This window comes from Rhipicephalus microplus, chromosome 1, assembly GCF_043290135.1.
Source record: "Rhipicephalus microplus isolate Deutch F79 chromosome 1, USDA_Rmic, whole genome shotgun sequence".
Lineage (NCBI taxonomy): Eukaryota > Metazoa > Arthropoda > Arachnida > Ixodida > Ixodidae > Rhipicephalus > Rhipicephalus microplus.
The window spans coordinates 248,629,507-248,773,685 of NC_134700.1; the positions used below are offsets into that span (position 1 = coordinate 248,629,507).

The 144,179-nt window shown below is 43.9% G+C and overlaps 7 protein-coding genes across 14 annotated transcripts; 4 read left to right on the top strand and 3 right to left on the bottom strand.

The window, feature by feature from the left end:
• Positions 1-12,098: 12,098 nt before the first annotated feature.
• LOC119160119 (sulfotransferase ssu-1) lies at positions 12,099-16,835 on the bottom strand. The gene is made up of 3 exons (XM_037412839.2): positions 16,320-16,835; positions 13,819-14,203; positions 12,099-12,877 (listed from the first exon to the last, which is right to left on the bottom strand). Exons 1-3 carry the CDS (start codon positions 16,725-16,727, stop codon positions 12,615-12,617), a joined length of 1,056 nt encoding a protein of 351 aa, XP_037268736.2. The 5' UTR covers positions 16,728-16,835; the 3' UTR covers positions 12,099-12,614.
• A 1,842-nt stretch (positions 16,836-18,677) lies between these two features.
• Positions 18,678-23,318, bottom strand: LOC142767171 (uncharacterized). Its single transcript, XM_075868390.1, has 2 exons — positions 21,759-23,318; positions 18,678-19,042 (listed from the first exon to the last, which is right to left on the bottom strand). The coding sequence occupies exons 1-2, from the start codon at positions 21,769-21,771 to the stop codon at positions 18,678-18,680; spliced, it is 378 nt and encodes a 125-aa protein (XP_075724505.1). The 5' UTR covers positions 21,772-23,318.
• A 992-nt stretch (positions 23,319-24,310) lies between these two features.
• Positions 24,311-66,042, bottom strand: LOC119185850 (putative sodium-dependent multivitamin transporter). 4 transcript variants are annotated; one of them, XM_075892803.1, is made up of 12 exons: positions 65,867-66,042; positions 49,864-50,281; positions 48,860-48,925; positions 47,579-47,698; positions 46,307-46,461; positions 45,221-45,361; positions 44,276-44,405; positions 42,189-42,396; positions 39,370-39,524; positions 38,464-38,717; positions 34,250-34,466; positions 24,311-27,997 (listed from the first exon to the last, which is right to left on the bottom strand). In XM_075892803.1, exons 2-12 carry the CDS (start codon positions 50,212-50,214, stop codon positions 27,971-27,973), a joined length of 1,824 nt encoding a protein of 607 aa, XP_075748918.1. In that variant the 5' UTR covers positions 50,215-50,281; positions 65,867-66,042; the 3' UTR covers positions 24,311-27,970. The 4 variants fall into 4 exon arrangements, with proteins under 4 accessions (XP_075748918.1, XP_075748920.1, XP_075748921.1 ...); XM_075892805.1 differs by lacking the exon at positions 65,867-66,042 and adding an exon at positions 54,580-54,693; XM_075892806.1 differs by lacking the exon at positions 65,867-66,042 and adding an exon at positions 53,916-54,433 and having other exon boundaries at positions 34,280-34,466.
• LOC119185833 (hypoxanthine-guanine phosphoribosyltransferase) lies at positions 53,446-65,240 on the top strand. Of its 2 annotated transcripts, none has more exons than XM_037434698.2 (8): positions 53,446-53,861; positions 55,903-56,009; positions 56,692-56,875; positions 58,282-58,347; positions 60,027-60,127; positions 60,502-60,548; positions 61,897-61,973; positions 64,735-65,240. In XM_037434698.2, exons 1-8 carry the CDS (start codon positions 53,739-53,741, stop codon positions 64,789-64,791), a joined length of 762 nt encoding a protein of 253 aa, XP_037290595.2. In that variant the 5' UTR covers positions 53,446-53,738; the 3' UTR covers positions 64,792-65,240. The 2 variants fall into 2 exon arrangements, with proteins under 2 accessions (XP_037290595.2, XP_037290602.2); XM_037434705.2 differs by lacking the exon at positions 53,446-53,861 and adding an exon at positions 54,790-55,198.
• Positions 66,043-66,326: 284 nt separating the features above from the next.
• Oseg5 (intraflagellar transport protein Oseg5) lies at positions 66,327-97,463 on the top strand. Of its 4 annotated transcripts, XM_037416506.2 has the most exons (17): positions 66,327-67,117; positions 69,518-69,628; positions 70,285-70,353; positions 71,122-71,321; positions 73,059-73,196; positions 75,394-75,518; positions 77,385-77,558; positions 79,273-79,347; positions 81,647-81,810; positions 88,237-88,301; positions 90,769-90,901; positions 91,207-91,354; positions 92,247-92,418; positions 93,276-93,365; positions 94,609-94,781; positions 96,499-96,622; positions 97,337-97,463. In XM_037416506.2, exons 1-17 carry the CDS (start codon positions 66,868-66,870, stop codon positions 97,403-97,405), a joined length of 2,280 nt encoding a protein of 759 aa, XP_037272403.2. In that variant the 5' UTR covers positions 66,327-66,867; the 3' UTR covers positions 97,406-97,463. The 4 variants fall into 4 exon arrangements, with proteins under 4 accessions (XP_037272403.2, XP_075748942.1, XP_075748946.1 ...); XM_075892827.1 differs by lacking the exon at positions 93,276-93,365; XM_075892831.1 differs by lacking the exon at positions 73,059-73,196.
• Positions 97,464-103,023: 5,560 nt separating this feature from the next.
• On the top strand, positions 103,024-106,587 carry LOC142769446 (uncharacterized). The gene is made up of 3 exons (XM_075872646.1): positions 103,024-103,223; positions 104,699-104,878; positions 106,299-106,587. Exons 1-3 carry the CDS (start codon positions 103,128-103,130, stop codon positions 106,431-106,433), a joined length of 411 nt encoding a protein of 136 aa, XP_075728761.1. The 5' UTR covers positions 103,024-103,127; the 3' UTR covers positions 106,434-106,587.
• Positions 106,588-106,745: 158 nt separating this feature from the next.
• On the top strand, positions 106,746-108,815 carry LOC119185862 (recQ-mediated genome instability protein 1). The gene has a single exon (XM_037434723.2). The coding sequence runs from the start codon at positions 106,927-106,929 to the stop codon at positions 108,541-108,543; it is 1,617 nt and encodes a 538-aa protein (XP_037290620.2). The 5' UTR covers positions 106,746-106,926; the 3' UTR covers positions 108,544-108,815.
• Positions 108,816-144,179: the final 35,364 nt, after the last annotated feature.

Genomic DNA, 144,179 nt, shown 5'->3' on the forward strand with positions numbered 1-144,179 from the left:
CATTGGACGATATAGGAAGAGGGCCATACAAGTCGATCCCAACGACTTCAAAAGGTGAGGCGGGACAAGGAAGAGGTTGCATTAAGCCAGCCGGAGCAGTTGTCGGTCGTTTTCGCCGTTGGCAATGGACACAGGAGGCGACGTACTTAGCGACGGCTGAAGAGAGGCCAGGCCAAAAACAACGACTTCGTATTTTGTCGTAAGTCTTGTGGTAGCCTAGATGAGCAGCGGTTGGATCATCATGAAAGGCTTCCAGAACTTCACGTTGCAGAGAACGTGGGATGACGGGTACCCACTTGTTGCCATCGATGTGGTAAATGTAGCGACATAAAGCATCACCGACAAGCTTAAATTGTTTAAGTTGTCGACGGAGTCTGGCATTTGGAGGAGTAGTAGAGCCGGTCAAGCGGTCAACAATGGTGCGGCAGTATGGGTCGACACGTTGTTGTGAAACAAGGATGGATAGGGTGGCAGGTGATGAACTTAGCACTGCGATTGGAGAGGTGCTGTTGTTTTGGAGTATCGATGGTGAATTGCTTCCGCTGGGCAAAGGACAGCGCGATAGAGCGTCAGCATCTTGATGCTTCTTCCCAGATCTGTAGGCGACATCGAAATCATACTCCTGTAAGCGAAGCGCCCAGCGACCAAGGCGACCCGATAAGTTTTTCAGCGATGAAAGCCAGCATAGGGCGTTATGGTTGGTCACGACGGTAAAATGACGGCCGTGAAGATATGGTCGGAATCTTTGCACTGCCCAAACAACAGCAAGGCACTCCTGCTCGGTGATAGTGTAGTTCTTTTCTGGAGCGGTAAGAGCACGACTTGCGTAAGCAACGACGCGTTCGCGTGAGTTTTTGTCACGCTGCAAGAGTACCGCACCAAGACCATGACTACTTGCGTCGGTGTGAAGGATGGTGGGTGCGGTGGAATCGAAGTGGCACAGTACCGGATCCGACGTGAGGGCTTGCTTCAATGCCGTGAAAGCGCTTTCGCAGTCTTCGGACCAAATGAAGGGGACGTTCTTTGCGAGAAGTTGATGGAGCGGAGACGCAAGTTCCGCGAAACCACGTATGAAGCGCCGGAAGTAAGAAGATAACCCAAGAAAGCTGCGCAGGTCCTTCTGACGTAGTGGACGAGGAAAATCGAGGACAGCGGCAAGCTTCTCGGGGTCGGGCCGAATTCCTTCTTTGCTGACAAGGTGGCCAAGAACCTTGATTGTCTTGCTAGCAAAAGTACATTTCTTGGTGTTAAGCTGTAGACCGGCTTTTTCAAGGCATGTGAGGACTTCTTCAAGACGTTGTAGATGCTGCGAGAACGTGGATGAAAACACTACTATGTCATCGAGATAACACAGACATGTTTTCCATTTCAAACCACGCAATACGCCGTCTATCATGCGTTCGAAGGTGGCGGGCGCATTACAGAGTCCAAAAGGCATCACATTGAACTCGTACAACCCATCTGGCGTTGAAAAGGCAGTCTTCTCTTTATCAGACTCCGACATTGGTATCTGCCAGTAGCCTGACCTAAGGTCGAGGCTGGAGAAATACTCTGCGCCCTGTAATGAATCCAGTGCATCGTCGATCCGAGGGAGGGGATAAACATCCTTGCGCGTTATTTTGTTTAGCGCACGGTAATCGACGCAGAAACGCACTGTCCCATCTTTCTTTTGAACGAGAACAACTGGGGATGACCAGGGACTCGAGGAAGGACGTATGATGTTGCGTCGTAGCATGTCTGAGACGTTTTCCTCGATGATCTTGCGTTCTGCCTGAGACACGCGATATGGACGCCGATGTACAATACGAGAGCCGTCAGTCTGGATGTTGTGAGTAGCGGTGGTAGTCATGCTGAGGGCGGGCGAGTTCACGTCAAATAGAGAACGGTGTCTATTTAACAGGGCGAGCAAATCTTCAGTTTGATCAGGTGTTAAGTCATTGCTTATTGTCGGCGACACAGGTGTGGCAGAGGCATTGAATGGCAATGATTGCGACTTCGGAACATCGTTGTGGTTGTTGTTCGGAAGAGTAACAATCGCAACAGGCTCACTGTCGACCGCGCAAGATACTGTTGAGCCACAGGGGAGCAGTATACACTCGGGCGTTCGATTTATGGCGGTAAGGTACGTACACCCATCGAAGAAGCGAATAAGCCCCGGTGTGATCACAATGCCCCTACGTAGGGTATGACCGTAAGGGAGAATCAGTACGTCGCCATCCACAATGTCGGTGCAATTAACACTTATAATTTCTTCGATGTATGGCCGAAGTACATAATCTGACTTGGTGACAAGGCGGATGCGTCCATCTTGTTCAAGCGGAGAAGAGTCAGTGGCGTTTAGATGCAGGAGGCGCTGATGACATGATATGAAAGCGGACGCAGAAGACAAGAAATCCCACCCAAGAATGAGAGCGTGGGTGCACTCACGAAATACCGCGAAAACAATGTGATGACGAATGCCTTCTATGCAGACACGAACGGTACACTGTGCAAGTGGACGAATGAGAGCGTTGGTCGCCGCACGTAGAGGTGGGCCGCCATAAGGTGTGGTGACTTTTCGAAGGCGGGAACAAAAATCAGCACGAATAATCGAAACGGCAGCGCCAGTGTCTACAAGAGCCTCAACACGTACACCTTCTACAAACACTACTATCAAATTCGATGGCCGCTCTGGAGGAATTGTTAGCTGTCCAAAGGATGCAGTTTCCCCTCCTAAAACTGCATTGGGGAGTTTTCCGCGTGGGCGTTCGTGGAATGAGAGGCGGGCCGTAGAGGCGAAACTGAACGGCGACCTGGTGAAGGCGACCTGCGGCGAGACGTACGGGAATTCCCAGGCATGTCCGTGTTGTAAGTAGGTGACGGTGAACGGTAATAGGACGATCGTGAGGGTTGCCGTAAGTAGTTCATGGTCGGACGGGAGCTTCGATGTTCTTCGGGAGCGTAGCCGCGTTGCTCGTCTTGTTGGTGCCTTCGACAAAACCGAGCGATATGTCCTCGATAGCCGCAGTAGTAACAGATTGGTCGAGGTGGGCGTTGAGGTGCGTAGTAAGGTGGTGCACGCACTGGCGGTGATAACGAAGCCACAGGCGTATGGTCTGCTGTTGTAGGCACAGAAACGGTGGGTGCGGCAGAGAGCGCGGCAACTTCGGCGTACGTGCGCGTCTGGCACACGCAGGGACTGTTGGAACACGTCGCACGCGATGCGGAGGCGATCTCTTGTTTAATGAGGTCTCGCAAGCTATCTTTTTCAGGAGGTAAAGTAACTTCTGCAGCACAGGAAGAGCAGCGCCCGTGCAGCTCTTCACGAACGATGTCGCGAATAAGCGCACGCAAGTCGAGGGGTGCAGGCAAACGAACGTCGGTGGCATCGTAGCAAAGGCGAAGAGACTGAAGCTCGTCAAGTCGCTGACAGATGGTTATCACGTCCTGGGTGGTGGCAGGATTTTGCGTGGCGAGGGCGTTAAAGGCGACGGTGTTAATGCCTTTAATAATGTGGCGTATTTGGTCGTTTTGAGACATGCCGGTGTTAACGCGCTTGCACAGTGCAAGGACATCCTCAATATAAGAGGTGTAAGATTCACCCGGCAGCTGCGTGCGTTGAGCGAGTTTCTTCTTTGCTGCCTCAGTGCGAACTGCAGGGGCACCAAATACCTGACGAATTTGCTGCTCGAAAGTGTCCCAGTCGGGAAGATCCGGGTGGTGGTTCCAGAACCAAGTTTTCGCAACATCGGACAAGTAAAATGGGACGCTGCGCAACTTGTGTGGATTGTCCCACCGGTTCAAATCGCTCACGAGGTCGTTGTTCTTGATCCAGTCTTCGACATCATCGCCTCGGAGACCGGAAAACACAGGTGGATCACGCAGGCGAGTGTTGTTGGGCGGAGCGGGTGGCGGTGGCTGCAGTAAGACGGCGACGTTGGATGGGCCAGGGTTTTCTTGGGCCGCCATGGCAGGGGGTTGTATGCGACGACCCGCGCGGAGCTCCAGTGAGAGCGGGCGAGAGGACTTGAGGGAACGAGAAGCACAGTCCACCACTTGTGAGGAACCCGTTTATTCGGCCAGGCTCGAGCTCAATCACGCTGGTGATGATATTCCTAGATGAAGAAGATGTACACGTGATGATGATTACAAAGAGAATAAAGAGTCATTTGCTTGTCGCGCTCACACTAATATATATATATATATATATATATATATACCAAAAACAAAAGTGATGCTGTGTCCGGGAAATATTATTCGTATAGGAAAGAAGACGCACGTACGAAGTTATTTTATTGACGTTTCGGCCGTGGATCCGGCCTTCATCAGAATACAGTTTATGGCCCGAGTGCTGTTTATATACATGTGCATATCAGTAAGATACAAATGTGAAAACCGACATGAAAGGCTATATATGGGCATATATATATATATGCAAGTCACACAATATAAAGAGCACCTAATCTACGAGTAAAAAGATATTGCTTCCATGCGCGAGCACGTTGTTTACAAATAAAAGATGAAACGCATAAAAGATAAAGCACATAACATGAAGAGTAGTCCGACCGGTAAAAGCAAGCGAAAAAAAGAAAAAAAACTATAAAATACTAATAAAAATGACAAAGACGTTACAAAGCTGCTACGTAATCAACGGATACAGACAATGTAGTGCGACTTGCTGAGCAAAGTTGAAAAAAGTTGGACAGGGTGATACAAGTTACGCAGATAGGAAATCAAGTTTTCCTACGTTTTCATTCAGACCAGATGCGACGGCGTTGAACTTATAGATGAGGAATGATTCACGGGCTTCTCTATCATAATTTGTGCGGAAACCAGATTCTAGTAATGTGACTTGTAGGTTTTCAAAAGAGTGGCCAGGGAGGTGCACGTGTCTTGAAATGGGCAAGTAGGGCAAGGTGTTAGCATGAGATTTATGGTTGTTAAAACGCAGTCTATAAAAGGCCCTTCTGTTTGACCAATGTACTGTATTTCACATAGCGCACATTCTATCATGTATATCACGTTCTTAGAATCGCAGTCAAGATTGCCTTTGATTTTTAAGGAAAAGTTGGAACCAGTACTGGTGACCTGTTGGCATGTGCGCATGTAAGGGCATACTTTGCATCGCGGTTTTTGGCAAGGATGGCACCCGATCGTGTCAGGACTGTTTGCTTTCGATGATGATGACGATGACAGTATGTCTCGAATAGTTTTAGTTTTGCGATACACTGCTTTAGGTGGTTCGGTGAAAATGTCGCTATGTCGATTCTTTGATCAGTAGTATCCCAGCATCGCTTCCACTTTACGTAAGGGACACCACCGACTTTGTTTCTGGTATAATTGATCTGATTGTTCCTCAAGGTTCCTTTTTGGTCACGCTAGACGTAGCGTCTTTATACACCAACATTCCGCATGTAGACGGAATAGCGGCAGTCGCCAGGTCCTATGAAGCAGCATCACCGGGTAAATTTATCGACAGCAACACATTAGCAGTATTGCTCAGGCTCATTTTAGAGCTAAATAACTTTCAATTTGAAGGGCAACACTATGTTCAAGTTAGCGGCACGTCAATGGGTACGCGTATTGGACCCAACTACGCCAATATATTCATGGGCCAGCTTGAAAGTGAATTTTTGCAAACCCGCGCGCTGAAACCTTTTTATTATAAACGTTACATTGATGACATTTTCCTTATTTGGCCACATAGTGAACAGGAGTTGCTTTCCTTCATATCTGACTTTAATGATGCCCATCCATCAATATCATTTTCTCATACCTATTCCACGTCAACTCTTAGTTTTCTTGATGTAAGCATTTCGATTGTAAATGATAAGCTATCCACTGCTCTATACAGGAAGCCTACAGACCGGCAACAGTATTTGCACTTTGACAGTAGCCACGTGAAACATTGCAAAACTAGCATCCCTTACAGTCAGGCCTTACGCTTTAAAAGAATCTGCTCAGAGCAATCAGAGTTTCAAAAAAATTGCAGAACACTAAAGGATGCTCTAGTCAAACAAAAATATCCGCCGCAATTAATTGATGACGCAATAAAACGTGCCGACATGCATAATCGTAGAACGCTGTTGTGCGCTGCTAAAAACTCGACTCCCTCACCGAAGACAAACTTAGTCCTTACCCATTCTGCGTCAGTTCCGCGTGTTTCGAATGTGCTGAGAAAGCACCACAATATTCTAATGCAAAGTGAACGCTTAAGAAACATTTTCACCGAACCACCTAAAGCAGTGTATCGCAAAACTAAAACTATTCGAGACATACTGTCATCGTCATCATCATCGAAAGCAAACAGTCCTGACACGATCGGGTGCCATCCTTGCCAAAAACCGCGATGCAAAGTATGCCCTTACATGCGCACATGCCAACAGGTCACCAGTACTGGTTCCAACTTTTCCTTAAAAATCAAAGGCAATCTTGACTGCGATTCTAAGAACGTGATATACATGATAGAATGTGCGCTATGTGAAATACAGTACATTGGTCAAACAGAAGGGCCTTTTATAGACTGCGTTTTAACAACCATAAATCTCATGCTAACACCTTGCCCTACTTGCCCATTTCAAGACACGTGCACCTCCCTGGCCACTCTTTTGAAAACCTACAAGTCACATTACTAGAATCTGGTTTCCGCACAAATTATGATAGAGAAGCCCGTGAATCATTCCTCATCTATAAGTTCAACGCCGTCGCATCTGGTCTGAATGAAAACTTAGGAAAACTTGGTTTCCTATCTGCGTAACTTGTATCACCCTGTCCAACTTTTTTCAACTTTGCTCAGCAAGTCGCACTACATTGTCTGTATCCGTTGATTACGTAGCTGCTTTGTAACGTCTTTGTCATTTTTATTAGTATTTTATAGTTTTTTTTCTTTTTTTCGCTTGCTTTTACCGGTCGGACTACTCTTCATGTTATGTGCTTTATTTTTTATGCGTTTCATCTTTTATTTGTAAACAACGTGCTCGCGCATGGAAGCAATATCTTTTTACTCGTAGATTAGGTGCTCTTTATATTGTGTGACTTGCATATATATATATATGCCCATATATAGCCTTTCATGTCGGTTTTCACATTTGTATCTTACTGATATGCACATGTATATAAACAGCACTCGTGCCATAAACTGTATTCTGATGAAGGCCGGACCCACGGCCGAAACGTCAATAAAATAACTTCGTACGTGCGCCTTCTTTCCTATATATATATATATATATATATATATATATATATATATATATATATATATATATATATATATATATATATATATATATATATATATATATATATATATATATATATATAGTGTTGGATATGCTGGGAGAGCGCCAGATGACTGCACAACTTAAAAAAAAAAAGAATAGGTGCTTCTATATACCTCGAGCAGTTCAACTTCAACATCCGCACGATAGGAATAGTATCCGATAATGTAAATCTACCCCAGCGACCATATACGGGAACAAACTGATACATGGTTACACGACTCACTTAAATACACGTCTCGGTAAATTCCCTAATTCTTAGGGGCAGAGTGATTGATAGAACCGTTATATTGAGTTAACCGAATGATAAAAGAGCGAGAGCTGGCTCTGTCGGAGGTGTTGCCGACAGGACATTCTTGGAACTTGGGTTCCATTTATTTCGCCGTGCGCAAGATGCAGTCTGTGCGTAAATGAAACGGGAGTTTAATGATTCCACTTTGCAGCATGGAATAGTATATATCCCAGTTAGCACGGGCCAGTGCAACGAGATACGGAGATGCTACCAACGGATTTTCAACGCGCAAATGTTAAAGGGCGCCTTTCGCAAAAATACCGGCGTCGGCGGCGTTGGTTGGGAGCAAAAAAATCCCCATCTTTTGCGTGACCGAATAATCGAGAAAGATACAAATAAAATAAAAATAAAAATTACCGGATCCGAGTGAGGATTGAACCTATAGGCCGTTTGCGTGGCAAGCAGGTGTTTCAATGAATATGTTGTTTGGACTGAACTGAACCAAAGAGCAAACCACATAAGCGCGAAAATGCACGCGACAGCGACGAGCGACGCTATGAGCGACGAAACAGGGCGTTCGCGCGACGTGTCGCGTGCTCGTTTTCGCGCGATCGCTCGGTTCTCCAGATTTGGAAACCGTCGCTCATCGCCCGGAAGTGCTGGGCTCAAGCAGCCAATAGCGAAAAACCAGAAAAGACGAAGACTACATAGGTGCACGTGACCCTGCCCGAGTCACGTATGCGCAACAAGAAATAACGCAATGTTTATTAAGCATGCGCATATAAAAAATGCTGCCAGGCAATAATAAATACTTTCCGTTCCATTACACAACAATATATCTTATTTTTAAATTGCATACCGCTCGCTACGCGGTTTTCTTGGTGCGAGTTGACGGACTCGTGCCAGCAACAGTGGAATTCGCTCGCCGAAGCCGTCGCGTGAATGAGGCTTGCCTCTGCGCTAGCGACTGATCGCGCGAAGACGATCTACGTCGCGTCGCTCGTCGCTGTCGCGTGCATTTTTGCGCTTATGAGGTTTGGCCCTAACGCATTAACCCGCGCAGGAAGAATTTTTTCCAGGTGTTCTACCGCGCAGCCACGAGTATGCTTGTAAATACACTGATAATAACTTCTGCTTGGAAATGAAGTCAAAATAATCTACATACTTTACAAGCACACGCGTTCTGTATACAGGCTTCGCAACACGTGTAATATCGTGTTGTATACTGCCTGGTATACGAGTGATCGGGCCTATATAATAACGACTTCGTGGTTTTAAAACCGGTCACCCATTACAAAGGACACGCGCGTTATGCCGCGCGTATTCCCTTAATACGTAGTGGATGCATAGCGAATTCTAAAACATTTCACGCGCATGATTGCTCGTGGTTTGAAACAAGGCACCCACTACACAGTATGTAGACATATACTTCACCGACACAAGTCACTTTCAACTTATATATATATATATATATATATATATATATATATATATATATATATATATATATATATATATATATATATAAGGGAAAGAAGTGTATACCTAAGGGCTCGTTTTTCCGTGTTTTTAACACAATAATAATGAGATATAACAGACAGTAATGCCAAGGAATGTACAGGGGAAGTTATTAACATTAATGGAATGTAAATAAGAAGAAAGTAAAGTGGATGAAAAAATTACCAACTGTAAGCAGGAATCGAACCTTCGACCTTCGAATTACGCGTTCGATGCTCTAACCACTGAGCTATTACAGCGGCACTCCCTCCATCCACTTTTTTGGGTTTATCTGTGAATTTTTAGAAGTAGGAGCGACAGTCAGCGCCATCTATAAGCCAAACAACGAGTGTGAAAACACTCTTATGCGCATGTTTGGCGTCACGTAGCACGTGAACTTATTATGAGCGGGCAGCTGATTAATTGTCCCTCTTATACAACCTAAACACACCAAGTCTGCCAGTACGAGACCCTCGTTCAATGAAATAAGGGAAAGAAGTGTATACCTAAGGGCTCGTTTTTCCGTGTTTTTAACACAATAATAATGAGATATAACAGACAGTAATGCCAAGGAATGTACAGGGGAAGTTATTAACATTAATGGAATGTAAATAAGAAGAAAGTAAAGTGGATGAAAAAATTACCAACTGTAAGCAGGAATCGAACCTACGACCTTCGAATTCGAAGGTCGTAGGTTCGATTCCTGCTTACAGTTGGTAATTTTTTCATCCACTTTACTTTCTTCTTATTTACATTCCATTAATGTTAATAACTTCCCCTGTACATTCCTTGGCATTACTGTCTGTTATATCTCATTATATATATATATATATATATATATATATATATATATATATATATATATATATATATGTACAGTACTGCCGGTCTGGTCTGATCTTCCTACCTTTCAGACCTTAGGCAGGAGTGGGTACAAGTGAATAAAAAACAGTAAACACATATGAGGCATTGCAGCGATAATAACAACAACAAAAAAGATGAATACAACGAATTCGTACAAACAAAGCAGCAAGATATTTAAATAACTAGTGAACACATGAATACGTAAACATATGAAGAAAAAGAGCGTCGGGATTCATGTGAAACTATGTCAGAGCTATGTCTTGTGGACTGAAGGGCCCGTAGATAGGATGATAGCGACGGGCATTTGACCACAGTTGAGGGGTGGGAATTCTATTTGGTTGCAGTTCTCGGGAAAAAAGAATACTGGAACATGTTGGTGTGACTAGAGAACTCTGTTACTTTTTTATTGTGAAGGGACCGAGTAGGCCACCGGTGGGAGTCTTTTAGATATACATCATTTTTTAAAACCTAACTGCCCATGATAAGGAAGGTAAAATACTTTCATTCGTTCGCGGTATCGCCAATTGGCTAATTTTTCGAGCTCAGCCGCTTCTAGAAGAGATGTGACTGATGCCTCCCAAATGTATTTAATAAAAATGAGCCTAATTATTAAAAATGAACCTAACTGATTTTTTATGCATTTGTTCCGGTATTTATTTTTTGTGTGTGTGTGTATGGATCCCAAAAAGCGGCACAGTATTTCAGGAGTGGCCGAATAAATGTTTTATAGTCTAATATCTTTACTTCTGGAGATGGCTTACTCAAATGCCTCCTTAATTAAATATCCGGGTTTTTTCATCGCCTTTCCATGTATGTAGTCAATGTGGTCGTTCCATTTAAGATCGTGAGAGGTGGTGACTACCAGATACTTATAGTTAGTTACTGCTTTTCCAAAGGTTCATTATCAAAACAGTAAGGAAACGTTATCGGGTGCTTTTTGCGACTAATTGTCATTGCGACAGTTTTCTTTTTGTTGGTGGTCATTTGCCAGCCTGTGAACCATGTTTGAATTAGGTCCAAAGATTTATTTGATGTTGTTTGGTCTAACCGGATCATAGATTACGTTGTAGTTATCTACAATTTAAACTTCTCGAGAAACATCATACAGTAAATGTTTGCACTAAGAGGATATCGCTATCGCGTTCTACTCTTAAGCGCCAAATCCCATAACCGCGAAAATGCTCGCGACAGCGACGCGACGTAGATCGGCTTCGCGCGATCAGTCGCTTGCCCCGGCAAACCTCATTCACGCGACGGCTTCGGCGAGCGAACTCCACTGTGGCTGGCGCGAGGCCGTCTACTCGTACCGAAAATTCCGCGTAGTTGACAGTATGCAATGTAAAAATAAAATGTGTGGTTGCATAATGAAACGGAAGGGGTTCATCATTGTCTTCTTTTACAGGAACGTGTATAAACATTACGTTATTTCTTCGTTGTACACACGTGACTCAGGCGGACAGCAGCATGAGAGGAGGTGGTGGTTTCGCGGGAATCGCTGCACATGGAGAGAACCGGCAGTACGTCAATCATGTACACACTGTTCTGGCGCTTTTAGCACTGCACTTCCGGGCGATGGGTGACGGTTTCCAAATCTGGAGAACCGAGCGATCGCGCGAACGCCCCGTTTAGTCGCTCATAGCATCGCTCGTCGCTGTCGCGTGCATTTTCGCGTTTATGGGGCTTGGCCTTAAACGCAAAGCTTAAGGGCCCCCCACTTATTTGTAATGCTAAAGCCTCGCGCGTGATGATAAATTCTGTAGTTTTTAACGCTTGTTGTATAAGTGAAAATCAATCGCCCGTACACAAAAAGCTACATAACTACAAAAGTTCCGGCATCACATTAAATTGTTTCCAATTCAGTGACATTCTTCATCGAATTCGCAACACTTCCAACACCAGCACGTGCATCTCGCGCGCTCGTTTCTCATTTTTCTTTCGCCTCTTGCGTCACAAACTTTAATAAGGCTGAAAACGGAACAACAGAAATAAAGCTAGCCGGAAATATGTTTCTCACAATGCTTAGCCGAGGATGATTCGGAAAAGTATCAGTACTAGTACACGTGCAACTGGATAAGAAAGTGTGCCGCACTAATCCATAAAATAACACACAAAAAAATAACGTCAATAACGACAATGACAATCCGCGTTTTGTGTCCTCTGCCGTTATGGTAGGGTTTTGGCTTCGGCCGGAACAAATGGTGTCGCCAGAACAAAAGCTTCCGCGATGTAAAGAACTTCGTGATATCGTGTTAAGCATTTGTCGAGATGGCATTTAATTAAGTATATAGCAGAAGTACATGATGAGGAGTTCGTGATATTGCGTTAAGAATTTGTCGAGATAGCCGTTAATTAAGTATACAGTACAATTACATGATGAGGAGATCGTGATATCACGTTAAGCATTTGTCGAGATGGCCGTTAATTAAATATAGCACACGTACATTATGAGTTCGTGATATGGCGTTAAGCACTTGTCGAGATGGCAGTTAAGTGTACACCACAAGTACAGTGTTGAGTGCCTCTCCCGTCTATTTTTTTTTTCTTTTGTAAACTTTGTGCGCTCTGCAACTTCCACAGCTGTTGATTTTATTATGTCGCGTCAAACGCACCGCGTATATATAAGTACAAATTGTGCTATATAATCGGCTCTTTCCACATATACAGGGTGCGTACGTCTCTTGAATCTCCGTGAATTCCCGTCGATATATTTCGACAAGGTTTCAACGGTGCGACCATTATTTGGGGCCACCTATATGGCATTATAATCAGGTGGCGGGTCGGTCAAAGCGCACAATGTAGCGCCACAGGTTGGCGATCTCGCTGTTCCCGAAGCGCTCGTAGAACTTTCGGTCGAGGCGGGCCGCCTGTGCGGGCGAGAACACGGCCTTCCATTCGCCAATGCGGCCCTTGGTCAGGTTGCCCAGATGGCTCTCCTCCTTGAAGAACTGGGACATGTACGAGTAGGAGCTGCGGTGGATCAGCTTCTTCAGCATGTGCCGGTCCTTGACCATGGTGCCAGCCACGCCGCCTGCGCCGGGTCGAGACGCTATACAACCTCATCAAGCCTGGCACGCCGCTCTCATTGACACCATCACCCGCCGCAGTGGTTATGGCCTTTACACGCACTTCCCGCACAGCCGCAACGCACGTGCCGGGACCCCTGCCGCACGCAAGCGGGGGACAAATAAGCCAATTGGCGACGCTGAGGAGAGTGAAAGAGCGTCGCCAATTGGCTTATTTGTCCCCCGCTTGCGTGCGGCAGGGGTCCCGGCACGTGCTTTGCGGCTGTGCGGGAAGTGCGTGGAAAGGCCCTTAAGGTGCTCAGCGGCCGACGCGAAGGTCGCGGGTTCGATACCGGCTGCATTTTCCATGGAGGCGGAAATGCTTGAGGCCCGTGTATACGGTGCGATGTCAGCGCACGTTAAAGAACACCAGGTGGTCGAAATTTCGGGAGTCCTCCACTACGGCGTCTCTCATAATCATATAGCGGTTTTGGGACTTTAACCCCGATGTACTATTACGTCTACGTCATCGAACGATGGGCATTAATCTAGATTATACTAACAGAATCACTACAACACGGAAAATACGTTCGATGACGGTACGAGACGTCCTCGCTTCTCTAAGCAAAACAATCGCAGAAAGACGACGTGTACCTTATCAGAAATACAAGACGACCCCATTTATGGATGATAAGGATTCTTGTAAGCACGAGATACATCTTCAAAGCTTCAACCGGACATTTTGAGGCTACTTTATCACAAACACTCCGGTTTGTGCCTTAAAGTACACATTTAGTAATCAGCTTCTATCCAAAGTATTCTTGTCGTGTAACGTTAATTAACGTCGATGTGTGGTTGCCTGACGCTGCACGTCTTCGGAAATCTCATTGCATGCGCTACACAAGAAGAAGTTTTGCTGGCATCGGGCCCTCCCGCCGCATCGTTCGGGCAGAGCGACGTCCCTCACCGATGAAGTTGGCGAGCATGAAGATGTGGCTCTTGTGGTCGAGCGTCATGTTCTCGTAGGTGAGGAAGAGCACGTGACAGTCCTTCCGGTGCACCCAGTAGTGGATGATGTGGTCGAAGTAGTCGTTGTAGCAGACGCGTCCCCGGATGAACCACTCGAAGAAGTTGTCCCACTGGCCCTCCTTGAAGCGGTAGATGTTCATGTGCTTGATGTAGTGGAACATGGCCACGCAGCAGTCCTTCGGGTTGCGCGTCACGTAGATGTACTTGGCCATCGGGTTGATGCGCATCTTGTGGTACGGAAGGTGCGAGCGCACGATGCGAACCTCATCGTTGGCGGCGCGCTCGCGGGGCATCATGTAGCCGCACTCCTCCAGGTTCGGCATCTGCAAAAATGGCGTGTATACCCTTTCACACGCTGAGACTGCAGCCGGTGGGTGGTCTAGCGGTTCTGGCGCTTGACCCGCACTTCGAGGCCGCATTAACAATAGTGGCTAAAACGCTTAGAATTTAGGTCAGGTGGTCCAAATTTACGGAGCCCTTCACTACGGCGTCTTTGGCAACCATATATGGTGGGGTTTGGGGCGCAAAACACCGAAGATTATTATTGTTGTCACACGCCGAGAAGGTATACCCTGAAGTTTACGATTATCGTTCACACGAGATATCGAACGCGCGCAAGCATGCGCGCTTTCGAAACAAGGATATAAAGGCGTGACATTTTCTTTCGCAAGGTTTGGCGCATGCAATGTTCATCATAGTCCAGATTACTGCGTCTACCTAATACAACAGAGGCTAAAAAAAAACGTCATGCTGAAATAAACACAGCCGGAACCACATATATCGTTATATTCCAATATATGTATTATTTTTTTTTCATTTTCAAAGCAAATTTTCGTGTGCAAGTTGTATTTACGGAATTGCTTCACGATAATGCATATAGAAGGTGGCACACCTGGCACAGGACAAAATACCTTTTTTTTTAAGTTACTATTTTTGCGCCATTCGTAGTTGGCCATAAAATTATATGCAAGGGCCGGTTGTAAGCGAAAAAATGCGGTACAGATATAGGAGCCTCGAAATCACACCGCTCGCTACTAAAAAAAAAAAAAAACAAGTTCATGAGAGAAAACACCAACTTCATAGAGCGTTTGACACTGCCCTATGTTGATATATCAAGTGTTCTGGCACGAAAGGGGAACTGCAACACTTTTTTCCAGCAACCATCGAATGTCTTTAATTGTGGAGTTCACTGCCTCATGAATCGACCGCCGCAAAGTTTTTTGTAATCCGTCAACTGCAAGTGGAGTCACAAAGATTCGTCGCACGTTGCGATTGCTTTCTCTCTTCTGTCGTCCCGACGAGCACGCTGGGAGCTAAACAGCCTGGGAGGGATGGTACGGGGGAAAGAAGTTAGATCACGCACGCGTCATGACCTTGAGCACTTTTTCTATTTTAAAGACGATAGTCTATCTTGGGGACCTTCGACGCAAAAATTTTGGTCTGTCTGCCTGTACACTTGTCTGTTTGTCCGCCCTTAGCGGTACACTTGCATTTAACGGCACCAAATAGGCCAAACGACACTCCAAACGGCCGACCCCATCCACAGCGCCCACCAATATTGCTCAAGATTCAGCGTTCATACTTGTGCGATTGTCAATTGGAAAGCAATTATTGCGCATATCTGAGGCACCACAACAACAGGTCAATATTCTGTATGTGTGTCTCTTACTAGAAAAGGCGTACATAAGTAATTCTAAGTTGCGCTGACCATGCAACGCTTGCACGAAAAGGCAAGTGTTTACAACGCCTTGCTAAGACGACATGGTGGCGGCACCTACCCGTTGCCTTACGTTCTACACCTTATCACCTCTGAGATGGACGCGCACACCCGTCTCAGAGCCACGCGCTTTGTTCTTTAAGAAAGCTGCCAGATGGCGCTCATGTCTCACGTGTGACGTGACTTGATGCGCTCGTTCGCCTCCGCTGCACGCTCGAGGCACTCTAACGCAGCGCTTCCAGAATACCATTAACCGATTTTCTTGCGCAAAACATCAAATAAACGTTTTGTCCACTCTCTCCAGGCGCGAGACTATTGTCTTTCGACGACATTTGCAGAGTAACATGCAGATAAGGGGGCCAATTTTTTTTTCTTCGAACGCGCGCAGCGGCTTGCTGATAGCGAGCGTGGGCGCAGACGCGCGATGGCCTTAACTATGCAGCACACTGTACTGCCTGCATCAAATGAAATCCGAACAGCGGCAACCATTCGTAATGATATAGTGTGCACCGTCCACTACTCACCATGGACAGGCACGCATATATGCCGCAGACCCGAACAGGATGCGCGCGCCTGTCAATCGTGATAACTGGACGGCGTGCGCTGTACCATCGCGAAGGCTTGCCGCTGTTCGGGTTTCATTTGACGCTGACACTACATTCAAATCACGAAACAAATTAAAATCGTACAGCATTTCAGGTGGAATGAGTATGTATACTCGCCTGAATATCGAAGGCGTTGGCATCTGCCAAGGGAACACAGTCGTTGAGGAGCAAGTAGACAATCTGAGCCACCCAGACGCCGCCACACTTGGGGTACGAGACCACCATTATGTCACCCTTCGATGGCCTGCAGCGACATGCGCGTATTTCCGAGGGTCGTTCCCATAGGCGCGAGCAGGGTTTCGCATAGAGAGGGGGGCGAAATCTCGCCGCAGCGTCCTCCTCCCCCACCACACACAAGAAAACTTCGCAGGAAATGCGAAAGTGAAAAATCAACAAGCGATGACGTGTATCCCAGAACGGCCTGTTGTTGGCCCCCTGCTTTGCGGGGGTAAAAATGCGAAGTAAACGTATCTTGGAATGAAACAACAGTGGTCGTCGGCCACTATTATCGTCAAAAACCTGCATTATTTGTCATAACCTTGCACTTTAATAAACAATTACGGCGCAGGTCCGAATTAGTAAGGATGGAACAGACACCTCCCCCCTTATGAACAGGGTCCCCCTGCACCCATCGTGCGCACGCGTAAGGTCGCTCCTGCAACGGATCTTCTAATGTACAGTGGGGGGGGGGGGGGGGGGGGAGTTCAAAAGTTTCCAGGCTGCTATCTGATGTATTTCTATGGAAGCGTGGCCTCCGAATTTTTGACCAGGACCGTACATGTCTGTTGGCGTTTTCGTACGCCAACAGGCAAGAAGAATGTGCCGCACTCGCAGCAATCGCAACAGACTGCGCTGATTGATGCTCCCGCGTTTAAATGCACACATGTACCTTAGAAGCGGACATATAGGGATGACTGCATCCGTAGCACAGTGAAGTAGCATCGAACGCGTTATTCTAAGGTCGCAGGTTTGGATCTTGCTGGTGACAAGTTATGTTTTAGTTCACTTTTATTTCTTCGCAATTACGTTACAATTACTTCTAACAACATCCTGTATTGTCTATCATTGTCTGTTAGTTGTCACGTCTATATACTCGTATGACAACTAGGTGTACTTTCCTAATTTTGGTGCTCCGAAATGTTATGAGTAAAATAAAGGCAGTCATGTCGTACACATGCACAGACCACAAGCTTCATTCAGACGCTGATGCATGCATGCCTGAAATACCGAGAGCTAATTATATGCGCAAGAGCTCGCCGCATTCATCGGGCGTTTGTCTTCACTCGTTCTCTTCTCTTGCTCCCGTGTTTGCACGCCCGCACTCTTTCGCGATGAATTCATTCGCAAAAATATATTCCGAGTTCTGCACACCAGTGTAAACATTTAACACCTTGCAGCTACATATATCATATAGGTCCTCCCACAATGCTACACGCACAACGTTACTTTCATTTTCTTTTTTGTCATATCGGTTATATACTGGCCTGTAGTTGAGAGCGAAGCGTAATGACATCTCGTCAACATCGATGGGAAGGTAAAGGCCGTCGATGATCACGTACGTCGGAAACCTGGAAAAGGCCGAATACTGTATAAGCACACTGGCAGCTATAAACTACTGGAAAGTTTCATTGACGTCTATGAGAGGACAACACAGGTGGACTGTCGTAGCCTTAGTTGCGTAGCCAGAGGGTGGCACACCTGGCTTGTGCCGCCCCCTCCCCCCCCCCCCTTTTTTTTTTTTGTCATGGCACCCAGAGTGCACAGCGCCACTCGACCACATCTGGCCCCCCACTACAGATCGCGGAGGTGCCCCTCACCCAATTCCCCGAAGTAAAAATTTCGGCATATTGCCCTGTCTTTAGTATACCGCGGGTCCGGGTGTTAAATTGACACATTGACGACGGGGGAAGTTATGTTGGGTTTCCGGACCCCTGCCCAAAACTAAAGTGGTCGAACTCACGCAGGAAGCTCGTGCAGTGTTTTCAAAACGCTGACCGTGCGACGAACTGAGGAGCGCGGGGATAAAATGCCCTGCACACGTGCGTGGACGCAATACTTCGATCCCGGCGAGCTTTATAATTTCAGGTAGACGCAAGGAGGTGGCGCTCTTGTCGCGCACATGTTTTTCGCAGTCACAGATGGGCGAGCGTGCTATTCGTATAAATACCCTTTCACTGTTTACAAACACAGCCCCTCGAAGACATACGGTTTTGTCCCCTAATATCGGTGGACAGTAAGAGTTTTAGAATATAGAGCCCGTTGAATTTCTACAGTTTCCTTTCTTTATATATATATATATATATATATATATATATATATATATATATATATATATATATATATATATATATATATATATATATATATATTCAAAGAAATGTTCCTTCGAGATACATAAAAATTATAAAAATTCAAAACATTTCTTTGGACTCTCCGTACGTTCCTTTTATGTTAAAAACGAAAGAGAGACTTTCTTTACCCTTGAAAATGACTTGAAAACGTGCTTTCAGTTTCGACGTTAGGAGCTAGTAAATGGGGTGACCGGAGATTTTTTTTTTTTTTTTTGGTGGTGTACAACGCTTTTGACCTTGAAACCGTCTTTACTATTGCACCGATCATCAGGCAGCCACCCGTGAACGGTGCTCCACGGCTGGTGTCCCAAAATACGTGCTCTACGGGAACCTGCCTGAGATCCTTGGCCGTGTACAGGACCTCCATGGGCGGTTCGTCCTTCTTCTCGGGATGCACTTCATTCTTGGCCCCCTTCTTGGCGGCGCCCTTCTTGCTGCTAGCGTGGGACCCGGACTGGATGCTGCCGCCGGCGTGGCTGGTGCCACTCGCTAAGGAAGCGCAACAAAAACGCCTTCAGTAGTAAATCTACAACGAAAAAGCAGGCGTGTAAAATTTATAATAGACGACAAAGGTCCGTGTTTGGCAAACCGGGAACGGTTCATGAAATCATCGACTTGTTTCGTCCACGCGGATGTAGCACGAAGATGCATGTTATAGCGGATTTCTCATAAAGTGAGCTTCCCAGTGGTCGGAGAATCCGTCCTCGTCCAAGATTCGAACGCGAGACCAACGCTTTTCTTCCGGGCGCTGATAAGCGGTCTCCGGTAGCGATTCAGTGACTTCGGGTTGCTCATTGACCGCCCACTGGCCGTAACAGTACCGCGCATCCTATGGAACCACGTGCCCCTTTTGTGACGCTCCCATAACTGCCGTGGACGTGACCCACTTGCTCTGGTCGTGGCCGGGCATAGAGCAAGCGCGCCTTCGTCATCTTAGAACAACGGGTCACCGTCCTTGTGGCCCTGAGGACGATAGTTATAGCGCGTCACGTCATACCAACTGCCCCAAGCTGCCACACTTATACGCCCTCCGGACTTACAAGAGTGGATAAGAGGACCTTTCCACCGATCTTTGTTAAACTTTATGCATGAGTGTAACTTGTTTATTTATGTGTGATGAACCTGTGTCGTTTTTATGTATGCTTGGTAGGCCAAAGGGCAGTCTTTCGAATTTAAAAAAAAAAAAAGATTGCAGAACGAGCGAGAAGAAATTGACAACTGGAAGCTGCACGTACAGTGAATATACAAACCGTGCAGAAGCTCGTCAGCCTAAGGACTGTTGACGAGTTCGAATAGCGGACTAGGGCGATAATTTCGTCATTTGGGACGAAGACGCATCCAGTTGAGTTTATTATTTTTTTTTCTGACACCTTGCTGCGCCGTACTCCGGACCTTGTGAGAAATAAGCCTCAAAAGGAAAAGTGGAAATTTCAAGGGCTCGTTTTTCTTCTTTAGACGCAATATAAATGAGAACTAACTGATAATAATGCGAAGAAAGATAAGAGATATTATTAGTAGTAAATGTAATTTAAATCTGAAGAAAAAAAAGTGGACGGAACGATAACTTGTAGCAAATGTAATTTAAACCTGAAGAAAGAAAAGTGGACGGAACGATAACTTGCCGTGTACAGGGACCGAATTAGCGTGTGACCTTCGAATAACGCCTCCGATATTTTTACTGATGCTCCCACGTTTAATGCACATATGTACCCCATAAAGTAGACGGGGGGGGTGGAGGGGGGAGAATAATTGCTGTGGTACATGATCACTTTTTTTTGCCGCGTGAGGCGCCAGAAGTTTTGTGAATAAATAGAAATATAAGTCCGCTTTTAACATGAAAAACATGATTCAGACCATAGACAGTATTTCCATTGGCGGGGTTGTCTCAGTGCGTGTCCTGAGCGCTTGTCTGTCCGTTTAATTGCCCGTCATGATTAGGAAAAAATCTTCCCCTAGCACTCAGTCAATCTTTATCGGTGAACTTCCTTTTCACGATATTCACATTCTTGTACTATTCTTGTACTAGTCGCAAGCTCAAAGGCGGATCCAAGCATTGGAGTAAGCAGGGTTTGGGGGATATCCCCTTTCGAAAAAATGTTTTACACATATATGTACGCACGAACATACATAAAGTATGGTTGAAGCTCACTCCAACCCCCCCCCCCCAAAAAAAAAAAAAAATTACGATACTGAATCAAAGTATACTAACTAGTCACACAGTTTCAATGAGGATGCTAATAAAGATCATGAGTGACGCTACAAGGAGCGCCCAATCTATCGGCCTGCGTGGCTGTGGCTTTCGCTCTTGCCAAAAGAGGCTACCCCGACAGGGAGGGACCATGACCGTTTTATAATTTCGACCGTTTCCCGCGCCTCGCAGGCATGTGCCCTTATTCCTTGGCGATGTCCAAACGTGCTCAGGGGACCGTACAAAGCAGGCAATCGCTGGCGTAAAGGTAGTAACAAAAATTTTACCCTGAAAAACCTTCGACTATTTTACGGACGGGTTTCTGTGCCGCCATGTTGGGCCTTCAGGTGCTATGTTTCGAATCTTCAATGACTAAATCAACATGGTTACGGTTGACGCATACGCGTAAAAACGGTTGGCTTCGTGCGTACAATGTTTCATGGCCTTACTAAATTCACGTCGCAATATACAAAAACAACTAAACATCGACTTAACAACCCAAGATGGCGGCGCCTATATGTCTTATGCGAAATAGCCCTTAAAATACGGCCTCTACCATATTCTCTGGTAGGTTTTCTCCCCTGCTGCCACAAATTAGTCGCACATACAAACGCGCGCGCGAACACACATGAAGTATGGTTGACTGCACCCTCGCAACCCCTGAACATTACACGCCACTGAACATATTCTAAACAAAACATTACAAAAATACGAAACACCTTGCGCTGTAGTGCAGCTTATCCTTTCGAACCCCTAGATTGTGGCACAGCACACCGTGCCCATGCCCCCCTCCCCATAATTTATGAACATTTACCTGCCTGCCCCCCCCCCCCACTTCAGATAAAAAAGGTGACCCCCCTCCCCCCCCCCCCCCAGAAGAAAAACTGCCGCTGCTGTGCGCACATAGCATATACTACAAGCACAGCAGCGCGCACAGTACAACAGCACGTACGCGGAAGGAGTACTTCGTTATAAAATTAACTCGTTCATACGCTTGCTAAATCGCCGTGCACTTACGATTTGACGTCATGATAGCTTAATATTGGAGATCCGCGATGCCAGTGCTAAACCAACCCTGTTGGCCAGCCTGACGACAATGGTGTGCTTTAAAGAAATGGCACGTACCCACAACAGGGAACACTACGTAGAACGTGGAATACTTACCGAGGGCAAAAAACCTACGAACGCATTCGTGAACAACTGGGAGAGCATTTGTCTGTGTGTGCGCGCGGATGTGTGTGCAGCCTCGGGTGGCGGCTCACGAAATAATCAGTTGAGAGTTAGCGCCCGGTCACTCGTTCGTATGTTGTGTAACAACCGTTCAGGAACACATCAGTGCGACTAAACGACTTTTTTGCTGAATTGTAGGCTCACTACATATTTTTCAAATTCGCAATTGGCACTTCAAATCATAATTAAACAACTAGCATTTCTAGAAATGAAGCAATGCACACGTATCGGGCTAATTCACCTTATAATCGGCCAATCACCTCCAATGGGTACGAGCCATGTGCAGAGGAAAACAACAATGACGACGACGACAAACGCCGAGCGCAAATGTTGTGGTTATGTCTTTCAAAAACAAAAGATGGTTTGACCGCTTGCTCAGCACAAATTTTTGTTTTTTGGTAGTATTATTTTAAGCTACTTTTTCAGATTGGCTTCATTTTTAGTTTAGTTTCATTTAAGTATCCTGCCGCCCGGTTCTTGGCTCATCCCCCTTTGTGGGTAAGCGCCATCCATTAGAGGTCATCAGCATCAGCATCAACCCTTGCCTATGCAGATCAAAGTTTCCCAACCTGCATGTTAAAAAATTCGACCGATCTCACTCACGTTGGAGATCGGTGTTAAGCGAAGCATGTGGAGGGAAGGTGATTGTGTGTAATTTTTTAATTCAGCAAAACGTCATGAAATTACGTTAAATATATGCACACCTGTTTTATGCACAGACACATCCTAAAACAGAGGCATTTTTACTGTTGCGTAATGATGCCAACAGTAGCATGGGTATTAAAAACACCAGACACGGTGTTGCTAGATAAACGAGCTTCAGTGGGTGGCACTTTTTGGCACTTGCCTACAATTGTCGTTAACCCGACGTGACGGCTGAATGATAGAACTACGTATGTACTTATAAGATTGGATAGCCAGCACTGCAATCACAATTGAAGTTTCACAAACATTACGGTCTACTTGAAAAGCAGTTTCGAGGCCTGGCCTGGCTGTGTGGTAGAATACTTGATTGCCACGCAGAATTCTTAAAGGACCCCTCCAACACTATTGAAGCACCTCTTTTTTACTTTGAATTTTTTTCAATTTTTTGTGGGTATAGACACGTGTGCATGCAAGTGCACACACGTACATATGTGAAGTATGGTTGAGCCACCCTTTTCTCCCGGAAATTTGTCTACACTGTTGGACAACAAAGTAATGAGTATTTCAAACCGACACTCCCCGATGTGTGTTCACCATAGGTGAGCGAACTCGCTCACGAGTAGACTTGCTCGGACTCTGATGTGAAGCCGTGAATCTGAATCAGTGCGGGTGAGTCTGGTTAAAGAAAATTGTCGCAAGTGTCAGTACAAAGTGAAAGATATGTTTTTTGAGCGAGCTCCAAGTGAACGCATTTTTTCGCCAACCTATAGAATTCTTATCTACTCATCTTCAGCATTACTATCAGCCTTACCTGTATTCGCATTTAGTCACACACATTCCAAAGCAGTATCGTAAACTATTTGAATATTTATTGATCACAGACGTGAATTTGTAGGAAGGGTGCCTTGACCTCTGTCCCGGCAACTCTTCCAGGAAAGTTGTTAATAAATATATTACATGTAGTCATCTAAGCAAAATGTCCTTACTCGTTTGCAACCACCCATAACTCATATTCCAAAGTACTATAACAAAGGGCATTAAGAAGGGCATAGATTGCTTGAGATATTGGTGTTAAAAGAGCATTGAAACCATGGTTGTGCAAGCTAATTCTAGTTCAACCGACTCGCGAGTCTACTTACTCAGACTCCGAGAGAGTCGAATTCAAAAAAAATTTTTTGAGTGTGAGCAGAACGAGTCCGGCTTGCCGAAATTTCCCGAACCAAACGAGTCCGGCTCGGAAAAATTTTGGCAAGTCTGAGCTTGAGCGAGCCCTCAGAGCGAAAAATCTTTCATGAGCGAGTCTCAGTGAGCTCGACTTTTGCTGACCCATGGTGTTCACTGTCCCATTTATTGCGCTGTTCTGCCACAATGTACATAAACCGACTAGCCCATTTAAAAACCCCTATTTTCTTTCAGTATTTGTCCATCCTACTAGCTTAGCAAGAGAGATGCACTTTATATTCACAACTTCAAAGATGAACACATCACAGTCTAATAAGAAAAACAGTCAAGAAATGGGAGATCTGCCAAGCAAAGGTCTGTTGCAGGTTTCCCCCCCTTTTTTTAATAAGGATGACGTAATGTTTCGAAATAAGTAATTTGAACAGGACACGTGCACACTTAACACTCTTTCTTCACGTACACCTAGCACTATTGTTGTGCAGCCCTGTCAGCAATGCATGCGGGGTCCACACTTTGTGTAGGAAAATTCTTTTAATTGCAGTAGACATCTTTATACACGGGTACTTTTTGGGTTCGGCACATCTGCTTAGTTGCCTTCTTGAACACAGTTGACTATTCCGCTATCTACAGAACCAGTACAATTTGCCAGGCAAGCATGTAATCCTACACGGCAAAAGCTGGGCTAGGCCATGTAGTGTAGTGTCAATAACATAGTGTCACAGCCTACATATTCTCACAGGCTGCAGCATTTTGTGATAACTCTTCTGGTGTTCATGGTTTCACAAGTTGGAATTGGAAATTAAAACCTCATAGACCTTGATTAATATATTAAAAAGTTTGAAATGGCATGCTCATGTCTTTTGCATAAAGTGCAGTTTAAAATCATGTTCCTGATGACTAATAGCTGCTTACGATATACGAAATGGATTACTATGCTCAGCATAGCCTGGTTACTTTCTCAAACTAGATCAAATCAAAGGATTCCAACAATCAAGCCAAGGTAAGCATAGGAAACATTATTTGTCACTTCTATCAGTGGGAAACAAAGGGTGCCTTTTTGCTCAATTCAATTTGTATCAATTCATCATAATTATTACCCTGCAGTTAAAAACAACGAATATTCCCAAGGCCTTCCTTGACCTAATTGGATGATGGATTTAGTATTTGGTTTTGTGCCTAACAAAGAAAAAGCCCTAAGAGAATTCCTTCATTGCTCCCGAAGCTAGGTATTTTCAGCTATGCGACAGGTTTCAGCTATGCGACACCCTACATATGGCAAATAACGATAGTGACGTTTCCTCTTTCACGACTTGTTTGCTACAGCATTACACACTAAATGTGAGGCTTGAAACATAATGACGCACCCACATGCATTGCGTCGCCAGTAAGTGACAGGGTGCTATATTCTTCATAGTTATCGCTGCAGAAGAACAATATTTGTCAGTCAATATTTGTCAGCCAACAATATTGTTAGAGTAACAAGCAATAACTTGCACCAGCATGACGGCTAACAATGATCACATAGTTTTCAGAATGGTGCAAATAAAATTATTTTGATAAATTTGTAAAAATAGGGCACATAAATGTACAATACTGTAGCTTTAAAGTGCTATAACTTAATTTCATTACTTTTGTTCATTTGTTCAATGACACATTAGTGATGATTATTTTGGGATCTTCACAACCACTGGAAAAATCCACACAAGCCCATTAATAAAGATCGAAAGCACATCACTTAAAAATACACGTGATAAAGAAGTCTTGATTGTACACCTCAGGTTATATTACCCAATGTTTGATCCTTACAAATAATCAAGCATTGAGACACACTGATATGGTTGCTGTGGTGATAGCTGCCACAAACAATAACAACAACTGAGCAAGTCCATACACCCTGTGTTTCTACGGGGAGCTGTGCTCCAACATGGAGCAAAGCCAAAGGAGCACATTTAAAATTAACATCTGTGCGCTGCGGCAATGTGAACACTATGAGAAAGAGAACCACAGTGTTTCCAAAACATTGCAAAGGTCTAAACTTTTAAAACAACACAACATGAAAGATAAAACGAATAAAAATTAAAACAAAAAAGTGAAGACCAACAGAACAGCTAATATGGCCTACCACACGAAAGACCCCCACTTTTTTTGTTTTTCCGTGAGAACATCCACTGGTGTTTATGTGATGTCGATTTCACAATACTCGATGCCAAAAGTTTATCACAGCTGACAACCGCACATGTGTTTTACAGCAGATTACTTAACACAATTGGCACCCACAAGAAACCACTGCTAGAATACACACGAAATCTTCATCGTGCCAGCATTAGCTTATCACCAATAAGTGATACCATGACTCTAAAAAGGGTCAGAATGAAAAAAGAGCATGTGTAGACAGTGAAATCTCACCTACAAAACATATTGCACTTTCAAAGTATGCTCCTTCCAAAAAAAAGGGAAGTAACAGAATGTCCCAAATATGTGGTGAAGGTATACTTCTAGGTGGAATGTGTAAAAATAACTTATGAATCTGCACCCGTTTCGGACTCCGATTTCCGACAGCGACAGTAATCTGAGGGGCATAGTTCGTTCTCCCGCAACACACGCACATACGTCGCGAAGGTCTCCTTTCAAAAGACGGCAGCAGAACTATGCCTATGTGCATATTGCAGCCAAGTATCATGTACACAGCTTTTTGAATGACAAAGAGCAGCCCCTGCCTCAAATGTGCTCCTTTTAACAAAGTATCTTTTTCACGAAATGCCGAAAACTTCTTCACGTCATGATGTTCATTTGTTAATGAGAACATCTCACAACAGGTCTGTGCACTGCGGGATGTTTGAATGAATGTCACTCTGAATCGCAGTAACTTCAGAAAGACCTTTGGTTATTGTTTTCAAAGAGATTGTGTCTTGCAAAATTTAAGTTTAGTAAAATCTAGGTGAAGGAAATCTGGAAAATTAAGAGGAAAGATAAAGTACAAGAGTGGCAAATAATAATAATGTTTGTTCCAGATCCAGCCTGTCTTGCATAACTTTATTAGGGTCTGTTCTATTGCACTTGCCTCTTCTAAGCTAGTCCACCTCATCATTGTGGATTACAAGCACCTGTGGTTCTCAGATGTCCTTGGGACGTTCTTAAAGCTACTGTGACGACTACTTCCCCCTGTAACTTTCAGCAAGCATCTACATTATCAATTCTTTGGGCTTAAATGTGCAAACCACCGAGAACACAATGGCACGGTTCCTTTTCACATAATTGCATAACTAGGCCCAGGGGCAATATGAACATCTTTTAACACTAGGTGTGAAAAGGAACAACCTTACAACCTCGCTTCTGAAGCTTTGAAACATTTTTTAAACCTTACGCTTGACAGTGTTAACTCCAACAACAACCACAGTCAGGCTTATAACACATTCCACATCTACATTCCTCTATAAGGCAGTTCATCATTAGCATAAAGACCAGCAACAGTTTCAAGTCAGCACCAACAATCGTTTACACACCAATACATATGTCTATATCATGACTATAATAAGGACGGCGTTTGCTCAAAAGAATGCATACTGACCGCAATAATGGGAGAAGAGTTGCCTAGGGAGGGAAAGAAGATAAAAAAAACTACATTGAATCACTTCGGCCTGAACGCAACTTGGCATGGAAGACTTGGATAAGTTTTATGTCCAGCACACCTTAATATACGTGCTTCACAGATCTGTACACCACTCCTTAGATTTCCACAAAATATGAGATCTGTAGTCCATTCACTACATTGAAACATAACCACCGCTACAAGCTTCCTATGACAGAAATTAACAAGAAATATATGTTTGATGGCAAGGAAGTAAAATGAAGGTAAAAAAAAAAGTAACCAGGACAGGCCACATATTCCAGTTAAAACACTAATGGAGGAAACTGAGTGAGACGATGTCTTAATACTTTAAAAATGGCATAGACACTGTGCCGCAGCTTCATGTATATACAAGAATAATAAAACATGTATAGCAGATAAAAGAATCTGACAGGGGTGTTCCTAGTCACCAAATGAATACATGGCACACCCCAAGGTGAATTCTGAGCACTGCCCTCATGAGAATGAAAAATAAAACCATTGACTCGCTGCTGCAAGTTTCTTCTCTACTGGTGCTTGGGCGAGGCACTGTTTGTGGGAGATGCTATTCTTTGATCGCAGTCATGGGAATCTGCAAAAGAAATAGCACAGAATGGATGAATGTGCTTTGCACAACAAAAACCAATATTAGCATCTCACAGATTGCAAGTATAGCCTAAAATCTTGAGTGCCTCTCACAATAGTACCTTGTGAAGAAAAACATGTGCACAAGGGTACATCTATGGCAGCATGACTGCACATTGAGAAGCATTTACCGAAGTCTGGTAAAATAGTGTTTCTTTTTCAAGAGTACAGTAGAAACGCAGTTATGTGATTTTCAGAGGACCACATAAAACTGTCGTATAATTCGGGCATCATATAATACAAATGCTACGAATACAGGCAGTGACACGCACTCTTGCCGGTGTCGGACCGCCTGAAGAGATGCCCACGGAATAAGCCTGCACCTCTCCAAACAACAAAGGCTAAATTACTTTTTAAAATGACAGCTGAATATTTAAAAGCAAGTGTCAGCAAATTCTTATTCTCTCTCAACTTACAAAAATTGAATTCAACACTCATTTTAACTAGACCTGTGCAAATATCAAAATTTTGGGTGCAAAGTGAATTTGAATATTAAAGTGCAAGTGTGAATTGAGTCAAATATTTCTGAAACTTTTTTTTGAATAATTCGAAGCGAAAATGCAGAAAGTTAGGAAGAATTCCTAAGCATATTTTTACAAGATAGGAACATGAAAGTGTTTCTTTTGGATAGGTTGACGAAGCGCTGGCAGTGTGGTGTTTCACAGTTGTCTTATTGAGCATTAGGCAATGCAGAGGCCGGATTTTATAAGTGTGCATGATTTGGTGCACCCTAAGTGTTGCTGACAAGAATTTACTCCTGAAAGGCAAAGATGCTATTTCCTTTCTCTTTCACATATAAGAACATCTCAAATTTTGGATGCTAAAGATCTATGGCGTCTGATTTTTCGGTCTTACTGCCCGAATTTCAGGTCCAAAACAGTGTTGATTGAGTCCCCACCTCTGCCACATCTATCATCTCCATGTTAGAACCACCTTTGTCTTGAGTCAATGCATTTAGAATCATACAGCCTAAAAGGCCGCTTCTCCGCGATTTGAGAATGTGACAGGGTGAGGCATATCGAAAATCTGAAGGGGCTGCTTTCAATCTGGAGTTGATTGTATTTGTCGAGAAGTTCGAATAGTAAAATTCCAGTGCGTATCAAACCGAATAGCAAACACTATTATAATATTATTCGAAATTTCGAATATTCATGCACCACTAACATTTACCCTATAAATCATGTCCGTTGCTTGTGCGTAAACACAAAACTACTTTTGGCAACAGCTTTCTGCTAGAAGAGTAAGGCACACAATGGCGACAGAGCACATTTTGTTTCAAGTTCGCATAGGATGCATTAATGCGCGCGACTTATCAGAGTGCATCATATTTGTTCCTTTGTAAAGTGCAACCAGTGATGTCCCACTGTTGTTACGAATGCTTGCGTCAAGGGGAAGTTATTTACGCGGTGTTGATAGCTGCATCGTGTCCTTTTTGCTTGGTTTAGACCTGTAACTGAGCACAGCAGACAAAGGGAGGACCTCTTGAACTGTATTTCGACTACGAAATCTTCCCACGGGCCGAAACAGTGAGAATGTGCGAATGTTGAAGACAAGTGTTATTGATTGATCAATATGTGGGGTTTAACGTCCCAAAACATATGATTATGCGACACACTGTAGTGAGGAGCTCTGGAAATTTCAACCACCTGGGGTTCTTTATCGTGCTCCCAAATCTGAGCACACAGGCATACAGCATTTTTGCCTTCATCAAAAATGCAGCCACCGCAGCCAGGATTCAATCCCGTGACCTGAGGGTCAGCAGCCGAGTACCTTAACCACTAGACCTTCGCGGCAAGGCGATTGATTGATTGATTTGTGCGGTTTAACGTCCCAAAACCACTATATGATTATGAGAGACGCGTAGTGGAGGGCTCCAGAAATTTTGACCACCTGGGGTTCTTTAGCTTGCACCCAAATCTGAGTACACGGGCCTACAACATTTCCGCCTCCATCGGAAATGCAGCCGCCACAGCCGGGATTTGATCCCGCGACCTGCGGGTCAGCAGCCGAGTACCTTAGCCACTAGACCACCGTGGCGGGGCACGCGCGGCAAGGCGAAGACAAACTTTAATGATCCTGCATACATTCACAATTGAGACGTACCCAGAAGCAATTTTAAAGCCAGAAAGCTGGATCACAAAAGCACATGAACCACCAGGAAAATAAATTTCCCATTTTAGGAAGGCATACTGTACCTGTTTCACTACTTTTCTTCTAACTAATGGTCAACTAGGGACACAGAAGGTTTTATTTTGCACCCATGAATATTTGTTTTTTCGGAACTGTATCAGTGAGTTTTCATACAATGGGGAGTTCACATAAAATTGTGTTGTCTAGCAGATTTTTTTAATACATTATTTCGAAGAGAGTTTTGCTGGGATGAGACCAATTCGCTGTAAAAGGCAGGTCGTCACAAAACAGGGGGACATGTAATTGAGACTCTGCTGTATTTATATTTTGTGATGAAATGTTGGTTACTAGTAAAGCGAAACTAAGTACAACTAACTTCCATTACCTCAAACTCGGTGCTAATTTAACTGAGGGGCCCCCGTTTTTTGCACAACTTTGTAAGGCCAAAAATCAATCGTGATAACCCAAACTGCATTTGTTTGGTCAGCATCAACTGCTATATTGTTAGCCATGGCAAATACACAGCAGACAAATGTACTTGTGCAGTGTAAACAACACATTTAAATCCTGCTAGTACAACAACAGGCACAAAAGTTTACTGCAAAATTTTGCGGAACTAATACAGTAAATCCTCGATAATACGAAGCCCGCCGGACCGCGAAAATTCTTCGAATTAAGCGAATTTTCGAATTGACCAAAACGAAAAAAAAAAAAGCAGACAAGCACTGCTATACGAAATCACATTTTTTTTTTTTTTGCAAGAAAAAAGGTTATTGGAAATAATCGGTGATACTGGATTGCTTATTGCGGTAATTCGCCGTCCCAAGTGCCATGTTCTCAAACCTGCTCACAATACTCAGCATTTCACTGTCCCCACCGCTGCACTCGACAAAGCTGCGGAAGGTGTTCGCGGCGTCGACAACCGAGGCCAAAGCGGGCGCGCGCGCGGGCTCGTTATCGCCACCATCATCACCGACTTGCTCACTGTCGGTGATGTCCTCGTGCACATCAGTGTATGATGTCTGTACACCCGCCTCAACACTGGAATACCCCGCGAAGCCTAGTCCCTCACCGTCGTTGGAGTCATTGATCCGGGCACACAGCGAGTCTCCCTCGTTGTCTAGGCTAGACAAGCTGCAATCTTCATCAAGATCTTCGCCACTTTGTTTGCAGAACCCGGCGTGTTCAAAACAACACTTGATCACTTTTGGCTTTAACTCCTTCCAGGCAAAGGCAATTAAACAAATCGCACCAAGCAGATCGATGTGGTATTGCTTCCCATTGTCGTAGCAAAGCAAAACCCGCTTCAATAGGTGGTGGCGGTAAATCTTCCTCGTTTGCAGGATAATCCTTGGTCCATCGGCTGTGATATGGCCGTAGTATTTGCCGGAAAGAAGACAATCTTAACGACTTCAAGGTTTCTGATGTCCCCGTGGGCTAGGCAATTATCAATAACAAAGAGCACTTTCCGGCCTTTGGCAACAGACTTCCAGTCGAAGAACCGCACGTATTCCTTAAATATCGCCGCCGTCATCCAGGCCTTCTTGTTATGTCTGCGTGACAACATCCCTCGGAGGAAGGCGCGCGTTCTTAGAGCACCTAGGCCTATCCAATCAGCTAATTACGAGCAGTGGAAGCTTGTCGCTTCCAGACATGTTCGCACCGAACAGAATAGATATCCTCTCCTTGGGCTGCTTTCTCCCAGAGACAGTGGTGTCCTTGGTAGCAAATGTTTTAGTGGGAAGCATTTTATAGAACAAGGCTGCCTCATCCAAGTTGTAGACATCGTCCTCGCCAAACTCCCGAAGCAGCGGTGCCAGCGTACGCATCTGCCAATCGTCAACGACGTTCGTGTCGGTGCTGCCGCTTTCCCCACACACGGTCAAGTATGTAAGGTTATTTCGCTCTTTAAATCGGGCGAACCAATCATTACTGCACTTAAAACCTTCATGGCCAAGGCGCAGTGCCAGGTCATCAGCCTTCTCCCTAAGGATGATGCCGTTCACGGGAAGATGAGCTGCGTTTGCGTGCTGCATCAAAGCGACCTCAACGTCCGGGTGCGTTGGGAAGCGAATCCTTGATCGCTTTGACGAATGCGTTTTCCCATATGCCTCGAGCAACTTTTCTTTGTTCTTGAAAATGGTTGAGAGCGTCAACAAGGGCATCCTGTGCTTTTCGGCGAGTTGGGTCTTTGTGCATGTCAACTTCTCAGCCTCCTCGATCAGAGACACCATCTCCCGCAGCGTCAGCGTCTTGTACTTTGGCATCATGAGTCCAAAATGTGGTCAGCACTTCGCACGCGACACAAGCAGGCGTAGGAGGAGAAGTAAACAAGACTAATGGTCGGAAGCATGCGAGCTACATGAAAAACGTGAAACGGAATGCACGACAAACGGTGAAACGTGGAAAAATACAAACGTCGAAAACACAAAACGGAAAACGCATTTTAACTCGTTTTTGGTACTCCAACTATTATGACCTCTGAGCATCGCCGGAAGGCTGTTTCTTGTCTATTGCTGCCGGCGGGAATTACGAATTATCCGAATAAAACCCCGCGGGCTGTTCAAATAATCCGGTAAAATTTGCATTGAAAAACACAGGACTGCAGAAGTTCTTTGAAATAACCGAAATTTCGAATTATCCGAGTTTGAATTAGCGAGGTTTTACTGTACTTTAAATATATGTCACACAAATTTGGAACTTTGAATTATTATGACTCATATTCTGGTAACATGAAGCAAATTACTTAATTGCATTAAACAGTGTTAATTTTGACACGCGCATATTGCTGCACCGTAGTTACTGTGAGGATGAACCTCAAAGCATGCAAAGCGTACAGGCAATCATAACAAAGCATCAGAGTCTGCATTGCCATGGTTATCAGTAGACAGGCAAAATGCTTCATGCTTTATAACTATACGGAGGTATTCTGTGCTTTTATTGCCCTCAATCTACCCCAGTATTGGCTGAATGTCTTCGAAGTATCGTGGTTAATATCTATGATTACGTCGATAGTGTCGTTGCCCGTGGCAGGAAATGTTAGGTCCGCTTCGACTCCATCATTCAGGATTGCTATACAAGGTCGCATCTATTGCGACACCCGTTATGTCTTCATCAGGTGCGAAAAGCAGAATTGTTGCGATTTGTTGGCCATGCAGAGCTGTGCGGTTAGCATTTGCAAGAACAGTGACAGCCACTTTGTCTACAGCATTTGCAGCAAGCTGTAGCTTTGTATCAACTTGGTCTGCACTGGATGCACATCTGCGCCTTCAGAATGACATGGTCTTTATCAACGACTGCGATGATGGTGCTGACGAGCAGTAGTTTATTTCAGACTCGAAGCAGTATGTGCGCAATGTTAGTAATAAGATGAAAGTTTTTGAGGATTAAGAGCAACCCTACTATTGTCCGTATTCACATCAAATGTGTCAGCTACAGTGTGATGGATGGGGCTGCTAAGCAACTCACTCGGCAAATAAAGTAATCTGGATGTGCATATGGCATCAGAAAATACATCTCTGACAAAGACTACGGTTTTGAAATATGACCACACTGCAAAGGGAGTCAGGAGCTTTCGTAAAATCGTGGAACCGCAATTTGAAATTGGGGGCAATACTGATGATGATGCCCCTTCCATATCTGGTTGCATTAGTGAAAGCTTTCTTGAAGTAGAAAAAATACTGTCCAGGAAAATTATCCATTCTGAAAAGCTTTTTTTTTTTTCACATTTTCTGTAGGCAGAAAATGGGGGATTGAAACTTTTATTATGGGGGCAATTTCACTGTACTGGCATTCAACATTACAATTTGTGCTATGCAGATGTACCAAACATGCGTCAGTAGTGTCGCAACAGTGCCCTAATGCGAACAGCTAAATGCACACCCCGTGACCTGGTACAGTTAAAAAAGGCAAAGCTATTACACCTCACGATACAAATTAGTTTCATATCTAGTTATTGAGATGCAGCACTAGCTTATGAGGCAAGCCAAATACAATTTATAATGCGTATGCGGTTAGTAAATCATAAGTGAGAGAACAGACAGCCCTAGTCTCAAGAATGCATGCATGCCTGTGAACTTGCGACAGATGAATGTCGCACCCTGCCCAGTGACCACGACCGCTGACGACAGCTGGAATTCCTGGTAACCAATGGGCTCAAGCAGCAAGGGTCGACGTCCTTGGCACCACCCGTCAGCAATGCGACTACACTGCCAACGACAATGACGACCAGCCAGCCAAAGCCACAGTACCACTGGTACGACAGGCGGTACAGAGGCAATATGTACCTGCAGTGCCAAAAGAAACAAAGATGAGAACAGCAGAACCATTAGGAGCATCCTAGATTGCCAAACCCCAGTAAACTCCCATTGCAAATGCCTGCAAACTAGCTAAAGAGGTCTACTAGGGCTAGAGCTTATTTTATCTGAGCTATTCTAAATTGTCTGAAGGCAACTGCAAAAACAATAAAACATAAGCGAGTCAAGAAATTCACGTGATAACTGCACAACCATATGATGCAGTGCCTTGGCACTGGCCATTATGTGCTTGGAGCATTTACACCGACACAGCCACAAGACTACCGGCCAGCAAAGTGGCACGATGCTGTTGTCCCAGTTGCCTTGCACAAGCACATCACCACCACTAATAGTAATATTAATAATAATGATAAAAACATTGCCCATCAGATGCAAACCTCATGGAGAAAATCACCTCACGAGAGCTCCATATTTCACTAGATAATGTAAAAAGAGAGAGAGAGAGGATATTTATGTGCTCGAGTGTTTTTGCATAAGCTCTTTAGCAACTTTTTTTTTAAACTAGCAATTAAACAAAATACAGGATACTGAAACTTGCACTTTATGAAATAACATCATCGATACATCTATGTGGTTATCAGCAGAAGTGGTAGACGAACGCACAGACATACGGCAGCACATCAATGCTCAAGACTCATATTGTCGCCAATGCATTCTCCGATGACTACTCATAGGCAAGAGCCAGGTTCTTTTTCTACTCAGCAGATTGTATTGCTGGGTGAAACATGACATCAGTTAGCTTTGTTCAGAAAGGCAATTTGCTCTGACACTTATTTCTCTCTCTATTAGGCCTCTCTCTCTTCTAGACACTTATTTCTCTCTCTATTAGGCCTTTCTCTGTTCAAGCAAAAGCAATCTCGTAGGGCTTGCCGAGTGTTGCTTGCGCACGTGCCGGCTTGCCTGTAAGACGGAGATGTGTATTAAACCGAGGACACATGAAAGTGTGGGAAAGTGTATTCAATGGGTGACTAAATAATAGAACAAACTTCGTTCTCATTTCAAAGCGAAGTTGCATATGGCCAAGGCATTCCGCAAGTGCCCTTAGAAAAGAGGGCGAAAGACAATGCGTATTGAACGTTAACAGTCCTGCCGTAGACAACCTGGCCTTGCACACGAAATTGGTGTCAGCCATATCATATCAGTGTTATTCGATAAACAGCTTCGCTGATCGTCCAGGTCACAAAATGGGAAAGCTTCTCATTTTTTAACAGCGTAGTTGTGTAAGCTATTAGTAATTTGCACTCCATCGTGCAAAACCTCACTACCAAATAAAAACAGTGCCTAAGACAAAGAGAAATATGTAGAAATGGATGAAAAAAGCAGACAAAAAACAGAGAGAAAGAGAAGAAATAATAAAATATAAAGAAAAACGAAAAGGAGGCCACTCAACACCACTCTTCTTTCGGGCTTGGAACCACTTGTGTGAAGCTGCCATAATTCTTTACATTTTCTTTTGTTGTGACACAATTATATACACATTTTCAACGAGGTTTCAGCAATGCCGTTGCTGCCATTTTCAGTATAAAATTCAAATTGATCACATCGGCCCGCGCATGGTAACATCTCTCCACGCATTGTACATTCTGCCCACAAGTGCTGGCAACAAAGGCAGCTAAAGCGAAGATTCAATGAGGCGGCCGTCTCTGTTGCATGGATTATGCCTGGAATAACGTCACAGCCGTCGAACGCTCATTAAGCAAAAAGTAAACGCCCAGACTGTCTTTCGTAAGGAGGGTGAAGGGACGAGAGTGGAGGGGGACGTGCTGCATCGCTCGAAGGGCGTGGTTGCTGGTGGACGCGCAATCTCTACAAGCATTTGGTGACGGGTTGTAAACTTGCTTTATCGGACTACCCTGACATGCAGCTGGCAAACGGCAAACCGCCACCACCCCTACCAGGGACTGGGTTGGAGAAACTCGAGCGGTGGCTGCTGCTTCACCTGCGAACCGGCAGCATCTGGCCTGTGCCATGTATGTATTCTTGACTTTCAAAAAGCTTTCGATAAAGTACCTCACCAATTACTCCTCCTGAAAATTAGTGCCTTAAACATTGACCCGAACATTCTTAAGTGGATTGACTGCTTTCTGACTAATCGCACTCAGTTTGTAACAACTAATGGCTATAACTCACCTCTTTCTAAAGTAACATCCGGCGTACCCCAAAGTTCCGTATTAGGCCCTTTACTTTTTCTTATATATATTAATGATCTCCCAGACAGCATTAACTCCGCTATAAGGTTATTTGCAAATGATTGTGTAATTTACCGCGAAATAAACAATGAATATGATAACCAATTTCTACAGTCAGACCTTGACACTGTCTCAACCTGGTGCAATAAATGGCTTATGACTCTCAACTCTAACAAATCTAAATGCATGTCAATAACCCGGCGATCTATTTCTTCCCTCTGTACCTACAGAATTAACGCCGTTCCCCTCCAGCATGTCTCTTCATATAAGTACCTCGGCGTTTACATTACCAACAATCTATCTTGGCACACGCATGTTACCTACATCTGTAATAACGCTAACCGAACGCTAGGATACTTACGCCGCAACTTTTCTCGCGCTCCGCTGTCCCTCAAAATTCTATTATACCGATCACTAATTCGCCCAAAGCTTGAGTACGCGTCCGCTATATGGGATCCCGTGCAGCAAAATTTAATTAACGCGTTAGAATCTGTTCAGAACCGCTCAGTTCGGTTCATTTGTTCTAATTATTCCCGTACTGCTAGCATATCAGAAATGAAATCTAACCTTGACCTACCCAATTTAACTGTCCGGAGGAAACTGGCGCGACTGCATTTTTTTCATAAGATATTTTTTCACAATCCATCAATGAAGCGAGACCTCATTTCACAACCGTCATACCACTCATCGCGCATTGATCATCAGCATAAGGTTGCCATTCCGTTTTGCCGCACCAAATTCTTTTCAGCAGCCTTCTTACCGAAAACAGCCGCCGATTGGAACCACCTTCCCTCTTCCGTTGTATCAATAACAGACCCTTTGTTATTCAAGACTGCAATTTCTCAGCAATGCTTGTAACCATACGCAGTTTCCATTATCTATCTTTGTCTTGTATGTGCTTGAATTCTTATACATTTTTAGTTGACTTATGTTACCTTCCTGATTTGCGCATCTAACACTTGTTTCTTTATTTTGTCTTTTTTTCTTGTGTGTTATATATGTTGTACCCACCCCCTCTGTAATGCCCTACGGGCCCTGAGGGTATTCTAATAAATAAATAAATTCAAACGGTCCCAGCTCATCACCTGCATGCAGCAAATGTAGGAATGACAAAACGCTAGAGCGTATCATTCACTCCCGCTCTTATCTGGCCACTGAACAATGTGTGATAGTGAGCAACTATCACCTGCTAGGTCTCCCTGCGACAACTGCAGAGGACTTCCTTTTTCCTGCACTGCCAAAGATACTGGCGTTGCAAGCGTTCCTCGAGGTTGCAGCTCCTACAGACCTCGCGGCTCTATAGCTGAGGGCTTTGCTTTCATGCTCCCGCCTGCGCTGACAAGACACTATCTTGCCAATCTTTTTTTCCTCCTTTTAACTTCTGTTCTTCTTGCTATCATATTTACTTTCCCTTTCCCATCTCTAAAGGCACTGAGCTGTGCTCTTATGACTAAAGGCAGAAAATATTTAGTTGTTTTTCTCTTTTTTTCTCAAACCTCCTTTTCTTTCCCAATGCCTACTTCACATATAGAGAATTGAAAGCACAAACACTACTCGCATTCACGAAGTGGCTGTACTCTCTTAAATCGTCAATTTGCTAAGTACGCATGATTGGATGTGAAGGAGTTAGATGTCCTCAAACTGAATGAAATGATCAGCACACCAGTAAGGAAATGCATGGAAAACCACGAGTGCAACTGTGTGTGTTTTGACTCTTGTCCTGGTCATTTTGACCGCTGTAGAACAATATGCTTGAAACATCGACATTTCACACATACCTATCACCAACGATGACTCCTACAGATGTTGCATTGTCCGACACTATGCTTTCAGTAGAGATGTTTATCGCAGCTGTGGTTGTATTTTCTGACAAATAGGACACAGTGGTTGTAAAGGCAGTTGTGACATCTGAAGACACCAGGCAGCCATCGTCAAGAAGAGGAAGGCTCTCGGGCTTCAGACCATATACGGTGGCCCCGATTGCGATCCAGAAGCCCATCACGAGACCCGCCACAAGACCACACAGTGCTGCCTGCAAATATAGTAATAGGACAAAGGTTGTTCTTATGAGTCAATTTTTCTTCAAGTAAACTGCATGCAGTGTTACAGCCGGGATTTGATGCAGCCGGCCACGGTGCAATGCAGAGTTGTACATAGGTACAACTCTGCATTGCACCGTGGCCTATAAAATAATGCTCACATGAGCACATTTCCTCTCGTCCTCCCTCCCTCAACTCGTGCTCCTATCAACGAGCAACTTACTTTCAATGAGATCGTGAGCGCAGGCACGTAGCAGCCATGGTAACTATGCGGCCCAGATGCTTAAATCGACCAATGACCGTGAATTTAGGTATATGGAGCAGTCGTTTGGACATGTGGCATTATTTGTCGAAATGAAAGGGAGTAATTGCTAGCTGGCTGAGCACTTGTAAAATCCAGGCTGCATGCTGTGCTATGACGTTTGCCTCACCTGTTTTTGGGAGCCTTCAATACTGATCAGCAGCATTTTATGACAATGCTCAAAAAGTGTTTCAGGGCCCTCTTAAAACTAAGTATTTGAAGCAGTATATTGCTGCGGGGGCCCAGAGTACTGAGATAACTCCACATTTACTTTGTTGACCTGGAGTTATGCAGCCTCCGCATATTAAATAGCAATAGGAAACTGAGGTTGTGGAAAAACACACCTCTTGATTGGCTTTGCGGCACAGCAAACCCAGTGTGAAGACTCCGAGCAGTGGTCCACCCACCACTCCAAAGATCATGAAGGATGCCTGCAGAACGCCTCCCAGTTGCTCCACCAAACCAGTCAGCAGTACACACAGGACGCCGAAGAAGAAAGCTGCAATAAATTCATGCAGAGAAATAAAGATGGAGTATGAAAAGCCAACTAAAAATGTATTAAAAATGCAGCAAAGAGGGAAAAAAGAAAACTAAAACTTTTTTTTAATACCAATCTCAAACTGAGGATATTCGTTTTTACTTCAGCAAACACACCCTAACCACAGCCTAACTGGATTTGTGAGACTAAAAAAGCCCAGGTCATGGGCTACAAATCCTAAAACATTATTAGGGAGCAGGGGCATTTCTGGAGGTCGCGCACATTAATTCTAATTCTACAGGGCGATTTTTTTGAAGCGGATCTATCTCACTGGGCTCTAGCTCTATTACGAAATATCACATTTTATTGCATTTTGCGGCAAGTCATTCAAAAAAAATGAAAATCTGATTACAAATGCCATTTTGTTATACGGTGCACACACACACACACACACACACACACACACGCACACGCACACACACACACACACACACACAAAATAATGAGAAATCACAATCAAAAATTCTATATAAAGAGGGATGGCTGTTTGGCACAGCTTTGATGCCAGTGAGCAGCGGTAGAAGTTGGCAATGTCGGGTTCATCGCGTTATGCCGACGAGTAAAATAAAGCACACTACACTCTCGCAAGCATGCTTTGTGGCGTCCTCGCATGATGTTTCACAGAATGGCATAATTTTTAGATTTTTTTTTTCTTTTTTTTTAGCGTTGCACAGCAAAAAAAAAAAGGAAGGCCATGGATTTTTCATTGTTCTGAAGTTCTTTGCCACAAGACAGAATAAAATTGGATAACTTGTAGCAAAACAACAGCCCACTGAGGTAGGTCAGTTCTAAGAGAATCATCCTGCATTATCAGCATATATACCTCTCGGCACAATAAATTTTGTCCCTACATGTTACTTTTGATTGTGCAAAATGTGTGTTCCGTTTCCAAATTAATGACTAGTATATTTATTTTCCACTCCTGTAAAAGAACTGTGTAAGGGCTGGTAGTATTTGTAAATAAATAAATAAATAAATAAATAACTAAACAAATGATAGGATCCACTGTAGCCAGTGACAGCTTTGAAATATTTACAAGAAAATCAATTGAGCTGCATTGTGGTTATGTGTAGGCCGATGTAGTGTTGCTGCTGCAACCAAGACTGAGCTTAGCTATGTGCACGTGCACCCACTGTATTTTCTTAGCTTGCACTAAATCTTATCATTTGTAACATATTAAAGCAGCATAGTTCAGAATCATAACAAAACGCAGTTGCCAGTCTGTTCCCTTCTCATACCGCTATTTGTCCTTGGTATGTAAGTGTTTTACAGTTGAACCCCTTTATAAGGGACGAATAGGTATAAAAGACACCAGTGTGCCTGCAGCAAAATATGGGTTGATAAGACAATGCATACAAGTACAGAGACATCTCTTTATAAAAGACAAGAATTGGTGCCCGGAACATGCCTCTTATAAACGGGTATACCGTAATTACTCGAATCTAACGCGCACCTATTTTCCGGTTAAGTGAGTTCATAAATCGCATGCGCGTTAGAACCGAGTACGAACAAAAAAATTACGGTCAATCTATTGCCATCGCAAATCCAAAATGGCCGCCCCCTACGTGCGTCGGCATGGTGCGTCGGCTATTTCTGCCTATGTGTTTACCATGTGCGGCACTTCGTACGTGTGCTGAGGAGTTCGTCATCTAGTAGTGCATTAGCATCGACGACGTGGAAGGGCCGACTCCAAAAACTCGAGTGCACCACGATGCCGCTTTTAAAAGAAAAGTCATCGCGTGTGCAGAAACGGACGGAAATCGGGCCGCATCGCGGTCCTTCTCGAAACGTGCGTGCGGGACCGGCGGAAACAAAAGCAGAAGATTGTCGACAGCAAAGCTTCACGCAAAGGCATCAGTGAACCACAGCAGGGTCGGTTTCCGCAAATTGAAGAGCTGCTCCGCGAGTATGTGCTTGAGGAGCGAGTGGCACAGCGGCCCATGACGACAGAACTGCTCCAAGTGCGGGCTATGCAATTAGTCTTAGAAAAAAGTCTAATGCGGAGCCTGTTTAAAGCGAGCAGGTGCTGGCTAATTAACTATATGAAGAGGAAAGGCTCTTCCCTCCGAAGGGGAACATGCATATGCGAAAACTTTTGCGGAGAAGTACGATGAAAAGCTTTACAGTTTTCAGAGGTTCGTCCTAAACTTGCGGCGCAACAACGGCTACCTGCTTGGGCAAATCTGGAATGCCGATCAGACGCCTCTTTACTTCGACATGCCTGGCACCACAACTGTCGAGAAGAAGGGGGCGAAGCAAGTTCGCGTGCTGACATCGGTCCACGGTAAAACTACAGTGACGGCAATGCTCTGTTACACGTCAGATGGGCACAAGCTTCACCCGTACCTCATATTTAAATGGAAGACAATCCCGAAAGGAATCGTTTTTTCGAGTGGTGTGATCGTGCGGGCCAGCAAAAAAAAAAAAAAAAATGGGTGCGCGTTGCAATCGATGTCTTACGTTTTTTTTTTTTTTTTCGCGGTGGAAATCGGGTGCGCGTTACAATCGAGGGCGCGGTAGAATCGAGTAAATACGGTAACTGTACATCAAACAACATTTTCGCAGTTCAAAGTTGAGTAAAACAAATCCATACTGCACAGCAATTGCACATCTGAAAGTGCTCACCCAGAACTTTGAGAATGAGTGATGCGTGTTTGTCGTAGGTCTTCTGGGAAATGCAAAAGGGCCGCACGAAGTCCTCTAGCAAGACAGCTGCCAAGGAATTCACAGCTGACGAGACCGTACTGAGAGCTCCACTGAAAATCCCAGCCACAAAGAGCCCAGGGAGTCCTTGCACACCTCCCATACTGAGCATCACAAAATAGGGCAGCACCTAGTGGAGTTGAGGAAAAAGCACAATAGTAAGTTCCTACAAGTCCATTTATTTTTTCATGCAGTTTGTGAATTAAGTAGTTCAAATCAGTTTGGTACCAATTCTAACTAGTACGGACATGCGTTGATACATCATGCATGAGCCCTTTCGTGCAGTCACCCACAAGTTCATTAAATGCTGCGAACTCTCTGAGCATTAATTTTTAGATGGACACTGTTTCTGAAAGCATCAATGGGTCATTCACCTTAGCCATTATATTTTAGAGGGTCTTGCTGAACTCCCTGCCTTCCCTTCCTTCTTTCTCTCTTTATTGCTAAACTAGGTAATCCCTAAATTATCTATAACCATATATTCTTTAGCATTTCTCACAAAATAATTGCTTTCCGAGAAAGAGAAGTGGAGTTCAGGATGCTTCCCCTGCATTTCTTACAGCACTCTGAAAGACTGCAGACGAAAGAAATGAAGGGGTGGGTGGGAAGGATTACATGGCTGTTGTACATAAAGGAAGACAAATATCGTAAGCTAACAAGCTAGGGGTCGTAGCCCGCACTACAGGTATCTCATCTATGTTTCAAATTGCCCCTGCCAAGATCATTCTCTTTTTGACAACAGCTTGAAGGTACACAGCGTTAATCCTGCCGCAGATAAGGTGTGGCCGTTTCCGCTTTTTCACTCGCGACAGTGACTGACACAGAGACTATTCACCTGGATTCAAGCTTTGGCTTTTCCCTCCAGCAGCTCTTTGGCATTGCTAGGATGCACTCAGTGGTGGCTCAATGAACATAACTTCGTAGCATAAAATTCGGATGGAAACAAGTCAAACTCAACTGGAAAGTTTAAATAGCATGTGTTTCTGTGTTTTTATGGTTGCCCTAATTTTTAGCAACAACTGAATTCAGGCTGCAAACAGTACGTACCGTAGAAACACAACATGCTTTAATACCAGTTAACTAGCAACTGTACGCAACGTTGACAAGTAATTGTGCATCAGGCATCCTGATCATTGCTTTCTGGTGTACATATCAATTAATGATGATACCATATCTGAATACATAGTGCACTCCACTCATTATATTTAAGCAAGCTAAAGAAGCACACTTGCATCGTGTGCATGGATGGCGGAGCTGCTCTCCAAGACTCATTCAATGGAACATGTGCATTATTATTTAAAGAATACATACATCCCACAATGGTGCCAGAAAACATCTAAAGATAGCTATGCAACTGAAGCAACACACATAAAGATTGTACCACATAAACAGCTTCACCAAGTCACATACATACATTTTTAGTACTATTACAACAATGTCAACATTCGCTCTACTTTCAAAAGCATTTGTAGGGTAGTTCCTTCAAAGTGATCCTGCTTACTGAATTTAAACCGCAATCTCTTAGCCCGTGTCTACAAGTAGTACATCATCGAAAATACACAGAAGGAATAAACATGCTATAAAAAGGTTTTCTGTAAGCATTTGACAGAACACCTTACTTTTCATATTTTGGCAAACCTATGACATATATATATAATAAAAATCACAATGACAAAACATATAACAGAGATTTCTTGGACATTGAGAAGAACTGTGCTCCAGCAACGTCTAGTAATTGTAGTAGGAGAACAGGCACTTTAAACTGCAACAAATGCCCAAAACAGCGGTCATCTGTTTTATCCTGCTCCAAAACTACAATTTAGAAGAAATTTCACTAAGTCACACACATTACATGACCCTAAACTGTCGCATACATTGAATACTACAGACTCAACAGTGTGAGAAAAGACACACAGATATTTCAAATGGTCCTCCCACAATTGCCATTTGAAGATATAATAAATATAATGCCTAGAAAATTTTTTGCCATGCTAAAAGGAAAAACATACCTGATCTGTTTTGGTAATCTTGCCAGACAACAACGGATCACAGTGTCTGAAGTTTGCGTACATCACAATACCGGCAAAGCTCGTAACCAAGCTAAGTGCTGAAACAATGGGCCAGTTGATGAAGAGTGCTCTGAAATGATAAAAAGCCACGAAAGTATTATAATTTCTCATAGTAACACATCTGTTGTATATTAGTCACAGAAATGAACCTTAAGTAGTTTGGTTGAACATCACAAAGCAATACAAAGGTCGTGAGAAGTAACATACCGGAAAGCAATAAATTTTATACAGCCAGGGTTCTTCAACATGTGTAGGTATGTACCTCAGAAGCCATCCCATGGCCATCTTGGCTGGTGATCATATCTCCAACTTTACGCTCAGCTACAGAATGCTATAACTAGAGGCACCACTGAAGATACCGCACATCAACTGTCAAAGTCTCCTTCGAGCACACCTGCAGCAAGGTTTCACACTCACAAACATTGAATTGTACTACAAGTGTCCGCAAAGGATTGTACATGTATCCCAAAAGAGACGCAAAAGTATCTAAAGGCACGAAAAAAAAAAAAGCTCATTTTATTACTTTACAATAAATAGCTAATGTGGGCTTGCTTATTGAACTCTTACTTTTCATTTGACACTCTCTCAGGCTCACACCAGATAATCGTGTGCCCTGATCAGTGTTTGAGAAAAAGCTGGTGGCTGTTTGAATGCCTGCATGTAAAAGGTTTGGCAAGTGCACAGCACACCAGCCCTTATGCAACAAATTTTGTGACTATGACGCTACCACAGAATCACAGACATTAAAACACGGAAGCCAAGGAGTGCTTAGGCTGTGTAAGGGAAGGAAGCCAAGAGAAAAGCAGAAGGTTTTAGTCAGTGCACACGTGCGGCTAGTGGCTAGTGATGCTACAAGTGTGCAAAAGCAGAACAGTTTGCACATACAGCTGTGCTTTCTTGAGCGTGCTGACTGTCATGAGCCGCTGAACTTGTGCTTGATTGACGCCGTAGAGAGACACGTAAACAAAGATGCCTCCAATGGCCAGAGTCCATACAGTGTGGCGCACAGTCGGGTCTGGGTCAAAGCTGTGAAAGAAGGTGTAAAAGAAATGATAATAGAGGTAACCACAAAATCTTCATAAACAAAAATACGGCTTGTACCAAAACTGAATTGTGACAAGCCAGCTTGTTGAACTACTTAGTTTTCTACTACTGCTGACATGCATTACCTTAATTTATAAGAAAAAAAAGTTTGGTCATTAAATGTAATTTGTGAAATATGTCCCACAAAGGTCTAGCCACTGCAAAAAATAGCTATAGTATACATCTTTCACATGCCTCAATCATGTGGCCTGATCAGTCAATAGACTGATATACAGTGCTCATGGATTCAAAGGCGGCATCACATTTTTTAGTATACCAACTGTTATGCGCAACTGTTTGAGATGATGTCATGTTTCCACGAATATGGTTTCAAAAGGTAATATTTACTCGGACATATGCGTTCCAATGAGCACTGAACTGAAGAAGGTCCAAACGAAATTGCACTCTTTACTTAGCCCTCGATTGCCGTTTCAATCTGTGAGTACTTTACACGACCAAAACTGTTTCACGGCAGCAAAACATGTAAGCAGACCTTTAAAGAATTCAGTCATAGAGCACAAAGACATCAATGGCTAGGGCGACATTTGAAGCGAAGTCAGGATAATATTTAATTAATTGCATGAACACAATCAGTGCCAATGCATATTTACATACCACTTTTCAAATTGTACAACATTTGTTAATGGTAAAAGACGTCCATCAGGATAAAGTCAGCATCAACCCCCTTTCTTGAAAAGCCCATAACATCTGCATCATTTATGTCACCACAGGTCATATTGTATAGTACATATTACATTAAATGAAAATTTGTAAAAATATTTGTTAACATGCCACTTGAAAAAAAAATTCATTACTAAATATGCAGTTAGTATGCATTAAGAAAGGTGCTAACAGTAGCAACACCAAACAACTTAGAAGAATGCTTACTTTAAGAACTCTATCCTTCCTCCAGCGAGCGCTTCATTCCAGACATTGTAGACACCGCCCATGTTATACGTGCCCACACCAACAACAGCAAACATAGAAAGAAACATGAGTATTGACTGGAACAGGTCAGTCCACAGAACAGCTTTCATGCCACCCTAAGAAAAAGAATGGAGAAAGAAGAAGTTAAAGATATCTCCACTCCAGACATGCTTGGACGCATGGTTGTACACATGCACCAGAGTACTTGCACATTACCGAAATTCAGAACATGGTGCAATAATGATTTATTCAGAAAAGGTTGAAAGCAATCTTTCGTCAAAATACATCAGCATTGTGTGCTGAATCATCTTTCAAAGCATTCCTCGTAAATGTTTACAGAAGGCTACACAAAACACGAAGGTACACACTTCACTACCGACATTGGGGAAAATTAATGTTTAAAATAGCTTTGTTGAAAGGACTCAAATTTGTGACTGCGACATATAAACTAATCTGTAATTAAATGGGAACTATCGAAATGGCACTACTGAGACACAAATGGGCATCTATTGCAAGATTTCTCTGTCTGCTATTTCTATGGATATAAATCAGCAAGGAGTACCATTTGTGTCAAATAGCCTGTTTCAAAAGACGTGAGATAGTCACTCTTGAAGTGCTTCACACAGCCTTAATAAATGGCCCCTTGGATTAGCTGTAGCATCCCAGAAGCACAGTGTGATGGCTACCATGAGAACTATGGTTGGTTGTTTGGTTCATGGCATTTAGCATCCCATAGCAAGTCAGGTTGTAAGTGATAAGTAGTAGAAGACTTTGGATAACGTTGCACAGCTGTGGTCTTTCAATGTGCACTGATATTGCACAAGGCATGGGCCTCTAGCATTACCTCTCCATTGAAATGCCATCACCAGGCCAGGGCTAAATCCATGTTCTTCAGGACACTAGCAAAGCACCATAAACACTGTATTACTGGGAAGATCGGAGAGCTACGCCTGGTGCTTTTGAGATCTGCTTTGCACTAGTTCTCACGGGAGAAACTTTTCTTATAGCTTCCATGCTAGGCCAACTTTTGCACTCACAATACACACAGATATGCATGCAATGAGGTACAGAAATAAAAGGGAAAGGTCAGAATGACTTATGCTACATGAAAGGTACTGCAAACTGCATTGATTAGATTGTCCCCCTCTCCTCTTTTGACAGGTCTCCCCAATAAACCCACAAGACAGACATCCCGATGATAACTTGTCCACATGGCAATAAAGATGTACTCACAATAGTGCAATAAAATGTGCAGACCAAGCCTACAGAGATAATAGAAAGCCATTTTGATATGCCAGTGACAGCACTCAGGGCCACGGCTGGTGCATACAACACGACCGACATGTAGAGTACCTGCGATGATAATTAAAAAAAAAAAACGTCAATATGAATGCTTGACTGTCACAAGCTAATTATACTTGCAGTAAGTAATACCTCCTGCTTAAAAATCTTAGTCAGAAAGGTATTCATAAGTTGCAGAGTTCAAATCGAATTTGAAAAGAGTTGAGAATCTAAAGTAGCATTAATTTGAAACATGAAGCAGCACAAACTTACACTGACTGTAGACAGCAAAGCAGAACCCTAGTGCATTAGTAACAGAGTTATTACTTGAGACAACTACATATCTTAGTGTTCAATATTTACCTAATTTTAATGCGCTCTTATCCCTTTACTGCCGAATGTCGAGAATTTGCAACATACCGAAAAACTTCGAGCAAGTAAGTCGCGAAATGCGTTCCACCTTTAATGCTGACTGTCAAGTACTCACGGGGCCTGTAGCTTTCAGCATGAAAAATTTATCACTGTCTTGTCTAAGGTATTTCAAGCTAGAACCAATTGTTTTGGATCTGATAGCGGAAAGCGATCAGTGCGTGTAACAGCTCTCACTTATTCGTTTTTTTTTCCTCGCCTTGGTGACCTAAGTTCTATTTTCAGTAACTTTGTTTATTTGGTATGTATGCACTCAAGAAGTGGCACACAACACCTTACGTAGTTCTAAAGTGCATTTTTTGTCTCAAGGTTCTCACTTTTCTGGCATATGGAGAATTTACTACCTACATAAAAGTATGCATTAATGTTGCATTTTAGATCATTTAACTAGAAATCAATTAAAGGTTGCTATTTAAAGCTGGAAAATTAAATCAATTTCTATTTTGCTCGGCAGTTGCATATTTCAGGAATTAAAGGATTATACAAGGCACACGCCCACACTGTCTCGAGCATGAAAATACATTATTTCAGCCATTACAGCACGTAAGAGCACAAGAGTCCTGCTCAGGAGTCGAACACAAACCAAATGTGAGCTCTGTCTCAAAAGGCATGCATGTGTTTGTGGGGAGGGCTAGAGAGAGAATGTGTATTCTGCTACACCAACTTAGCCATACCGTTCAAGACTCCACGTGGCACTGCATGCCTTCCATTACCATTTCACATTCGGGTCTACCCTAAGTAACCTGAGAGTAATAAACCACCTTGAGCAGAAGGTCAAAATATTTGCATAAATGCAAGTCTCACCATTTGTATAACAAATGTAGCTGACATAGTCAGACGGGTAGCCTTCCCAAATCTTCTCTCCAAGTACTGAAAAAGAATAAAGGCGATTTTCGAGTGATGCCATAATAATACATAATAAAAAAAGGTGTAATGTAACATTTTATAATGACTGCCTTTTTATATTGCAGCTATATATGTACTTCTTGAGTGAGCCTCTCTTGTATCCTGATAGTATAATAGGCTGTTTAAAACTTAATTTTTAAAATTTTGTATATTAGTACTAATCTAGTTTCCCGTGATCAAATGCTACCATTCTAGCACCCTTGCATGCCTCTACCCTTCATTTTTACAGTTAAAACTGTGCTCAAAAGCTACACGACCTTACTAGAGCCAAATGATGCCTAACACGATTGATCAATAAGTCCACTGAGCTTTGTATAACCAGCGTGACCATGAGATTGAGGTGCTCAGCACTGAAGATTACAGTTTTGACACATTGTCATCATTTTTTACTACCAGACAAGAACGTTTACTACCAAACAGGAGCATGACCTAACAGCCAACTGTTTATGCTTAGTTATGATGCATAGAACAATCCCAGAAATGATCGCGGTGTGTAAAAGTGCTATGCACAATAAATGATGGATGCTTCAAGTAATTAATTCAAGAAAAGAGCAGTTTGTCCACAGGGCAAATGTGCAGGCTCTCTACAGCATGAACAGAACTGATATCAGTCATAGAAGACTATTGTTAAGAGGCAAAGAAGGTGTTTATTATATTCAAAAGTGTTGCTGGGTAGGCTACATCAAAAATATGCTTCCCAATTTCTAACAGCACATTATTAAATTCAGAGCTCAGCTAAAAGAATTTTTAGATGCAAGCGATTTCATCAACCACAATTAAAATGCAGGCATAGAATTTTGACTGGCATCCCAAACTGATGAAAAGTGAGGAGAACTCAATTGGAGAGGGTATGTCATAAACACAACCACATGTTATCAGCACTCGAGGTGAACCTGACTAACCTCATAAACACTGATGACTTGAAGCTTGTAGAACACAGGCAGAAAAACGTAGGCAGCGATCGGTGTGCCAAAGATGTAAGCAATGTTGATAACAACAAACTGGGTGCCGTAGAAGTAATTCTCTGAAGGCACACCCAGCAGCGTAACGGCGGACACGAAGCTTGCCATGAGCGAGAACGCCACAGGCACCACAGACATGTTCTTGTTTGCCACTAAGTATTCGCGTGCTGTCCGCTGCCGGTCACCCGTAAACCGATAGTAAATGCCAATAAGCGATGACACTACAAGCATCACTGTGAACACTGCATAGTCCGCTGCACCAAACGTGGCCGCCTTTTCTTCAGTCGCCATGCTGTTGGCTTCAATTTACTCCACAAAACGGGGATCACTGTGCACCAGCTGGTGAGGCGTAGCGTTCCTGCATTAAAAACCAAATAAAAAATGTGAGAACCATTGCAAATATTTTTTACGACATGGAAAGGGCTTGGCAGCACCTTAAGTAAGTCATACAGGAGGTCGAAAATCTGTCAACACGTGAAAAAGGAGCCAATGTGTTACTCCAACTAAGTTAAACATACTAACATTTAAAAACACAGTATAAGGACCGGGTTGAGATGCTTAGCTAACCGTACATCACACTTATCTCACTTCCGAAATTGTCACCTTCCAATTTCGAGCACAGAAACAACACTAAATGAAAGGACAAAGTTCGCAGACCCCGTTGCTAACAATCAAATGTGTTTCATTCTTCCCGTCAGCATATATACTTTGTTACTATCTCAATGAAAGACCAGAAAAAATGAAACAGCTTGTGCAAAGGTGATAAAAGTGATCAATAGGAGAAGAACGCTACCTCCTTTGGGAAGGGGGACATTGATAAGAAATTTACACACAGCTCGCCGCTATTGTGTAAATAATAAGTATCAGAAATGAGTTGCTTGCATTCGTCACGGTATTTTGACAAGAAAGTCTTATCTTTAACTGGCAACCACAATCAGTACGATGAAGGACCAATTGACTATTGCTAGCCTGTTTTTTTCTGAACCTTGTTTGAATGCTCATGCATGTGACATCTCCTCCTTCCATACTGCACTAATCCAGATTCATATTGCTTTTCAAAAATATGAATGCAATGTGTAAAGCAGCTTGTTACTAGAAGGAAAATGGAGAAGAACGGCTATTTGGGCTAGTTGGTTAGAATCCATGGTGCTAGAATCAGCGCTCGTGTTGTCCTCTTTGCTTGCCTTGCTTCGCCTTTCGTTTAACGTTTCGTCTAGCACCTTTGTGCTCGCGCTTCAGCCCTTATCACCATGGCAGATGGAGAACCTAATGTCATCTTCTGCAGAACGCAACTTGTGACTGTGCTGCCATAGAGTGCTTCCTCACTTCCTTTACTCGATAGCAGACAGTCTACTGAGTAAAAGAAAAAAAAACACCGTTCTTGCATTTTTTGCTGAATTATTATTCAGTAGTACTGAAACATTTTTAGGAAAAAAACGGAAATGAAAAGGTAGGGCTACTGATAATTTATACACAGCCTTATTATAGCCTGACAAAGGGCAGCAAATACCCTAATGAATGTGTGCTCTGCAACAAAGCACAAAATGTCCAATCGTGCACACTCATGTTCAGTTTGTTTCTAAACAGCAGATAGGTTTTAACACTTCTGGACAGTGCTACCCATTGTGGTGGTGGCTACGTGCGAGGACTATACAGATAATATTGTTTTCTGCGCCTTTACAAAGTGCATCTCTCTGTGCTTCTGTGAAAACCTGAAAGACATAGTCACCAGAGGTACACAAGCAGCTAAAACAATGAGAGCTGTCATACGTGACGGCCTGCCCACTTGAAAATGCGGTTTCATTTTAGCTCATTCAGCCGCTTAAGTCATCTATTAAGGCACATACGCACAGCAGCCTAAGTTAGCAGGAAAGAGACTAAATACGAATACAATGCGTCGAAAGGTACATTAAGGAAATAAAGAAATACTAATTGCATGTGAAAACAAGGCACAAAGCTAAAGAAAGTTGCACGTAAAAAGTGCTTTAATTTTTGCGCTTTAAGAAAGCTGAACTCACTCGATGTATTCCAGCATGCTTAACATGTTCCAAAAAATGTATACCCGCTTTGGTACCAGTGGGCACAAAATGAAAGGTGTGACAACAGTTATGACAGCCAAATGTAAAAACACCCATGCACTTAAATTCAGGCGCATGTGTACAGAACACAAGTTTTGAAGGTTAACCAAGAGCCATCCATTTCCCTGTCAGCACTGCCAGGCACCCAAAAATTATTCATTATAGCAAACGAAGGCTAAGCATGCTAGTTCAAGGCTTGACCAAGACCAAGGTGTTGTACAAGGTAATTCCTCTCAAGTCATTCAAAAGGCTTCACACCCTACAACAGGAAACCATAGTGCACACCACACAGGGAAGCAAGGTTGCCTGATGGCCCAATCATCCTTTCGAACTGCTTCCTCATAGACAAAGCACACCGCTCCTTACTTTTCCCAGCAGCTCGCCTCTTATTTTTTTTGCCTCTCCAGATGTGGCGACCAGGAAAGTAGAACTATGTTGACATAATGGGTGGTGTCTAAAATGTGGTTGCCAAATATTTCCTGTTCACAAACTTCAATCTTGCACTTTCATTAGATAAATTAAGCACACCCTTTGGTATCTTCTATTGGAAATTGACAAAGGTGCCACCTTGAGAGCAACTTTAGATGCCACTTGCTAAACAAATAAAGAGCCCGTCAGTGCTTGTATTCATTCTAAAAAGTATTTTTGAAAATTACCAGGCTTCAGAGTTGAAATCACATCGAGACGTTTGTATGCATACTGCATTATACTGTGAATGAAGCCTACACTAAAATCACGCATTGTGGTTAGGCTGAGACCCGCAAGTATTTGTTGCATGAAAAGTGAAGACACGTGTACTTTCAGGCAGAATTTTGCTTACTTGTGATGTAAGTACACAAGACACTGGCTACAATATATCACAAAAGCGATGATTAAACACTGGTATTCGTTTACGACAGCTAGGGCAATAGTCAAACTTCATTAGAAACGTTTGAACTACTCAGTCAAGGACATTAAAGTTATGAAACCGCGCGCTTCCGTCTAACGTCGGGCACATGTGCCCTAGCATTGATCCGTTATTATAAAATAGTCATGTTAAGGGTTGCATATACCTGCAAGAATGTGTGCCGATCGTCTCATAAAAAGCGAGTAAGGCTGACTGTAGTAAAATCGGTCATGTCGTGCAGTTCGGTGTCACATAAAATACAATACAGAATGTATCTCGCGCAATCCTCTCGGCAGCCAGTGCACCTTTTCTACGACGGGGGGAGGGGGGGCAGCCTGCGCGTTAAAAGTGCAACATGCGCAAAAAGAGTTGAATGTTGAAACACGTTTTAGAAACACCGCCAACTACTCGCGTTCGAGGGACGGTAAAGGGGGAGGGGAGGCAGAACGGTTCGAACGATTTATGTGACCAGAAAACAGCGCACACAGCGCCGTGAAAGTTAATAAATTACAGAAAGCGACATTGGCTGCGTTTCAAAGCAGAAAGTGTGCTCACCGTCGTGACCTCAAGCGAGGAGAGAGTGCGACAATCAAAACCATCGCGCTCGGAAGCTCTTACGGCTTTAGAAGGAAGGCACGGTGCGAGTACAGTAGTGCCGCGGGCATCGGCACCTTATCACGGTATCCGAAACGATCATGTAGTACCGTGCGAAGGGACCTTGATCTACAAACCTACTCGGGTATCTCCCGGCGCCGAATCCTCCGACAGCTCCCAAGGACCACAGGTGTCAATGTCTGCAGCGGGAACACTCGAGCAAACGAGACACACAGCTCGAAAGTAAGAAAAAAAAAATGCCAGAGACCAACGAGAAGTGCGGAAAAGACGTCCGGCACACAGCACGCCGTGCTCGTCTCAAGAAAAAAACCAAGAGGCGCCCGAAGTTGCGAAAGAGCGGGGTAGCGCGGAGAAGAAAAGTGAGTACAAAGTTGCAAAAACGCTTCCGCATTGCTCAGAAAGCAAGACATCACCTGCGGTTGCGAGCGATTCGGACGATATTTGACAGCGAGGTTCCTCAGCCTTGAAGCTTGCCGGTGGCCGGATGAGAATGACGCCGGCGATGAAACGCGACGGGTGATCGTAGAAGTGAGCGGATATTATCACGTGCCTCGGTCAAGTTCATCACGCGGCCCCTCGCGAAGCTCGGGCTCAGCGAGCAATGGAGCCTGCCGAACTCCCTCCGCTCGCCTCGCGTCGCCGCGGCTCGACGACAATCGGAAAGTAAAAATAACTGTCCGAAGAGTCGCGGCGCCAGCACGCACGCCTCGACGACTTCGAGCCGCAGCGAAAGTGCTGCCGCCACCACTCGTCGTGTCCGTGTCGTCTGCTACGACGCTTCTTTCATGCAACGCTCGAAATAAAATCGCAGCGCTTTGAGAGAGACAAACGGCGTAGGCGCGAACCTTCGAGCGCAATAGTGGCTGTAAGAGGTGGCGGAATGCGAGAAAATGTTCCAAATATCGGCAGTTTGAAAAGCCGCAAGCAGCTGGCGAAAGGCACCGAAGAGATCACCACGCGCGCTCGCGCGTTTGGGGCGCGCTACGGTAAGCACCACCACTTTCGTTTCGTTCGACGCTCTTCATCTCTCAAATGAGGAACGGCTTTCCTGGGGCAATTAGCGGTAGGCGTACTTACGTGGCACGATGCGCGTGATGAGGAAAATGCGTTGTCCCCAGCAGCAGACGAAAAGGAAATGCCCCCTCCAAGGAAAAAAAAAAAAAAACTGCGACCGCGCGCCGGAAACGCTTGTAGCCTCCCAATGACGGCACAGCTCGACTTCGACTCCGAGACGCTCGCATGAAAGACACTTGCTTTTAGTAGAGTCAACGAGAGTGTACCGTACTTTTAGTGCGATGTTCACTTGAAAATTCTACTCAATCGATCGGTTGCCACGGGGTACGTTACTCACTAAAAATAAACTAAATAAAAATGCAAGAAAAAAAGTCTTCGGTGAAACGAAAACGCTGTTTTTCTGCGCCTGGGTCTCGCAGTGCAAAATTTGATAATCGCGCGAAACAGTGTGCAAAAAGAGACGTAAAAAAAGAGAGCGGTATTTTTGTTTTGTCTATCGACACGCCAATGAAAATGCAGCGGACTGCGCACGCGTCTCTGGTTCCCACATGTGCTTTCTGGCCTTGCACAGCAGCTGACCGGCGGGCTGAGCAGTGGAGACAACTCCCGAATTCCAGCTGTAGCAAAATAGCGGATACAATTTGCTCACTCTGCAGCTATGGACGGGAAGAATTGCGTGGTCGTAAGTGTTCGTTTCTCTCATTATTTCCGCCCGAACTCGGTCGCCGGCGTACAAAGGCTAGGGGTGAGAATTCGCGACGTCCTCCGCCAACGTTGCCTCCGCTCAACGGGACGCCATGCCGTCGCCAATGAATGAATGGGACGTCTACGGAGGATAGGCGACTGGGCCTTGTTCGCCACGTTCCGTACAGCGGCCTCATTGGAACAACGGTTAAGCGGATGCCGCGTCCCCATGACGGCAAAAAGTGGGCGAGCCGGCGGCATGTGTTTCGTTTTGTGGCGGTGTTCGGTCACGAGCTGCTCCGTTCCGTCCACACAAGCGCCTGTCATGATTACACGAAAGTTATAGGTTCAACAAAGCTGTAGTGGAGAGGATGTGGTGAATGCCAGAATAACTCTGGTGAATGCAAGGTTGCGCGAGAGGGCTGCCCTACACCGTCGGTCATCATGGCCAATCATGTTTCTGGTTTTTTCTTTTTTTACCGCTTTCGTTCGTTCGATTATCATCAGAAAGCCCGCCGACATTGCTTTTATACCGAAATATTCTTATGCTCGTCAATTAGCACACTCGTGATGGGGCATAGAATGCAGTACAGGCGACAGCAATTTTTTTTTGAAGCTGGGGAAAAAAAATAAAGAAAAACTAACGATTTCGTTACATCTTCGCTAAGTAGTGTATGCACATTGCTTCTGTTGCGTTTACAGATACCAGACAACTTCACTGGCTACAGCACCGATCTTTTCTGTATTCCGAAGCATTACAAAGATGATGTTGAATGTGTCTTCCTCCCGTGCGGACTCGTTCAAGACAGGTGAATTCATCCCTTTAGTCTTTGGACCTTCATTCTTGTGGAAAGCAACACGCCAGTCATAAAAGTACAGCCACACCTTTAGCCTGCTTCTGTACACAAATATTGCTCAGACTACATTCTTGTGATTCTGTTAATTGATAAATGTCTGGGAGAGTTCTTTCTTGTGGGTGTGTGTGCAAACAGTGCTGCCGCAGTGCATATCCAAATACTGCTATATAGTGTCTTGGCCAATAGATTTTTCAAATGACTAGTGGTTAGTGATATTTCATTCATTTGGCATAGCCAAGTTTATCCTGTCGACAAAATGTATTCATAATGAAGACGGCACAGTGTTCTTCATTAGTTGTTATAGGCCAAAGCGATTTGTTAGAAACTTGATGCCAGGTATACTTTACAAAAAGAAACTGCTTTTGTGCTACTGCCTGAAATTCTAGCGTTATGGCTGTAAATTTGTAGTATTTCCAGCAAATTAATGCATCTTCTTAAAGGGATGAAATTGTATGTACGGTCCTTACCCTACATTTCACCACAGAAACTGACACTTCTGAAATATGAGACATTCTCTTGTCAAAGCTACATTCCTGTACCACTTCTGAAAATTGTTTATCAGAAGCAGCACTTAAAAAAAAAACAGCCAAATTGTTTGAGATTTTTCTCATTTATGCAATATGTGTTTATGCAGGATAGAGCGGATGGCCCAAGACATTGTCTTGCACTACCACGACAAGCCATTCCGGGCACTGTGTGTCCTTAAAGGAGGCTATCGCTTTTTTGCTGACATGCTGGACAAGGTGCGTCACTACTACCACTTCAACCAGTGCTCAACGCCATTCTCTACGGACTTTATCAGAGTCAAAAGTTATGTGGTAAGTTTAGTGCTCCCAACATCATGGCCTGAACAAAATAATAGTACAACAAAAATCATCAAACAGCGTCTTCATGGCTCCCTACAATGCCAGCACAGATAGCCATGAAGCCATAGCAACTCGACCTCGTAGTATCTAACAGCGATTATTGCTGTCAGTTTGTACTGTATTGTCGTCAAGTGCTTTCCTGCACTCGTATACGACTGAACGTCAACTTGACGACTCTATGTTAGCGCAGTGAAAACACTCCCAGCATCTGCAACATACCGGCCGGCACAAAGGAAGTTCTCAAAACACCAGTTAAAAATATGCCAAGCATCTGAAGGCATGGCTACAGGATAGCTAGGTGGGCTAGTTGTCACATTACAAGGAAGGCACATACACCGCAAGCACTTGTGTTGTATGTGTACCGTCTTTGTTTTGCATCATTTACTGGCGCTCAATGTTTTACAGCTTAATCTGAAGGCATATGCTTGCTTGCAGGATATAACTAAGAATAGTAAAAAGATGAAAAATGGCATAAATAATATTTATGAGAGCTCAAAACGATGCTTTAAATGCCAGTAGTCAATAGGAATTTTTTGCTAACTGCTTCAAAAACACCAATAGCCACTCCGAATTAGCATTATTTTGCTTCGAAAATGCTTAAGCCTGCACCATTTTTTCTACTCCAGAATCTGCTCCAAAAAACAGATTCCATCACTGGAACCTCCATTTTAATATGAGAGAAACACACCCACAAATAACCAAGCGCCAGGATGGGAAACATCCCTATCCACTGACAACATAGCCATCGGTCTTTGTGCATGTGTGTTACCTGCTACTGTGGAAATCAAGGCAGTTCAGTTAATATAACGATATGCTTGCACTTGAAAAATACTGCAAGTTTGCTCTTGAAGCCGACCATTAGTCCATGCAGAGCAAACAGAAAACTAATGTTACCATTACTCAGCATGCACTATCGTCGTCGTTTTCTTCATCTGCAGCTGTGCTCCTGGTACACATAACAGCGATTTGCTTTGCATGGTATGCAGTAACTCTGATGAGCAAAAGAACAAGTACAGAGAGAGATTCTTGTTGAGGCCAAATGCTTACCCGCATAACCACAATCCAAACGAGATTGCGGCTACCATTCGGCTGTTCAGCATGCTAGCAGAGCATAGCACTGCCTAAGGACTAATACAAGTGATGTGTCATTTCATTCTGGTGCTAAGCTGAGTGGCAAGAGCTAATGACCATGTTCCATGCATCGATGTAAAATTTTAAAATGTACGAGTTTGCAGCATAGCTAGTTAAAAATAATTGAAACCATCAGTGTTCATTGTGTTTCTTGAACCTTGTGCATGCATTGCCTACATCATTTTATAATATTATGAAGTGAGCCATGTTTCTTTTTTATCATTTAGAATGACAAGTCATCTGGTGAAGTAACCGTTATGGGACTGGACAGCATGGAAGCACTCAAGGGACAGGTGATTGATCTTTCTAGATTGCCAGAAGTTTTATTTTAAAGCTCTACAGAGATAGATCATGCTGCAGCATACACCATATTTCTGTATTTTATGTACTACTGGCATTTTATATAAAGAACATCATCCCAAAATAGCCACACTTGATGCCTCAACGCAATATAGATGTTAAAACTGTCATATCTCTGACCCTTGCTAGGCGAAAAATTGCATGAAATTATGTTGCTTTGGAAGAACTGCTATGCCTAGAACTTGATTCACTTACAACTTCAATTCATTTACAGATGTGATGTTGAATCAGCACAGTATATAAATCTTACATTGTAAAATTATTGCATATTACATACTAAACATCACTAAACATCACTTTTTCATCAAAGTATGTCACCAAGGCTCAGTGCATTCTTAAGTCGTGCTAAAACAAAGATTTACTATCCCTTGCCTTAAATTGTGCAGCTTCTGTTAGAAATATTACATGGAGCGAGACAGGAACTTGGTCATTAACATAGATATTATACCATCAGAACACTTAACTTCTTTTATTGAATGATTGCCTGTTTTGCTTTATTGCACTAGAATTATATGACATGTAGTGTGTATATGCAGGGCATGTCAAGAAATAGGTTCAAAAATTACAAATATTTTTTTTCTATGATGGCAGACTCCTTAGGCTGACAGGATAGATCATTTATGAAGTAGTTATAAAATTTATCTGACTGTAATTACAGGAGACAAGCAGTTGGGTCAAACTGGATTATTGGAGTTTTCCCTGTGAAGAACCCTGTGCTGTTTTTAAATTTTTAAGTGGCCGCCAATAACTTGCGCAGTGATGAATTCTGAGCAAAATGGCTGGTGAATCGAAAGTGCTGGATAGCACATCATGTGTAGTCTTCTCAAACTTCCGTAATAAGTGAGCATTTTTAAAGCATCAACCATCAATCTACTTCATTTCATAGGTGTGCAGGCTGCGCTTTCCAAGAGAGCACACATGGTGCATGTAGACAAACAAATGCAGGAGAATAATGCCACTGTAGTCATTGTCTGAAGCAATGTCATTCTGGGCATCAAGTAAGGCAGTACTTGAGTAAGGCAGTAGCGCTCATTGGATTTGATTTTGCTGGTGAAATTAGTTGGATTGCATCATTCTGCAAATGTTATCTGCGGCCTCTTTTTTTGAAACATCAAAATGGCAACGTGATCATTCCAGGGAGGCCTCTGATTTTCCCAGTTGACCGGAATGCTTGTCGTTCAAATTGAATCAAATTGTAAATTTATTTTCTATAATTATTGCCATAGTTGTCTCTCATAATCGTAAGGTGTCCTCCGCCACAAAAAAGCAGTTCCATGGGTAGAGAGCAAATATTTCAGTTCCCTTGAGGACTTTCAGGCATTTCATGAAAAACAAAGTGTATGTTGCAGTTGCTACATGACCATAGTGGTATCTGGAGCACTTGTGTCCAAAGTGTTCGACACGCTTTTCACACATGGCTTGGGTGCTTCTTAGTATTATTGCTAGTATTGAATATGTTGGATAGTATTTCGTGATAATGTAAAGATGAATGTGTGCCTGTGCGGTCATCTTTGTGTGCTGTTAGCATCTAAAAAATAAAATGTACATTTGTCCCACCAGCAAGTGCCTGTTGTTCCCAATGAGTTGTACATACAGAATCAACCATGTGCAGAACATCCTGATTGTTGAAGACATCATTGAAACTGGGAAAACAATGGCTGCTCTTGTGAAATACCTCAAGGCTTTTGAACCTAAAGAGGTCAAGGTCTCCAGGTGAGTGTCTTGGAAGTGTAATCGCAAACATAACTTAGCATGCATACCCAGTACTTTTTACACACAAGCATGAAATGTTTACCACAGGCAATAAAGAAACTCAAGAATTCATGCTAAGCTGTAGAATGCTATGTGAAATATGACAGATTGTAGCTTTGTTGAACTAAATTAGGACATGGTGCTTTCATTAGCACACAGTATGTTCAGTGTAATAAAATATTGCTGTAAGGTTTCATCAACCTTCATGAAATTGTTTGCTAATACAGATATTGTGATTTAAAAGATCAGCACTTGGGCAACCTTGTCAATAATAATAAAAAAATGAAGTATTTTTGTGCACAATTTTGATGAACTGCTTTCTCTATTTTGTGTAGCTTGTTTGTCAAGAGGAGCCCCAGAAGTTCTGGCTACAAGCCAGATTGTAAGTAACACAGTTTCAATCTTGCATGTGAGTACCACGGTGTTCTAGAAATTACGTGGCCCTACTGCTGACCGGAAGGCTGCGGGATTGAATTTCGGACATGGCAGCCGCATTTTCAATGGAGGCAAAGATGCTGGAGGCCTGTTTACTTAGATTTAGGTGCACATTAGAGAATCCCAGGTGGCCGAAATTTCCAGAGCTCTCCACTACTGAGTCTTTCATAATCGAATTGTTGTTGTTTTGGGATGTTGAACCCCATCTATTATTATTATTATTATTATTGCATTTATAACAAGTTAAGCAGCTTCTCTGCTATTCACACAAAATAAATGTGATAACAGATGCTCGCTATGCATTATTGGTGCCACGAATGAAGAAAGTGCGGAGCTGAGCGGCCATCCTTGTTTTGCTGTCCTCATGTCTTTTTTTTCTTTTTTGTATGTTACTTTCTTTCTTTCACTCTCTCTTTATTGCGTCATCTTTCTTTTTCTCTTTTGGTCTATATGTTTTTCTCTTTCCCTGATTATCCATTGATATCTTTCTCCTGTTTTTCTTTCCGCTTTCTTTCTACTTTTTTTTAAATCTTTCTTTCTATGCTACGCTTTACTTTCTGCCTTCCTCCTCAACCTTACTTCCCTTTCCTACTCTCTTGATACACTATGTTATGCCCCGCTAGTGAGCCACGATATCAGAGTGATTACGATGCTAGCCTTCGGATCGTGGGTACAGGACTTCAAATTGAACCTCATCAAAAATAAAAAAAAAATCGTCAAGCGTCACGAATTTCTTTTCCTCTTTCTTTCTCTCCCTCTCTGAACTTGTTGTCCCACCTGTCAGAGTTATTCTATCCCACACCAAACAAATCTGCGCAAGTGTTCTTGGAGCGGAGCTTATGATGAAGAGGACGAAGGTAGCATGTGTCGGTTCATGATAAGTTTTCTGTTGGCAGACTACAACGAACAGCTCGAGTAAACAACTATACCATTAAAATGTCTGTCATAAAATAGAGAAGAGCAGTCTTTGTACTTGCACAGTTGTCATCAGCTATGAGGTCAAAATTCGTGTCAATTTGGATTTACCGTGCTACATACAGTAGACTGTTGTTGAACAGACCTAAAGGGTCGAAGAAATTTAGGTCTGTGTAATAGGAGTTCCGTTTGTTGATAGATAAACAGGGGTGCAGAGTACCAGCACGAAACCAATCATATCGAAGGCAGTTGTTCTGTTTAAGAGATTATCAAAATCCTATTGTAATTCTAGCGACTGCCTGTACTAACAGATTAGGAGGATTTGCAACCTTGTTGCAGTGCTACACACCTGCTAATAATTTGCACTGTTCTCACTGCAGACTGTGGCTTTGAATTACCTGACAAGTTCGTTGTTGGCTATGCCCTTGATTACAACGACCATTTTCGTGATCTAAGTGTAAGTGCCAAACTTTTCCTTCTTTGTTTCATTAAAGAAACATTGGTGATGCTTGTAGCGAGCGTATATAAATATATTTGATAACAATATAAACTCTGCAGTTTACAAAAATACTCATTTTTTTTGTAGTTTTAACCACACCTGTTACCACCTCTAAAGCAAGCATAATGCAATACAGCTGAAACTAATTTAATAAAGTGATTGCGCTCGAATCAGTTCATAAAATTCGTAAAATTGAAAAAGGAATTCTTCAGTTTTTTGAAAGCTAAAATTTTAACCAGTGACATTTTCCTTGCCGCCGATTGAAGCCTTCATATGTGGAAAGTTCTTGGCCAGTAAGCAGCCCCAACGTGGAGTCTCCAGCCTTAGAGAGCGCACACTTGAAGAAACTCGTGTGTGATATATTTAAAATGAAATCACCACTTTTCCACCGAGCTAACAGCAAAAATACGGCTTGGTGGCCAAGATAGTTCGTTACTTTGGGTACATGATAACGGTGCACCCTACAGGTGTTTGGTGGGGGGGATGGAAATTTTTCGTTCGATTGGAAGCATTGCAGAATTGAGTTCCGTTAGATTGAGCTCTAACTGTATTGATCGCTCTGATGTGTACCAATAATTCGGGAATAGATCTTCCAATACATTTGCACGTGTCCACAGACACAGTGCCCTCAACTTACAGCTTGAGCTATTTATATATTTACCAACCTTGCTGCCTTAAAGATATCAGATTGCGGATCCTGGGGACACCGGGACAAGGGGGTGACATGGGAGGAGGCGTTTGCTGAGAGGCATCGTGGGACATGGTAAATTGCAGGGTATGTGAGCGTAGTTCGAAGGGCATCGAAGGGGATCGTAGCACTCTCCACCAACTTGTTATGGCGTTTATTAGCTGGCACACAGCGAGTATATACAATGGCGACAGTAATGGCCAAGCACGGACTCCCGCCCGAGTGGCGTTCTTTTTGGGTAGACCAACTAGAAAGCACTTGAAAGTTCGACCCATTTCAGTGTTCGGCGGCTTCTCTACAGGGCCTATGTTGTAAGCCACCTCTGAATGGTTATTATTTTTTCGTGAAGCAAACTTGATACCTTAGATTTCTACATTACAAGTCTCCTTGAATATAAAAATTGGAAGTTTGCCTCGAACCAAAGATTTTATTAATGACTGGCTATAAAAGTTGACTAAAACTAACAGACAAAAGAGCCTAGGAAAGTACTAAGTATTATGTAAACCTTAGATTTCTACATTACAAGTCTCCTTGATTATAAAAATTGGAAGTTTGCCTCGAACCAAAGATTTCATTAATGATTGGCAATAAAAGTTGACTAAAGCTAACAGACAAATGAGCCTAGGAATGTAAGTATTATGTAAGTGTGAAGAAAATAAAGTGGATGGAAAGATTTTTTTTGTCCATTTTATTTCCTTCACATTTACTTCATAATTGCTACCAATACCATCCCCTATACTTCCCTTGGCTTTCTTGTCTGTTAGCTCTCATTGATGTTGAGCTTAACAAAGAAAGTATAAGCCCTTAAATATTTATCTTTTTTTATTTAGCAATAAAAATGACAGTATGCTTTTCAGACATTGCTCTCTTAAGGTCTGGTTGGTTACGACATCCTTGCAATGTGACCACTTCCAGGTTTTTGAATGAGTCGAAAAACAAGTTCAAGCATGTTGAGCACATTTCTCTTTTGCTTGGCAACCAATACTTTGCATCGAAAGAAGCTGCACTTCTGAGAGCTAGCTCTGCTGCATCCATTTGTATGTACAAATTGTATGTCACTACACTGGCAGCTGTTTTTGCAGTGCACCATAAAATGCAAAAAGAATGTTGTTCAAATATTGTGCAGTGAGACAATGGGATGTTTTCACATAGGGGCCCCAAAAGTGTGGGGCCTCAAAGCCCTTTGCGTATGTACGCTTTGGATCGAGCAGGAGCGAAAAGTTTTCGAATAGGGCCTGCAGCGCTTTGGATTTGACGTGCCCCCTATTCTGCGTCAGCCGAGAGTCATCACTTCAGTGGGTGCTGTCACGTTTGTCTAGTGCAAAGCTTTTTGGGGCAGGCTGAGGGGCTCCTGCTAAATTCGAGAAATAGCGTCCCCTCCTCAAAACCCAAACCCCGTTTGCATCTCAGCCATGCGCAATGGCCTTGACTTTATTTCTTTGTGACCACAAAATGAATGGGGCCCCTATTTGAAAACTCCCTAATGTGCTAACATAAGTCATGTTTTTTTTACCATATATTTTACTCTGACAAATTAACAACAATTTAACAGGGGCTAGTTTGTGTGGCATTGTTCTTTAGCGGCTTTTTAATGTAACACCAAAATAAGACAGATCACATGTGTGCAAACTTGCACCTATTTATTATTAACTAGGCACGTCCTGTATACACATGCATGAAAGGGTGAGAAGCATATAAAAAAACATAGAAGTGAGGGCGGACTATGCAAGCCTGCAATTCATGAACAATCCAATATTTGCACAGTTTGTGCACATGTGTCCAGTCTTCTTGTTTTGTTCTAGCATTTCATTATAGCGCTGCAAAAGAATGCTCACAAAGGAGTTTCATTATAGGGCTACAAAAAGAATGCTCACAAATAAGTTCACTGCAAAGTTTATTGAAGGCGATTACCTACAGCAGCTGCGATTGTAGCAAGCACTGAATATCACCGAAGCAAAGGTCATTGTAAAATGTATGTCAGATAGTGTAGCCTGAGCATTGTTCTTACTTCTTTTTTTTGTTTTGTTTCAGCATGTGTGCATCATAAGCAGTGAAGGCAAAAAGAAGTATGCCGAGGCACGGTCCTAGCTCCTGTTCCTGTCATCGGCCTGGCTTCATGTGGCGCTTGTTATTGACTGCAGTAGTCGCTTATTGAGACGCAGTGTCAACCGAGTGTTTGCAGTTGAGTTTCACGGACGATAAGATAATTAGTGCACTGGTGCCCTTGTAGAGCTGCACCTACCCTACTCATGTGCTTTGTTTGCTTTCACCCTACATACTCACGCCATTTAACAGCATGCATTCCATGATGCACATAGTGAGACATGCATTCATTTGTGATGTGAAGTTCAGTGTCCTGCATTTGGGAAAAAAAAAATTGTACTTCCTCAGAAAGCCGGTGATATTGTGCCAAATGCAGTGCTCGTGTGGCCATCGTTGTTGTTGTCGATTGTTTTGCGACGGAAACCACCAAAAAAGTCTGTACGTCGCACACCAGATATTATTTTCGTAAAATAAATACGTCTTTGCAAGGACAATTGTGTGCTGCAGTATTTGTGCACCAAAACTGGAGAAAACATTTTCACCGCGGGAGCAAGTGTGAGTAGGCAACGCTTAATAAATGTAGTGCATAAAAAAAAAAAAAAAACATTGTGGCAGGGGTGTTGCCACAATTGTAAGGCGTGCATATTGGGGTCATGGGGGGGGGGGGGGGGAGGAAGGGAGGTGTACACTACGTTGTGCACTCTGCGCTATTTATGCAACTGTAGCATACATGTATACACCAATGATAAAAATAATCGTGAATGGTATTTCGACAAAAATATTAACTTGCGCGCAAGCAGTAAGAGATATTGGGTTAACTTGTAACGCGACAACCCCCCCCCCCCCCCCCCGTTTTTTTTTTTTTTTGTTCATTCCTGTCTTTACGTAGTTCTGGCTTGCAGAAGGGCAATGTTACTTGTGCACTCGAGTTGCCCTATCCAAAACTCAAGTTCCGCGGCAGCAATAATGTCCATGTAGCGTCCTATAAATGGGCTGCAATTCGCCGCAGTTCGCATTCGTGTAACCAGTTACGACGAAGGCGCTAGTCATTATTACCCACGCCTCCTCCAGCGTGCCGTAAAAGCCTTCGCGGAGATAAGAGACGAATCTGACAACTTACATGCGTATGTCGCAGCTGCGCAGGCGTGTCAGTGCTGCATATGCGGGCTCCTGAGCCCTCCCTAATGTGCCCTTCCGATAAGGAAGTAGATGAGAGGCGAATAACGCTGCAAAAGCGACGGCCACCGATTGATCGGACCATGATCGGATCATCCTCATTTCGCGCACAAATTTTACTACCCACGTTGTCAGCACGACATGCGCACAACAACCCAACAAGCAGTGTTAACCCGTAAGTGGCGTGTTTTTTGAAAAAAAAATGTAATGAACGTATAAGTTGCTTTACAATTTTGTTTAGTTTTTTGTTTAACGTTATTAAACAATTAAAAACGACCCTATATAGCCGTTGCAGAAACCATAATGACAAAAACAGATGCAACTTACGTTGTGATGGCAACCATGACATGTCCCGTTGCCAGGCGACGAGAAACCGCGTTTTTCGAGCAATACGTAAACAAATAATTCCGCTGGGAACAAGTACGTTGCTACTACAGTCATAAAGGTGTTCTGTGCTACAGTCGAGTCCGCCGTCACCGAGGCAGTGAAAGAGGTTACGAAAACAGAGCACGTAGGGTAAACAGCATGCGGCTGAAAACATACCTGCCTAAAGAACGGAGACATATCCTTTTACCTATCCGCTCAAGGTAGCGGTTCCTGAGCATATCAAGCATAGCAGCCTGTTTGAGCGTCGTCAGCTGAAATTATAGCTCCAGAGTTCTTTCATCGTCAGTGAAATTTGATTTCTCTGCTATTCAGCACATCTTGTGAATAAGGGACCACATTACTGTTCATCAAAGTGTCTTGCGTTGTGTAATGCTTCGAAGCTGCGTGATCCGAAAATGCTGTAGGCCTGTTTGCGCAGGTTTGGGTGCACGTTAAAGAGTCCCAGGTGGTCGAAATTTCCGGAGCCCTTCACTACGGCGTCTCTCATAGTCATTGGGTGGTTCGTGGACGTTAAAATCCACATATCAATCGAAGCTGCTTGATCAAGTGTGCCTTAACATGTTCAATCCACATGCTGAAATAGCTACCGGGGTCACGTGGAGTTCGACCGACGAGGTACTGTCTTGCAGCGACGATCACCAGATCTTGTCGTGGAACCTGGTCTCCAAAGACAACACGAAACTGGCCGATCTTCCCGATGAACTGTACCCAACGTCTATACATGCACTTCCTCGAATAGCGGGTACTGGCCTGACGTCACGGAAGAACACTGGAAACGCTGATGTCATACTTGTTACAGCAAGCGACGGTGAGGGTCGCACACTTATACATGCATAATTGAATGTGCTCACCCGCTGAGGCTTGGCCGTTCAAGTTGCCTGTATTTGCAGAATAGAAGCATAAATCGCTGCACTCATCCACTTCACCTATGCACGCCTTCACTGAGCTGTGAAACTTTTAAACATACAGTGTCGCGCAAAGCTGATGTATAAATTGCTGTGTGCTGCATACAAAAGGCAGTCTTTAAATAGGGCTAATCTGTACAGGAAATACAAAACCAGATATTCTTTGAGCCTGTGCATTTTAATTTGAAAAACTTATTAAAGCACAGCAGGCTGACACATTGCCTAAGTTGTAAAAACTCCATCTCACACATTTTGTATCTGAAATGATATTTATAGAGCATGAAAGCTTACGATTACTTATAAGTGGTTGAAAGTTTTCATGCTATACCACAGTTATGTTTCATACTATAGCTAGCCACAAAATGCCAGACTTTAGTCACTGAAATTATTACGACGGTGTTACACGGAAAATTTTACCGACGTCCTGTGGTGAAATGGCCAGTTATTGTGGCATCACTTAAAACAAAAAATGATATACAGGTTTATTCTGGCTTTGCTTGCATGTATCAGCTGCAATGACTGTAGGAATGGAGTACACCATTGATGCATCTACCTCCTAAGTTTCTAAAATGGAACATTTTTCAGAAAGGATAAAATATTATAGCAAATTTATTAGTTCATCCTAGCACCATGCAGCGTTTTGCTGGTACTTTCAAGGGTTTGTGTTTATGCTTAAAGCCAAAAATTTTATTAATTAAAGTGTGTCTTCACAGTGTGCAAAACAAAAATATGTTTGGGCTTGCTGTTATTGCTCAGATTTTGGAACAAAATTATATTCTTAATTGCTGGTATGCTTTGCATGAAGAAAATAAAAGGAAAACCAAATGGTTGTTCTAGCCTCTGCCTTCAGAGTAGCAAGCTGCTGCAGAGACAGGGACTGTTCAAAGGGGTGGTGCCACCAAATTTGTGGCATGCGTGTTCCTTGCTGTAAGCATTTCCTTCAGCTTTAGGAAGCATGATACACACACCAATATTCGTTTATTTTTGCTAAATAATTTAATATTGCTCTATTTATGTGGACGATTTTCGGTTTCGCGGTACCGAATTGGCCAGTGACGTCAATGCCTTGTTCACGTGAGCATACAAAGCTGTGACGTATATAGTGTTGAATTTCGTCTGCTCTCATACACACGTGCCACACCAAGTGCCAGCTAAACAAACGCGCTGACAGTCGCCATGGCCAGCTGCAGCAACATCGAGGCGGTGACAAGGTAAAAGGCAGCAACAAGGAAACAAAGCATTTATATTTACAACGTATGTACAGAACGGGGACGTGGAAGCCACTTGATGCGCCGGCCTTTTATAGGCGTTGAGATGCTGATGAAGGATGAGACAGCCCCGCTGTTGGATGCGTGCAGCGTCTTTGAACGACGCGCCGAGTGTCTTTTCGAAAGCACTCAAAGTCCTTGACGGACACACACAGTGTGTCTGCAAGGGACACCAGCACACTCGTAACAGCAGGCATGCTAGTTCTCTCCTTGTTCACAATATGTGTTTCGGAGATGACGAAGGTCCCTTACGTCACTACAAATCTGGTGTGACGTCACGACAACTGCCGATGCTTGTCCTATTCTGAAACGTCAGTGTTGCTGCACAAGCGATTTGCCTAGATCGCGAGAGTGAGCATTCAGCTACGCTTTTAGAAGTGAATTAAAATATATTCTATGCATTTGTTATGTTCAACTCTTCGTGTGGAGAGTCGTTGCATACAGAGGAAACCCACAACACGCTTGAGATAGCCCCGAAATTTGGTGTCACCGCCCCTTTAAGGGCCTGTCAGCAAGTGAAATTTCAGAATTATCAGATGAACACTGACAACAAGTACTTTACTGAATGATATAAACCAAGATAAAGTGTTGTAGATATAGAAATGAGCTAATGTAGCATTAAGCAATGAGATTTCTTGGAAGTGTAAGAGTACAAGTGCACGTTACAGTACTGCTATAGACCTGTTCATTGGATACAGGTAAGTTAACCGAACTTGTGCGTAGAATGGCATTCTGTGTTTTCTTGTGAAAAATTACTGCACATTGAAGAATAGAAGGTTTAGAGTTGCTATAGATGGTGCATGCATGTGCTTTCACTGGAATGCAAAGTTCATGCAATGGTGAGTTCATGGGAATGTACAATTGTGAGATTATGGAAGAGGGCATGATACTGACAATAGTTCAGAAAGGCATGGTGAACATATGAAATCTCAAAGAATTGCATATGATTTTTTTTTCAGTTTTAGTGTTTACTTTTTAACATTAGCCACCTGGCTATTTTCAGAGACTTCACTTGGAAACTAACCTTTCTTACAGGCAAGCTCTACCTTCTCTCGAAAGCAGGCAGAATTGAAAAGGCAGCTGAAGCACACAGGGGCGCTGTGCTTGCTGGTCAATGGAGCCCGGATGCTACAGCTCTCGTGACAGGTAGTATTTCAACTACTCTGTCTTAAGCAGCTCACACATGCTAATTTGTCTCATACTCTTGGCAATGGTAACTGTATATATTAAACACAGGTATGTGCTGACAGTACACATGTAGAAAAATGGAAAAATTTGTGTTCGTGTTTAACACCTTTATGCCACTATGCGAAAAACATAAAGAAATTTGGCTACTCTTCCAGCACATATGACTCTTTGATACTGTGCTCTCGTATTGTCTGAATAAAATTAATAAACATTTGTGTAAATGCTAAAACAAACAGGTAGTTGCCTCAGTGGCTGACTAGCTGTGACAATCAGATCAGGTGCTGAGCATCCGGGTGTGGGTTTGATTCCCAGTTAATGCAATCACACTTGGATAAGTGTGGGTTGTAAGGCCTTGCGTCTTCATATCCTTGTGTCAGTTTTCTTGCTCACATTGTACCATCTGTAAAGTGTAGCCGTATGCCTTACAGTTGTGTCATATCAACAAGTACTTGTTGAAGCACTTCTCATGTGCACCAAATTTTGCATGTAGGATCAAGTGGCCGCAATTATTCTTTTACCTTGTATTACGCGTAACTCATAGCCTTGTGGTTGTTTGAGGCAATAAATAACTTCAAATAAATAAACTTTATATCATTTCTTCTTGTTACGTGCAGCTGGTGAGGATGGCCTTCTAAAGATTTGGTCCAGAAATGGAATGCTACGATCCACATTGGCAACACACTGTGAGTACCATCTGAGATTACACCAGTATATGCTTTAATACTTACTGTCACTGATACACAGGTCAAAATTGTAGCACAGTAGAAATATCAGTGTAATTTGTTATTTGAATTACTTTTTATCATTTCAGTGGTCATAATCTTTACCATTTTAGCTGATGCAGGGGTTGGTTGCTCCTCAGTGCAGTTCCACTAAAACGCAAGCTTAAACATAGCTGTATGGCACTTTCATGCCCATTTATGTGAATTAAGTAAAAATGACAGTATGTTAAAGTAACAATTGGACATTCATGCAGGGACTGTTGTATAGCTTCGAACATTGAGCTAGAAGGCTTGTCGTAATGATAAGCATTTACTTCATGAAGTGCACTTGCCAAGCTGCATTGTACATCCACAATATGAAAAAGTTAAAAAGTTTGTGATACACCTTACGCTTCCTGACGCCTTGTTGGCCAATTAGACAATTTGATTTCCTCATAAAGAAGTCAATTGGTTAAGTTTTTCATCCTTTTTGGAAATGCTGCCATTGAGGAACACTACTACTTCTGTCTCTTTTAATGTCTGAAGGGATAGAATAACTATTGTGACCTCTTGCGGCAAGGCTGCAACCTCCTGTAAGCCCTTCCAGGATATCCGACAGCAACCTTTTTAGCGGCTCTTTCACATCAACAAAACACTTGCCATTAGCATAAGTGAACACTGCTCACACACTGGATTGAATGTACGCTGAGAAGCTTACTTATCAAGCTGTACTACATTCGTTCATTTCAGCACAGCCCTTATACTGTGTTGCCTGGGGACCCAACTCCAACCAAGTTTTATACAGCATTGGTGCTCACTTGGTGATCAAACCACTTCAGCCTAACTCAAAGCCAGTTCAGTGGAAAGCCCACGATGGTCTGATCTTGGCAGTGGCGTGGAACACAAACAACAACATGATAATATCAGGCTCTGAGGATTGTAGATACAAGGTATGTATCATCAAGGAATTTTTCAATCACATTTCGCGAGAATAAATCTAAGCAAGGTAAAACTTCAAGGGAAGTGAGGAGAAAGTGTTGAGTGAGGAGAAAGTGTTGAGCAAGCTATGTCACTGAAGTCAGCATTTCAACAAGGAGGTTTGTCTTCGTCAGTGGTCAACCTCTTCACTCAAAACAAGAAATCTGAGAACAAGACGCGCCCCTGTAGCCAACGTTTCAATGAGGTGACTTGAGGAAACGTTGGCGCCAGTGACCATTCTTGATTGACAATTTCTCATGTTATGTGAACAAGTTGATAATTACACCTATCAGTCTGCTGACCTGCTCAATACCAAAGATTTTAAATTTTATGAATTTCAAAATGTCGTTACAAAGTCTGAACATGCCTATATACAAGTTTGTAGAGAATAAAAACTGATGCGCCATTTGGAAGCGATATCAAAAAACATGCCACGCTATTGCAGTCATCGCTGTCACTGCCCAAGTTACGCCAGCAAGAATTAGGCGGAGTACTTTCAAGATAGGTCGAAAATGATATGGCCGCAGTATCGCTTGTAAAATGTAAGCTACAGATGCAAACATATTGCTCGCTTGATTAATGCAGCATCACTGCAGTCCTTTACAATGCAATATGCACCAAGATTCCACTAATTAGCTTGTTTTTCTACCTATACATGACATTACAATCAGCTGACCTCTATGATTTCAGCTGATAAAGTAAGGTGTATAAATTTTGATACATGGAACCTGTTGAGTGTTTTCCAACTCATGTGATTCAAGAACCCTGGCTTCGTACAGCACCCTGAATTTTCATTGATAACTATTGTTGGAGAAAATTTTCTGTTAAGTGTCGCATTTTTTTGCCTAACCAGTGCAAAAAGTTTAAAATCCCAAAGCAACACTGGAGCTTGGAGATATATTGAACGGCTACATAATAATTTTGAGCACCTAGTGTACTTAGTGTATCCAAATCTAGGTACAACAGGAAGTTTGTATTTGGCTTGGTTTGGAATGCAGCCACCAGGATCGGAGAACCAAGCTGTGCTCTCATACTCTGCCACATTGTTTCGTTGAGGTTTGCCAGAGTTACATCTTTTCTTTTTTGCCTCATTATCTAATCAAGGACTCGACAGCCTTACTTTCAATTCTTGCTTTGTTCAGAAAACAAAAAGAAAAATTTACCATTATGTGCTCATCTTGACCGCAGCTGTACTTTGGTGGAGGAGGTTGGTTTCACTTCTTGTTGGTAACTAAAAGTGCCGACTAACTAAGCAGACAGGGATATTATGGGTTTTTATTAACCTGTAGTGACCAAGACAATGCAATCTTGTTTTGAAAACTTTAGTGAAAATAAAAGTATTAAATGCTGATTCTCACTTAAATTTTTTTAAAGACCATGGGCCATTGAACATGTAAGTCAGCTTCCTAAAATATGACACCTTTATATTTATGCTGTGTAAAAAGCATTAAAGCTGTGATTGTTTCCTTATTTCAGAACTTTGTGCGGTTTCAAACTTATATGTATCATTGTCGTGATTTAAAATATTCTGCTATGGTAAGAATATGAGATAAGGTTATCATGTTCGTTGTTTCAATAGTGATTATTGTAACTTTTGGTGCTTTAATTAACCATGTAGCTTCTCATGAAATGTATGGTAAGGTGAAAGTGTTGTCCCTTTGAAATACAACCTTGTACGTGTTGCTTTCATTGACTACACTTTGCTTCAGCTGTGGGACACATTTGGTCACATCCTGTATGCAAGTCAAACCAATGACTACCCCATAACATCAGTTGCTTGGACACCTGATGGCGAGCTGTTTGGTGTTGGATCGTTCAATTCTTTGCGCCTCTGTGATAAGACAGGGGTAAGTGAATTGTTTCAATGAAACTAGGTGTTCAAGGCAAAATGTTGAGAATTTAAAAAGAAAATGTGCATGGGATGATGCAATATATTAAGAATGCTTCATCCTTCATTTTTGCCTCTACCCTGCAATATTATGAAGCTTGTCAGATGTGTAATTTCTTTTAATATATATTTTAGTACTTGTGCTTGTATGAGCCGGCCTATGAGCCATGTGGAAATATGGCTTTAAATTAGTTGTATTACACCATTAAAAGCATCATAGATGTGAAACATTGCAGCCCATTCTCGATGCTATTTCTGCAACTTACCTTGTGTGCACTGGCTTGCTCTGCAGTCTTCTTTATTCAGTTAGTTAGGCCTTCTGTTTAGGTATCTTTGCCAGTGTTACTAAAACAGTGTTTATGTACATGCACGCAGTGGAACTCGGATATTTTGAATTTGAAGGTAATCACAAAAGTGTTACCATCACCATTCTCAGCCTGTTTTAGTCCAGTGAAGGATGAAGGCCTCTTAAAATATCTCCAGCTTACTCAATCTGTGAGCAGGCTATTTTCATTTTATCTCTGTGAACTCCTGAATTTCATCATTGCATCAAGCTCACTGTCTTCGTCGACTGTGTTTCTCATCGCTTGGTAACCATTCTGTTGCTTTTACCGTACACCACTTGTACGCCCTGCACATTAGGTGACCAGCCGACAAAAATATGTACACCTAGGTCAAGCACTAACAGGAGAGCCTAATCACGGAAAGGAAATTCATTGAACAATAAGGATGGGCTTTAGGGTATTCGACAGGCACTCCCAAATATTGTCAGGAAATCTTCCACTATATGCAACCACTGCATACTGCCTGTTATAACTTATGGGGCTGAAGCATGGAAGATAAATGGAGCAACTAAAGCAACAGGGGACTATCATACGGCTAGAAATGCAATGAAAATTTATAGGAGTAACGTGAAGATGTCATAGGACAGCAGAATGGGTCAGGAAACAATCTGGGGTCGCTGATATCCTAGCCAGATCTTTGTAAAATGTGCCTATGCAATGCAACCAAATGCATGTTGCCTACTATTGCCTGGAGTATGTCACTCTCTTTTGCTTTTCTTGATTGCTTAATTGTGCATCCCTAATTAACTTACTTTTAAAGCAACAAAGTGGGGAAGGAAATTCTAATGAGGTGGTTGTAGATCTTTTTGCAAAATGTCCAATCAGGCAGTTTTGAACTTTCCATCGATTGAGTATTAGCTTGTTTCTGCTTACTGCAAGTGCACACGAAACCAAGTGACATGTCAGTAGAACACACAAACAACATAACACTGTAGATCAGTTTGGAAGACACCCAATTAGACAGTTTCTAACTTTCTATCTATTAAGTATTAGTGTTTTTCTGCTTTCTACAGATGCCTGATACAAAAATGCATAATACAGAAAAAAAGGAATAGTGACATGCCAGCTTGTGCACCTATGCGGGTCATGATTGCAGTGCTCCCTAATGTTCCAGGTACAAACAATATGCCTGCCTCGCGGCAGTTCTTTGCAATGGTAAGCAGATAGAGTGGTTATCAGTTGTGTTGCTGTTGGAAAAACATGAATTATTGCACAGCTTCCATAATCGTCGTGGAACGTTAAGAAGCGTACGGTCATGGCATGCATAGGCGCACTAGAGGGCACCTCATATTGTGTTTTGTGTTTCACGAGCATCCATAGTAAGCAGAAAGACTAATAGTTAATAGACATAAAGTTAGAAACTGTCTAATTAGATGTTTTGCTATGCCTTCTGCTGTGTCTGTTTCAAAAGCAGCTGTTCCTTGACCCCACACAACAAATCATGGTCTACCCACCTCCATCAAAACATTGTGACCGTTTACATCAGGTGACATTGTCTTTAAGTATTGTAGCTAGATATATGTCATACCTCTCTGCATGTACACCTGCGATCACTGTTCTTGCCTTAACTAGCACTATACATTGCCTTTGTCCTATCAAAGTTAAAAGCTGTATTTTTATGTTCAGTGACACTCATGGTATCATTAAATAATGCAATGTGTTTAAACAAACCATTCGAATCTTCTTAGGATGTGCTCTTTTCCTTTATGTACAGTTTTCAGGTAGGTAATGTATCACGCCTTTTTATGTTTAACAGCTACCTTTCGATGAATCATAACTTCCTTTTTTCTTTCTTCTTTTTATTTTCTCCAGTGGTCATACTCTCTCGATAAGCCCCAAACACAGAGCATCTACTCTCTGGAGTGGTCCAGCGATGGTACTCAGATCGCTGGTGCTTGCGGTAACGGACAGGTCATATTTGCTCATGTCATTAATAGGTGAGTGCATCATTCATTAAGAAAAAAACTAGTTGACTGCTTTTATCAGAATGCAGACCGTTTCGATGCTGCCCACATGCATATATTTACACCAATGCTCACTACCTACCAACACCATGCCACTCTTCCGTGTAGTCAGGCCGCTACCATCACCATTACACTATTTCCTGTCTGCTTAAGCACGAATACTTTTTCCAGCATTCTCCAGTTACATTTGTATTGCATCGCCCGAGTTCATCCTCTGCCTTTGAATTTTACCTAATTATTTTGTGTAATTAGCTGTGTTTTCATTGTTATAAAACGGTGAACTCTTACACATTATATGATCGCACACATCTTGCTTATCGTACTAGAGTAAGTTTTGAAGATTTTTAGTTGCCTACTTAGAACCAAGAGCACTGATTCACTACTTTAATAGTCATATAAGAGGTGCCATATTTAATTGCTTCACTGATTCCTGGCATCACAGGAAACCCAGAGCTTTGAACTGTGCTGCCTGGAACGGTGGTGCTAAGTAGCTACATAATTATGATGATCTTTAGGTTTTTTTACATAAATGTATGTTTTGAATATGAACTTAATATTAAAAAAATGAGTGCTCGTAGTTTTATGCAGGCGTTCCTTTAAATGTATGAAATGTTTTCTTAAAATTTGGCTGCATTACATGGTAAAAGGAAAAGCTGTAACATATCTCCATAGTTCCTCTTTTTTTTTTTTCACCGCAGGCTCATGATCAGAATGAATATAGAAGGCCAAGCTTGAATTTATCACTTTAATCTTTCACTTTATATTCAAGCAGATGTAACTTGTGTCTTACAGAAAAATAACTCCTCGGGCTTGGGCATGACCCTCAAAAAAGATACCAAGATGGCAAACAGCTGACGCTTAATTTTCCTCCAGAGAAGGAGGGCCAGCACTGATCACTGAGATTTTCAAATGTGCAAATCAGGCCCTGAAGGGGCCCTGCAGCATTCTGCCAAGTAACGATCGAATGACCTCACTGTTCGTGTTCATTTTCTCACAGATTTAATGCCACAAGGAATGTTTCCCGGCACACTAAAAGCCACACTAGAGCGGGATGACAAAGGGGCAAGAAGCTCTGTCAGCACGCTCCGTGACATTGAGCACTTTGTTTTCTGCTTTTTATTTTTTTGAATATGTTGGCTCACTTCAAATGTGATCACAAGTGCATTAGTGTAATTCTAACACTATGTAATGTAGCACAGGTACGTGGCAGCATCCCATGACGACCAAGGTATGTGCACAGCACACGAATGCTCAAATGAGCCATTGCCCGTGTCTCTCTGCCTCTGGCACTATCGGGCCAGCCTGTCATGGAAATTGGTGAGAGAAGAGCGAGCAATGTCCAGCTGTATTTAAAATATAACTGTTAATTCCTCACTGTACACAGTGGTATAATTTTTAGCACACATATTCACAGGAGTCTAGGCTACCTATCAGCAGTGTTTTACAGCTGTGTAGGTTGATCCTTTGAGGTGGCCTATGTTGGGAGCATTAGCTCTCGCAGCAAGCAACAAGATATGCCCCACTGTCTAAATCGCTTTCGAAAAAAATTCTTGCCGGCTTAATTCAAATCAGCATGTAAAAGCTATATTTTTCAAATGGCCACCAAACCCACAGGTTCTTGTGCTTTGGGAAGGCTAAAGCAATTAGTCTGAGAAGTACCTGTGCGATTTCTTATTACTGATGAAGACTTGGCAATCTTTGGCCCATATGTGGCATTCTGGCTGAACAATAATAAATTTTCATCATTATTTCCAACAGTAGTTACCATACGAGAAAAGGGGCATTTTAACAAACTTTCACACTAACATTTCATTTTCCTGTTTCACAATATTCTTCTAGGAGGCTTGAGTGGAAAAATTATGAGGTTTCTATGGTGGGAAGAAAGATGGTGGCTGTAAAAAATGTTGTGACGGATATCACAGAAACGATGGACTTTCAGGACAGCATCATCAAAGTATCCATGATGTTTGGTCACCTAATTGTGGTTACATCAAACCAGTGCCATATATACAAGTAAGCCCAGTCCCCATGTTCTGTCATAATGTCTTGGTAATTAGATTTAACTATATTTTAACAATGGGTAACAGCGTACTTGAGTGAAAAGGTTGCTACTCGCTTATAATTGTAAACTAAGGTGCTACAGTTTAATAGATCGTGAACAGCAGCATGATTCCTAAAGATATCTTACCCACAACTTTCTTGATGAGTTTAACATAGCTTATCGTACTGGTGTACAAACATAGACAAACATAGACATAGGTTCCAGAGATGGAAGGAAAGTGAAGGTGTTGCTAATACGCTTAAATCATACTCTTGGAGAACTGCCTGCTGTCTTGGAGATGCCCGGTTAAAAGCAAAGGGGGCAGACTGGTCTTAGACATTTTTTGTTTATTTTTTCAGTGATCCTGATAAAACTGCACAGGGTTATGCAGTTTTTTCTGCTGATTTCAAATATTTAATTAGTTTTCCCGTAACTCACTTTGTTTCTGAGATAACTTAAGTTCAGCTCCTATTGTTTAAGGCCACCATAGAAAGAAAAGTGCCTAATTAAAAGTGAATTTTAGGATATGCCAACATAGACTAATGACTATAGAGTGAAAGTATGGAAGAGGTTTTTGTTTTTAGGCCTTTATTGGTTATTTTGCAGAAAAATTAACTATACATTTTCAAAAGCAGTTGGAATTGTGTTACAATTTTAATTAGTAATTAATTAAAAAGGCATGTGCTCTAAATTCTGCTTCCATACTTGCATTCTACACACATACAGGTTTCCACTGCAAAGAGAATTATTGTTGTACCTGCTTTAGCTGCAGAGATATTGAGGCCTCAAAATTGAATAGTCACAAATTTACTTTTTTGAGAAAAACGGAAAAAACTGAAAACACACAGTTTCTTCAAAAAGCAACAATCATGGTGCGCATGTTTTGCAATCCTCATGAAGGTGCTCATAAATTGGTAGTAGAGCTTTAGACAAAGGTGCTGGCAAATTATAAAGAAGCCTCAAAGTCGGTTCCCAATTTTTTTGCAGGTTCTGCATGTTAACAGCACCAAGAATCGGGACAGTTAAAATGACATTACAAAAAAAAAATACTACTTCCTGGTGCGTGAAATTTTGCAGAGAGATAGTAAAGTACTTGCAGAAACCAAATATGTCAATTTTAAAACATGAATTTTTTTGTCACTTTTTGTTCCTGAGAAGCAGTCTGGTTAAACTGGAAAATTCTAGTATATTGTACAGGATATACAGTGGAGTGAAGGTCACCTATTTTTGAAAACTAAATTTATCAAGCACTTAATTCTTTGTTTGTAACTGTGACAAAGCACATGATAACATAGTTATGGGTAAAATTATACTATTGCAGAATACCTTGTAGCACTGGTTACATCGATAAGCTAGGCTTTATTTACCTCAAAATATAAGCTGAATGCCTACAGCCACATGTTGTTTTGTTACATATTTTATTCTAGTTTCATGCTGCCTCTTACAGTGTTTTGTTGTTGGCAAAAGGCAGTATTAATGCAGTAATGTCCCCCTGTGTTAGTCGTGCCATGTCCACCTGTTTATATTAATTTCTATTCTTTTCTTCTTTTAATGTGGGCAGCAGGCTCGAAGGCACACCTGGCTCTGAGTTTTTAATAGTATTCCAATTTAGTGATAATTATTACTATCAGCAATCCATCAAAAGTGTAAGCAGTTCTCAGTTACACTTTTACTCTTTATTTACAGCAAGAAAAATTGGAACACTCCTCACATGTTTGATTTGAGGGAAGGCAGCATCTGCCTCATCTTACAGGCTGAGAAGTGAGTAGTACAAGGCTTGTGATTCCAATCAGTATGGCTGTAGATTAGTTGAGAAACCTTTACATATTCTGGATACCTGTAGCAAAGGCCATTAATAATGCATTGAGAAGTTTATGGCCACTCTCAGAAATGAATGAATGAATGAACGAACGAACGAATGATGGGCTTTATTGTTATTGACATGCTGAAGCAGCTCACTGGACATGTGTCTGAGAAGGCCAAGAATTGTGGAAAAAAAGAAAAGATAGGCTTCTTGAAGCTGCCATTTTTTTTAAATATATGTAACTCTTTTTGCACTGATCTACCGAGTTTCTTGCTTCATTGACTGCTATTTTTTTCATGTATTTTACTGTACAAAACTGCCTACCGACATTCTTTTTCTTTCATTTTTTTTAAACAGCTTTGGCCACTTCTCTTGTTCGCTACATTAATACTGACACCTGTCAAGGCGTTAAACTCACTGTCTCTTATACCATCTTGTTGCAAATGCAGAATTGTCTCTTTTCTTGGGCCTTGGACTGTTGGGGTCGTAATTCTTTTGTGGCAATAGCCTTATTTTTGGTTATTTACAATACCAAAAACCTTTTTTTTTACATTTATTGTAAAATGCTGAGCAACCCCCCCCCCCTCCAAATGATGACGGATAATCGGACTAGATTTGGGAGGGGGCGCTTGATAGGTTCTGGACCATTCATCAGCACTTATTTCAGATCTCCCTAAATGAGAGAGTGGCTCTTACTTGCTCGGGTGGGGGTATTTGTTTGGCATTTTGCAGTAGTTTGAAATGTCACCTGTTACTTATGTGCAAACTCTGAATTGACTGCACTGCAAATCAAGAAAAAGTTGTTCAGTTTCACATCTGCTTGCAACACTACACACCTTATGCATTCTAGTATCCGTCTTTATGATAGTAGGAACATTGAACAGATATACAGGGTACCCCAGCTATCTCTAGCCGGAGCTTAAAATTATGCTGACAACACTCAATCATGATGCGACCAAATACATGTTGTTGGCTATTGCATGGAGTTATTCACACTATTCTTTGTTTATTTGTTTTCTTCATACTTAATCTGGCATGCTTAATTAACAAACTTTCAGAGCAGCAAAGCTGTTCAAGAAGTTTAAATGACAAAGTTGTAGGTCAGTTTGCAAAAAGTTTGATTGGGTTGTTTCCAACGTTATTTGTGTTGAGTACTAATGGGTGGACTTTTCTCTGTAAAAAATAGAAAGTTGGGCTAGTTGGAATGCTTGCATGATTGATGCAGCGCTAAAGATGAAGATGTAAGGAACACACAGTGCAGAGGAGAAGTACTGTCTGGCAACTGATAGATTTATCTAAAAAAAACTAAATAGGAAAACAATGCTGGGCATAGCAGACATGCACATAAGTAAGACAGTCGAGGCACAGTAACAAATTAACCGTAAAGTTATCCAAGATTTTCACATTAAAAGAGTGGGAGACGCATGCATGAACCATGCATCATTTTTCTTGACAGAAAAGGAGAGTGCTAATCTTTTTGGCTCATGTAATATCAAGTGGCATGTCTGAATTTTCTTAAGGATGTGCATGTGTTGTTAAATGATTTCCTTGACTGTCTTACTTATGTGTGTGTCTGCTATGCTTGGCATTGTTTTCCCATTTTGTTTTTTTTTTAAATAAATTGAAGTTGTGAGACAGCACTCGTCCTCTGCACTGTGTGTTCTTTACATCTTCGTCTTTAGCATTGCATCAACTATACGCTTCTGTAAAGAGTGCGGCATTAACAGTGACCGGACTTGGTCACGTCACTGCTTCAAACATCATATGCTTTCTTTCCACTGTGTATTCTCCTTCCCATCTTAGGGCAGCTGGCTCAGAGAACGCAACTCACACTCACATTTCGGCCTTTTGTGATAAATACTCCCACTTCCTTTCATTTTTGGCACTCTGCTAGTCCAAGAGCTACTACCTGCATCTGCTCAAAGCATGGCATATATGATGACCTACATAGGTTTTCAGACTGATGCTGTAAGTGCGGCAGCTTGGGCTAGTTGGTATGGCATGCCGATAGTTATAGCGCGAAAACAAAACGACAACACAGAGACAAGAAGGAGACGAAGGACACAAGCACTCATGTCCTTTGTCTCCTTCTTGTCTCTGTGTCGTCGTTTCGTTCTCGCGCTATAACTATCATCATGCTGTAACTGCGCAACAGAGGGTGTTCTACTGGGGCTGATTTTACAATGTCTTCATTGAGTGATCCGCTGCAGTTTCTGTTTAATAAACTTAAGTTCTGTTTGTTGCAACGCCCTGTAGGTACTTTGCACTTGTGGAGAGCGGTGGTGTCTACGTGTATACATATGACAGCAAGTTTGTGTGTGCACCAAAATGGGTCGGCATGCGTCCAGACATGCTTAACCACTTCACTGCGTCTATCAGCAATGCTCTGTTGGCTGTACGGGACAAGGCTGATGAAAAAGGTATGCATGACCTCGTATTAAAGGCGGCCCCTACTGATTTTATATTGTGCAAAGTCAGAAAAATTCATGGACTCAGAACAAGATAAATATGGATTGGTACAGATATTGTGTTCGTCCTTCTCCATTCATGAATGGAGAAGGACGAACACAATATCGTCTGTTATTGTCTGTTAGATCTCATTATTATTGTTCAAAAACACGGAAAAACGAGCCCTTAAGTATATACTTCTTTCCTATATATATATATAAATTGTTAAGACGTTTATTGGCGGACACTCGTCGATGATGCACGACAGCGACAGTCAAGGCAGGGATTGACTCTCTGCACGAGCTGCTCTTCTTTTTATGAAAAGGGCGACCCACTAGAAGGCACTGGAGAGGATGACCAACTGTTCGAAGGCTTTGCCACAACTACCCCGGGTACGAAGAGGGAGCCACCTGGCGACCTAACAGCTGGTTACAATGAGCGGGTCATGGTAGGCCTTGAGGCGCTCCACGTTAACAATGTCGAGTACTCGACGGCGCATGTCCGAAGATGGTTCGATGGGTTCAATCAAGTAGTTGACAGGGGAAGTGCATTTGACGACATGGTAGGGGCCTTCATATTTGGGCAATAGTTTTGAAGATAGGCCAGTTGCAGTGGTAGGGATCGAGAGCCAGACGAGCGCTTCCGGGAGGAACGTGGGCGCAGTAGTGCTGGCGTCAGCGCGAATGCTTTTTTGCCGCTCTTGATCATGCGCAGTAAAGGTCTTTGCAAGCTCTCGACACTCTTCAGCAAGCTTGGCTGTAGCAGAAATAGGCGCCCACTCGGACGGATCTGGCTTGTACGGAAGTATCGTGTCGATGGTGTGCGACGGGTGCCTTCCATATAATACAAAGAAATGTGAAAAGCCAGTAGTGCTCTGAGGGGCGGTATTATATGCGTAGGTGATGAAGGGTAGAATGGAATCCCAATTTGTGTGATCGGCGGCGACGTACTTGGAGAGCATGTCGCCGAGCGTACGGTTGAAGAGTTCGGTGAGGCCATTCGTCTGTGGGTGGTAAGCAGCAGTTTTGCGGTGAACAACGTTGCACTCTTTGAGGATGGCTTCAACGACTTCAGACAGGAAGACACGGCCTCGGTCACTGAGCAGTTCCTGGGGTGGACCATGTCGCAGAATGAATCGTTGGAGTAGAAAGAAGGCCACATCGCTCGCTGTAGCCGCGGGGTGAGCGGTCGTTTTGGCGTATCGCGTGAGGTGGTCCACAGCGACAATGGCCCAGCAGTTACCAGCCAACGTTAGTGGAAGTGGCCCATACAAATCGATGCCAACGCGCCCGAAGGGCTTGGCAGGGCAAGGTAGAGGTTGCAGACCTACCGGTGGCAGGTGCGTTGAAGCTTTGCGGCACTGACAATCTATGCAGGAGCGAACGAATTTCTGCACGTAGCGGTACATGCCGCACCAAAAGTACCGTTGGCGAATGCGGTGGTAAGTCTTCGATTTCCCGGAGTGCGCACATTGCGGATCAGAATGAAAGAATTCGCTTATGTCACAGCGCAGACTGCGAGGTATGACTAGTAGCCACTGGCGGCCGTCACCATTGTAATTGCGCCTGTGGAGGAGGTCGTCGCGAATGGTGAAATGGTGGGCTTGACGACGCAACGCGCGAGTGGATGGAGTGGATGGATCAGTCAGCAAGTCTATCAGTGAGGCAATCCATTGACCCTTGCGCTGTTCAGTAGTAATGGTATGAATGCTAATCGAAGAAATGGCAAGGTGACATGCTGAGTTGTGGGCAAGGCTGAGTTGTGGGCTGAGTTGTCGTCAGGCAAGGGAGAGCGCGACAGGGCGTCAGCGTCAGCATGTTGCCTTCCATTGCGGTACAGCACGCGGATGTTGTAGTCTTGCAGGCGAAGTGCCCACCGGGCGAGACGGCCTGAGGGATCTTTCAATGACGACAACCATAGTAGTAGTGCGTGATAGTCGGTGACGACATCAAATGGGCGACCATACAAATAAGGTCGGAACTTTGTAAGGGCCCAGACGATTGCCAAACATTCCTTCTCGGTGATGGTGTAATTAGTGTCGGCCTTAGTAAGCGTACGGCTTGCATACGCCACGACATATTTCGGGAACCCTGGTTTGCGCTGCGCAAGGACAGCGCCGAGGCCGACACCACTGGCATCTGTGTGTACCTCTATAGGGGCCGTAGGGTCGTAGTGGCGGAGTATGGGAGGCAACGTCAACAAACGGCAGAGCGTTGTGAAAGCGTCGTCGCACTGTGATGACTACGAATGGGAATGGAGAGGCCCGTTACTTCCGAGGAGCTTCGTCAGTGGCGATATGATAGTCGCGAAGTTTCGAATGAAGCGCCGAAAATAAGAACACAGTCCTACGAAACTGCGCAGTTCCTTGACGGATGTCGGCGTGGGGAACTCTGTCACGGTCCGAAGCTTGGCTGGATCAGGGAGAATTCCGTCCTTGGACACGACGTAGCCGAGTATTGTCAGCTGCCGAGTTGCAAATCGGCACTTCTTTAGGATCAGTTGCAGACTGGCATTACTCAGACGTGTTAAAGCATGCCGAAGGCGTTAAAGATGCGTCGAGAAGTCCGTAGCGAAAGCGACGACGTCATCGAGGTAGCACAGGCACGTGTGCCATTTCAGGTCACGCAGAACAGTATCCAACATGCGCTCAAAGGTGGCGGGCGCATTGCACAGCCCAAACGGCATGACGTTGAATTCGTACAAGCCGTCGGGGGTGACAAAAGCGGTCTTAGGTCGAGCGTCCTCAGCCATAGGTACTTGCCAGTACCCGGAGCGCAAATCGAGAGATGAAAAGAATTCTGCTCCTTGCAGGCTGCCAATCACGTCATCTACTCACGTTGGTGGGTACACGTCCTTATGAGTGATCTTGTTGAGATGTCGGTAGTCCACACAGAACCGCACAGCCCCGCCGCGGTGGTCTAGTGGCTAAGGTACTCGGCTGCTGACCCGCAGGGCGCGGGTTCGAATCCCGGCTGCGGCGGCTGCATTTCCGATGGAGGCGGAAATGTTGTAGGCCCGTGTGCTCAGATTTGGGTGCACGTTAAAGAACCCCAGCTGGTCTAAATTTCCGGAGCCCTCCACTACGGCGTCTCTCATAATCATATAGTGGTTTTGGGACGTTAAACCCCACATATCAATCAATCAACACAGAACCGCACAGAACCGTCCTTCTTCATGATGAGAACGACAGGAGACGCCCAGGGGCTGCTAGAGGGTCGAATAACATCGCGGCGAAGCATGTCATCGACTTGCTTGTTGATTACACGGCGTTCTGTGGGAGATACGCGATATGGACGTTGCCGCAGCGGTGGCTGTGCGCCTGTGTCGATGCAATGCGTAACGGTAAATGTGCGGCCGAGAGAAGGTTGAGCGACATCGAAAGAAGAGCAGAATTCTTCCAACAGGCCCAGAAGCTGAGAACGCTGGCCCGGCATAAGGTTCTTGGGAATGGAGGGACCAAATACATCATCGGATGATGAAGGAGATGTCGAAACAGCACTAAGCGTACTGGAACTTGAGCAGTGCATGTCACCGGGTTGATCCATAACTTGTGCGTCTTCGATGGGTTCCAAGCTGCCGAGACATTCCCCTCGCACCAACGTAACGCTGTACGGAGATGAGTTCACAACAAAAATAGTGGTGCTGCCGTGAGTGAGTTGCTCGGTCGCGAAAGGAACCAGCAAGCCTTTTCTGATAAAACACGATGAGATGGCGAGAGGAGTGCAGCGGTGTCAGAAAGGCTTGCGCAGTAGACCGACACCACCGCGGACGAGTTTGCAGGCACTTGGGTGTTGTCTCTGACGAGTAAGTTGCTTGCAGCAGATGGACTGTTGGCCGGCGTCGAAGAAGAGAATTGTGTGAGTTCTATTTCTGCTGGTGCGCAATGAATGACGGGGTCGTGGCGTGAGAGAAAATCCCATCCTAGGATCACGTTGTGAGAGCATGAAGGAATTATGATGAATTTGACCGCATACATCACGTCCTGAATCATAAGGCGGGCTGTGCACATCGCTGTAGGGTGAATGCTTTGGGCGCTGGCTGTACGGAGGGAAAGCCCGGAAAGTGGCGTGGTCACTTTGCGCAGTAATCGGCTAAGTTTTGCGTCCATGACAAATACGGCGGCTCCAGTATCTACAAGGGCAGATGCACGAACGCCATCCACCAGTATGTCTATCACGTTCGACGGGCTTTCCTGATGGCTTCCGCAGTTCGAGAGCGTCGCAGCCCTTTCCTCGCGGACTGCGACGACTAGTTTTCCTGGTCACCCTCGAGTGGACGTCGGCGACAGTGAGCGACGTCGCGGAGATGGTGAACGGCGGGTAGACGGAGCGGGGCGAGACGACGGTGACATAGGCGGCGGTTGGTCATAAGAGCGGCTTGATTGGCTGGGAAAGTTGGAGGCGACCTGCGGTTGCTGCACACAATTGCAATAGCATGCTACGTGACCGACGCAACCACAAGCAAAGCAGATGGGGTGATTGTCAGCAGTGCGCCATCGGTTCCCGGGTTCCATCCATGTCGCAGGACGCGATGGGCGAGCCGGCTGCTGATATGAGTGCATGGTGGGCGGCACTCGGGGCACGTGGGTGACGTCGGCGTATGTAGGTGACACAGTTTCTCCAAAGGCCTGGGGCCTCGCGATGGTTTCGGTGTAACTTAGGAGTCCAGCCACAAAAATCGGTGGGGGCGGCCTGGCGACAACTTGGGCGAAGCTGAGTGGTGCAGATACAGGAGACGGCTAGTGGTATTGAGGAACAACCTTCACAATGTCTTGCTGAATGGCTCCGCGGAGCGGAGGTAGAAGTGTACTTGATGGCTGTTGAGCATGTTGCGGGGAAGCAAAAGCCAGTAAAAAGACCTGGCGAGCAACTTCCTCGCGCACAAACGACTTGATTTCGGCGAGCAAGGTTGTGTGGTCAGGAACTGCTGACAAAGCCGAGAGATCAGCATCGCGAGGTGGCGGTCGATGGGTCATCAAGCGCTGCCGCCGCAGCTCGTCGTAACTTTGGCGTAATGTAATGACTTCTGCCACAGTGCGGGGGTTTTTGGCCAGGAGCATGGTGAAGGTGTCGTCGGCTATGCCTTTTAGAACATGCGGGGGTTTTTGGCCAGGAGCATAGTGAAGGCATCGTCGGCTATGCCTTTTAGAACATGCGGGGTTTTGTCAGCCTCTGACATGTTCAGGTCGACTTTCTTGCACAAGTCAAGGATGTCCTCGATGTAACTTGTGAAGGACTCGCCGTTCTGCTGTGCTCGTTCACGTAAACGCTGTTCGGCTTGCAGCTTACGAACGGCAGGACGGCCGAACACGTCGACGACAGCGATTTTAAAAGCGGACCAAGTCAGGAAATCAGATGCGTGGTTGTTGTACCACATGCCGGCCCATAATAAGTTCACGTGCTATGTGACGCCAAACATGCGCATAAGAGTGTTTTCACACTCGTTGTTTGGCTTATAGATGGCGCTGACTGTCGCTCCTACTTCTAAATTCACAGATAAACCCAAAAAGTGGATGGAGGGAGTGCCGCTGTAATAGCTCAGTGGTTAGAGCATCGAACGCGTAATTCGAAGGTCGTAGGTTCGATTCCTGCTTACAGTTGGTAATTTTTTCATCCACTTTTCTTTCTTCTTATTTACATTCCATTAATGTTAATAACTTCCCCTGTACATTCCTTGGCATTACTGTCTGTTATATCTCATTATATATATATATATATATATATATATATATATATATATATATATTGCTATAATGATGCATTTGCGAGCAGTAGACTGCCCATTTTTCTGTCATATACCAGTTGGTCAAGTAACATACTTATATGCTTCTGTTTGTGTACCTTCTTATTTTTGTAATCCTAATTGTGAACAAAAACTGTGCACTTGGAGAATGCTACCAACTTAACCAGACTCTAAAAATCTTGATTTCCCTCTTGTGTCAGCAGAGCACAGATTTCTGTTCTGTAAAGACTTCCTCTTGGGCAGTTTTGTCAGGCTTACTAAGCATGGCATTTAGGGTTCCAAAACCTGCACTACTAGAAGAAGGAAAAGTGGAGCTCATAACTGTCATTTAAATCTTTGGGCCAATGAAACACTGTGTGCACGGCAGACTCTGGTGTACTTGTACTCTGAGTGGGCAAAATTATTGTCACCAACATAAGCTTGCAGATCACATTAGTGGCTTCCAAATATCTTATTTATATACACAGCATAATTGCATTTTTTGTTTATATTGTATAGAAATTGCTTAACGCAGTGTTGTGGTGTTTGGTCATTGGTAGCTTTTTTGCAACTACAACAATATGACAGTGGAATGTTGTATAGCCTACACTTTCACGGTCTTGTACATGGTGTACTTTGTCCATGACATGGTTTCATTAAAATGGTATGGCTTCCAGTGGTGTACTTGTTTGACGTACGGACTGGCAAGCCAGCTGGAGATGGGAAACCATATACACACAAGGTCTGTCCTGAAAAATGCTCATGATATGCACAAAATGCACATATGCAAATTAAGACAGACACTGCATGTAACACCCAGCAGCACATGTATTCTTTTCCACGACTCATATTTTCTCCTTTATTAAGTTTGTTTATTTGAGCTCTCTCATTTGTTGCATTCTTTAAGTGCTTTGATTAAACAGGATTTTTTTTTTACACTGTGATGACTGTGAAAAGATTGCAACTGGTTTCTCTGCTTCCATACATCCGTGATTTTTGTTGCACTAGCGTTGCGAGACCACCATTGCTGTTTTCAGGCCATCTTCTCATCCTCGGCTGTCACACTCACTATGCTATATCAGGAACAACAGTTTGCCTACCATTGCCACACAATATGCACAGGCCGTGTGCCACACAGTGTGGTCATACACACAGTTGGCAAATCGTGTAATGTTCTTGTGTCACAGAATCTTACGGTGATGCTGCTTTTGCGTATCATTAAAAGGTCACTGTAGGCAATGCAATAAGTAATAAATAAGAATTTGTGAACCTCACCAGAAAATTCTTGATAAAGTTAGTGTCTCCTGTTAAAGTAGTTTGCAGAGTTTGCGTGAATTGTAAACATTACTCGCTTGGGACTGATTTAACCTAAAGTGAAATATTGTTGCTGCTTCAAGCGCAAGAAGTCTTAATAGATTCCTGAATACCAGGATTTCGATTTCTATTACAATAAAAGAGAAGGGGAACCCACATAACAAGACACTCGTGGCAGTATATTTTGTTAGACATTCAAGCTGAATCGGAAACAACAGTTAATTTACACTTGCACTATATTTTTGCAGTACTAGACGTCAAAGTAAGGGCGAAGACATGGTGAGCTCCAGACAAAAAAAAGAAGCAAGACATTGTGTCAACTGAGATTTAACTCACAAAGCAGATAGACTGACGAAAATTATCGTGCGAAATACCTGAGACATTTTTTTTTTCTAAAAGAGCCCAGTGCACTTTAACTGAAACTGAGAAAAACTCACTTTTTTTTCTACTGACAATATGGTCGGGCCTGCTCAAACAACTTTTTACCAATGTGTTCATCTCCCCTAAATACGACAAATCTATATTGTGGCTAAAATCTACATATCCCAGTATCATCAATATTCAGGAGTAAAGTTTGTATTTGGCTCACATAGATTAGAACCTTTCATTTGGGCATGAGTCGGCTCATAAAATAATATAAAACAATTCAAATGTACGGTATATCAATATTTTGAGATAGAATTAACATCATACTTGTGCTTCCGTTGGTGCCATGCTTTGTTGCATGGACTTAATCGCGATTACTAGATTTGAAGAGTGGGTGGTTCTTCCTGGCAAAGTGCATATATTATTTTGGACTGTTATCAGTGTTTTCTGGTTCTTGGTATCCGACGAAAGTTTTGAAAAGTGTTCCAGTTTGTTTTATGCCTTGCCATTTTGGATCACTTCTTCTTTAGGGAATGGATAGGTGCTCAATATCTTCATTTTATGTGTAACATATTTCGTATGTACTGTATTGGAGCAAACAGGGGACATGATACTGTAGCGCTAAACTTGAAAAGAATCACTAAAAGGCGAAAAGAAGTAGGAAAGTCAGCCTTTTGTTCTTCATGATCGAGTTTTATTATTGAACATCACGTGCTTCAGTAAAGGCCAACTCGCCCTAAGAAACCTTATTTTGGAATGTAAACACGATAATAAAGCAACTACGGCACAAATGAAAGATTTTGGGTGAGACCAGGTTGATTGTTTTGGTATCGATTGTTGGTGCAGTGCTGGCTTAATGACTGTGACTCAGTTTGATTGAAACAGTTGGAGCATTTGGCTCATTTGAGTTAATGTTACAAGAAGAAATTGCCCCGTTTCGATTAGAACTGTTCTAAAAGTTGAATATACTTAAACACGCTTTACGCTCATATGAAATTTAGTCTAGCTTTGGTTTGTGCATTTGGCTCTTTTTGAAAAAAAAAAAAGCCTCACTTAATTGGCTACTGCTTTTGTGATACATATGTCATTTTAAATAGGTTGCATAGATAGGTATTTCTAGCTTAAATGATAGTGCACACATAAATGGTTCCATTTAGACACCTCCAAAAGTAAGCCTCATACAGCAGTAGTCAAGGTTATTGTCTATTTCTAAATGTTATCCTGTGCTAAGTAATTTATAAACATATATATGTACTATTTTGTGATGCAATGAAATTTGCAGGTGGTGTCGTGGCATTTGTGCTCACAAAGCTTACTTCTTATGTTGTGTTCTGTAATGTGGTATGCATCATTGCACCTAGTTGCTTATGTGCCTAGATAACATGCATTACGCTTGACATGTTCAGTTAATGGTTTTACCTTTGAAGCAGCTGAATCATTGAATTTGGAAGGCAGTATTCACACAACTGTGTTTTTGTTATGGAAAACTTTTGCCTCACTTTCGGCTTTTTCTACTGTCCTCAATGCAGATTGAAGTAACACAGGTCGGCATTGACCAGTGTGCTCCATCAATTCATCGCAGACTAGCCATTATGGACAAAAACAAAGACCTGTACCTTGTCAGCCTACGTGATGGGAAAACACTCCAGAGCATTAAACTAGGTAGGCAGACAACCGTATTGTGAATTTTTAGAATTATATATGTTGGGCAGTTTATGATTTCACAGATGATGTAAACCACAATATTTAGTGCTTTTTGCTGTGCTAAATATTTCAAATATTTTGTCTTTGATACCTGATATTGCCTAGGCTTATAGTATATTGGGGAATAGCATCACATGCCTCTCCTGCTGCGTCATTTTTATTTTGGTATGAGCAAAAGTTTCAAGAAAGCGTGGATGTAGTAGATGTGACCATGAACAGGAATGTGGATGCCGAAAGTACATTGACATCAGCACCACTTGCAGGTGTCATGACGGGATCCTTATGTTGGAACGATGACTCAAGCATCTTGGCTTCTTTGCAAGAAGGCAAGCTGATGATATGGAATCACCCAGATGTTGCCTGGATTGATCGTAGCCTTTTGCCCAGCACAGTTACAGAGAAGGAAATGACGTGAGTATAGCCGATAATGCCTTCGCGAAAATCCATGTTAAATGTACTATAGTGTAGCGGTGATAAGGAACAGCTTGGTACAAAAGTTGCATTTGAGTTCTCCTTGAAAAAAAGGCACAGCTATGATGCTTCTACTTGAGTATTCAGGCTTTTTGCAATGCCTTACTGCAGCCAAAATTAATGCCTCACAATATGCTTCACTTTGCAGATGTAGACAGAACTGTCTATTTGGTTTCAATGTATTATGTCAAACCTACTTTTTTAATTAAACTAAATTTCTTCAAAAGCCTATTATTTACATATGAGCAGTACATTGTAAGCAGGCTTAACATAAAAAATATGTATGAAACTGAAGTAGCACAGATAGTTGTAATAAAGCCATATTTTTTGTATTGTAAGAACTTAATATAAAAGCTGCTTCCTTCCTCACTGCACTTCCTTGACCCATGTTTCCTGGCTTGATAGACCCATTGAAGCATTGGATGTCTATCATGGTTCGCCTGTATATAGGTGGCAGAAGTATGTAGGAGGGGGCATGTGAATATGTGATGTCCTTAATCACTGGCATGAGTCTTTGTGCCTGTAATGCGCAGGCTGTGAAGTATATGTTGATGTGCTGTGACACAGTGCTTTTTCACATATTGTGCCAAGTGTGCCTGCAAAGACACATAATCATGCACTTTGTGTGCACAATTATGCTTGAGCAAGATGGGTACTACTTATGGCAAATATTATTCCTGCAATGTAGTTTCTAGCAGTGGCATTGAAAACACTTAGTTTAGTATTTTCATATTGGCTACTTGTTTGGCAAGCTCTTTATGGTAGTGATGCTACCAAGCGTGTGGTGTGTACCATGTATACAAGTTCACTAACTCGATGTGTTCTTTTGCAGTGACCTGGGCTACAATCCTCACATTGTGAGCTTTCTTGGGTCTACAGTTTTAGTTCGAAGGACTGATGGCTCATTAGTGTCTTTTGCCTTTCCCCCGTACGCTTCAATATTGCACGGTTACGTTGCCTCGTCACGGTGGGACGACGCTCTTCGCCTCTGCAGGTTCGTCAAGGTATTGAATTGCAAACTTTTTATATTTGCCATAAGATCGAAATTGTGAAAACATGACTTGTACTGGCACGTTTTTCTGCATGCCATTCCTTTATATAGAATTTCGCAGATAAGTGCGGAACTCAGCATTCAGTTGAACCTGGACGCATATAATCTGAAAGAGATTACAGAGTGTGCATGAATAAAACTTTAAAAATGCATGTTGTACTCTTTCCCACCACCCATTTTGATGCTTCTATCGACATTATTTCACTAGGAACAAGGGTCAGGGGGTATATAATACACACGTCATATGTATTCATACCATGGCTGTGGAACAATCCGCAAAGGTTTCAACGCCGTTACACCCCACTCTGTTTCTGTCTTAGCCAATGCAGATGTGTTGATAAACTCAAGCTTGTAGATTTGATTTGGTTTGTCGTCACAGCAGCAGCATTTCAAAGTCATGGAATGCAGAAATAGTACCAAGTATTGGGTACGCATTAGAGTCTGCTGTGGTATAAAATTCTGAACTGATGCGAAACCTTTCACTGTGATATTTTTGTCAAGCCATAGGCTATATTGTGGACGTTAAATACTATTGGTAAATGAAATAAAGTTGTGGCAAATTGTAAAAATAATCTCGCATAACTTGCAAGTGAAGCCTTTGAAAGCATTGATGTGGTTTATGTAAGGTACCATTGTTCATCTAATATTGGAGGATTGTAGTGCATGCGTACTTTTACATCTCAGGTAATTACAGTGTGAGTTAATTGAAGCCTTCTTTGCTGGTTATCATCAAGATGACAAGTATGTAGTCATCCTAGAAATGTATGTTTTTATTACCACATGACGTGGCTTTCATTTCTTATCTTTCAGCTTCCAGCTTTGTGGGGTTGTTTGGCAGCAATGGCTCTGGGTGCACGAGAACTGAACACAGCAGAGGCGGCCTATGCTGCTATTGATGAGGTAGTGCTGTGGCTTGTTGAACCGCTTTTTCATATTGTCACGCGCTAGGGGATCCATACCCCGCACCTCCACCAGTTGTCAAGCGCTAGAAGCTCGAAGAAAAGACGCAATCTGAGATACAAAGAAAGACGTTCCCACTGGCACTGGTTGCTCGTCTTCGTCTTCTTCGTTCACTGGCACAGAACTGGCTCACTGTTCACTGGCACAGAACACCAGGTGGCAATATTAGTGAAAAACTACCGCTACCCTACCTATTGAGATTTTTCACATGTCAGGAAAGAACACTAGGCTTCGGCTGAACTCAGCGGGGAAATAAATAGACATGCCAATGCAACAAGCAATCCACAAATCGGCGATGGGCATGTCTAAAAGATGTCGTAGCTCAGCTGCAATAACACCGTGGAATGACCTTAGCTGAATTTCATCGTTGACAAGAGTAGTTTTACTTGGGCCAGTTCAATGCTCTCCCTCTCACACCCCAATATTTGCACTACTATTTTGCATTAGTTTTGTGCAGCAGGCCATTTTGCATGCTAGCTGGTAAAATGCAATTAAACTGTGAATAATCCTTCTAGTACTTTTACAGTATTTTGACCATGCATTTTCAGGCACCCATTTGAATGTGTTTCTTTGTAAAATTTAAATGTTTCTCACAAATTTGTGACTTGAACTTCATAAACTCTTTATAGATATACTCTATGCATTGAATGTTATTAGTGCAAGTTTGTTCTGCATTATTAATGATGTACTCAAGATAATTTACCCATTGAAGAGATTGGATTACTTTGTTATTTTTTATGTTCTTTTCTGCTGTATAGGGCCCCCACAACCTGCCTTACATGGATGAATGCTGAAATTGAACTCTAAGCCAGACTAGATTAGCTAGCTATTATCTGAAAATCTATTGTCATTTATTGTGGGGTCTTCAGATCTGTGTCATGGGAGAAAATTATCTATGCAGGTTTCTTGAATTTTTCGTATGTCAGTGTTATCACGAATATCAAAGCATTTTCTTGTTTTTTATTGTACAACTTTGGATGGTGCAATTTAATTGCGCTATGCTTTGCACACCCCAGAACACCAGCATATCTGCACCGAACCCAATGCTCCATTTGTGCAGGAGTGCTCAATCAAATCGTGCAGCCATCATTTTGCTTGTGCATAAACTTTTATTGGTTCAAACAATCAGTTCTTACTTCATTTACCTGGCAGCTCAAGTGACTCAGACCACCTTGTTTAACAGGTTGATAAGGTGTTCTACCTTCAGTACATCAAATCACAGCAGTCCAATGAAGTCCGAACAGCAGAGCTTGCCTTGATCTGCGGAAATCAAAGAGAAGCTGAGAACATCCTGCTGCAAAACAAAATGTGGTTCCGCGCCATCATGATGAACATCAGTCTTCATGAGTGGGAACGGTAATGCCACATTTTGGAGGTCTCTTTCTTTGTGTGCGTTTGTGCAGCTGGATAAATTTGTTCTAAATCTGCTCCGACTTTATTCCTACGAATTTATAAAAAGTATTACTCTGTGTTGCCCAGCAGATTTTTTAGAATAACACATTATTCTATGAAGAAAAGAAGTGAAAATTTAATAGCCAACTTTTTTTGTTAGACACAGTATTAATGAGAGCTAACAGACAGCAGTGCCAAAGAAAGTATAAGGATTGTTATTAAATGTGATCGTAGCATAAATGGGAAGAAGGAATTGTGGACGGAAAAGTAACTTGCCGCCAGCAGGTACCAAACCTGCAACCTTTGAATAATGAGTACAGTGCTCTACCGACTGAGCTACAGTGGCGCTCATCCACCCGTCTACTTTATGGTGTATATATGTTGACCCTAAACATGACAGTGTTATTCAGCGCTGCTTGTATATATGATGGTGAGTATGGAAGAATCTTTTTCCGTCTGTTAGTATCACATGATACGCAGTCTTATCACGAGTTGGCAGCCGACCAATAACCCCTTGCGCACAACCTGAAGGCATCAATTCTGCCAGAACGAGATCATCACTGTGGAGGAAGGAAAAAAAGTCGAAATTCGAGGGCTCATTTTTCTTTGTTAGACACAATAATAATAAGAACTGACAGACAATGATGCCAAGGAAAGTATATGGGTTGTTATTTGTAGTATTAAATATATAAAGAAGGTAAAGTGGACGAAAAGATAACATGTTCTATGCAATTTCATGGGGTTATAAATGGACAGTCTGCCAGCAGGACTGCTAAAGAGTGTGTCACAACCAGTTGCTGCTGAAGATTTAAGACTATGTAAACATATCATAGGAACCACTGATAAGTCCGAATACCTACTAACACCAACATATCGTTCTAATGAATATAAATGCACACATAAAATACAAGAATATTCATTCAAAACCGCTAGATTAGCCCATTTCATTATTTAAAAACAATTAGAGAGTGGAATAAACTTCTCGAAGATATAGTAAACTTAAGTGACAATAGTGATTTCTTCTCATCGTTGGGAAATTGTGACTTGTGTATTATACCTTTTGTACCTGTTTGCTATGTGCTATACAATATACTGAAACTTTGCATGCTATAAGTATTATATATTGTAATTATATTTTCCATTATGTTTTTGTGTACTATCAAAGAAATGTCATTAACTACATTGACTTAGAATGTACACATCCCCCCCTGCAGTGATGCTACTGCAGTGTTTCAGGAACCATGTAATTAACTATGTAATGTTGCACTACAAGTGGATTACGTTAGACTGAATGTCAAAGACAAACTAGGCATGTATATTGGGCCTTCGTATAATCACAGCCTGTACTCTGCGTAATTTAAAACGTGCAGAAGCATGAGAAGTCAATGTGTAAAAATAAGACAGCTCATGGTTCTTTGGCTTTAGCACAAACAAGCCCACCTGTCCAATTTTCACTATGGTAGTTCAACAGCCCACTCAGTCATATTTTGCTAACAGTTGTGCATCCTTGCTTGTAAACTGAGAAGTAAGCATTACTTTTCTCTTTACTTTGGGCCTTTTATTACTTTGAGCCTTTTGTATATTTACTGTGGGAAAATGTGCTTGGCATTGTTTTGTGCTTTCATTAGTCAGAAATGGTGCGACTTTTGGGCTAATGTATTCATCTTTTCCTCGCAACCAGGGCCTTGAATCTTGCCGTGAAGTACAACACCCACATAGACACAGTTCTGGGTCATCGAATTTTGTCACTGGAGAGGCTCGGCAAAAAAGAAAACAACGCTCTCTTCCTCAAGTACAACAAAGAGGTATAATTTATTTTTGTATTGACATCTGCTTTTTAACTTGACCCTGATTTCTTTGTGAGGCCTCCATGTCACACTGCAGTGAATCTTATCTAAATATTAACTAACTGGAAATATTAAATTATATTTGAGTCGGTCTGACATGTTTCTTAACGATAAAAGAAACAAATCGTTTTTAATGGGAGCAGAGCACAAGTATGCTTGGAGAGGTGTACTGAGCACTGAATGGACATTTATTCGGACTTTATCACCTCTAAAGTTTCTACGTGATGATGCCGCTCCAATTTCTACCAAATTTATCAAGGGCATCGATGCATCCATGCGAGGCATGTTTCGTAGCTGCCAGCCCATGCTGCATGTAAACAATAGTTCACGTGAGGGAACAACAATTTTTTCTCTAATTATTGTTATAGCAGTTAGAAGAAATTCACCTGTCTCGTTTTTATGATGCTAGAAAGGTATAACCGCTGTCCAAAATCATAGACATCATTTTTTGTGCTAGCGTCTTCGAGAAAGTAACCACTAGTGCACTTTGGCAGCAGACTGTTCTCCCCCTTCCTTTCCATAAACGATTGGAAGGTAAAGGCCGTGCAGTGGGGCTATTTGACCATGTACTTCACATCAATATCCAATATTTACTCATTATTAACTTTTGCCAAGAAAAGAAACTTGCCTTTGCTTGCGCATCATTTTAAAAAATTTTTTTTATATTTCCAGGTGAAAATAGACTGGGCGAAAATCAATGCTGCCATGGCAGAAGAGTATGAGAAGGAGAAATATGGTTGAAAACTTTTGCGAGCAGCTCCTAAACTGTGATGCTAATAAATGATTTTTCGTTATACTAGATGAGTGGGATGGTTCTATGCTGTTACGTGATGGCACATACATCTCATTTTGGGCACTGATTATGTAATGTGCATCTACGTGCAGTCTGTTAGTACAAAAGAATGGATAACAAGGGTTGGGCAATGCCGCCGAGGACGGCAAAAGGCTAGGTATGGTGACGACATTATGATGTTTGCACACATAAAATGGCATCAGCATGCATAGGACAGGCCACATTAGAGATCACTGGCAAAGACCTTCGTCCTGCAGTGGCCGAAAAAAGACTGATGAACTTTGCTATATGAGCCTTTGCTAGCAGCTCATATTGCTCCTGACATGTGATGAAAATGGTGCCCTTTAAGTCAGGACATAACAACCTTGACTCAAATTTCTCCGCTTGCTTGTCACTGGTAGTTCCGGTCTGACGTAAGAGACTAGTTACATTTTTTCTGCGCCGGGCGTGATAAATTTTGATATTGCCTCTTAAAAGGGACCTTCAACACTTTTCTAGCATTGGTCAGAGAATGCTGCAAATCGGTAGTCAAGGCTCTCAAAAACACGCCAGTTAAACATAGCGCAACATGCGTTATGTTGATTTGGAATCTATTCTCAAAATCAGCCAAATGTTGCTCCCTCATGCTTTTACAAATGATAAAAAAAAGTAAAAATGTAAGGGCTTGTTTTATTTGTTAGAGACAATATTAATGAGAACTAATGACATTGGTGTCAAGAAAAGCATTGGGGGTGTTATTTGTAATAACTAAGATAAATTTGTGAAGACAGTAAGTACAATGTACTAAAAGATAACTGCCTGTTTGTTAGTTCTCATCAATGTTGTCTCTGGTTTTAAGATATAATACCGCAGATATTATATTTATTATTATTACTGTTTCTACAAGTGATGTCATATGCCCAAATTGCTGCTCCATTACCGAAGAGCACAGCGGTTGGCTGATTTGGGAACTATGAGCTCTGTGGTTGCAGCGGGATGCCACCCTGTGACCACGCATGCACTTGCAATCACAATGAAATTAAGTGGCGCATTCGAACAAAAAAAAAAAAGCACCCAAGGTGATGACACGCACTTATGAAGGGACGCATCTTCTTGCCCCTCTGTTATCTCTCTCCCTGTGTAACTTTAAATGAGCTTTCTAGTGCGAAAAGAGAGAGAAAGCGCTTCAAGCGTGAGACAAATATCGGATTACCGAGATGTGTTGCTGATAACGTACTTCAAAGCTCAAATCATGAGATTTAAGCCTCTTACCTGTTTGCAGATGGTTTTTATCGGATCTCCTTATTATTTCTTCAAGCATCCGTGCCGATGCTATTAAAGGCCTGTAGTCATGTTTGTCGAATTGCTGTTATCGGACCTACAAGTTTCTCTGACGAGCCTCACTTCACCAAAAACACGATCGTTTCATTTATTTTAGTTCTTGATTATATTTTTCCCAGAAATGCTAAATTGCTTCCAAAGTGTATTCTTGAAGGTCTGCTTCAAATAACCTCGGTCTAATTCTTGCTTATTGTGTAATTTCTATGGACGCAACGAAAAATCTCTGGAAGGGGAAGATGGGCATCTACTCACAACGTCTTTGCTCTCTGACTGCCTGAGTTCATCGCACTATTTCTTGCAGAATTTCTTGGAGTCACATTGGCTGCTGGAAAACTAAGTCCTCGGAAATCCCAAGTTATGATTACAGATACATTGTACCCTTTTGCATGCATTTGACACCCACAAAGCAATCAAATTTCAGGATATTTGGGAGTGTTGTTCCGTGCAGCTCATATGAAGTTCGGTTGGTGCGAGTCCCCAGGCACGCTGAAAGTTTTCTATATAAAGCAGCTGACTCACTCACTGTACTGTGTTTTAGGTGGTCCGGCATTACTTGTAGCAGCCCCTTTTTCTTTCATTACAGGAAGAAGATTCAAACGCGTGTTATTAAAAAAAAAAACTGTTCTGCAATCAGACAAGTACGGGCACTCACAATTTTCATGGAACATTACCAGATGCATTTCACGTCAACGCGAGGCAACCCTCTCAAGCTTTTGCTGCAGAGTTCCCCAATTTAATTATTACCTTCACAAATGTGGCTGTTCATTAACTAATCTTTGTGCAGATTACAATGAAGAGGAAATGATGGACCACTTTTTTCTACTATGCCGCCGTTTTGGGTCAGTTTATAGAATATTTTTTGAGATGCCGACAGGAGTAGGTTGGATTCACCATTGATTACTCCAAGCCTTTTATTGGAGTTGGTCATTTTGGGGCAAGCCAAAAGTGCTAATACGATGCGTTACTCAAACTGATTGACTATGCTGCTAGCGCTACAGATAAAAAAAAATCTGTTCCTTTTCGATCATTTTCCCATGGCAATTTGAATCCCTTTGCCTTTTTTCCTGTTTATTCACTTTGTGCCTGACTCATTTCTTTTTTTTTATGGAACATGTGTTTGCATTTTCCTTCATTATTGACAGCGTGGCAAATTCGCCTCGTAGGTATGAGCCAGTCATACACTAGGTGACAAAATAAAACAAATGAAATCCCTGTAACTCGGCTCGTACCGGGTGTATTGTAAAAATAAAAAAAGGAAAAGTAGTATGTGAAAAACTGGCCGTAGAATCTCCCCCCACAGCAAACGGGAGCTTCTAGGGGCTGTGCTCTCAACACCAAAAAAAAAAAACGGTGCCAAAAGTGTATCTGGAGCGGCCGTTCACACATAGATGCGCTCTACACATAACAAACTGCAACCAGCGGCGACTTACGACGTGTAGCCCTTAGTACCAGCATGCGCTGCCCACAGAGGCCCTTCTCATCAATGCCGTCACTACGCACGAGCCTTGTTGTGGTCACATACCGTGGCCGCGCTGCAGGAAACTTGGTTACTTAGCATGCGCATGTTTACTACAAATAATATTGCTCCTAAACATGCTAGCCTTGCTTCGTGAAACATTCGAATTATTCGCTATCGAATTTATTGCTTTGCCCTTTTGGTGAAACTGTGATTTTTTATTTACTTTATTTGCATGTTTCTCGATTTTTAGGTCACTCAAAGATGCTCGATTTTCCGCTCACAACCCACGACGATGACACCAACACTGGAATTTGTGCAGAACGAGCTCTTTAACCCTATCGCGTTAAAATTCGTCCTGGTTCGAGGATCGAACCCAGGTCCTACATCTTTTCGGGGCGGTCGCTCTACCAACGGGTGGTTGTCTATTTTCCCTTTTCTAACCCTTCCACCACCTTGCAGGTCTCTGCAGAACAAGTTTGCATTACATATCATCAATATATTGTCAAAACCGGTATCATTATACGTGGGTTCGATTGTATGTACATGCATACAAACGCACACACTAACTTACATAAAGTATGATTGAACCCCCCTCCCCTCGGAAAACAAAATTCTGGCTACATCATAGCCTGTCGCCATAACTAATGGGGACGAAATTGACTCCGATTTTCGTGGTCTTGCACACCCTAGTGTGGCAATAATATGTTGTCATTGTTTACTTTTTTTGGCCCGGGTAATTTCTTTAGACGCACACATGCAGTAGGCAACAAAAGTTTTCGGAGCGCGACATTTGCGGAAAATCTGTATGAGGTCTCGCTGGCCTTTATATAATTGAAAGTTCCAGCCTGTAGTATATATTTTAGAAGTACAGAGCAATTGCTCAAATTAAAGCAGTTGACGAGGAACATGTGTCACGTTCATAGGCGTGCGCGGGGTTTTCCACCAGGGGAAAAGGGAGGGGGGGGGGTCAAATTTCACCACAGCGGCCACCCTTCCGTACACATCCGCCCAGCTCCTGAGCTCAGTGGATGGAAAATTTTAAATGCAGGGCTGATATGTTTTGTTTTCCGCAAAGGTCAGCCATTAACTGCTCGCTTTCGGGAGTAAAGGCGTCGAGTAAAAGTTTCCTTGAATGCAGACGATCTTGATCACTATACCTCGTAAAAAAAAAGAATTAGTCATAGCTATAACCCAGCGTATAAAAAAAAAGTAAGAATGACATGGAGGTTCCGACCGAGTGAAGATATGGGGCAGAATACGATTCGGTCGGCGGCTTCCTCCCACTGCGCGCGCACACATATAGTCGCGTTATCTTTTCACCCTGATGCACAACGTGCAACAGAAACATGCTCCTCCCCACGCAGTCTCACACTGTGGGGAAGCCGAGACTAAGTGTAAAATGTGAAGGGGATGATTTCACGAAAAGTCGGTTACCAATGTCCCAGACTGAGAAGATTATCTGGCGCCGACTCCAAACGGGCACCTTGATGTCCCCCTATATACACTCTAAATTTCACCCGCATGACACCTCATTGTCGCCTCTACTCGAGTCCCCGAGCTGACTTTCATCATACATATAGAAATCGTCCAAACACGCCGAATCCCCCCTTTGCGGGGGCTGAGCGACAGGGGCGATGAGGGACTGCCCTGTACTGCTCACGACTGGACGACCAACTCCGGATCGTACGCTGGACCTAAGGGGTCGTCGAAGCGTACGGGCCACCTGGAGACCCAGGCCACCTGGGGGCTCGTAGTCTTCTTTTTCCCTGACCCCATTTCCCTCCCTCACCTGACCCATTCTTGGTGACATTAAAGTTTTTTCTTCCTCCTCCGCCTCCTGCTCCTCGGTTACCCAGGCGGGCTGCGAGTCTCATGCGCTCTCCTACTTAATTTCTTTTTTAATGGAAACAAGTCTCTCATATTTTGTTTTGTGGTTGTAGTTGTTTCATCTCATAAGGCACATACCGACATTGAAAGTTGACTTATCTTTTCACCCTGATGCTCCTCGTGAAACAGAAATATGCTTCTCCCCACAAAGTCTCACACTGTGGGAAAGCCGAGACTATGTGCAAAGGGGACAATTTCACGAAAAGTTCGCTTGCCAAGGCTGGCTGCGGGCCTCATGCTCTCTCCTACTTACTTTCTTCCTTCGTGGTAACAATTAAGTATCTTAAATTTTGTTTTGTGGTTGTTGTTGTTCTATCTTATAAGGCACACACCAACACTGGAAATTTACTTCATCTTTACTCATCGTCTACTAACAGCATCGAGAAGGAGCCACTCCACTGCCGCGAAAGGCAGTTATTGTAGCTTTCTCTACAAATAAATCTCTTCCTGTTATAATAAAATTTTAAATAGTTATCTTCGTGCGGACCGTACGCTACTGTCACTTGTCATGGAGGGCTCGTCGTTTTCGTCGTCGGCTTTACTGGCTAAATTCACAATTCTGAAGTTACGACTACTAATAACACCTCTTCAAACTCAATCTGTCTGGAATCAAAATAAGCATGCAGTTATTATTTTTTATTTTATTTTTGTTTTGTTTTATGCAACCACGAGGACGTTTTCTTCGCCATTAAGGAGTTTATTGTAGAGGCTGAAAGAATGGTGCGTTAAATTGTGCTGGCCATAATTTTTAATGACTGATAACTTGCTATTCAAATTAATATATTATTTAGCTGTCGGGGTCCAGTAAGGATACTCTACCGAATATTATGGGAAAATTCGCTCTCTACATGGCCAATTACCTGTATTGGGTACGAGCCATCGGCTGAGGATGGTGAAGAAGAGACGTGTGCGGTTGGCGGCGCGTGCAAACAGCGGCGGGTCGGTACAATGCGTCGCTCGCACTGGGTTCTTCGTCGCCCTGGCAGCCCCTTCACAGCCCGCCTATGAACCCGGACGGCAGGAACAGGCTGACCGAGTTTAGCCGCAACTTCAACGGGTCGTCTATGTACGCCTCCTATGTGACGGCCTGGAACAGAGTGGTAAGGTGTGGAGCAGACCCAGCCATTCATTTTAAGGGAGAGGGGGGTCTGACTTTTGTTTTTAGTAGTTGCTATCATCACAAGAACTCCATCACAGCATAAATACCTTTACGTGACCAGGATTAGGGGACATAAGAGTTAATCAGTAACTCTAAAGGACATCTGCATGTAGCGCCACTTCTGGTCAGCCAAAGCGCCTGCCTGCCGTAACTGAAAGGAAAATAATCGAGAAAACAGTCATATTATTGAAATAATTAGCTAGTTATCGAAAACGACTCCCAGTTCTATACAGCACAGACTTTTTTGAACAGTCTGAGAAATTTACAGCGTCGCACTATAATCCACGAGGCTTCCTAGAGTCCTTATATAATATTGAACAATGGGATCCCATGCATTTCTACTGGCGCTGTTCAATTGTCCCGGGAATCCACACGCTTTGTAATGTGACACAGCATTTTTACCCAAATGTGTCAGTGGGTATCTCCTGCGTATAACCCGGGGTCGTTTTTCATAAGTACTTTTTTTCACGAGATATGATTTTTCTCACCAATTTCCCATTCAGTTACGGCAGGCTGACGTTCCTGCCGCCAAGAGATGGCGCCAGGACGGGAGTATTGCGAACCAAGACCACTTATCGAGCCAAATACGAACGGGTCAGAAGGGGTAGACATGGTATGCAGTGCGTGTGGAGAGGAGGAGGAAACTGCCGAACACTTGATAATGCTCTGTAAAGGGCTTGACCCTATAGTTCAGGCTGATGACGCAGAGTTTTTCAAAGCACTGGGGTTTAGGGAGAGGGATGGTAAAATAGATTTTAAGCGGGTAGAAATTAACTAGAAAAAGGTTATCTGATTGGTGGCTATAATCAAGGCACGAGTGAAAATTAAATCTTTCACTGCAAATACCAGCCCTTAACTTCACTATTCACTATTTAGAGGGGGAAATAAAAAGAGTTAAATCTAGTTTTTGTTCACTGGGTATTACTGCTAGGTGGCGTGAGCCGCCGCCCGATCTAAATGGTACAGCCATATCAACACATCCATCCATCGCAATTCCTGGGAATGATTCGAACAGTGGTCCCACTCATTTGTTGATAGGAGGTGGATGACAAGGAAGGAAGGGGGGCGGGGGTGCTGACACAGGCCTTGGAGGAAGGGCCCCTGCCACCCGCTCTCCTCGCTGGATTCTCCACTGGGTAAGGCCCACCGGTGACTCGGATCTTACAGCGAATCTAATTGAACCCACTGCAGGAGCCATCAATGCGAATTGAATGCAGCCGATAGGAAAGGCACCCACCTCGCGCGTGTTAAAGTCATCATAGTTAAAAATACGTCGCAATATAAATTCAAGCCTCTTTACGTGCGTCCAAACTGCAGCATGTATGCCTCTATGCCTGAAAAAAAAGCTCACGTCGCGATCCACATTCGAAACTGTGATCTGCTGCAAAGTAGTACAACACGTACCTGCTTTTGCAGGTCTTGTGCTACGAGGGGTCCTCGTCTGGCCCGCAAGGCGGCAGTCGCAGCATGGACAGGCAGGTGACAGCTATCCGCAACTTCTTCCGGCGGTTGTTCTCCCGCAACAATGATGTCGCCGCACCTGCCGAACGCAATGCGGACGACGCTGAATCTGTGGCCGGTGGCACTGCAAGCCACGTGAGTGTTGTGATGTCACACGCAAAACTGAAGATCTACCTCTCCCAGAGGGATATTTTTTTTTTTTAGGGAAGACTCGGCGATCGCGCATATATACGTGCGTGTACACCCACGCCAATCGTGCTGGTTTGCTACTGGTTCCAGTAGTGTTAGCACGTGCCCAGCAGCTTCTGGAACCAGTTGATGCTTCTGGAACCAATAGGCAATGGAAGCAGTATTCTATAGCTGCAAGTTACCACGAAGCATCGCCGGTTGTCGGCAAACTTGTGAGTGAACGTCATGGAGAATACCTTCTAAAAACACGCTGGCAATAAGCAAAATTCCAGCTGCATATTTATTTATGCACCTGGGGGCGTAGTGCCCTAAGAGCCCACCCCTCCTCCCCCGAAATTCAGATGAACGGGAGTGTTTTATTGAGAATAAATAATGAAAATAGGATTTTCAAGGCCTTCAACGAGTGCCCACCTCCGAAAAAAAAAATTGCTGGCTAAGGGCATGCCTTATGAGCTCACATCACGGCAACGTTTCAACTGTGGTTGCAGCGTTCGCTATCGGCTTTCGTAACAACGTGTAAGGAACGTTACATATTAATTTCTACGACATAACTATTGCCTGACCCGGGGGAAATATGATGTAAACCATTCCTCCCTCTATGCACGTCATCGCACAATAACGTGCACTTCATTTCGCCAAAACAGACGTCTTCGATCTAACCTGAGTAGCGTCGTAACTCCATGGGGTGTCTCTGTAGTCGACGTGCCTAGTAATTCCACGACCAATCCCGTCACCAGGAGGCCGCGGATGGAGAGGGTACCATGAGTCCCTTCCACCTCCAAATTGTTGCTTCCTCAGATTTGGTATACTTCTCACATAGTTAACGAAAGACATTCCCCGCTATGGGCCTGCCCACGACATGCACAAAACTACTCAGGATGTACAAGAATCTGTCTAACTCGCAAATCCCAGAGATCTGCCGCATTTTTTTTCCTTTTTAAAATCGTGCTGCATAATCATTGAGACACCCTCTAAATATATAAAGCGCGCACGAGCATCGTTATAACCTTTATAAAGTATTGCGGTTCCCCACCCCCACCGAAAAAAAAAAAAATTCTGGCTACGTTCCTGGCAGCAACCAACGCGTGCAGATTGCACAGTACTTTCCTTTTCACCTGTTAATATTATTACGGTGCATCATCGACATAAGCAAGTGTGGCACTTTACGAAGATGACGAAGTCGCCTGCGCTTTAAGCGCTCTCGCGAGAGGCAACTCAACCATCTTGTTCGGCTGCAGATTCTCTGTTGACGCTACAATATAAACCTATATCTCGCCCCGTCACAATGTTGTGAACAGTATAAGGACCTCTTTTACATTTTTAATTCATTTTTATTTTTACTTTATTATCTTCTTTTTTTCTGCAGGCAAACGCTGCTAGCAAGCATGACGAGCAGCTGGGAGATCACAAGGATCCCCGCGATGACCACAAAAAACAAGTTGCGAGACCAACGCAGCTGAAAAGTCCTTTCACGCACAGTCTGAAATGCGGAAAATTCTAGCTTCAGTCGGCATTGCTTCCAAAGCAGTTTGCGATTTATATCGCTCCTTGTCGCGCGTTGCACCTGCAGAGCTCAAGTCAAAACTGCCGCCGTTACGATTACCTACGGCCGTTCTTAGATGGCGCGGCATGTCTAATAAAAAAATTTTGATTAATTTTTTGTATATTATGCTGGCGTATTTCAATAAATCTTTCCGAGTGAAAAGTTTTTATATTTGTTTTCACAAGTTAAATGAAGTCGGGTTTTTTAACTCTTTAATAAACTTGACTTTATACGAAACCAATAAAACTGTTACCGTGTATTTAGATTTAGACAACGCGCGAACAGCGATTACTCGCGGCGTACAACCGCGATTAATGTTTTTGCTCAAGAAGTTACTGATGCTTCAACATCGTGCACGTTAATATCTCAAAAACGAGGCAGGATTCTGAATGGAAAGGAGTGACTACGCAGCACAGTGTCGCGAGCTGCCGGGATCCGTGAAGGTTGCATCATGAGCCAAGTGGACGATCTCGCTGAAAGGTTCGCGCAGCAGAGTATCATAGTTAACAGAAGCTGGCTGCAAGCTTGTGCCCGACATGTTCAGGAGGAAAGCGCCGCTCCCGAGCAAAGAACGACATTTGGCGGCGACGTGTACAAGCAGGTCTACTACCAGTTGCTCGTGACAAATCTATGGGAGTTGGGGATGGCTTGCCTGCCGGAGAGCGCACTCACCGCTCACAAGCTTATGCTCAAGGGCTCATTTTTTCTCCAAGTGGATTGCGTGCGAGACATTAGTCAGCCGGCGTACTCTCAGCTGCTTAAAATCACGAAAGCCGAGAATCCCAACACCGTCGTCCAGGCGGATCCAATCGAGAAGCCGTTTCCGTGGCAGGCGCAGCCGAAGAGGGTGCTCAAGCTTGAACTCACTGACGGCACTCTCCGGATGCAGGCCATCGAGTTCGAACCGGTGCCATGCATGAGCGCCGACATGCGGCCTGGCGTCAAGCTCCTCATCACGGGTCCCGTCGAGTGCCGGCGGGGCGTGATGTTCCTGCGTGCAGACAATGTGCGTGTCCTCGGCGGCATGGTCGAATCTCTTTTGGAAGGTAACAGTCGAGAGGCAGTGCTCTGTCGAGTGCTGGGTCGAGACCTTGCTCAAGTACTGGATGGCGTGCCGCGCCCGCTAACTGCTGACCGCCCGGAAAGGGACCGCGAGGACACGAATGATCGCCAGAGTATTAACGATCGGCCGCCTGACCATCCGGTGCGAGTTCCTGGAGCGAGTGGATCACCGCGAATAGACAGTGATTTCCACATTATCAGCAGAGCGACGACCATTCCATTGGCGAACAGCAACTCGACAACAGTGCGAATGACCTCCTCAGTGTTGGATGTTGACCATGAGTGGGATAGAGCTGATAGGGCAGGCATGGATCCTGATGATGTGTTGATGAGCCAAATAGACTTGGGCAATCTAGAACCAGAAGCTGAAATCCACGACTGCGTTGACGAGGATGTTGACGAAGACCTCCTTCGGGAGCAGCTTGAATTCCAAGCACAGGCTGCAGGTGATTCAGTATTGCAGGACACTGTCGGAACTGACGGACCCGATACTAGTGAGCCATACGTAGAGCCACGTTCGAGTGCTTGTACTCGCGGAGCAACCACAAATGACGAGGCACTGAATGAGGAGTCCCGACAACGAAATGTTGGCGGACGGTCCTCACCGTCTCTTCCGTACACACAGCTTAGCTCCGTTTTGAAAGGTGGCAAGCATCCAGACAGCTCTGAGGTTGTGATTATCAAGGGCTACATTTCCACACCGACAAGCAAACTCAAGGTTGGTCCAGAAGAGACATGGCAGCTTTCAGCCATTGTTACCGATGACACTGCTTCGTTGGAAGTGGATATTGAAAATTCCTTGTTGGCAAATTGGATGGGCTTGACTGCAGCTGATGCAAAAAAGAAGTGCAAGCTGTCTTCGAAATTCAAGGAGTTCTTTGCGGGGAAGGTGGCAGAATGTCAAGAAAAAATGAGGTCTTTGAATGGGCTGCTGACGATCAGTTTCTCTGGCAGTGATACAAAGTTGCCTGTGTTGCTAAACTACGATGAATGGAAGCAAGACTGAAGCATTTTCTGATGAGTTGCCATCTGTGGTGGCACGTGTGCTCTTGATGCCAGATTCTGTACTTGTTATAATGCCTTTATTGCAGGGCACTCTAGCTATGAACCATATTTTTCTGTTAAAATGGCAATGGCATGATAGACAGGGTGATAAGTTGAAACGTTTTTAGCAGCAGTAAGAGGTAAACAAGTGTTGCTGACATATAAATGTTTCAATGAACTGACACACACACACACACACACACACACACACACACACACACACACACACACACACACACACACACACACACACACACACACACACACACACACACACACACACACACACACACACACACACACACACACACACACACACACACACACACACACACACACACACACACACACACACACACACACACACACACACACACACACACACACACACACACACACACACACACACACACACACACACACACACACACACACACACACACACACACACACACACACACACACACACACACACACACACACACACACACACACACACACACACACACACACACACACACACACACACACACACACACACACACACACACACACACACACACACACACACACACACACACACACACACACACACACACACACACACACACACACACACACACACACATATATATATATATATATATAAACAGTGCAATGCCCGCAGACACTGTAATGGGCAGAAGCTGGACAGCTACAAGCAACACTAGTGCTTTTATTATGTCAAGTGGTATTATGTGTATGTTTACATGTATATATGTATGTACAGTGAATGAACAACTTTTATGAAACAGTGCTATTCTCTTCCACATGCCATTGTTAACCAGTGTGAACTACTGGTGCAGCTCACATATTGACCTGAAATCTGTGCCTTGCAAACTTTTTGAAGCCTGTTACTCATTTCCACTTCGCGTATTCACTACAGGATGAAAGAGTTCTGCATTTCGGTTCACCCAATTGCATTAATATTCAACTTGCAGTCTCTCATTTTTGAAAAAACACACACACTTCAGCAACCAAGATAACTCCCATGCATGCACTCTAGTCCTATATCAATTCTGTATGTGTGCATGTTTGTAACGTGACTTGGTGTTCATATCTAAACAATACTATTTCAGAGCCAGTTGTTAGACAAATTTAGAATAGGGTATGTAAAGATAGTGTCCATTGGGTATAATGCGCCCTTTTATCACTTAACAGGGTTATCCATAAGGATAGCGTATGATGCGTGTGCAGTGGTGACAAATGCTAATGCTGAGCTTATTGTATCCTATTATAAAGCTGTCTATTGTGGAAATATGTTGCCATATTGATCCTACCCTTAATTTGCAAAGCTTTTCCTGGCTAACCAAAGGCAGTTGGATCATATTTATTCATGTCGGTCATCTATCCACCCATCAAGCTGTTGGCTAGTAAATGTTAATCATGCCTAGTGTTGGCTGACTTTTTACTAAAATTGGGCAATGTTGTCTGAGGTTTGGCTAGTTGCTTGCTAATATTGGCTAGGCGTGCCTTTGAAGCGGTCACAGTGCTGGAAGAAATGGACTAGAGAGTAGTGAACTGTCTGTGTCTTTCAGCCCTATAACAGCACTATATCTCTTTCAAATGTATGTGACCAAACAGCCCAAAAATCTCTACATCTAGAGGTGTGTAATAGTTTGGCACTGTGTGCTGATTTTTACAAGTGGTAGCCAGTTGTGTCTAGGTCTGAATAATGTGAATTAACTACTGGCTAGCTATGGCTAGTGCGATGATGTGCATATCATAAACAGCTTGTGTGTCTGCATTTCTGCATAGTGACTACCAGTGGTTACAGCTGGTTGTGTGGCATAGCACTGTATAGCATAGCCAAACTGCGAGTCCTGTTGTCTAGCTATTTATACATGTTTGCTAGGACAGATTTATGTTAGCTAAATGTCAGCTAGTACTAGCCAACCTTGGACATAGACAGGTATAGTTCGCTGCTCACTTCTGTAGTGAAGTTACAAATATTGCATGAAGGCTGCTAGGACTCAACCATTTGTATTCTAGCATTCCTCGACTATGATTAAATGCTTAAATGCACTAGTGCATGCTGTTTATAATAAGTCCATTGGTCCTCTGTAGCATGCATCTTTGCTCGACAAAACTGCCATATGTGCTGAAATGTGAGTGCCGATGTTATTTCACACCATAAACTTGCCTCGTAACAATTGACTTCAGTCAAGGAATGTGCTATTAACCAGCTCCTGAGTGACTGCTTTGCATTATGTCTGCTCCCACAGTGTAGTTCTCCTCAAATTTTGTCATATGTTGTGTACTCTGGCTGATGTTTCTGAAGGCACGATAGAACTTATTTTTGAATTGTATTTGATGTTACCTTGTTCAAAACAATTTGATGATAAACTCATAGTTATTTATTTATAGTGTTTCATAGCAGAACTTGAACACTATTAAAGGGGTCATAACCCATCTCTTGTGTTTGGTGAAGAAGCGCATCTTTCCGAAAGCAGACACTACTATGAACAACTCAGTCTTATCTGGCTGTCATGTGTGACAAGGAGAGTTTACTAGCAGATCACGAATCACATTTTCTCGGGCGATACAGAGGCCTTTTCTCACTCTCTTCTGAGCTACTTGTACCTGCTATTTGACATGACATAGCAGATAGCATGCAGTTCGCCAACATCCGACATAAATCAAGTGGGGTGTTTGGATCTTTTGTCAAGAGGTGTCGCCACGTACCGGCTCTGTGCTCCATGGTTTACGGACATTACACAGTAAATCACACTAGGGTGCACAAGAATCACAGTGGGAGGGGGTGATCGTGTTTCATCTCAAGGTCATGGCACATACTGAGGTTAACTTCTTTCACGTAAGTTTGGGTAGGCTGGTATTCCATTTCAGTGCCTAGCATACACACAACACTTACGCTGCCTGCCATCTCTGCTGATGCTACGTGCAAGTTTCTTACTTCGATGCAGGGGTATTTGGGAGATCTGCGGCATAACAAAGCTGGACTGTTCATCTTAAACAAATTTGATTTATAGGTCGCTTGACTGGTATTATATGGGCTCTAATAAAATTTGATCAATGGTTTCAAGTGAAAATTGCTTCAACTGTTAGTGTTCTTACCAACGTGTTGGCTGGAATGTGCCAAAACTACTCTGTATCAGACAAGAACTACATAAATTATATGCTTGGTACCCTAACTTCATTCCTATTTGTTGTTTAATTCGTAACTTAATGGTCAATTGATTGTTACTTATTGGTCGCTTGATTGGTCTAATCAAGAGTGAGAAACTGGACTTTAATTTCTATGCTCTTCCTTATTCAAATTTTTGTTATATATTGTTCAACTTTTTATTAATGAGAACTCTGCTAATTATACCTTTTTTTTTATTTGGCTGCAATTTTGATGCGAAATATAAGTGACATGGCTTCTTTGTGTACATTTAGCTTGAGGCCTCGCTACTTTTCAACTCTACCCCTTGGCAACTCTGCCTACAAAGGTAGCCTTTCTTCATTGGCTCACACCTCCCGTCTGGGGACACGATACCTTCTATACGGCTTGTCGCCCAGAGACGGAACAGCGGCACGTGTGTTCTGGTCGGCTTCTTTCCTCTGTCCGGAAGCGTCATCTCAACAATTGTGCTTACTTGCTCCAAGCAGGTAATGGTTACAAGACCCCCATAAAGTACGTAAAATAGCCACCTCCCCCCCCCCCCCCCCATTACATAAGCGTGTCATGGCAGCAGTAGTCACTGCGTTGCCTAAACGTCCATTGTTCGTACGGTTTGCTCGCTAGCAACGACAGCAAACCCAAGAGCTGCTGGCAGGGGCCACTTCCGGGACCGGCAAAGAGCGTCCAAGGGCAGATCGCGTCTTCGGCCCTCACCTGAGGTCTAACAATCTGCGTGCCAGCTTCCTTGCGCTGCTTTCCGAGACGACGCTTGCGCGCAGTCCTTGATATGGGCGTTAGAGGGACACTATATGTAAGGTGAAACAATAAATGATTTCATAAATTATACGTTTAAAACCATAGGCCCTATAATAGAAGAGAAAATCAACATCAAAGTGTTATTGTTATTTTAATCTTGCGCGGAAATCTCCGTACATGACGTCATAAACTAAGTGCACGGCCCCGATCAGGAACTGCGCAGGCATTAATAGACGACGTCGAAATCTATGACGTCGTGGTGACTGGGGCGGGAACTTCAAGGTGGCGTCGGCTGCCGCATTTTCTTTTTGCGCGTGCCCTCATTGACCGAGTGTTTGCTAGGTGCAAGCGTGGTGATTTTGGTGTTCTTAAAGAGTAATTTACTAATACGAGAATTTTTTTTTTCTGTTTGATGTCCGATTAAAGCGTCGAAAGTGCAGCTGATGAAAAAGCAAAATCAACGAAAATTTCGGGAATGATTTCAGCCAGCATTAGAGCTATGTGTTAGTTTTCGTGGAAGCCGGCCCGTGGCCATGCTCAAATCAAGAGCGGATGTCGTCGGTATTAATGATATCGTTGATATCCTTAAGCACAGGTGTGCGCTCTGTCCAGGTGTCATCGCTGCAGTACCAGCCTCAAGCATTCACTGCGTAAGGAGCAGTAAGGGCCTTGTAATTAGATACGCATAAAGAGGTCCAGGTGCAAAAAATTAATCTCGTAGTCATATCCTGATTTTGACCCCTAAAGTACCATAAATTAATTGAGCAATAAAAAATACCGCAGCATGCACTTAAGAATGGGCCGCAGCAGAGCTGGTCGGCACTCGGTGGTTCCTGCGTTTACTATAGGCACACCTCAATGCACAGTCTTCCGTCATCGCGCTTAAATCACCAATGTGGGCTTAGTATCCACAGGGTGGTATTGGGTGCCTCCATTTCTTTCTTTCTTTCTTTCTTTCTTTCTTTCTTTCTTTCTTTCTTTCTTTCTTTCTTTCTTTCTTTCTTTCTTTCTTTCTTTCTTTCTTTCTTTCTTTCTTCCTTTCTATCTATCTATCTATCTATCTATCTATCTATCTATCTATCTATCTATCTATCTATCTATCTATCTATCTATCTATCTATCTATCTATCTATCTATCTGTCTGTCTGTCTGTCTGTCTGTTTGTTTGTCTGTCTGTCTATCTATCTATCTATCTATCTATCTATCTATCTATCTATCTATCTATCTATCTATCTATCTATCTATCTATCTGTGTAATGCCAAAGGCAGCGTGTCACTCTTGATTATGGCATGGAAGCACCAACAGCACGCGTTGCAATTTTCCAGCCAATTTTTTTTTCTCTCGTCAGCCCGCCACGCTCCGCTTATCATGAGAGAATCACACTGATAAGGTGGCCGGAGCGGCATCTGACATTGTCGGCACACTTTGCGGCGTCATGGCAAGGAAGATGGCGTACACAGTTAACAGGTGTCACAGCAAACTTCACAGCAAAAGTGAGGCATTGCATCGGTTGGGTCGTGTCAGATGGAGCTCGATCGCCGAATTTATTCTATTTAACTTGGAGGAGTTGCATACGCTTCTACGCAGCTCCACTTCCAATGGTCATCTCTTCACGGCTAAGCTGTCCAGCGGGCCCGCGAGGCTCGGCTTGTCAGTCCCTACGTGTGACTGAGCCGGGTGCCAGCGTTCCACAGGACAAAAAAAAAAAAAAAAAAAAAATCCTTCCTTGAGCCTTCTTTGTTTCTTCGCAGCTCAAAACATCTCACCGCGATCCTTTTCGAAGGTGATACGTACTGACGCGTGACGGCAATATAGTGTTGTCGTACTCCTGATATTTCGCGGGCTTTTCCGCCAGATGAAAATATTACCACGTGATTGGTACGCGATGATACCGCAGTTGTTCCTCAAGAATTTCTACAGATGCTTGACGGGTTCCTTGTACAATATGGCCGCACTTTCTCAGTTGTTGATGTGCTACTTTTTGCTCTAATTACAATATTTGTTATTAATCGTAATTACCAATTAAACTTCATCAACAAAGTGTTGCTTCATTGTACTCGGAACAATGCAATAGCGTTGAGGAGCCGATGTCGCAGAAGTTCCCGTGTCGGCACCGGTGGCCTTGGTTGCAAGCGGGAAATCGCGATAAATGAAAATAGACAAAAAACTCACAAGGTCCCATTCACAAACGACTTGAAGACAAAGGCCGTTTTCTTTTTTTTTTCTTCACAGTCGATGTATCTATTCTGCTCGCCATCCTCCTAAAGCTTTCTGCACCCAATATGTTTTTGCACTGCAGACTCCGGGATCGGAGGCACCTTATCTTGTTTCGGACAGCCTCTGTGATCCACGTAAATTTCCCCATGCTACGATGACATGTGATGACGTCATCGTGAGAAACTTTTGGTTATATGTGACATCATAGTGACGTCATACGGTAACGTCATCACGTGATAATGGTCGTTTGCCTCACTCCTATTCCCTACGCCACAGGGATGTGGGACGCCGACAGTCAATTTTCGCGCTTGATGAAGCATCTAAAAGGCTTTCGAATCATGTTCTCGAACGAGAACGGAAGCCAAGCTCGTATTGAGCTGGAGCTTTAGTAAGTATCGATATATCCCATCCCGCGTTGAAGTTGAAGGCAATGAAAAGGCCCACGCTCTTAGATTTATCAGAACTACAAGGATGTAATAAGTAGACACTTCGGGGCTATAGCACAAGATTCCAAATCATGTATAATCCACGTACTTGCTTGATTGTGAACACGCGACAATTTCGTGCCACGTATCCGACAATGCGCTTCCACGAGCTGTGCGCTTTCTACGGTGGAATCGGCGACGTTGAACACTTTATTTGGGCACGTCCGCAGTTCCACAAAGAAGGAGAAGACATGGTGCACAACCATCAAGGGGGTCGTATTATGTAGCCACCCGACTCTTCAAGATGTCGTTTGTCTCGAAGGGCTAGCGGCAATCAGGATGAGAGCTCAACGATTGTTGATTTCATTCCTGCATGGCGTGCTATGCTCAACCCCTGGTGACACTACCCTCACCTTTGAATGTGATAGTTGAATGTGATAGCACCACCACTAGCATGCTGTTCCTGTAGACCGTGTCAGACCACGTAGCAGATAGATAGATAGATAGATAGATAGATAGATAGATAGATAGATAGATAGATAGATAGATAGATAGATAGATAGATAGATAGATAGATTTTTTTTCTATAGAAGAAAGAACGTGTGAACGTGTCGGAAAACGAGGTGGCAAATACAGGAGAGAACAGTAACGAGCGAAACCGGGTTTCGAGGCAGTCCGGCAAATGAGGGGCTCGATGGCATCGCGAAAACAAAGGTTCGCCAGGTAATGAGCTCGTCTCATTCCACGAGCTTCCCGTAACTGCTGCCCCTTCAGTACACAGTGGAAAAGTATCGGGTTGCGTTACCCATTCGCACACAAAAGTCAGCGGGCGGGCTTCGAAAGTGGGGATAACAGCGAGAACGTCAATACGTAAAAGAAAAAAAAATAGTATATTCCAAATCATGAGTCAGAACAATGAGGGGAACACCGAGAAAGAAAAAAAAAAACTAGGAGGAAGAACAACAAGAGAGAAGGCAAGGACTGGGTTAAAGAGGCACATGCTCCGTTCGCTATGTACCCTACGCTGGGGAATGGGAAAGCTGTCTACAAAGGAGAGAGACAATAAACAAAAGAGAAAGAGACAAAAAAAAACAACAACAACGAAGGAGCAAAGGAGAGTATACAGAGCCCCACGCTGATCAGTGGGAAAGAAACGGGTCCGAGAGAATAGGCGGAAGGGAATATCGTTGGAATAAAAAGCAAACTGAAGTCTGTCTCGTACCTATAGTGGAACCCCAACTGGCGGAGAAGAGAGAGGAGACGGGGCCGGGAGAATAGAAAAGGGGCAGCACTCGGATCGAATGAAGCTCGAAAATGGCGGAAGGACGTGATTGGAAAACGAGATTACGGCGTGGAACAAAAGAGGTGCGTGGCAGGGAATCATCCAATCGAGGCTCCGAAAGGGTGCTTCCTTTTCCGTCTTCTAATGAGGTTTCTCGGCGAATTAATAATGGAGTGAGTCGCAGTGCACACGACGCCCCTTTGCTTTTCCCTTCGTTGCTTATCGTTTTTTATGAGGTAGGCTGCGCGGATAATATCCATGGTTTATATACGCGCTTCTCCAAGAATAGGTTCGTGCGCGATACGAAGAGCTGTGCGCTAACTGCGTTCCAATTCATCGTGGTCGAACGCTCTCCGTTTAATAAGACGGATTTAAATTTTTTTCGGCTCAAAGTGCACGGCTCTGCAGCTCAAATTACGGATTTTGTTTTCATTGTCCATTTGTTTTACGTGAATCACGAGGATAACTACCGCACTAGTGAAAGCTGCTAGAGCTAGCGATGATAATACTCACGAAAAAAGATTTATTTATGGGAGATATGTGCATAAAGTGTGGGGATGGATCCTTAAAGGCCACCTCCGGCAATTGTTTCGAGGTCAATGGATCTCAATGAAATCCGCTGGGTACGTTCCTTTGCACGTTTCCGTCATTTATGATAAATTACAGGCTTGAGAGATGCGTTGATTGTTCGCAAATTAATTTTAAAAATTGCCTAGAAAAGTTCGCTTGTTAGAATTATTGGCAACACTGTCTGCGTGACGTCATGTTTGGCATCTCAGCCGAAGTTACGCAGCCGATGGCATCGCTACTTCGGCCACTACAGCGTTTATTGTGCTGTCCACAAAGTGACGGCGTTGGTCCTTGGCACGGGTATGTCACGGGAAAGCTTTCTTCCTTCCTTCATGGTGTTTGGCAGGCGCTTCGCTGGTCTGGCTTTCACTGTTTTCATACTACGCGCCCTCGAGACCAGCATACCGCCTCCAGTTCTTACCAAATAGTACGTCATACGTAGACATGGCCGCCTGGTTAGGTTTCGGTTTTGCACATTTTTGCGTATTAAAAATTATTTTTTGAATTTCCTGAGAATTGCAGCTATTGGGCTCGTGACAAGGGTGTCTCATGAACATAAAACACCAATACTCTGACATAGTCGAAACATTGCCTGAGTTGGCCTTTAAAGGGCTGCCCCGTACCAACACTAGGTGGACTCTTGTTTACGGGAGCGCATTGGCATCGGCCGCGGCCTGGGTACGCTCAATCAAGGTCCGTTGGGCCACGAGGTCAGAGCAGCCGAGCAGGGCTGCCTCCCGACCAGTCCTCCCTAGAAGGGTTGGGTAGAGGGGGTCTTTGTTTGGGGTGTGAAGCGTTTGATATTTCAGTTTGTTCCAGAAATATCTTTCTGTGCATACTGCAGCGTCGTATGTTATCTACTTCTGCGAGTGGAAGTGAAATATGCTGGGGATGCTGATCGTTTGGTAATAAAGAATAGATTTTATTTATTTATTTATTTACAAGATACTGCATGCATGGAGCCCAAGCAGGAATGGTACAGGCAGTAAGGCAATCAAGCCAAGCATCACACAGCATAAAATAATCCAATCATCACACACATACAACAATAATGCAACCAAGCTTATCATAACAGCAATGAATTAAGTGGGATTGCGAGAATCGCATTTGCGAGAATCGCAAAGGGAAAGCAACATGGCACTGAAAGTAAGCAATCAACAAAAAGGATCAGTGGATAATAAAACTGCAAAACATTTTTACATCCTCAGGAAAACATGTGCGTCAATAGAATCTGTCGATAGCAGGGCGGCAAACGGTAAATTGTTCCACTCACAGATTGTGCGCGCTTGCAGTTTATTTGCTATTTTTATCGTCAAAATGGAAGCAGCTTAATGCAGTTCGGAAAAACACACGAATTCGTGTGTTCGGGTGCTGCTATGGTTGTGACCGTTGCCATCTTCGACAAATCGCACCGGTGCGCACCAAGACGTTAAGGGGATACTAAGATTTGACAAAACGGTGCACTAAAGGGCGTCCCGGTGTGATATCATGAATATTTCGTGTTACAGTTTATGGTTGCAGGCTGAATCGTATATGCTCCAACAAAAGGACAACAGACACGCACAGTACATGGACACAAAGGCGCACGTTGATAGCGGAAACTGCCAATTCCACTGTCCTTTCAACCTGTGTTGTTTACTGAGATTGCAAGCTGCCCACGTGGTGGGAACGACGCTGCCAAGAACTTCAGAGGTATTGCAATGTGCAGCGAAGTTCTGGTACAGCAAAACGCAAAGACGTATTTTGATTGTCGCGGATGAGTGAAATACGAAAGGGAATGCCAGTTTCCATCTCTAATTTTGCATTTTTATGTTCGATAGTTTTTGTTTCCAAGCGTCCATCCTCAATATCCTTTCTGCATTCATATGACTTAAAAAAAAAAAGAAAACGTTCCAACGTAAAACTATACGGTGGTGAAATACGTGATGTTTTCGGGAAGTTCTACTGCACCATGGAAATTCTAGTGGAGACTGGAGAACATTGTCATCTAAGTTGCCACAAAAATAACTTTTTGACATCAGAAATTTGCAGGGCGGGCTATACCAGAGCTGCTGCAATAGGTGCTGCTGCTGCAATAGGAGCTGCTGCAATAGAGAGAGAGATTGTGGGATGCACCGTCTGCTACCGGCTTCCGGTTCGAGAAGAGTAGACGACGCCGAACCGCTTAGCCGCAAGCCTCAGATTATTCGGGATTCGCGCGCGCGGCCGCCCGTTTATCTTTGTCCTGATAAACCATGGTCGGTTGTTCAGCCGTTGGCTGCTCCTACTCTTGCGTGAAAGGCAAACGCAGGTATAATTCCCATGGAACGAAGAAAAAAAAAATGAGGTGGGCTGCGGCTGTAAAGAGAGCCACGGCGACAGGTAGCCTTTTAGTACGGAACGTTGAAGCCAGAGTGTGCAAAAACCATTTTATCACAGGTACGTGTGTATTCCACGCTAAAAAAAGCTTACGCATGAATTTGGTACGAATATTATATTGATAAATAAATTGTCGCTCAGGCGCGCCTAGCAAAACTATTATGGGAACGCGCGGGCGAAATCAACCTACCATACGAGATGATCGCCGGCCATTGCTCTTATATACATGACAAAAAACGCGAAAGCTTCACTCAAGAGTAAGTTTACGCGAAGCGCTGGACGAGTTCATTTGCGTTTATCTTGGCCAAACTGTGCACCAGGACGGCACCCAAAGGAAGAAGTGCGTTAAACAAGTGCAGGGTTTAGATTATTCGGTGCCGTGTATGTCCGACTGTATTGTTTATGTGCCGCCGTGCCGTGCAGCTTGACCAAGATCAGTGTTCAAATAAGCATCTGGCTTCGACTAAGAAATTAATCTTATAGCGCGCTGAAGGCTAGAGAAAAAATATCTCAACGTGCTCAATCAGTGTTGCGCTTCATGCCGATCGACTGACGAGTTCGGCCGTAGCAGCGATCCCGAAATGAACTCTTAGCACACTGCTACAGTAATCCCCATCTCCTCAGATCTTTAAAATGGTGACTTTTTATCTGCAGTGCCGTATCATACAAGGAAAACTGTTTTGCGTATCGACTGATCTGCTAGTCAAACTGATAGCACCCCTGAGCAGCATAAAAGCACCGCACATCATTTAAGTACGACAATAGAGTTTGCGGACCGTTCATGGCTTTCGTACCTTGTCATCGTTACAGTCACGGCTGGCAAAAAAAAAAAAAGAACTTCTAAAGCACTGACATTGCACGGCGAGGTGCTTTTTTCAACCGAGCAGTACAAATATGCGCGCGTGCCGCTGCTGACCCGTGTAGTGTGTCGAACCGAAAGCCGTCGTATCCCACAGTTCCCTGCGATTGCCTATTTTACCGGTCACCTGTTGAAGACCACGAATGTTTTGACCACTGAGGTCAGCACAGTCTATCTAAACGCACGAGCATTCTGACGTCTGTCACATCATATTGTCACGGGGTCATCACGTGGGCGAAGGGAGCACACTCGATGTTCAGATGAAACTGTTGATTTATGGAGGCGGAAATGTGGTAGGCCCGTTTGCTCAGATTTGGCTGCACGTCAAAGAACCCCAGGTGGTCTAAATTTCCGGAGCCCTCCACTACGGCGTCTCTCATGATCGTATGGTGGTTTTGGGACGTCAAACTGCACATATCAATCAATCAACTGTTGATTTGGTTGAACTTGTGGCCATAAAACTGAATGTTAGATTACAGCAACACACGGGTGCACTGATAGCGACGAACAAAGCGTCGACCGGCGACCAACTGACAAGTGGCGAAGCGCGGTGGCATTTATACTAGTGTCGTCGAACATTCCAGCCTTATCCCTGTTCTTCGCGCAAGCTCTGGAATAATCTCGAGTGTTCGCGTCAAGCACGCAACCATAACATGACGATCTACATTGATCGCGAACGTTCTCGAACAATGATGCGCAGTTTACGCTAAGCATTCAGGCTTTTTGGGCAAAAATCACATAAATCAAAAGCGAAAATAAGAAACGCGCGTGGCAATATGCATTGATATGCCCGTTCGCAAGATCATTGTTGACTCATACTACTGAAACGATGCCATAATGTAAGACGTAAGCACACGAAGAAAAAAAAAAAAACGCGAAAACACAAGCGCTGACTTTCAACCGAACTTTTATTTACATTTGCAGAACACATACCCATGCGTGGCTTCACACAGATAACAAAAACCGCACATAAACGTATGACAACCGGTGTGAACATCCAATTAATATATACACACAAAAAACTTCAATATATCTACTCACACCAATTTCCCCAGTTGTTGCTACTTCTAAACATTGTGAACTTATCAGTATAGTGTTCGTTTTGTTCTGTGGCAGAACGAAGCCCCTACAATAACGTGAAGGTGGTACAGCAAACCCTAAAACGGGGAACTACATGCACGTGTTTAATCACTGGTTGGTAGTGTTTCGAGTTTGCGTCGGGAGTAGACGCAAAGTAGTCGACGAAGGCGCAGAATTTTTGTCCAATTCGACACGCCTTCTTCGTCATCTGAAGCAGAAGTCAGACGGCACGTAACTCTCATATCCACTGCTAAACATGCGCCTCGAACAGAATAGCAGGATTTTCATTGTTTGTCGGCAGCTTTGTCTTGGAGCTGCCCATCAGGTAAATCGAATGACCACGGCGATCGCCATGACATGCGTCCGGTCCCCCCTTATCGCATGCTTGCTGTCTCTTTCCATCAGCTGTGACACAAGCGAGCCCCGCCGCGGTGGTCTAGTGGCTAAGGTACTCGGCTGCTGACCCGCAGGTCGCGGGATCGAATCCCCGGCTGGGACGGCTGCATTTCCGATGGAGGCGGAAATGTTGTAGGCCCGTGTACTCAGATTTGGGTGCACGTTAAAGAACCCCAGGTGGTCGAAATTTCCGGAGCCCTCCACTACGGCGTCTCTCATAATCATATGGTGGTTTTGGGACGTTAAACCCCACAAATCAATCAATCAATGTGACACAAGCGAACCCGCAGTCTTTGCGCTGGCCGCGCGGCAGGGTGTTAACTGGTGTCAAGCTGAAAACGCGATTGCTCGAGTGCAGTAATCTGGTCCGTAAATATCTGGCCTGCAGAAATAGCGCCTTTTCCCCTCCTCGTCTTGGCAATGAACAACCGTACGGTGAAACAGTAATCGTTGCGCCGTGCTGTACCAGAGTTGGGCCTTAATACAAAAGCACGCATTAGCGTTCGCTTCTTTGTAAGAGAGTGAAAAGGAACGTAATATATTTTTTAACAGGCGCGGAACCGATGTGCATATATCTTTTCACCGAATTACGGCCTCATTTAGTTCTTCATCGAGGGTGTACAACGTTCCGCGACCAAGGTTGCCGTATGGGTGGAACGACACGCTTCCGAAAACATTCAAGGTGAGTGCTCGTGTTACACAAGTCCCGGTATTCAGCGCGCCTGAGGCAGTGCATCGAAACTTTGCCAGAAGGCATGGACAGGTGCGTCAACTTTCGTGGGGGCGTCCATGCATATAGGCTTTACAGCCCAAGCGCGTGCACAGACAAGAGTCGCGAACGTGTTTGGGGAAGTGCGCCATAGATAGAGATGTGACCGCAGATTCGCGTCGCGACAAATATTTGTGCGAGTGCACATGCGAAAGAGACGTGGAGTTACGCAAAATAAACGCGCGCGCAGAACCAGTGACCCACATATCCAGCGCCGTGCTGCGGCACCTTCTAGCCGCTCGTGCGTATAGAGAAGATGGCCGCGTCGGTCCAACGAACTCGCCTACGTACACACCAACGTTACTTGAACCTGGTTCTAGTAACGTTGGTACACACTCCGCGCACTTTCTTCGGGCCGGGCTGCGTGCACAGGAAGCAAGCTGGCAACGCGTCGCTGTTTGATCTTGGGAGTGCCTGAAGCGGCCTTCGCCTCGGATGCTCCTGAAAAAGTAGGCCGTTCGAGAGTTGACGGTAGCTGTGTAGTCATCTGCCGTAGAAATGCAGCGCCTCTGCCATCACGATCTCGTACGTCTGTAAGTTTCGTCTGCCTGGTGCACTTAATGCGACATTGTGTTTTGATGTCACGGTGATTACGTTGCCGCGGACCAAGATGTCACGAAGGCTTCGACAGTCCCGACGTCGTATGTCACTGCTGTACAGTTGCGACAGCGGGTGTCGCCGTTTCACTGTACAGTACGGTCCGTAGTTAAAAGGAGCGCTCCAATGGGCACTTCTCAAACTGATGGCCCCATAAGTGCGAGTGGATGCGTATGCATAGCTTGTGCAAGATCCTAGTCTCTCCAAGGAAGTCGGAACGTGTGAACAGCAGCAGTCCTATGCAAATACATACGACTGTCCTTTTTTTCATGAAAACGAAACCTGAGCGTACCTCGAACGCAAGTGTTTCCTTAAACAGTGGACCCCTCCGTATACGTGCAAGTCAACAACACACGCCGCTACAAGCCGCTGTGGCAGTGTTTTCAAGCTGTCACTATCGAGGTAGCGATAAGTTTCGCTATGTGTCAGTGGCTCGGCACCTGACGCGCCTGCGCACAACAGCGTTCGACGTACACCTTCACATAACATCGAATCACGTGAAACCCCAGGAAAGTTATCTTGCATCTCCGAAATAGGCTATTCTTTTCAGGCCGAATTGAAAACGAGTGGTATGTAGCGTTAGACTCAAATCTAATTTAACGATGTGAGATGGTTTCCGAGTAGAAATGTTCAGCATTACCAGTACTATATCACCAGACAGTGACGGTTTTCGCAGCTTCGTATGCGCAGCATTATAGAATGTTTACACTGAATATTTTAAAACATGTGAACATTGTAAAGCACAAGAGGAACACCAGAAACCATTAGGCAGTTTGTCCGCAATGTTGATGTTCTTCATGGCTGCTCGGCTGTGTATAATATAGAAAGGTAAGGAAGTAAGGCAGCTTTCCTGGCGTAACTGGTATCTCTTGATACCTTTCCATATCAAAACGCATCACGCCGCACGTACGCTTACAGATGCCTGGTTTAAACAAATCTGTTTTAATGCGAATGGTGCTTCTCAATCAGAAAAGTGTATGTCGGAGCGACGCACGTAGCCTAAGTTAAGCTCAATTCAGACGTAGTTAAGTTTTTGGCATTTCATGTTTTTCTGGGCAGTCAATTATCAAATAATTATTCTAAAACAGTGCAAATCTCTCCGCATTTTCGTATAGGCACTGCATTGTTCGAGGAGAAAATCCAGTAGAACAAAGTTTGTGGAAGTAAAAAAAAATGCCATCCGTCCGACTTTTATAACAAAGCTACAAAATACCCCCACCCCCTTTTAACTTTCTTTAATGGGTTTTGCAGAAGGATATTTTCACAGTCGACAAATGCCTAAAGGCTAGCCAAAATCTCATTCTTTGGAAATTGCGAGGGGAACCCACCGCTAAAGACAATATCGCCAGCTTCCTCCCTCGAGGCTTGGGAGTCACTCATATCGTCGACTAACTACCGTATTAAGGCAGAAGCTGTTAACTGCGCCGAAACGGTCGTGGCAATTTAGATATACTGGCCACCACCCTTCGCAACACCGGCATGCCGAATTCCAAGGACCTCGTTGTGCCTTTCACTAAATTTGTTTCTCTCTCACCTCTCTCTCTCTGTACAACACACTGAGAGGATGGCCGATTGCGTTGGCCCTCGTGAGAAGTCTCCCGCCTTGCGCATTTTTAGCACACCACGAGTTTCGAATATTCGCAGTCTTCTGTCCGAGAGTCATTGTTGCATTGCAACGCCCCTGTGGCACTTCTTGTATACCTATGACGACTCTTAATTTCGCCCAGTGACATACTGCGTGGGGTAGCCAGAATCTCCTTTTTATTTGGGGAAGGGGGGAAGGAATACGTTTTCTCATACTTTTCGTGCGTGAGTTTATGTGTGTGCGCCATACATTAAAAATTTTTTTAAAAAATCGGGAGAAAGTTGAATCCCGCCCCATGCCTACGCCAGATATTCGGAGGATGTTTGATTTCAGCAAATCGTCGTCCAACGCTAGAAACAAGCGCGAAATACAGGCTGGAACTGACAGATGCGGCAGACAAACCGGCCGACGAATCGGTATGGACCAAACGTCGAATGCGCTGTCACGCTCGTCGTGTTAGTTTCGAAGGTATACCTCATTTGTAATTACGCAGTATCATAGTTTATCACACTATGGTTGCCCGACAGCCGCAATTTACACTTTATATGTCCGTCTGCGCCTCGACATTCATCCTTGAATCACTGCACGGGGGATGAAAAATCGTGCTCCGTGCCTCGCTGGCATCCTCCACGCGCACGCGCGCCACCATTGCGTTTGCCCCGCTTTCGAAGCGCTGGGTTCTGCACAACGGTTTACACACGCTGGAGGCTGCAGTGGCACACACGACGACGCCGAAGCTCCTGTCGCGCGAGTCTGTGTGACCGCACGAAAACGCTGCAGCCATGTGTCGCCGGCGGTGGACAATGGAAGCGCGCGTCGCCGCAGACTGAAGGCCCCTTCGACGCAACATCCCATTCTTCCGTTGGTTCCGACGCTTCGTTGTAACATCGTGGCTGGACGACGCGCCTTGGCACAGAAAACGGCTTCGTTAGCGGCAAGGACACGGCGCGGACAAAAACGCGCCGACGACCGCGCGTGCCTCCGCGGCGTCTATTGGCGCGACGGAGCAACACCGCCGTTGGACGGAGGCGGCAAACGATGCCGATCGAGCTGCAGCGTCTCTTTGTTGCGCCCTCTCGACGCGAGGTTCGCCTTCGCGGTACGAGTGAAGAAAGTGCGATCGCGGCTATCAGCGTAGAAGCACCTTGAGTCAGCGTGGGCATTCAAGGGGATTTGACGCATGACGCGCCGTGGCGACTAAGCAGGCGGGCGGCTGCATTTTTGATCGAGGCGAAAATCCTCGTGGTCCGTGTAACTTACCTCCGTATTCTAGGCGCTGAGCCGTGCCCCCGCGACGGGAGGCAGAAAATAGCGTCCTTTTTGTCTCTTCCTCTTTCATTAATCTCTCTCTCTCTCTCCGTATTCTAGGACCTCACTTCACTCGACGCTTCGCCTTCTCTTGAGAAAGCAGATAGGAGCGCCATCTGTAGGCACGGCAAGTCACTGCATATCAGCAATAGTCTGCTTGCTACGATTCTTGAGTAGCGCAGCGTCATTTTCAGCCGAGCGATGACGCAGTGCTCAACTTTGTTAAGTGATGGGTGAAAATCGAGTCAAGGAGCGTTTATGAATACGGGGGTTGATTGATATGTGGGGTATACGTCCCAAAACCACTATATGATTATGAGAGACGCCGTAGTGAAGGGATCCGGAAATTTAGACCACCTGGGGTTCTTTAACGTGCACCCAAATCTGAGCACACGGGCCGACAACATTTGCGCCTCCATGGGAAATGCAGCCGCCGCAGCCGGGATTTGAACCCGCGCCCTGCGGGTCAGCAGCCGAGTACCTTAGCCACTAGACCACCGCGGTGGGGCGTGAATACGGGGGTTAGATTTAAATGCTCGTTGAAGAATCTTTGGTGGTCGAAATTTCCGGAGCCCTTGACTACGGCGTCTCTCATACTCTTATCGTGCTTTCAGCACATTAAACCCCATCAATCAATGTTATGCTTGCATGTCGAAAATAATGTATGCTAAAAATAAATGAGCGAGGAAGTTTTTTTTTTTTTTTGGAAACTTTTCGGAAAAAGCAATCATTCACAGCGGCTGCGTGGTTTCTCGGGAAGCAATCTGCCATCACTCTGGGCGGCATCGACGGCGAAGGTATCTGCGTGGACCGAAATAACTAGAAATTGGCCCCGATTCTGGAGAATATGACGCACTCGTCAATCTTCTTGATGTTCCTTGCCTGTCCGGATGCGAGGTAATTAGGTGGCCTTGTACCAGTCGCGCTGATGTGGAGGTAATGAGAGTACAACGGGCAGGAAAGTCAGGGGGATTCACCGGAACCGCTGTATTCCGTTCGGAAATTGTTTCCGGTATACTTACTCCCAGCTGCGCTGCTTCAACAGGATGGGCGTAATTGTTTTCAGTTTTCTTCCGTGGATTCTGTCCTTCAGGGTCACGTCAACCAATCGTGCTTTGTACCTTTACAGCACGCAACACAATCAATTCCTTGGTATCATTTAAATTCTTTTTTTTTTCATGGCATCTCTTTCTTCGTACCATCTCTTATTAATTCTAACTTGTGTGCCCTGGTGGGTAGCAAACACTAACAAGTAGAAGTTTACGTGCAGAGTGCCTCGATTAAGAGAGGCTTCCGTTGAAGTTTCCCATGTCGTCTGCATCCTGTTTTAGGAGCGAAGCTCTTTATAGCGGCACCCGTTCATCCCCCGTAATATGTAACAAGTATAACATTTTGACCTCCAAGGTGGTGCCAGTGAGAGACTTCTTCTGTGCGTTGTTGAACAATAAAAAATAGTGCTCAATGTACATGTCAATGGCAGCTAATGGGGAATGAGAGACAGGAGCATTCGGCTTTTAGTTAACGCGCAGGCTGCGATCACCATTAGCAGCCATTGGCATGTACATTGAGCACTATCTGACAAGAAAGGGTTGCTACGTTATACTCGCTGGGTGTAACCTCCTTAGCTTTAGAAAGGTTTAGCGAGCGTTGAGCCGCAGTGCCATGAATACAATGAACTTGTATATACCGTGAATGAACTCTAGGTGGTTAAAAATGGGAAGTAGATACGAAGCGCAAGCCGTAAGAAAGTAAAAGCCGAATTCTCCGCCTCTCATTTCCCATTTGCAGCCATTGGCATGTACATTGAGCACTATCTGAATGAAAAAGTTTGCTACGTCATACTCGCTGGGCGTAACCTCCTTGGTTTTCGAAAGGTTTAGCGAGCGTTCGGCCGCAGTGCCATGAATAAAGTGAACTAGTATATACCATTAACTCGAGATGGTTAAAGGTGGGAAGTGGACCCGAAGCGCAAGCCGTAAGAAAGTGTGCGTGTGCCACTTCTCGATAGTCCTTGGAATGTCCGCTGGATGGCGGTGCTTCTATATGGGGAATATATGATGAAAAGATGCGAGATGGTGGTACTTGGAGTGTTGAATAGATGGACGAACGGACACATAGATAGATGCATGGATGGACGCATGAACGGACGCAGGGGCGGATGCATGGACGCACGGACGAAAGCAAGAACGAATGAACGGACGAATTCTTCGCCCCACTCTCCATCATTCACTCTGTGGATATGCTGCCATTTTTTTACTTGCGCAATCCCTTTCGTTGTCATGGACAAACTTCGTACCAGGATTTTATGATAGTTACAAGTTGGTCACTCTGAACAATTCACCCCCCCCCCACCCAACCACGCCCCCGCCTAAAAAAACAACGAAGACAAATGTTGCGATTGTGAAATTTATGACTTATGCTGGAAAAAGCCTGATAACAGACGCCTTCGTGGGTGACATAGTGATTTCTCGCATTCGCATTTTAAGAGAGAGGTGTGCTAAGCCACGTATCACTGAAAAATTTGGCGCAAAGTAATAAGAGTACAATTTAGAAGTGTGGCAGTTTGGGCTAGTTGGTATGACATGACGATAGTTATAGCGCGAGAACAGAACGACGACAATGACGTGTCTTTCTTGTCTTTTTGTCGTCGTTCTGTTCTCGTGCTTTAACTATCGTGAAGAAAAGTACAAGTCAGGGAACGGCCACTCAAGCGCTGGTATCTGGCCACTTTTCTTTCACTAGTATCTGAGATCACACGTCCCAAAAGCATGATGTGATTACGAGAGATGCCGTGTATAACGGAGGGCTGCAGAAATTTCGGCATTCGGGCGTGCATTGACATATCGCACAGTACACGGGTCCTCCATCGAAACGCGACCGGGATCGAACACGCGTCGTTCGGGTCATCAGCCGAGCCCCGTAACCATTAGTTCCACCGAGGCGGATTTCCTGCGTCGTGAAAGCGAAGCGTTAACCACTGAGCCACCCCGGAGCACAAGAGGCGGATTTCTTTGTCGTTTGCCAACTATGCACTACATAAACATTGACCCCCTCCCTTTTTGTGCACGTGAGACCCACACGTGTGGGTCCCACATGCACAAAAAGTTACAAGTTACTCCCTTTAGAGATGACTCTATTTAGGATCTAGAGTCGTGGGACGCACGACTCTCCAAAAGCGAGTCGGTACACGACTTTGCAAAAGAGAGTCCAAAAACGACTTTCCAAAAGAGAGTCAGTACACGACTCTTATAAGAGAGAGCCAATGTGCCTCTCTGAAGGGAGTGCAACACGTGCGACTCTCACATGCATAAAAGAAGAGTCGATCATTTTACGGGCGGGTTTTGGTTCGTATTATAAGCTGTTAACCTTGCCGTTTATCTAAAACAAACAGTGCGGTAGACGTATACCCACGGAAGTGGTCAAGTTGGTGCGTACGACGTTTTTTGTCCTTGTCAATCTGCGTCACAAGATACAAAAATGAGAAAACATTCGCTGAAACGCTCGAGGTGGCGGCGGTCCTTGCGTAAGATGTCCATGCACCATTTACTGGACGCGCTCAAGCACCGCCATCTTGGATTGATAACGTTGTACTTTTGAATCCGTATCAAATAAGCAAACAGAGCCACGGTGAATTCGCGCTGTCGAAAATGCTTGCGCCGGTACATTCAACGTTTTATGACCGTGATTCTTTTATATTACGACGTATCAGACCGGCAAAACAATCGCTTATCAGCCAAAGATGGCAGCGCCTATGAATTGAAAATCGTATAGCTCGATTGATTTGATTGATTAGTGGGGTTCAACGTCCCAAAACCACCGTATGATTATGAGAGACACCGTAGTGGAGGGTTGCGGAAATATCGACCACCTGAAGTTCTTTAACGTGCACCCAAATCTGAGCACACGAGCCTACAACATTTCCGCCTCCATCGGAAATGCAGCCACCGCAGCCGGGATTCGATCCCGCAAGTTGCGGGTCAGCAGCCGAGTACCTTAGCCGCTAGACCACCGCGGTGGGGCGAAAATCATATAGCTCATATGTCCGTCTTACAAAACCATGTGCCGAAAACCCTGGCAATGAAGGCGCCTCTATACCTGGCGAGTGAAGCAAAGCTTAACGCTCCCAGCATATGCGCTTCTTTATGGGTGCGCTATGTAGGCCTTGGCTACGATTCTTCACCTGATTTTCTCTCAGAATGGCTGACAGTTGAGCTTGTTCCATGGTTCGTACGTGATCCAAAGTGCCGAATTCCGCAAACAATGCAGGTACTAAAGAGGAGACGACGAAACACACTGTGTTCTCTGAGTTGTCGTCTTCTCCTTTAGATTTTCTCTTGTTTGCGGAATTTCACACGTTTGATTTTCCATCTCACTACTGATCGAAAGGTCCTGCGTTGGAATGTTTCTATTTAATATCTTCCTCTATCGTCGTATGTAACGTGCATTGGAATTCAAGCCACATTGCCCGAAAGCTTTTTCATATTTTCTCCTATAGAACTTATTCAAGGAAGTTGTATATGTACGAAGAGGAGAAAACAAATAAGCTAAAGGACAAGGAGGTTAGCCATTTCTTATACCGGCAGGCTACCCTGTGCTGGGGAAGCTTATAAGGGGAATAAATGATGATAGAAAAGAGCTGTTACAAAGAGAAAAATAGAAGACAAGAGAGAGTGAAAGAGGAAAAGCAAAACTAAAGAGAGTACGACACAAAAGTCTGTCTCTAAGGCCAGTTGCCCGCAAGAAAGCAAAAAAAAAACCTAATAAAGCTTTCAAAGCCTTTTGGGCTGAGAATGGACTCGGCCAACGACCCAGAATCCTCTGTGCCGACAAAGGCCGATCGTTTAGTATCTCAATGAATACGAAAGCTGTGCTTTCCGGCATGCCCCGGTGTTATCGCTGATAGGTTGCGATTATATACAACAGTATGACTGTACATATTCTCAATAAAAAAAAAGCGAAGGTTGACCGAACTGTCTGTAAACTCGCGTGCCAACGGTCCATCGTCATCGCGACGCTTATTCGCGTGCAGTGACGTCACGCGAGGGTCGAGCGTCGTGCACAGTGACAACGAAAAACAGCGGCGACTTTCGTTATCGGCGAGCGATTCGCGTAAGGACGATGCCTCGGCCCCGTAGCGCCCGTCGAAACAGGGGCGCCCGCCCGCGTCAAACGCCAGGAGGCGGTACGGCTGTCTAATTACCATGGCCGCGATTACGGCATCGGTTAGCATAGATAAACACACGCGGCCCGCTACTGCAGAGCCACAGTGCTCGCGACGTCTCCGCTGCTTGCACGCACGGTTGAGCGGTGACAACGACCTGGATGCACTCCGCCGCCACCGTGGCGTTCGATGCGCACGACGACGCCACCGCAGCGCGCGCGTGCAGCGCTGCGCCGTTCAGGAGTGTTTATTTGTTTCGTATCCTATACAAACATTATGCGTGGGGGACGCCGCACGCGAAACGCACTCGCGCGGCTGGGCTCGATAGTCGCACGCCGATCACCGCCGACCTCGATGCGCTTCTCACGACGCCTGAGGGACGCCATCGACTCTTTATCCCCCCCCCCCCCCCCCATTTCTCTCGTGGAACTTTTTAAATTATTTATTTATGTCGCCACACAGTGAAGCGTGAAGCGGTGAAATTCGTTGGCTGCAGCTCTGATCAGTTTTCATGCTCATGATGCACTTGTCACGGTGCCTATGTTCCTCGGTGTCTCGCGTATACACTTGCTGTCTCGTGTGTGAGTTGGCATATGAACGCGTGGAACGACACTGGTGCATCGCATGGGATGTAGCATATTCATGACATGCACTCAGTTCCGCAATTGGCCGTGGAATAGATCGGCGAGGATACTTTATTTCAGGAAAGGGTTGTGTTCCTGTTCTGCATTCGTGTTTATTTCCGCGCTGTTGAAACTTCCTTGTCAATGCGGCTGTCTCAATGCGAGAGCGTTAGAAAGCACTTTTCGCAGAAACTCCAGTGTTAGTGTCATTGTGTTTGGTTGTGAGCGGAAAATCGCCGCTATCTGTGCCCGAAAATTCAAGATATGGGCAAGCAAATAATATGAACGAGGCCCGATCAAGCTATCGTGTTCTGCTATAATGAAGGCGAGGCTCATGGTCCTCCTACGTTTTCATGGTGACTCAGATCCGTGTGTTAAAGGGACACTAAAGTCAACTATTAAGTAGACGTTGATTGTTGAAATGGCAGTCCAAAAACCTCGTAGTGTTACTTTATGCCAAGGAAGGGTCTGTTTTGAAATAATATCACGTTTTAGTGCTCCGGATCGGGTTAGTGCACTTCAAGTTACCCGCTTCAAGAAGCGGACCAACCAGACCGACTCACGTCACTATTGCCATGCACAACGTTGCTCGGCTTTACTGCGCTAGTAGCAGCAGACCGAAAGCAGCGGGAGCCACAGCAGCAACAACGGCCATTGATCAATTTCCCGCCATTGGCTTCGAGATTGCCGATGCTTTTGTTACAACTGGGCCTCGCTAGATTGCATCACCTGTCCCGTGTAACCGCGCGAAAATTGAATTTTTGAATCACTCACGCCATTCGTCACAGTAACGTCCGGTGGTTCTTTTTTCCATCAATCAAACAGAAACAAAAAGCAGCATTTTATTGCGTCCACTAATGCACGGAAGGTTCTTTATTTAGTGCAGTAAGATTGATTAGTAGTGATTAATTGTAGGTGGTCCGTCTGATGTCATCGGGATCATTTTCATAATGTCCTACTGCGGCGCTTGCGTTCTTGTGCATTTACCTTAATTTTTCGGTAAGTAGGGCACAGTTGTTGATAATATTGTCGTTTTAGATGTTGTCATACATTGAGCTTTCACTCTGACGTAAATTGTTATTTGATCTTATGGTCCCTTTAACTTTTGAGCGCAGTTTCGAGCACATAGAGCTCCTGCATTTATACGCTGCAGTTATGCTCTGTTGAAATAGAGCGAGTTTTCTCGTGCGTCAAAGTGGACAAGTGGGCCAGTTGGCGATCGTATATACGATTGATAGTGTGCATAGTCCACGACTGCATACACTCGCTTAGGAAGTGCTGATTATTTGGCAAATTGAGCAGACACGGTCAGCCTGTGCCAAGAAAATGAAGTAAGTGGCAGTGGTAAATTCGAGAGAAATGTGACAGCATTGCTTTCGATAACCTTCTGTTATCCTTACAGCCAGCGCTGTGGCCAAAATTTTGCCTGTGGTACTGTTACTGCCTACGTAAACGAACAAAAAAAAATCGCAGCATATCCACGGAGTGAATGATGATGAGCGGGGAGAAGCGTCCATCAGTCCTTCCACGATTCCGCCCATTCGTTCTTGCTTCTGTCCATCCGTCCATCCGTGCGTCCACCCGTTCATCCATACATCTAGTGAGCACTCCAAGTACAACCATCTCGCATATTTTCGTCATATATTCATCATATGCAAATACCGCCATCCAGTGCACATTCCAAGGACTAAACGTGAGGTGGCTACCTACCTACCTACCTACCTACCTACCTACCTACCTACCTACCTACCTACCTACCTACCTACCTACCTACCTACCTACCTACCTACCTACCTACCTACCTACCTACCTACCTACCTACCTACATACATACATACATACATACATACATACATACATACATACATACATACATACATACATACATACATACATACATACATACATACATACATACATACATACATACATACATACATACATACATACATACATACATACATACATACATACATACATACATACATCGGGGACGCACGATCCACGGCTTAAGGAGCTTCGCCCCTAAACAAAGGAATGTGGGCATTTTGCACTGTGGCACGAGGCTTAACCACAGCGGAGCTGGTGGTTTCTTAGATAGTCCCGCCTTTGCGAACTCGAAAGACACTCTTGAGGAAAACAAGTAGGAATATAAGCCACAGCTTGGCTCTTCTCCGACATTCGATTGGTCATTGATCCGTATTGATCGGCCATATCTTCTCTAATGATTGATTGCAAGGGACTAATCACACTGTGGCTATGATTATTCTATTAATCATGTAGACTTATCTCAGGGCTTAGCAAGGCTTGAATCCCTACCGATAGAATAACGACCAGTATCGATTGACTATCGACACCTCGTGCTCAAGAATTTTTTTTTCGTAGCAATACGCGGTGTATAAAAAATGTGTTATTACTACAGAAAAAAAAAAGCAGGGCAGTAGGGCTTCCGCAGCAAGCGACCGTTTACCATGCGGTCGGAGAACAAAATGTGTGCAACGATACAGTAGCAGCAAGAAGCATGCAGAAAAGACAAGTGTTGGCTTTTGTCGGCTAAACATATTTCAACGTCGGCGAGAATCGGCTAAATAATGGCTAACGCCGACTGTATACCGTTGGATTCGATTGCCGCCTATCGGTTAAATGACGGGATTTCCAATAGTGAGGCAGAATCGTGGATTGGGCTATTTGTTGGGTGTTCGTCGCAGAAGAGTGCACCAAGGCTAGAGTACAGAAGTAAAGTGTGCGATTGGGCTAGTTTGTAATGCATTACTAAACTTCTCAGCGCAGAAACTTCCGACAACTAACACTAGAGACGAGGACGAGCGCTCTTGAGTGCAGACAAACGAATAGTGCTGGCAGATTATCCGACATTTTTCCAGCAGGCAGTTTCCGCTTCAACTTTCTAGTGATATGAACGTGTGTAGATATGTCTCTGAAAGAACTGTAGATATATCATAATACAAAGCGTTCACTTGCTCGATTATGAACAAATACATCACTGATGAAGAGAAAAAAAGAAACGTGTATAGCCGGCAAATCTTTATTTCTATACAATACAGATTTCCGGCACCTGGGTTTTGTCGGTGATGCAGAGTACTATGTCGAAATTTTAATTTTTATTCGCAGCAGGTTGGTTCGCTTCAGTTATTTCGCTTCAATTTTAATCATATAATTGACCAGAAACCGCAAAGAACGTCGTTGTAGAACCTCGTGTATACGAGTATAAAAATTGAAGGAAAATAATTCAGAAAACTCCTTTTCTGGAACTTGGGAAGGTTTTCGAATAAAATAAAAAAGCACAAAAAAACGTGCGCTTCAGCTTACTGTGTCTGTGATATTAGCTCCACCCCCCCCCCCCCCCCATGCACGCGCTCCCTTCAACAAGAATACGTGTGATGACACATTTAATTTTATGAGCAAATCGAACAGACGTTTATGCTGATAGTATGTTTGGGGCCTATTCTTGATATCATTCTTAAATTTGCAGCAGATTATAGTTTAAAAAAAAAACACGGCTCTTATTAGGACCACTTTGTAAGGAAATTGTAACCCCCACTATAGTATTCTCTAACATTTCTCTTTTTTTCTATATTTTCCCTACAGTTCGTTGTCGATCTCTGTGGCTAGCAGAGCCATCCCTCCAGAAGTCAACCGACCAACTAATTGGAAACGACATTTCGTGACGGTACGTAATCCGGGACAGTAAAGCGTGTTTGTCTGTGGTGGTTCGAGCAGTCGAAGAGCTGTGCGCGCATAACGCTCGCGCGGGCAACACACGCTCGACGAGACGCGTGATCGAATGATTGACCCGTCTTTGACGATGGACGTGGTACGACGAGCAAAACAACAAAAAAAGAAGTCGTAGAAAAAGGGCGAAAAACGTGCCACCTGTCACTTCGAAATACGAAGCGGCCGTTTCGTGTCGTTCGTTATACGACGCGCTCGTCGATACACGCAGACGTCCGTAGACGTCCGGCACGCAGTGAAAGTGGATCGAGTGGGATGTCTGGCCTCCGTGACACGCGCGTGAACTGGGCTCGGCGCTCGGTCTCGTCCTACGGGCGAACGGAAGGAGCCACCCGAGAACAATAAATCGAAGAAAAAGCCGCGAGGTGCGTGCACCGGATGCACCGCACCAGTTCCTGGCCGTGTGGAGTGACGCGTGGAGAACGAGCGGAAACGCCTCGCAGAACGAGTTCCGTTACCACGAACAAGGCGAGGGCCGAACAAGGGGCCAATGGGAAAGCAAAATAAGTACCACGAGTTCGAGGAGGTGTTTTGCAGCACGGTATAAGGGTAATTATTTTTCTCCGCCTGTTTCGAAAGTGTACGATGCACGATATGCCAGGTGTGTGTGCGCACGCAACTTACACTCGTAACGCGGTTGATTTTCGGCGTCGTGTGAGGGAGAGCTAGACGTCAATGCGAGAACAACAGAGATATGTACTATAGAGTGCCTAGAATGTGTTCTAGGCTATAGATGTACCGGAGGAGCTGTGTTACTGGTCTGCCACTGTTCCTAGACTGAGAACAGGAGGAAGAAAAAAAATAAGCGCGATGCGTGATTGACGACTATATATAGTGTCTAGTGAACAACAACAACGAAAAAAAGAAAACATTGCTCGGCATCGTAATGTCACTACACGCAAAGCTGACCGAATCTTGATCGTGGCTGTTGTTGCGTTGCACGTCTAAATATAGATGTTCTTATATGCGAATTAACTGCAAGTTCACTGAGACTTTCACGTTTATCTTTCTGGTACTTCTTTCTACTGTCTAGCCATTTTCATTTTGATTTGTCAAGCTATAGGTTACACACATTCGGGAGAAGTCTCCTTAATCGGAAGTGTCACGCTCGCTAGAAAGCGCCTCGCAAGCAGGCTGCACTATGCGAGAGCAATATTCCTTGATGAAAACAGGATATAATAAACGCCTGCGTGCTTATGCTTCGATTCTCGAGGGTCAAATATGAAACGACACATTCATAGCTTACGAGAGCGCACACGTGTGCTTCCAGAGCCACAAGTATACAACCGGAGTGTATCTTTGGTATGGTTTTCAAACTTTGTTTTTTTGGGGCGCTTCCGTGCGAAGATAAACTGCAAACTATAGCAACAACAATGCAGATAACGGAAGGAGGGTGCAAGGGAGTTGGGGAGTGTGGCAGAGAGAAAGAGAGAGAGGGAAAGGGGATAAGAGAGAACAGCTTGCCCGCTACCGGTGGTTTCGCACGCAAGCGGACGTCGATGCGTAAAACGGCTGTGTTCCAGTAGGCGCTGTCCACGCGCATTCAAAATTTTTGGAGCGAGGCGGCGTGAGCCCCCTTTGCCTCGCGGCACGAGACAGACAGCATACAGGCGGCGCGCCTGCACGTGACATCAATATATTTTTTTTCTTTTTTTTTCGCCTTTCACCACACGTCGGCCTGCTTATCCATGTCGCGTGCTAGTGGAGGTCACTGTGTTATGCTAGCAGAAACACCGTGCAGTGGCTCAGCCGAGCATTACATCCAAGTTGTGTAGAAGAAGCGGCATACATTAGAATGATCATGCAAAGCGGTGCACATTCTACGTGCAGCAAATATTCGTTCACGTCAGCGCACCGTCGTTGAGAAACGTTTAATACATTCCGGACATTCACACACACACACGCACGCACGCACACACACACACACACACACACACACACACACACACACACACGCACGCACGCACGCGCACGCGCACGCACACATACATACATACATACACACACACGCATATATATATATATATATATATATATATATATATATATATATATATATATATATATATATATATATATATATATATATATATATATGTAATATGCTAACGAGTCACGTAGTATACTGGAGAACTCCGCATCACGGTTGCACAGCCGGGATTCTTTGACGTGTGCCTAAAGCTACAGGTGCAAGTACGCTCCTGCATTTCCAAACGTGGCCGGCGCGGCAGCGGTACTGTACCACGAGTTTTGGAATCAAAGAACGCAACACATCCACTAAGTTAACGCGTAGAGTAATGTCTATAGCTCCCAAGTAAAAAAAAAAACTGTTTCGAGGGAATATTGAAGCACATTCACCGCACTAAATGTGCAGTGCTGGTGAAGATCATGGAACACACAAGCAGAGGATGACCACTGGACAAGTTGGCTGTTGGTACTTGTAGCGCTTTAATTGCGCCATGCCGAGGTACCGAAAACGCCGAACCTGTGACCGTCGCTTCGAAAGCTGCTGGTCTGTTGATTCGGTTCCTGCCAGCGACAAGTTGTCTTTTCGTTCACACTTACATAACAATTACTGCATGTAACATCTCCTATACACTTGCCTTGGCATCACTTCCTGTTAGTTCTCAATAATATCGCACCAAGTTAGTATTCCAAGAGAAACCCTCTCCAAATCGAAAAGGCACGCCGTCACTTGTGTCTATCTAGCTGCAATAGGACACCTCTACTATAGAACTTCCATCATGTTGCTGATGGATGTTTGAAGATCGACAAGCAGTGTAACGTCAGAATTGGTTAGAAAATTGTTTTTTTTTGCTGTTCTTGCAAAAGCTGGCATCCAATAAATAACTTGAACATGCGTGTTGTATTGGTAAGTGAGAGAATGAAAGAATGGTATTATTGGAAACTTCCGGCAATTTCCCTTCGGAGCGAGAAAGGGAGAGCGGGAAGAGTCAAACCTTTGTCCCGTAGTCCCGTCGACCAACCTTCGTCGATGATGATGATGATGACTCACGTGATGGCATCTTCGACTTGCTGGATGACTCAAGCTGGTCACCAGTTCATTGTTGGGGAGTGCCGCCTCACCACGGCGGCGTCACCAACGAAGACCACTTCAAGTATACAGCTACATGCATGCATATTGATATTCTAGGGGGCGACACGCGGGTGTGCCTGACGAGGAAGACGAAGGGTTGTCTCTGCTCGATCGCTGGTCAACCGGTCACGTCATTAGCACTTGTTTCAAATACACCTAATCCACAGCCTCGTCGATACGGCGTCTCTTCTTTTCGGTAACAATACTTATGAAAAAGAAAAAAAAAACGAACGATGTCACGGGCTGTGCATTAAATAAATAGAGATTTCGTCGCATTCTAGTTACAACAGCCCATCAGACATTGCAGGATGGATTTTTTTAGCCACTTCGACTTGCCTTCAGTGCAGTCTGTAGTTGTTATGGGAGGAAAATAAGTAACTCGTATAGGTTTACTGAAAAGTTCGTGGAAAACCATTCATGATTTGGTGTCCAAGTAAACACTTCGCGCTAAGCAGTATGGTTAGTGTCGCGTATGTCGCAAAAGAAGAGGACGAATCGAGAGAAAGAGAGAATAGGCAGTAGGACAGAAGATGATGGCGGCTGCTGGGCCTACATGCCTTTACTGCACGAGTCACACTATAAAATAACGCATATCACATCGCCCAGCTTAGCGAACTTCGGTGACTATCTATCTATCTATCTATCTATCTATCTATCTATCTATCTATCTATCTATCTATCTATCTATCTATCTATCTATCTATCTATCTATCTATCTATCTATCTATCTATCTATCTATCTATCTATCTATCTATCTATCTATCTATCTATCTATCTATCTATCTATCTATCTATCTATCTATCTATCTATCTATCTATCTATCTATCTATCTATCTATCTATCTATCTATCTATCTATCTATCTATCTATCTATCTATCTATCTATCTATCTATCTATCTATCTATCTGTCTATCTATCTATCTGTCTGTCTGTCTGTCTGTCTGTCTGTCTGTCTGTCTGTCTGTCTGTCTGTCTGTCTGTCTGTCTGTCTGTCTGTCTGTCTGTCTGTCTATATATGTATATATCTATATATCTATATATCTATATATCTATATATCTATCTATCTATCTATCTATCTCTATCTATCTCTATCTCTATCTATCTCTATCTCTATCTATCTCTATCTCTATCTCTATCTATCTCTATCTATCTATCTCTATATATCTATCTATCTATCTATCTCTATCTATCTCTATATATCTATCTCTGTCTATCTCTATATATCTATCTCTATCTATCTCTATATATCTATCTCTATCTATCTTTATATATCTATCTCTATCTCTATCTATCTATCTAATCTATCTATCCGCTTACGTTTGAGTACTCTCATGATCACCTCCTTAACATGGCGTGAGCCAAAATTAGCGTGGTAGGGTAAGATGGTTTTGCGAATATGACGCACTGGTCAAGACATGAATAATGTTACAATTCCGACGCGTACGCCGTCAAACACTTCCCGTCAGACAGTGGCACATACCCAAGGTGGGTATGGGCCGCTGGTATGCGGGTATGTGCCACAGGTAATTGACACTTAGTACCTACCCATGAACGGCGAGAACACACATGGGCAATTTTGCGAATGCAAAGAATAAATGTCAGCGTCCCAGCTGGAATCTAACCCAAGCATTTTGCGTGGCAACGAAGCGTATTTTACCGCAGAGATACGCCATGCATCTCTCGGAACTATTTTCCAAATGGACGCTTATCCTGGTGAAACATCAATAGTGGCTGCAGTGCTGCCTACCCAATTTTATAAACATTACATATGTACTACTTTGATACAGCCTTCAGGTCGGGTTTCCGTGAATGGTAGTTAGCTGTCATGAGCTGATTTTCATTTACGCAGCAGTATCCAGGGCCAGCATCTTCGCGAGCATCAGCGCTCCATAGCAGCTTCTGGTGTAGCTAATACGCATGTTCCAGTTGACATCGTTGCGCAAGTGCAAACAACTGGTTATATAAACATCGAGAACTCTTCAAAATACATAAGTCTGTGCGTGCAACATTTGTACATATATTTAGCGTCATTTCATGACGTGTCGCTCAATAAAAAATTGCAACACTGTCACCTTCCCCTGCATGCTTCGCATAACGTCAATTCCCAGGTACGCGGGATTTGCCGAATTTGTGACTCGAGAGACGTATGAATACACTCATGTCGCTAATCTAAGTCGCTGCGGGCCTGCGTTGCCGCTGCTTGACAATCTTCGCTAAGCGATGCGCGCATGCGGTATACATACGGGCACGAACGACCGACTGCCCGACGTGCGTCCTATACTTGCAAGAGCGTATTCGCGCATACGTTGTACTCGACACGGTTCTGCCATGGAGGACGGCAAGAAGATGACAAAGGCGAAGAAACAGTCCGAAACTCCTCATAACTCGCAAAAAAGAAGAACAAAAAAAAAAGGCCGCAAGTGAGGACCGTAATTATAGATGTTGAAAACAACGAACTATACAAAAAAAAAAAACATGGCGCAATGAGTAACAGAGTATGGTTTCTATCTAAATAAATTGTCGGATACAATAAAAATTATGTTCCGAAAATAACCAGTATTGCGATCAGCAATATCCCTTTGGCTAAGTATGTGACCACTGGTAAAATTTTTAGTATGTTATCATAATTATTATGAGCTAAACTGGTCACTTGTGCGAGTTGGCGGACTGTATACTTTACAATGACGTGTTGCTTGCTTGATTTGATTTGATCGATTTTCTTCAGCACAATTGCACACGTGATGGTTAGGGCGTGCTGGGATCAAGATGGTATATGGCCGCGTAATTTGCCATATCGTTCCTCCTGTTTTTGCTGTGTACTGAAGAAGTATATATTGCGTAGTTGTGGCAAATAAATTTTTAAACCAGCGCTACCACCTGTGATTGATTGATTGATATGTAGAGTTCATCGCCCCAAAACCACCAAATAAATATAAGAGATGCCGCAGTGGAGGTCTCCGGAAATTTCGACCACCTGCGGTTCTTTAACGTGCACCCAAATCAGAGCACACGGGCCTACAAAATTTCCGCCTCCATGGGAAGTGCAGCCGCCGCAGCCGGGATTTGATCCCGCGACCTGCGGGTCAGCAGCCGAGGCACTACCACCTGCGTCATAAACGACACCCAGCGAGAGGGAGATGCAGGTGGATTGCTAAGGGCCCGCTCAACGTGCGATGTCAGTGCACGTGAAAGAACACTATGATTGCTATTTCTGGAGCACTCCACTACGATGTGCCACATATAGTCACTTCGTGATTTTGGGACGTGAAACCCTAAAAATTATTGCTATATTAGCATACCGCACACCAAGCTCGAAATCGCGCAAGCGGTATCCTTTTTCACACTACAGCGAGATTCATATTCATCATGGGGCCGACTATAGTCAGGCATCACGTCACAATGTCCAGATTACATGGGGCTTTATTGTTTACTCTCGCACATGCTCTGGCAATGCATCGTGTTAACTCAGTGACCTCTCTTCAATTATTCCGACTTGGAAGAGGCCCTCAAAAGTTACGAGCTCCACCACCTAAAAAAAGGAGTCCAGAGGACCCAAGAACTGGCGGAACCCCACCACCTTCCCGCCCCGACTCGGGCGTCCCCTACAGTAGCGGCTGCTAGGGTGTCCCTCGTCGATCCCCCGACGACTTAACTTCTCAGGACCTTTCAATGAAGTTTTTGAGACTCGTTGAGTGCTGAAAATGGCGTGTTTTGCGCGACCACCTTTGGTGACGTGCCCCGTTCTTGTGCATGCTCCTGTTTATTTCCTAAAGTATCCGCTGTTTTCGGAAAATGATTGGATTGTCAGTCGATTATCATTCCTGCAACATTGCTTAATGCCAGTTTTTTTTTTTTTCAATTTTCCTGACCACTCCCAGTGGGCTTTCTATATTTCCCAGATTAGCTCAACAAGCCACGCTCATGGTAGTGCCATCGGGTTTTTCACGTTTTATGGTGGATACGGATGGCTGTGAGTAAACCTCGAATATCTAGAATGTGCCACGCAAAAATGCGGTGAGTTGCTGTTCAATCGACAAACACTGCAGACACCCGGCACCGCTGGCAATGCATGAAGGTTTTCTCAAGAGGAACGAGGAAGCGGCTGGCGTGACACTTGCGTGGATTCGAGAGCTCTTCTTCCCCTTGGCATTCACTGGCTTTGTTCGCGACTCGGGTGGTCACTCGCTCTTTTTGCTCTCGATTTATTTTTGTTTCTCGGATTGTGTCCGTTTTATTCCGTCCTAAGAGAGAGGCGTCGTGGACGAAACTGCAGTGATGTTTCCTTGCAAGCACACTTTCACGGGTCTAAAGGTCGTGAAGAGAGAGAGGTCTGTAAAAGAGGAAGAAAGTAACAGCAGAGACTTGTCAGTTGGATGGAAAACGGTGAAAAAGTAACGGGATTCCGACAGTACCGGGCTGGGACGCCGATGGACCTAGAGCGCCGCAGCCAGTCGCCATAGCGTTGGCTCGTCTCTGTGGCGCCACTCGTACAACTGAATTCGCAGCTCATCCCCAAAGCATGCGAATCTATAGGAACAAAGAATAAAGTTACAAAAACGTGTGGTGTGGGTTGATCTCATGCGTGCAAGGAGTGCCAGGCACTGTTTCTACGCACCTCACAAGTATAAGGCGGAGTGGACTAACGTTACCCCCGTATTACACGTTTGTTGCACTATAAAAGCCGTGTTCATCATTGAGGTACAGCCATTTATGCGGTGATATATGATGACTGTGACTCAAGCGAGTAGATAGTACTGGATGGCCGATGAGAAACGGGAGTCAGAGTGTTTACTCGCTAAAGTGTCGTATAAAACGTGTGAATAAAGACGAAGAAAATGCACGAAGTTCTCGAATAGAGAACCCCAAAAGTTTGGAGCCTCCTTTGCGTGGGCTCGTTTGGGTGAGACAGGAGCCAAGAGTATCCGAACAGGGTGTGCGGCGTTTTGGACATTTCCCCTATTCTATAGGTCACTTTAGTCTTGGCCAAGAGCCGTCGCTTGAGTGGGTGCCGTCATGGTTGTTTAACGCCAAGCTTTTAGGGCAGACTTCACACTTCATGCTAAATTCGAGAAATAATATCCCCAACGCAATACCCAAACGTTATTTTTGGTGGGCCCTATTCAAAAACTATACCTGCTAACGCGATGTGACGCGACGTATACTGTCACGGTCTGTCGTACAACGCAGATGCCCTTGAGTGTTGCGCCGATGCACCAAGTGATGTGAGAACTTATGGTGCAACGTATGAACGTGACACATGCGTAATACCGCGTAATTACGTTCGCAGGATGCGCTAGTGTATGCGCACTTGCGTGTGTTAACACTTATAAGGGTATACAGGCTCGCGAATGTCATATAAACGTGGAAAAAAATATAACTGCGTGAAATGCGAGTGTACAGGTAAAAGGATATACCGTGTACTTCATAACGTCTTTCGACTTCTGCACCCATCTTGAGCACTGTGCCTATTTTGCAAAAAATACGAATTTGAGAAGCTCGATGATTAACTCTCACTCGTTGGGTTACCGATGCTGCGACTCCTCGCGGCGATTCAACTTCGGCGGCTTTTCTCGATCCAACTGCAAATAGCCATGCAG

What these genes read in the sequence shown, in the direction of transcription:
- LOC119185850 (XM_075892803.1), bottom strand. Translation starts at nt 50,214, where the DNA reads ATGGCGACTGAAGAAAAGGCGGCCACGTTTGGTGCAGCGGACTATGCA. An exon ending in AAGTCATCAGTGTTTATGAG is followed by an intron (nt 48,926 to 49,863) that starts GTTAGTCAGGTT and finishes ATTCTTTTTCAG; the next exon opens with TACTTGGAGAGAAGATTTGG. An exon ending in ACGCTCAAGAAAGCACAGCT is followed by an intron (nt 44,406 to 45,220) that starts GTATGTGCAAAC and finishes TTATCATTTCAG; the next exon opens with AGCACTCTTCATCAACTGGC.
- LOC119160119 (XM_037412839.2), bottom strand. Translation starts at nt 16,727, where the DNA reads ATGCAGGTTTTTGACGATAATAGTGGCCGACGACCACTGTTGTTTCAT. An exon ending in CCAACGCCTTCGATATTCAG is followed by an intron (nt 14,204 to 16,319) that starts GCGAGTATACAT and finishes CCATTTTTGCAG; the next exon opens with ATGCCGAACCTGGAGGAGTG. An exon ending in CATGCTCGCCAACTTCATCG is followed by an intron (nt 12,878 to 13,818) that starts GTGAGGGACGTC and finishes GACCCGGCGCAG; the next exon opens with GCGGCGTGGCTGGCACCATG.
- LOC142769446 (XM_075872646.1), top strand. Translation starts at nt 103,128, where the DNA reads ATGAACCCGGACGGCAGGAACAGGCTGACCGAGTTTAGCCGCAACTTC. An exon ending in TGACGGCCTGGAACAGAGTG is followed by an intron (nt 103,224 to 104,698) that starts GTAAGGTGTGGA and finishes CTGCTTTTGCAG; the next exon opens with GTCTTGTGCTACGAGGGGTC. An exon ending in CCGGTGGCACTGCAAGCCAC is followed by an intron (nt 104,879 to 106,298) that starts GTGAGTGTTGTG and finishes TTTTTTCTGCAG; the next exon opens with GCAAACGCTGCTAGCAAGCA.
- Oseg5 (XM_037416506.2), top strand. Translation starts at nt 66,868, where the DNA reads ATGTTCAATCCACATGCTGAAATAGCTACCGGGGTCACGTGGAGTTCG. An exon ending in AACCAGTGCCATATATACAA is followed by an intron (nt 77,559 to 79,272) that starts GTAAGCCCAGTC and finishes CTTTATTTACAG; the next exon opens with CAAGAAAAATTGGAACACTC. An exon ending in GTTACAGAGAAGGAAATGAC is followed by an intron (nt 91,355 to 92,246) that starts GTGAGTATAGCC and finishes GTTCTTTTGCAG; the next exon opens with TGACCTGGGCTACAATCCTC.
- LOC119185833 (XM_037434698.2), top strand. Translation starts at nt 53,739, where the DNA reads ATGCCAGAGACCAACGAGAAGTGCGGAAAAGACGTCCGGCACACAGCA. An exon ending in TCAGAGTCAAAAGTTATGTG is followed by an intron (nt 56,876 to 58,281) that starts GTAAGTTTAGTG and finishes TTTATCATTTAG; the next exon opens with AATGACAAGTCATCTGGTGA. An exon ending in TGGAAGCACTCAAGGGACAG is followed by an intron (nt 58,348 to 60,026) that starts GTGATTGATCTT and finishes AACCATGTGCAG; the next exon opens with AACATCCTGATTGTTGAAGA.
- LOC119185862 (XM_037434723.2), top strand. Translation starts at nt 106,927, where the DNA reads ATGAGCCAAGTGGACGATCTCGCTGAAAGGTTCGCGCAGCAGAGTATC.